The sequence below is a fragment of the Callorhinus ursinus genome, unplaced genomic scaffold (assembly GCF_003265705.2).
Source record: "Callorhinus ursinus isolate GAN/ISIS: 27379988/994484 unplaced genomic scaffold, GSC_fseal_2.0 scaffold1, whole genome shotgun sequence".
NCBI classification, from domain to species: Eukaryota; Metazoa; Chordata; class Mammalia; order Carnivora; family Otariidae; genus Callorhinus; species Callorhinus ursinus.
The window spans coordinates 75,006,085-75,145,573 of NW_027397063.1; the positions used below are offsets into that span (position 1 = coordinate 75,006,085).

The 139,489-nt window shown below is 40.6% G+C and overlaps 2 long non-coding RNA genes across 4 annotated transcripts; both read right to left on the reverse strand.

The window, feature by feature from the left end:
• Positions 1–49,038: 49,038 nt before the first annotated feature.
• LOC112828863 (uncharacterized) lies at positions 49,039–111,746 on the reverse strand. 3 transcript variants are annotated; one of them, XR_012379511.1, is made up of 6 exons: positions 111,665–111,746; positions 110,725–110,936; positions 109,932–110,118; positions 109,583–109,656; positions 92,541–92,681; positions 49,039–49,375 (listed from the first exon to the last, which is right to left on the reverse strand). It is a non-coding gene; the product is annotated as an uncharacterized lncRNA (long non-coding RNA). The 3 variants fall into 3 exon arrangements; XR_003209606.2 differs by lacking the exon at positions 109,932–110,118; XR_012379512.1 differs by lacking the exon at positions 109,932–110,118 and having other exon boundaries at positions 110,725–110,851; positions 111,665–111,740.
• LOC141373461 (uncharacterized) lies at positions 53,442–64,417 on the reverse strand. Its single transcript, XR_012379514.1, has 3 exons — positions 64,183–64,417; positions 62,580–62,777; positions 53,442–60,663 (listed from the first exon to the last, which is right to left on the reverse strand). It is a non-coding gene; the product is annotated as an uncharacterized lncRNA (long non-coding RNA).
• Positions 111,747–139,489: the final 27,743 nt, after the last annotated feature.

Sequence of the window (139,489 nt, forward strand, 5' to 3'; positions counted from 1 at the left end):
CCCGAAAAAAAAAAAAAAAAAAAAAGAGTACTTTGTTCTGACCTAAAGGACTTTATCTTCAGCTTCGGGTCACACTTATTTGTCCTCTCATCTCCTGAACCACCTTCTCGACTGCCGGATCCAGACTTCAGCTACGAAATTTCCATCTTGCAAATCTCAGCCCCCTGAGCTCACCCTCTCTCTGGTCTTTGAGGTTCTCCATGCATCCTTCAAAAGCCCTGTCTTTGAAATCTGACTCCTCTCCTAGAGAGAGAGGTTCTGTTCCTGCAGGGAGGTCTCTTCTGTCCCCTTTTCTCACAGAGACCCATTTCTTTGCTGGTCTCTAACCCATTATTTCTTCTCAGAGGACATTAGCTAGAATATTAGCACATCTGCATCTAATTAAAATTCCACTTTTCTCTGCCTCGAGTTTCCTGAACACACCCAGATACCACAGTGATTTTTAGAGTTTGTTCCTTAGTAAAATTACCCCAGTTTGCTCCCATATCCTGTCCACTAAGGCAGCCCTTCCGCTTGCTTGCTGTCAAGACTCTAAGACTGCCAAATCTTAAAATCGGGAAGGGTTGTGGTCTCCTCAGAAATTGTTCTAGTTTTGTCTCATGGACACATGAATTGTGCAATTGATGAGCTTTTCCTATTCATTTTAGTGGGAAGGAAACAGACCAAATTTTCTCCCAACCCCCACATTATAAACTGAATTGTGTTCCCCCCAAATTCATATGTTGAGGCCTAAACCCCAGTACTTCAGAATGTGACTATGTTTGGAGGTAGGGCTTCTAAAGAGATAATTAAATTAAAATAAGGCCAATAAGACTGGCCTTAATTCAATCTGACTGGGGCCCTTACAAGAAGAGGTGAGCAGGACGTATAGAGAGACACCAGGGACGCACGCGCCCAGAGAAAAGACCATGTGACGAGGCAGCAAGAAAGTGCCATCTGCAAACTACAGAGAGTGGCCTCAGAAGTGACCAACCTTGCTGGTGTGATATCTTGATCTTATACTTCCAGCCTCTAGAACTGTTAAGAGAATAAATTTCTGTTGTTGAAGCCACCCAGTGTAGGGCATTTTGTGATAGCAGTTCTAGCAAATTAATACAAATCTTGGTTCCAAGAAGTGGGGCACTGCTGGTAACAAACACCCAAAAATGTGGAAGTGGCTTTGGAACTGGATAACGTGCAGGAGTTGAAAGAATTTTGAGATGCATGTTAGAAAAAGCCAAGATGGTCTTGAAGAGATTATGACCGGATATATGGGCATTAAAGGTGATTGCAGTGAGGTCTCAGAGACAGAAATGAGGAACATGTCACTGGGCACCAGAGGAAAAGTGATCCATGTTATAAAGTGTCAAAGAACTTGGCTGAATTGTTCTCTCATGTGTCCTGAAAGGTAGGATTTGTGAGTGATGAACCTGAATATATAGCTGAGGAGATTTCTACGTGAGGGATTGAAGATATATCCTGGGTCCTCCTTACTACCTATAGTAAAGTGCAAAAGGAGAGAGACAGATTGAAGGAACTGTGAAGTAAAGAGGGACCAGAACTTGAAGATTTGGAAAACTCACCTTTCTATATTGAAAAAAGACAAGTGTGGGGGTGTTAGTAGACTCCATAAGGAGATAGGGGCATGACACATGGATACAATCAGCCACCAGCTGCCAGGAACAGGGACGGGATATGCCAGCAGAAACAGTCAGCTTGTACTCAAGGGTGTAGAGATGGGACCAAATGAAGGAAGGCTACTGGACTCGCCTTCCTTCAAAGTGAATTGCGTTCATTCTGGCTCACCTTGGGGTATGTAAATGCTCTCATACCCTCTTGAGTCAGTATGATCTTTATAATGTCTTTAGTGACTAGACCGAAAAAAACAGCAAAAATGCTTCGGCTTTCTGCTATTGGAACTGTACCTGATGCTGCAGGTTTTCCTGCTGGCCCGCCCTGAAAGCTTTGGACTTGCCGGCCTCCATAGTCATGTTAGCCACTTCCTTAAAATAAATACATAATAGATATGAGCACATCCTATTGGTTCTGTTTCTCTGCAGAACCTTGAGTAATACATCCCACTCTTAGCAAGTATAGAGATCTATATGGAGCATATTTTTAGGGGCTGTTACACAAATTCAATCCCAAGATATTTGCAGAATAACATAAAAGTACCCTTCTGAAAGGCCAGTGCTGTTTGTTCATAACAAACCAGCCACCAGTGTTCTGCAAAAACCATCATCAAGGCATATAGTGTGAAAAAGATACCCTTCTTTAAAAAAAAAAATATTGGCTCACAGAAATGTTCTGATAATTTACTCTTGGTAAAAAGGGGCAGGTTTGCTACTGCTATAAACTTCGAAATAATTTTGTCTGAAACCAAATGTGATTTTTAAATGGGGCAATGGGACAGGGTAGCCACACCCAACTAGGTTTCACGAAGGGGCTCTGCTTTCTTTTTCCAATATTTCTCTAGAATTTTCAACTCCATTGTATGTGATAATTCCTACCTGAATGTATTCTATTAAACCATGTTCTTTTCTTGCTTCCAGCTGCGGTAATGGGAAATAAACAAGACTGATATTTACAACTCCATTTTCTTACTTACTGAAATATTCTGTGATTTTGTTCCCTGATTGGATTCACGCAATTACTGGTTTGCTATTTTCCAAGCCATTGAGCTCAGGTTGCAACTAGATCAGAATTCAACAACCAGGGTTGCTCACTGGAACCATACCTTCCTGTGGTATAATTCCCACATTATCATCACTGATTTCCAATAGCAAAGGGCAACCTAATTTTTAGATTTCGGGGCTCACTTATGTATGTTTATTATACCAAATATGGAAGACTTATTTGAAAAATAACTACAAGAAAACAAGAGAATATTTGTTCATGCATGTACCACCCAAATTGCCCTTTAAGATATTTTTGCTTCTTCCAAAAATGGAAAACTATATGAATCTCCACGTATTTAATTCTGAGGCTTTGGCAGATAACTTTAGGCAAAGGAATGATGTGGTACTAATGTGGAGTTTTAATATACACCTACATCATCGTGTGATATGCAGAAAACTTTATTAAGTGCCAGAGATAAAAGCATGTTATAATATTTGCAAAGATGGTTTTCATCATATCTGTAGTATAAAGGTGTTATCCTTCAAACTTCATTTACTTTGGTGTTGAGATGTTTTGGGAGACTTACAGGTGGCAGGAATTGTGAGACGTGTGTGTGTGTTTGCGTGTGTGTGTGTGTGTGTGTGTGTGTGTGCATTCAGAAAAGTTTTGAGATCACTGAAAGAATTAATATTGCTGAGGAGCGCCTGGCTGGCTCAGTCAGTTGAGCGTCTGCCTTGGGCTCGGGTTGTGATCTCAGGGTCCTGGGATCATACCCCCCATCAGGCTCCCTTCATTGGGCTCCCTGCTGGGCGGTCTGCTTCCCGCTCTCTCTCACCCTCTTCCCAGCTTGTTCCCGTGCTGTCTCTCAAAAAAATTAAAAAAAAAAAAAGAGTTAACATTGCTGAAATATGTATTCATCTCTTGTCTGCCAACAGATTCACATTACAATCTTGAAAAAAATAAACTTAAAATTAAAGGTTAAGTTACAAATAGAAATGAAACTGAGTTGTGATCTCCACTACTCACACAGAATTGTCAAATCTTGTTGTTTGGTCTACTAGACACGGAAGAACATGGTGCACTTTTGTTGGTGTTACTGGGCTGGCTTTGTTCGAGAATTCTGAGAAACTGTCCAACATTCTTTGAAGTACTGAGTGGCATCAGTTCATCTCAAAGATCACTTGTGTCTAGTGGCAAAAGGTCTAGAAGTCAACGTCTGATATATGTAACTTTAAACTTGCAAAAGAAGTGAATTGTATTCATTCGGGGGCTCACCTTGGGGTCTATAAATGCTCTCAGACCCTCTTGAATCAGTATGATCTTTATTATGTCTTTAGTGACTAGACTGAGAAAAACAGCAAAAATGCTACAGAAAACATTTAATACCCACCTTTTCACTTTATTTAGTGTGCGATAGTATGTTCTTCAAAGTGCATTTAATATAATAGCAAAAGTTACCTGATACATTTAGAATCTTCAACCTCTTTTTAGAGCTTCCATGACAGGGGTTCTTCTCACCAGATTCTTCTGAGTCCCATCCTTTATTTCCACACATCCTACACTTAATATTTTAAGTCATTACTTTCCACGAAGTTCAAGATTTAAAATATCTATTTTGTGTTCTTTAGTAAAAACATCACCATTAACAATGGTTTGGTCATTTACACACATTAAAGTCTCCTAAAAATCTGTATTTCCCCAAATGCGAGAATTTGAAAACCATAATTTCTGAGTTGGTGGCATTCCCTTCAGCTCTCATAGTTTTAAATTTGTTGCTCACTCTGCATTTTCAAAGCTTTTGGTTTAGTTGCCCAAAAAATGCATTGAAAAAATAAATCCTTTTTATAAGTCCCCTTAGGCTCCATCATGAGTCACTTGAAACAGGATCAAATTGCCCTGAGTGTTTTTTTCTCCATTGTTATTGGGAGAAATGGGTAAAATAAGAAATTGGAGGGGGAAATCAAAATCACTGAAATTAGTTTTACGAAACCATAATTTTTTTAGACTGCATTTCCAAAAATATTGCGAACATCAGTGCTTTACTTTCCAACTGTATGAGAAATAGTAGAACTAGTATATCCTTCACATGCCTTCATAATTTGAAGGTGTTATTAACAATATTGTTTTCTATGTCAGACTTTCTTCCACCCAAATTCTTTATTTTGTGCTCATTGTGGAATAATGATGTATCAGGAATGCAGACAGAATCTGCAATTACCATGTATACTGAAAAATTAGGTCTACACCTGTGACATCTGATAAACAACTATACCAATAAACATCTCCTCAGGGCAGGAACTGTGAATTTGTATTCCTATCCCTAACTTTTAGCCCAGTACCAGGCAGGTAGCAAGCCCTCAAGAGATATTTGTTGAATGAATCAGTCTTGTTTTTTTTTTATAACTGTGTATTAGATGTCTTAACCTAATTCTTACAGCTAACCTCTTACTTGAGCTACATATATTTATGTTTTTCCTCCAAGATTTTACACAGATTTCACATTTTCTTGATTTGGGATTAAATTCAAAACTCTAAAAATCCTTGGAAAACATTATGATTTTAAAGGAAGACTTCTCCTCAGGCAATTTTCCCAAGTCTTTACAGTAAAAGTCCTCATCCACATCACCAGACCTTTTATAAACCCTGACATGGCACTCTTCGGTGTCAATTTTCATGCTTCGTCATGAGAACAAGATGGGTGACTTTGTATTAAAAGACTTTCTGTTAATTCATAACTTTTGAAAGCTACTGGGTCCCAAATATAATGATATTATCACTAAAATGTTACTTTTTGATCTACATTACATTTTATAATTCATCTGCACAGTTGAAAGATAAGCATTAAGATCAAGTCATGTTGCATTAAAAAAAAGAAAAACTCAGTAAAAAGTTAAGATGAGCTCATCCAAACATTTCCCCCGCAGATCAACTACAGCCAAATGCAAAGTGTGGCAGTCACAAGGGTCAAATTGTCAAAGGACAAAATATATTAACACTAAGAATCATGGGATAGAATTATGGAAATCTCAAATAATTGTTTCAATAAGGAAAGGCATTTTGATATTAACGAACAAATAAAAATCCTATTGGGTAACAAAGGCCTTAAGGTGATTATTGTTTTTGTTTTTTTTTTACTTTCATGTATTAGATTCCTTGAATAACAAAACTAATATCTTATTAATATGAAACCACTAATGCCATAATGAGTGTTATGAAGTATTAAAATCATTATCCGCTGCGATAATGCCAGATAATCACTAAGCTGAGTGAATGCTTCAGCCTGAATCAACAGTGTGCTCAGTATATCCATTTGGGAAGATTGGTCCCAAGTGGTCAGGGCCTATTTTTATAGCATGTTTCCATGACAAAACCCCAAATAAGCAGAAATAACCATCTTAATTTTATCTCTTAGGGAAATGATATGCAAAAAGCATGATCCATTCAACAGTGCTTCATAGTACTAGAAGAAAACGAAAATTCATCTTTAGGTTGTTTGGTTCAAGACAATTGACAGATTTTTTTTTTCCTTTTGTTTAGGCTTGCAGCTATGTAGACAATTTAAGGTGCACCACAACCTTCATTCAGAAATTAGGTAACACAAATGCAAGCCCACAGAAATTCTGAGTACTCCATCCATGTAAAGCATAATTAATGCCTTTTATTATTACTAATATCATTGGTATCTTTCAACAGACGTTGAAGTTCCCCTTCAAATCAGTAGAAGAGTCATGTGAGAGCCAGGTCAGCCCTGTCTTACTGGTACTCCCATTTCTCCAAGCTCCACTTAGCCCTGAAATCCCAAACCCAGGAAATCAACAAGTAAGGGACAGCTATGACATTTGAAGTCAATAAGTTTTGCCTATATAGAAATTTCAGAGGATATTAACTGCTCCCTGATACTGCCTTAAAAACAATATATATGTATATAGGTATATATATGTATGCATACACACACAATGTTAAATGTGGCTTCGTAAAAAGTGACTTAACATTCCTACTCTTCTTATACAGCAGAAGTAGTTAATATCGTATTTTATATTTAAATATTTTTAAATACCAATACATTTAAAAGAGTACCAATAAAAAATTAAAGATCAACTTCTATTTTGAGATCTCCTATGATGTGATGAAACTGTGCATGTTTCTCCCCATCCTTCATTCAAGAGCTCAAATTTAAAGCTGTGTGAGATCACAGCAAAAGAAGGACAGTTTGAGTCAGTTCTTTTGAGAAATTCAGGCCAGAATTGCTTCTCTCTTACTTCTCACAACTCTTCCCCTTATTTATTTCATCTAGAAAAACCTGTTTTCATTACTGTCATATATCACAGAGCCTCTCAAAAAGGTGTATATAGATAAATGTATAAATTCATTGGGTATTTCCTGAATTTCTATCAAAGAAACCTTAAGTCAGACACTGTATATTAACTGGAAATTGGTGCTTCATTCTCACAATGGATGAACCATGTAAAACATTGTTGGCCATAAAACGAATTCCGGAATTGTAAACATTTGAGAGTTTTTTTGCAGTGAAATGTGTTCTTTGCTCAGAAATCAGAACTGAGGAGAAGGCTAAGCTCCTTGTTGAATACTTCCAAGTACTGGATTAACAGGTAAAATGAGACTCACACTTTCAATAACTGTTGAGCGTGTGGGAACACGTGGATACATCCTCAAGGCTTTGAGTGATGTAGGTTTTACCACTTCCTTTTACAGTGTGATTTCTTATTTTTGACATGAGAAAAATAACCCCTAACAAAAACCATTTGCTTTTAAGCAAATCCAGTCTATTTTCAGAGATTTGTGCTGGTCTCTGACATCAAACTTATAAATAACAATAACAACTTTGGTTAATTTCCTTCTCCCCCCGCCCCAAGATTCTGCCATGAAGCTCACAAATTCTGAAGGCATTTGAGTGTATGGCCAATTCTACATCTTTAGCTGCCAACCTAGATTGAACGCAATGCATATTGTATACAAGCTTGCTGCAAGTACATGGTTCATGCAGCACCATGGCCTTTTCTTCCTCCCTTCCTCTGTCCCTCCCCACCCCTTCCTTTCTTCCTCCCTTCCTCTGTCCCTCCCCACCCCTTCCTTTCTTCCTCCCTTCCTCTGTCCCTCCCCACCCCTTCCTTTCTTCCTTCCTTCCTCTCCTTTCTCTCCTTCCTTCTCCTCTCTTTTTCATTTACTTTTTAATGACCCTTAGTAAAAGGTTATTATCACTGTCTAGACATTTGTCCTAATAGTCTGCACTTTTCCAAAAAATGTTCTGTTAAGATACTGGGCCCGATAGTATTCATTTTGGCCCCTGCTTTCTGTACCTTTTGCCACTGAGCCCTTAAGTGAAATATTTTAAATAAACATGTGCTTTTTATACTTTTGGGAAGGGGACAGGGAGAATTTAGGTTCATTGGAACCTGTTGGATTTAAAATATTGTTGCTAGGAATATATGAATTTATTTTTCAGACGGAGTCTAGCTAACTAAATGGCAGACGTTTCATTCAGAGAGGACAGGAAAGGAGGAAAACTAGACGGGGGGGGGTGCGGGGGAGGCCTCAGGTAATGATGTAGAGGGAGGGGTTAAACACAGGAGGCCGAGCACAGGTGCCTTCCAGTTGCTTCTGTGACTTTGTGGATTCTGCAGTTTCTCTGTTGGCATTTTCACATTGTCTGGTTTCACTCACACACTGTCATTAAAGTCAATCCCAGCACATATCAAGAAGCCAGGGGGACTTCTGACTCTGCCTAAAGGTCTTCCTGGGTAGATGGGCCTTCCTAAAGCTCAGGGTCACTTGTTCCCATCCTAGAATTTTGAGGGGCGCTTATCATATTAAAGAAAAGAGATTCATCTACTATTCAATGTGTCCTCAAACACCCATCCCACCCGGGCTGCTGTGGTCCCAGAACTGCAGCACCATGCACTGTGCCTTGTGTTCTATGTCTTAAAATTAGGGTGCCCAGGCGTTCAGTATTGTTGGCTCACTGCAATTCTGAGTCTCCATAAGCACATCTATGATTAACATTTCAAAACACACAAAAACTAGACACACTTCAGCTCTTTAAATTGAATAGTGCCATAACGTGAAGGAAATCCTCCCCCTTGAGAAACAACTGCTGGGGTCTTGCAGTTCACCATGGGGCACATAGGATCAGAAGGAATCGAGAGGATTACATCGTCATGAGGAGCATCATAAAAGCATCTTAGAACAGGAAGACCTGGGTTCAAATCTCTACTTTTCCACTTACTATTGTGTAAAATTGACCTTGTTACTTACTCTCTGAGACTGTATTGATCTATTAATTGGGAATACCTACTCCTGCCTTAATAAGGGGTTATTATGGGCGTTGAGTAAGAACATGGATAAAACAACAGTGTCTCTCACACAGTCAGTGCAAACCTATAGCTATAATTTATTTGCTGGAATGAAAGAATTTCAAATTTGTGAGGAACTTAAAAGGTCTATTCGCCAAAGAATATGGTAAGAGTTTTTCAGACAGCTTTCTGCAATTCCATTACAAAAATGGAGTCCCTTCCCAACTCGGTCTCCACCCACTATCACCTGCTTCAAGTGAAATACCACCTGATTCAGAGGAAATTAAATCTTTTAACCCCATTTAGTACTCTGCTCTTTCTATGTTAATGCTGACAAGCGTGTCCGCTTTTTAAAAACATTTTTTAAATTTACAGCAGTGGTTGGCAGTCTCCAATATAAGTAATATTCTGCTTCTCTAAGGGGTTAAATCCTCAATATCCTATAATTGCCCCAACCCCACCACATAAAATCTTGTAACTAATCCCAACCCCCGGTAGTTACAGACATATTCTATCTAAAACTCTTTATGAATTCAGACCTAGGCAGCTAGAAGCACCCACATTGAAATCTGGTCCACGGATGCCTTCCGTGCTGAAGCAAAGCCTTTACAGAGTGTTTCAATAGCCAAAGGGCTACTGTCATGCTTGTTAGCGTCTTGCTCCAGTACACAGAAAAATTGATTCTTTTAGCAGGTCAAATTATTTTTGTATTTTTCTTTTTTCATGCCCAGTAACTCCATTCTTTTACCTGGTCAGTTCCTTTAAGAAAGATTCAGTTAGGGGAGCCGCATCTTATTATCTTCTGCCACTAATGCATGGTGCCAAGACAGTTTAATTCTTAAGGAGAGAATCATTTAAGTGTGACCTATTGTATTAGTCTGGATGCTTTTCATATTAAGCACTGGGAAGTTAAAGAGGTCTTTAATTTGTCTAAACCACATTGCTAATTTACATTGAACTTGAAGTGCCCACTGCCTTTCCAATCAGCTCAACTATTCCCAGATATTCTAAGGTGAATTTTAAATAATACAAAACCTTTAGCTAATGTCTCTAAAAAGGATGCCTATTCTAATAAAATGGCTCATAGGAAGAGTGTCACATGGCTGAAATGACCCCCAAATTGTACACTAGCGGCCTGAAAAACATTCCACTTAAATGGCATTCTTAGCACTTAACTTCAGCACTGGTCTATGTTCATGCATTAACGGTTTTATTGAGGTTGTCCAAATACACAATAGAGGTATAATCCCAGCACTAGGATCTATAGACTATGGGTTTGAGACAATACTACCGTCTCCTGCTGGCTAGATTTCTTATTATCAACTCTAAAGAGAAAACAATGAAACCCACATGGAAAAGGAGTGTTAGAGATGCAAATGATAACAGATGTAGAATCCACCTGCCCAGAGGCCATAATTGGCCCCTTGAAATGTAGGATGGTGAACAGAAACACATAATAAATATGTGATATTAATGATAATACATGATAAATACTACATAATAAATAATAAAAATAATTAATATTAATTGAGCACTTACTATGAAAGATGTTTTATCGACATTATTATCTTACTGAATCTTCAACATGCTTGGGCAGTATATATTTGTTCCCCTTGGGAAGTGAGTCTCGGAGACATTTCAGTTGCCCAAAATTCCGAAGATAGGAAGCAGCAAAGCTGAGATTCAAGCCCATTTGACATCAATGTCCATGCCCAGAGCCACAACGCCAGGCCACCAGGCTTCTATGAGTGTGAGCTCTGGGATCTGTGTGGCAGTAACCCAGGCTTCTGTTTGCAAACAGTGACAGCAGTAGGCTAGACGAAAAGTGAAACATGGCCCTAAGTTGTATGTCTAATAACCACAACGAGGCTTCCTCCAGCATGATCCTGAAAGGATCTGTCCCGTAAGTTTCTTGGCCAAGCAGCACCTTGTCACATTGTGCTTCACGGCAATTTTCTATAGTGTGTTCCTTTGCTGTGGATCATCGTTCGTGACAGATTAATATGAAAAACATATTTAAAACAAAATTGTTCGGGGAAGTTTGTGAGCTTTTGGGTTTCTTCTTAAAGCCTCTGTGGGCCCAAAGCCTACCTTTTTACCTGCTACTCAGGTGTTGTATTATATTATCATTTAGATTGTTCTGATCCAGGTGGGGTGGATGGGATGGGACAAATACTCACAAGGGAGCCCAAAAGGTTTTCTGCTTTTAGTGATCCGCTTGTGAAATCTTCTTATGCAAAGGACACTTCTGTGAGATTTCTGTCAGAACAATGCAGAGCCAAAACTTGATAGAAATACTTCATTTTATCTTTTATTCTCCCCCCAAACTAACGGGGGCCTATTTCTCTCCTCTCAGGTCTGTGCTTACCTGGTGAGGTTGAGAATTAGAAGAATTACTTCTATTGCTCTGATCCAAAAATAACAAAACAATTAAAGCAAGAGCATGGTTTTTAAAAATTAGCTAGAAAGTAAGCCAGAAACCAACCTTATTGTGTTTTATTGTGTTGTGATCTATTTTCACAAACTCGAAGGCTGGCAACATTGCAGTGGGGCAGGGATGAGGTGACGGGTTGTGCATCCTGATGCTCAGATGTTTCTTAAGCCATGTGAATACCATCTCTTAGGCTGTTTCTTTTAGGTACTACCTCTCTAGTTGATAGGGCAATAGACAGGTTTCCCTGAATGGGAAGCACAATGAGCACATTTTATAATCCTAGCGTTTGAGGTAATGACTAACACCTGGCATTATGGGCAAGTCATGCTCCTTTGGACTTTTCCATAGTTTGGTGTTTTCTGAGATTCACCCTGGGAGCTCTACAAATCTGTTCAGCTAGCGAGTCCTATTCCAGGGACATCTGAGCTCTCACTGTTTGACTTTGTCCATCTTATCCCTCCAATCTCACCTGAAAAGTCAAATCCTAAGGGAGCATTCCATAGTCCCCCATTAGCTTTGGTGCCCAATTCTTCTCCATTGGAGAATGCTGTTTCCTCTTCCATAGAAACAACCCAATTTCATAATTGGCTGACTACCAGCAGCCCAGACCAACATGTAAGTGAATAATCTCAGATTCTCCAGCCCCAATCAAACTTTCAGATGACCCTAGTCCTGGCAAACATCTTGGTTACTGCCTTGTAAGAAAGCCACAACCACCCAGATAAGCTCCTGAATTCTTGACTTACAGACCCTGAGATAATACATGTTTATGGTTTTAGGCTGCTAAGTTTGGCAATTTGTTCTGCAATGATAGATAACTAACACTCCAAGACTCAGAAATGCCAATTCTTAATCTTCTTTCTCATCTTTCCCTTCTTTATCACCTCTCCTATCCCTCCTGCTTCTGCCAAAGAAACTTGGGGTATGTGTGTAGTAAATATAGATTGGAATACAATGTGTAATGTGTGCTCAATATTATCGCAATTTTCTCTCACTACAGCCTCTCCTGGGCAAATCGTTACCATTCACATCATCTTGAAGAGAAAAAAAACTAAAGGAAGCTACTTAAGAAATTAGGTAGCTTAATGTTGTCAAAGGTAGCTGTCTAAACTTTGTCAAGACAACAGCAGCCTCCTGGGCCAAGCCAAGATGTCCCTGGAATCCTCCAAAATGTTTCAAAATAAGATAGCTATAAACTTATTTCAAGCATTAATGGTAGGAAGGTGAGAGGTGTTGTGGTAGTTGGGGGTGTATAGTTTTAATTTGCTCTCTGGGCTTTTAAGGGCAACTCATAATCTCATTGAGCTGATTCAAATATCATTTAAATATTTACATAATGGAAGTCTGAACAAAGTCATATTTATTAGTTAACATGTTTTACAACATTGAATCTAAATTTGCCTTATAACAGACAAGATAATCTATCATTATGCATCTTTGAGTACATACTGCTGGTTAAATGACCCCACCACTTACTACCTCACCCTGTTCTCCAACACACAGAGAAGAGCTCACATAACAGTCCTTAAAAGTAAAGCCCCCTAACATCACTTGATCTTCCCCCATTTCCTTCTCTCCATGCCCCTCTCCCTGCATGAATTCCCTTATGACAGCCCCTCCCGTGGTTATCTGGATCCAGCTTGTACTTGCTCATCTGCCTGAAAGAGAAGGCAGCCAAATTGTGTGGGCTTATGAAGAATTGGTCCAGAGTGATTCCCCAGTGGTGATGGCTAAGAGGCATGGGATTTTTTCCACGGTCTCTCCCTATCACAGCCATACTTGCCACTGATGAGAGATGAATTGTATCAAAGACATGAATTTATTCTTTACAAAGTCATTCTCATTCTGTCGTAGGAGCAGGGATTCCCCCAGGTGAGTGTGTGTGTGTGTGTGTGTGTGTGTGTGTGTGTGTGTGTGTTGGTGTCTCTGTTGAGGGGCTGGCTGCCATGTCTAACTTCACTCACCCCCACTCCCATGAATTTCCAGATGCCTTTTGTCCACACTCCAGGGAGATACAGTGGCTAAGAGAAAAATCCCAACTCTACTCCTGATAGACCAGACACATTATTTAATTTCTCTGAACCTCAACTTCTCATCTATGGGCATTTTATCCTGCCTACTTCACAGGGTCTTGGGGAGATTAAATAAGATTATTTATACGAAAGAATTTTTTAAATGAGAAATAAATGTAAGAAATATTTTGTAGCCATTGAGCATCTCAAAGAAGTTCTTAGCAAGATGTATTAGTGAATAAATGGTCAACTCTATTGCAATAATCATTGTTGTCCTAACGTACACCAAGTACGACTCTTTAGAACTACCCATCCATCTTTGAAGGAGACTTCAGGATAGATGACAGATCGATAGATAGAGAGATTCAGTATCCAGTATCCTCAAGAGATGGCTCACTTTCATTTTAATAGGAGATATAGATAACAAACTAAATACATAACTATATGTTACATGGTGAGAAGTGCTACGAACTTGACACTAATCAAACAGTCACAAAAATGTTTCCCTGCACACTGTGGTAAGTGCCATGGAGGAAAAGTGAAGAGGCCCTGAGACAATGAAATGGTGGTAGGGAGACCGATGCCATCTGTTAGGAGGGGATAGCAACTCTGAGAAAGGCCGGTCTCCCCAAAGGGGTGTTGGAGCTTGAAGAAGGGAATGGAGAGCAGGGCAGAAAAGCACTCCATATAAAGGGAGCAACAGGTGCAAAGTTTCCTTACCCTGAGCTATATTTAATGTCTCCAGCTGGTCTCGATGTCCTCCTTCTATTCCAGGGGTGAGGATCAAAGGACTTTCATGTCTGACAGCCTGGAGTTCGAGTCTCAGTTCCAATAGCTACTAGGTGTACAGACTTGGGAGCAAGTCACTGAAACTGTTTGCTCTGGCTTTCTAATATGCAAAATGGGGATAATAACTCTGGTCTCACAGGCTGTTTCAAGAACTGAATGAGTAATGAACATAACAAGCACAGCACAGTATCTGGCTTTATATTTATAGTAAGTACTCAAAAAATGATAGCTATTCATTATTATAATACCATTATTATCATAAATAGAGTGAGGGGCTGGACAAAATTATGCCTAATTTTTCTTCCAGCTATAGGATTTGATGGACCACTAGCTATAGGTATTTGCATAGGTTCTGTTGGGAAGGTGTTACTTACAGTGAAGGCAAAATGAAGTATAGAGTCTATAAGGAATATAGGTGCAGGTATAGGCATCTTCTCTCTCAAATTCTAAATTTGATGCAGAGATAAAACCATTTGGAAAAAAAAGCATGAAAATACATTTGGGGGAAATTAAGAGTGCTAATATGATGTGAAAATCCAAAACACTTAGTAAAACAAATATAATCAGGTCACTTTCAAGGGAAGAAAGTAGGTGGAAGATTTTTTGATTGTATACAATTCAAACTAAACCAGGTGCTTTTAAAATTTTTCTCATTATTTAACAAAAATAAAGCAACCTCAATATATTATGGCTTTTCTGAATTCAGATGCTATAATTAATCAAGAACTTAGATGTGTTTCATGGATACAACTGGAAAGAACTGCTTCTTGATGCCACACTTATACAAAATAGAAAAATGGAGGATTAGAGCTAGAAGGGTCTTTGGGGACCCTATGATGTCATTCCAGGTCTAGGATGAGGAAACTAAGATCCAAGGTGTAAAGGGACTTGCCAGAGACCAGACCAGAATGCAATTTTTAACTAATTTTGCTTCCCCAACCACATCATCCTTAAACGCAAAGCCCCCAAGTGCTGTGAGCTCTTCAACTATGATGCATCATAAAATGAAGTCCTGTATATCCATAAAGCTAATTAGAGAAAGAGTAAGCTAAAGGCCACAGTTAAGAAATATCTTTGGCAGACTGTAGTAGGAATGGTTAAAAACAATTTCAATCACAATTCTTCTAGTTTAATCTAAGCCGGTTATTGTGCCACTTCCTCCAAGAGATTGTCTGGGGGAGCAGTGAAAGGGTTAAGTCTGGGAAGCACTTCACTTTTTCAGCCACTAGCTGTGGTGTCCTGGGTAATTACTGGGGCTTACCTGAGACCACACCTTAGATAAACCTGTAATGCTGGAGTTTTCAGCAAACATTTTCTTCCCTGCAAGCTGTGGCTTGTCTCTTTCATATATTTGTCCTATGTTTTCAACTTGATTTTTCAGTGGCTAGTTTATACTTGGTTGAGCCAACAAACCAGGGTCTGTTGATTTAGCTTCCTATCTTCTTGGTGCTTGCATGAGGCAACCACACCAGCCATGTTGGGACAAATACAGCCAGGCCGGATGAATTATTTTCCTACTAGAGAAATAAAGTTTAAAAAAAAGGAGGAGAAGGAACTGGTTCAGGTAAGGGTTATGGTTTCATTTCCCTCATTTTATTCATCACTTTTTAAAATAATACAGGCTTTGCTTGCAACTGAAATTTCATTCTTACTTCACTGCTTACACGAGCATTTAATTTTTCTCATCTTAAGAAATTCTCTTTTGTACACAGAGCCCAGTATAAGAACACAATCTAAGTGCAAGGCAGGTACTCAGTGTGGCAAAGGAAAGCATGTCCTTGAGGAGGCCGGTTCTCCACCATGGTACCCTATGGCAAGTGCAACGACAGTACGGGAACCATTTTTAGGTCATATCAGCCTATAAAGAGTACAAAGCAAAGTGGTTTGTGTTTTAAGTTTTAGTGGTTCCTAACTACAAGGTACTCCTCGAACCTGCATATGCCTTTGAGAAAAAAAGACTCATGACATCTAGGTCAATAGGGGCATACTTTTTTTCCTTTGTAAAGAAAAATGGTATTTCCTTCTCTCCATCTCCACCACCACCATTGCCACGGACCTAGGAGACAGTGCAGTGAAAAATCACAGACTAAGCACAAAATGTTATTGCAAATTTTCAGAGTACTGTGGGGTTAGCAAGAGTGATAGTATTACTTTTATCGTTTTGCATGTAAGGTAAAATATTAGGCCAAGGTTACAGGCATTTGAAATGATGTGCTCAAAGTCCTGAATGAAGCTAGTGGTGGTGGTGGGATTACTACCCAGGCTGACCACTCTTCAGATGCCCTCCACCCACTTGTTGGGTAATCGTCAACATCAATGTCACCCAACAGCACCTCTCACACACACATTAGTGGAATTACTTTAACCAAATAGTTTGATCACTATCTAACTGAAGACAGTATTAGGGATATAAGAATTTTTATTAAGCTGGAATGGAAGCAAGAATGACTTTTGAGCTAGAAGACTTGGGGGAGGGGAACAATAGAGGAAGGAAAATGTGCTTATCAACTTTTTTTTAATTTCAAAAATAATAAATGTTAAGGCAACAATTACTATAATCCAAAAGTATATAGTTTTTAAAGTGAATATCATCCCTCTCACCTCCAAGATTAGTTAGTATTAACAGGCTGATACATACCTTTTTAGTGTTTTTAAAAGGCCAGAAAAAATATATATAAAGAGAATGGTGGAAGTGAAGGAAGTCAGGGAGGAGGAAAAGGATTCAGTTTCAGGGAAAGGGGTGGGAGAGCTACCCCCTCTCAAATTGCCCTTGAGCTGGCCTCAGCCCTGACCAGCATGCTGAATTCCATGTTGGGAAGGCAACAATTTCAGTTCCTCTAGGTTAGCCTCATTGCCCCACCTGCCCTGGTATAGGCTCATGAAATCCATACTCTCCATTTAAGCCCATCTTCTCCCTAGCTAATCTCTGCTTTCCCCCACTCTCTATTCCCACCCCCTTCCACATATTCACCTACTACTGCCCTACACCACCCATGAAGACAGAAAACCAGAAGGCACAAGTGATTAGAGATAACTCTCTTGCTACTGTTCTCTGAAGAAAACAAAACAAAACAAAACAAAACTACTGGAAGCATCTGGCTTTCTAAGACCTTGGCACACAAGTCCTGGGATTTCAGGGTTTTCCGCTCCTGAAATCAAAATAGCTCCCAAAGTGGAATGGATGGCTGCTCACTAAGTTTGCAAGCCAAATGCCTCTGGAGATGTTTCAGGTCCTGGTGGGACCTAGGGCTTTGACATTGCTGTCATGTCCTAAATGTCAGTTTGAGGTTGTTGGTCATTGAATTGGAGTTCACTTTTGGAAAACTTAATGGCACTCTGGGTTATGGACTAGTTTCAGGCTGGGCAGCCCTAATTCATGCCTCCATTCCTCTACACACACATATACACACACATGTTTGAACAATTTGCCTCCCCAGTGAATCTTCTGCATACAAATCCAGCCAGCAAGAGCTGCCCTCTTGTAAAACACCATTTCCAGAGTTCAGCCCATCTGCCAAGTCTTGGGCAGCTACTGGAAGTCATAGTTCCTACATAGCAGGTTGGTCAAGGATAGGGTCAGGGCAACGAAGTTAAGTTGTGAACTGATGACAAAATCCTGGAAAACCCAGTGTGTCCTTAAGCTTGGAGGGAAGCTGCCAACTGAAACTGATGTTGACTTTTTAATGACCCAAATGATGACGTGTCCCCAGAACTTTACCCTTCTGTGAGTTAAACTTCCACTATTCTTACTGACAAATAGTTGGTGCCAGAACAGGGCAAGTCAATGCCATTTGAGAAGTGCTGTGCTGGAATAGTCTCTCCAGAGTAAATCTGAGTAGAAAGAAGGGAATCAACAGTCCTACACAATTCACAGCGCTCACCATAGCCCACACCCTCCCCAATGTCCATCACCCAGCCACCCCATCCCTCCTACACCCCCTACTACTCCAGCAACCCTCAGTTTGTTTCCTGAGATTAAGAATTCCTCATATCAGTGAGATCATATGATACATGTCTTTCTCTGATTGACTTATTTCGCTTAGCATAATATCCTCTAGTTCATCCATGTCGTTGCAAATGGCAAGATTTCAGTTTTTTTGATGGCTGCATAATACATTATATGTTAAAAAAAAAAAAAAAGAAGATAGTAGGAAGAGAAAAATGAAGGCGGGGGGGACTCGGAGGGGGAAACAAACCATGAGAGACTATGGACTCTGAGAAACAAACTGAGGGTTAGGGGAGAGGGTGGGGGGATGGGTTAGCCTGGTGATGGGTATTAAGGAGGGCACGTATTGCATGGAGCACTGGGTGTTATACACAAACAATGAATCATGGAACACTATATCAAAAACTAATGATGTAATGTATGGTGATTAAGATAACATAATAAAATTAAATTAAAAAAAAAAGAAAGAAGGGAAATCTTTTCCTAGTGACCCAAGAAGTTCCAGAGTGCATTATGTATCACACACACACACTGCAGCACAACAGAGAGCTATGTCAGCAATGGTTGACATGGTCTTCTACTTCTCTCTCTGATTTGAATGAAATCTGGAGGTTTTTCTTAACAGTATTATAACTGCTTTTATTTATTTACTGCTTCATATGTGCCAGACTCTGTGCCCAGCACTTTATTGACCTTATCTCATTTATATCTATCAACCTGGTTGAAAAATACTTCCCAATTTGTCCATGAAGTCAAGGAAAGGTTCATTAGACCCTAGCTTTGCAAATCTGGGTGAATACTTTGCAAGAATTAAACCACTCTTTTTTTTTTAATTTTTTATTTTTATTGAAGCATAATTAACACACAGTGTTATATTAGTTTCAGGTGTACAACCTACTGATTCAACAATTCCATGCATTACTCAGTGCTCATCACAATAAATGTAGTCATGTCTGTCACCAAACAATGTTGTTACAAGATTATTGACTATATTCCCTGTGCTGTACATTTCATCCCTGTGACTTATTTATTTTATAACTAGAATTCTGTACCTCTTAATGCCCTTTATCTATTTCATCCATCTCCCCAACTACCTCCCCTCTGGCAACCATCAGTTTTGTTTGCTGTACTGAAGAATCTTTTTTTTAAACTACTCTTCTTATTTTGAAGTCAGTTACTTATTCCAGCCTCTACTCTGAGTAATAAACTAGGTACTGGTGTGAACATCATATTCACTTTCTTGACAATCCTTTGACTATTGAAAAGTCAGGATGGAAGAACAAAGTATATGGCGAGTAAAGACATTCAGCTGAAGAAGGCAAGCAGATCAAAGTACTAATGATACACAATGACTTGCTACATCATTTTAAAATAGTAATCATAATAATTGGAATTATTAATCTCTAAAAATGAATGGCTGAGTTGAGCTAAGAACATATGACATAGCCATTTCATCATGGAATGACTTTCAAAAAGCAAACTATTTTCTGAAAACATTGCAAATACCTAAAAATACTTATAAGCAACAGATGGTTTTCATTTGGACAGTACTTTATTTCTGGCATTTTTATTTCAATAACATTTTTCAAACTAACTTTTGGACGTTTGTCACATCAGGTCATAGGACTGGGACCACTCAGGGTGGGCATCTCAATACTGTATGCCAAATAGAGTCCTCTACCCTCAGAAATAATCTCTTGAACCCACCTCCTTCTTAAACGCCAACTAATAAGGAGAATAACCTGGGCAGTGTCCACACTTGTTACTGTTAAGTTACCTCCGAAATGGCATTTGAACCTGCCCACTGCATTACGTAAACAAACAGAACTTGTCAAAGATCCTTACTTACCAGGTTGCTATGGCCTATGCTTCTTTCTAGTACAGTCTGCCATCCAAACTTTCAAAAATTTTAACTGCCTCTTGCCTTTCCTCTCAATCCAAATGTGTGGAGTTTTTACCATAAAACTGAAATGAGAGAAGCAGAACGAAACCTGGGATAGAAATACTGTCACTTCTACCTCTTGTGCGGAGAGTTCTGACTTCCAGGGATTGAAGTAGACCTAACTAAAATGGCATTCCTTAGAGAGGGATTCTAAACTGCTCGTGGAGTCGACGGCGGGATAAAGAAAGTTCCCGGGGCACCGGAGGGTTGGGCCAGGAGCAGTTCCTGGGAGTGCCTCGCAGGCCTGAGCCTGCAGCCTCAGGCCCTGGAGCAGGGGTGTGCGCATGCTCGGATGATGCCTGCGGGAAGGCGTCCGAAAGCCCAGTGATCCCGAGGTGATAAAGTCAACATGCCTGCCTGCCAAACTCTGCAGCCTGAAACGGACTGTTTTTCACCACACACATGAAGATACCATTCCTGTTCAAATATTTATTTGGGCTTGTATTCCGAAAAGGCTTCTTCCTCTGTTAGGTTTAAGCACTTCCCCATTCCCTTCTACTTCTGTTTAAGGTTATATGAGGATTTCCTTGTCATTTGTCCTAAGGGACTGAGGTTTTATTTATTGAAATATGAGCTGGAGCCTGAAAATGGTGAATTCAGGGACACATAAAGTTGTAAAAATTTAAATTGTTAGACAAATCCAAGTCGTGTAGTCAAATCTTCAACTGACCATTCTGAAAACAACTTTTTTCTTTTAATAATAACAAAATGCCCTATGAGATTTTACATCCTTGGTTTCTCCCTTGAAGAATCATTTGGGATACATCTGTTTTGTTTTTCCCTTAAGATTAAATTATTTAAAAGCAAATTAGCTTTTAATATGAATATTATGACTCAGCAAAAGAAAGCTCTAGCCACATTATAGTTGTGGAAATTTTTCAAGAATAAACTATTCTCAGAAACAGAAATGATGCAAACATGAGCTTTTAGATAAAAATCTATAATGGCTCTTTGACAGAGCTCTCTACTGAATTCTACTGGCGAAAAAGGATAAATAAAATGTTATAAAGTCCCTACCAGATACCAGATACTCTCTCATAAACGTTGGTCATTCCATCCATAGGGTAAATCTATGATGAAGGTACTATTATTTTCAGTTTATGGTTAGGAATACTGAGGGCAGATGATTTGTCAAAAGTTTGCAGTGTTCAGAAAGTGCTGGGGTGAAGATGTAAAATTCAGTTTTCTGACTCAAAATTTGGTGTTCTTTTCACTCCACTGTGACATCCCTTGGACATAAATATTAAGTATTCCAATGGTTACTTTTAAAATTAGAATAAATTTGAATTTGCACTTTCCCAGATCCTACTCCAGACATAACCTTTAAGGATTAAATGACAATATAGAAAATGTGTTTTCCCTAATAAAGCACACTTCTTAAAATCCCCTTTTCAAATAAAGTGGCATATGCATAAATAAGCAAAGAAATACATTTTCTAATCAATTAAAATTTATAAATTGTCTTAAAAGAAAATGGGATTACATATCATCTGTGAATCATTAGAATGCTAGAGGAGGTTCCCAAAATGATACCCTAAATGAAATATCATTTTAAAATATTACCAAGAATCTTAATCCAAAAAACTTTGGAGAGACGCTGTCTCTTTAGTTTTCTCCAATATATGCCTTTGAGATAAATATACCAAAGCAATAAACATTGACCGAAACATCCTGGCTTTGCATTTATGGATTGCCATGAAATCAAAGAAAAATTCTAATGAACTGTGCAAAGGTATGACCTCATAAATAGGTAGGTAATGATACGGTCAACGGCAAAATACACAGTCCTCAGTGAGACCTCAAGCTTAAAGTGACATTTTGTTCCTTTGTTCCATATGTTTATTTTTTAAATTTCTTAAAGACTATTAAAGGAAGTAAATTAATATCCTTAAATATTCATTGGCTCAAAGCAATGGCAGTTTATGTTCCACTAACGTGTTTGGTTTGGTTTGAATAATACAAATAAAAAGCAGAATGTTCTACCCTGTCAACCACAGAATTCACAGGTTGTCTGTGGGTGTAGGTGAGTGCAGAAGTGAAGAGTATTTGAAACAAATCGATACTTTTTAGAATATAAGTCAGGGTAGATTCAGTTGGGTTTGTGAAGAAAATATATCCAGGAAAGAAATGTCATTAACAGGCACTCAGAAAGCAAAATGTGGTGCCAGTGTTATGACATTTTAAACATATGTTTCAAAAGTGGGTTTAAACCGTTTAAACCAAGGCTCAAGTGTAACTAATATATTCCCTGATGAGGTTGGTTCCTCAGCTGTTTTGTTGCCCAGGGTCTTAACTCCTCCCACAGATTTCACAGCTTGTGTGTATCAGGTTTAGTCATTTATCTAGTGAAGCAGTTATCATATTCCACTATTCCATAGCTAATCATAGCATAAGCAGTTAGCACTTTTCATCTTCAGAGCTCTTAACAGCAGTTAATTAAATATAAACAACCCCCTTAGGAGATAAATTAATCACACTATAACAGTTCCCATTTTACCAACTGAGAAGCTGAGGTAAAGAGGCTAAGTAATTGGCCCAAAGCCATTAAGAAAACAGTGTCTGAAGACGGTGGTGGCTTGAGGAGCCCTGAGATCTCAAACTTTAATAAAGTGTTTGCTTTCTCATTAGTCTTCTTGTACCTCGTATAAAATGCCATTCAAGCTCTCTCCAGTGAAAAATGGGGTGTTTCACTACCTACTTTAAGAGCATCAGCTTGATTCTCCATGGTATCAACTAACTGGTCATAAAGAAGTTAAAAATATTATCATCACCAAATCCCAGTCTTCAGACTGAATTTTACCTTCTGTTTACCTGATCCTATCAAATCAGTCCCCAGATCTCTATGGTCAGATATATATGGTGATAAACACCTGGTCTCAGAAATCAAATGAAAATGAACAACATGAAACCAATGGCTTGATTTCCCATACCACCAAAGGGCTGACATTGAATAAAATTTAGACAGACTTAGCTAAACTCCCTAGATGTACTGACATTGTTTAAAGTTTAGATCAAATCACACTGGATAATTTCCAATTAACAATATATGCTTAATTGAGTATGTTCAATGTATAATTCACTGTATAATTTAATTTACTAGCGTTGGACTAGTAAATGGGACACCTAAGATGTACTTTTTTCTCAGTGTACACTCACAAAATGGATTTCTTTTTAATTTCCTCTTGTAATAAAAAAAAAAAATCTTGAAATATCCCAAGCTGTTCTCGAGCATATACATGAACCAGAATATATATGAAAATTTATTAACAAGGTAAAAAATAAATTTGGGGCATACCATGTTAAAATTACTAGAAGTCTCACCCGTATTTGACAATCATGACTCTTTCCAATTATTACTTCAACTGGAACTATGTGAACCCATGCTTGTATTTTTTTCTTAAGATTTATTTATTCATTTATTTGAGAAAGAGAGAGCATGAGGGGAGGGGCAGAGGGAGAGGAAGATAATCTTAAGCTGACCCCGTGCTGAGCATGGAGCCCAACACGGGATTCAGTCTCATGACCCTGAGATCATGACCTGAGCCAAAACCAAGAGTGGGATGCTCAACTGACCAAATCACCTGGGTGCCCCAACCCATGCTTGTATTAATCAGTTCATTTGTTAGCCAGAATCATGGTCTTCTTCTCCCTCCTTTGGAAAAGTAGGATATGGGTAATGGGGACCTCATTTTAAACAAGAAAAGTACCACATAGGCTTTATTCAACACATGTTATTCTAAAAACAAACACTATACCCAGTCTTATGAGCACCTAAAATGCAAAAAGCAAAATGTTTAAGAAAGAAAACATTCAAAAAACCATCCCAGGGAAGCTGGGGTAAAGATATATGGGGACATTCTCTACTATGTTTTCAACATTTCTCTAAATCTAAAATTATTCTAAAATTAAAAAAACTTATTTTAAAAAAAGACAATATAAAAATGAGTGTGGTAGACTGAAAAATATCCCCCTAAGGATATTCATGGCCTAATCTCTAGGGGGAAGTGGGAGGAGCTCTCAGAAAGTATGATTAAGTTAAGGATCTTGAAATAAGATTATTCTGGGTTATCTGTGTAGACCCTAAATTTGATCAAATGTATTCTTATAAGAAGGAGGCAGAGAAATTTTATAGACACAGAGGAGAATATTACGTGAAGACAGAGCAGAGAGAAATTTGAAGATGCTGACCCTGAAGACTGAAGTGATACAGCCACAAGCCAAGGAAGACTAGCAACCATCAGAAGCTGGAAGAGGTGAGGACCGCATTTGCCCTGAGAGTCTCCAGAGGAGTGCAGCCCCGCTGACACCTTGATTTCTGTCCGGTGATACTGATTTTAACTTCTGGCCTCCAGAACTGTGAGAAAATAAATTTCTGTTGTTTTAAGCCAACGGATTTGTGGTCATTTGTTAGAGCAGCCACAGGAAACTAACATGATTGGCAAAGAATATAAAAGGGCCAACTACAGAAGAAGTGACAAATAGCCAACAGGCATAAGAGAGATGTTCAATGTCACTAATAATTAAATGATTAAAACAATTAATTAACTTATCTGTTGCCTATGAGATCACCAAATTAAAGGGATTGAGAGTTTTTTAAGTACCTTGGTACAATTTTTGCCAAAGATATCAAAACATCCAATTAACTATCTTTATAGACTAGCCAAGATCTTACAAGCTAACACACTTTACTTTCTTCAGGAAAATATGGGTATCTTAAAAATAAAACTCAAGGAGTGAGTGAATAATGGACATTTGACTTTTGCAACCCTTTAGTGCTTTATAAAAAATGTTTGATTACCTAAAGTGTCAAATATATACAAACATGGAGAGTTCTCATAATCAATCTTATTTTGTCTATGCCTCTTCTGATCTCTCCCAACCTAGATTATTTTAAACAAAATACAGACATCATATCATATTTCAGTATGTATCTCTGCCTGTAGATACTCATGTTAATAGATGCATATTTTATGTATAATATAAATGTCTATGCAATTCACACATATATAATTTATATATATTACATATTCATATATAACTAATATAGGTTATATGTGCTTTTGGTGGAATTCTCTTTTCCATTACTTTCATTTTTCCAGAATTAGGAATTTTACACCAGGAAGTTTTGAGAAATAAAAGCAAGAGAAAAGACTTTCCTATGACAGTCAAAGGATTCCAAAGTCTGATGCTCTTACACTCTATGGGAAAGAGACTCATATTTTTTAAGGTGTGTGGAAAAGTGTGTGTGACCATGTCCTACGTTGTTCCTCCTAGATATGTCAGTATTCCCTCCTTATCTTCAGCCTCTCTTCTACTTCTTTGCTACTCTTACAAACATGTTTAGGATGCTTCCAAGCCCCCACACCACCAAAAAATACTTCATCTGATTCCACAGCTTCTCTAGCCACCATCTCATCCCTACTCAACCAAACTTCATGAAAGAATAGATCATGATCATCCTCATTTTCATTTCCCATTGACTTTGCAACACAAAGCAATGCAGCAAAAATGTTAACCTGAAACCACTCTCATTGGTAAATGTTCATCAAGTGAAAGGATGTGACAGTAAACAAAACAGACCTGGCCCCTACACTGGCAGCTCTGTGGCCTAGCTGCCCTTAAGTCTGGATCCCCTGGATAGATTTTTTGGGAAATAGAATGAATGTCTAAGCACTCCCTTCCCACTGTTCTTCACTGACTCCTTCCATCCCCTAAACTCTACTCCTGAAAGATTTCAGGTGAGCCAGGACTTGAATGAGATTGAAAAATGATGGCTCATGCTCACTCCCACCAGAAATCAAATCTCTGGGCGCCTGGGTGGCTCAGTGGGTTAAGCGACTGCCTTCGGCTCAGGTCATGGTCCTGGAGTCCTGGGATCGAGTCCCACATAGGGCTCCCTGCTCAACAGGGGATCTGCTTCTCCCTCTGACCCTCTTCCCTCTCGTGCTCTCTATCTCTCATTCTCTCTCTCGCAAATAAATAAATAAAATCTTTAAAAAAAAAGAAATCAAATCTCTGTGTGTCAGGTCGGTGAGACAATAACTGAAGAGGGCTATTTCTTTCTAGATATCTTTATGACTGATATGGAAGGATCTGTTAGGGCTCTGGTGGTTCCTAAGATAACTAGAACTGTTCATGTCATAGTCATTCATCTGCCAGACACAGACAGAGACAGGTTTCCTAAGAAGCCATTTATACCTTCAGAAAGGGCTAACTTCTTGGCATATCTGAATCTTCAAGCTCTAAAAAAAGTGAGCAAAAACATAAATGCAATAAAACAATAACAAAATATTGGGTCACTCTAAAGAAAATATTTGTATTTTGGACTTAAACTAACATAAACTCTAAATGTCTAGTCGTTGCCAATGAGAAAGTTTAAAATAACAAAAGGAATGGATTAGTTAACAGAAAAGGATTGCCGAGGAATTAGATGATAATGCAATGTATTAAAAATCTATGTTTTTCCCAGTCAGCAAGAGATTACCTATTCCAAGTGGGGGAAAGTGAATGGAAAGGTGAATCCCTCAATATTGATTTTTTTAAAAATACGCCCTTGAGTGTTTGAGAGTAGTTAATAACAGCAAAGTAAGAAAATGTCTTCATAGATAAATATCAACTAGAGAAATATCCCATGAAATATTACATGTAAAGTCTGACCATGAACACATGTGTGCACATACACACACACACACTCACCAATCTTGGAGGCCAAAGATACTGCTGGAGAATAGGACTTGTGTTTTGATACTTAACTAGGCTACTATTTTAGCTGTTATATTTCAGAAGTTAATAAATATAAAAGAATACAATTATTGACCTATGGTCTTTATAGTAAAATGAAATTTTCTTTTTGAGTGAGAGGATTATATGCACATACTTGAGGAAGAGAGACAGAGAAAATCAAAGGAAGTGAGAAGGAAATTTAATCACTCATCTCAGAGAGGACAGACCCAAGATAATTATAAGCTCAGTGAAGACATGAACCATGTTTGTCTTGCTAACTGTAATGGCCTCAGCAGTTGATGAAAGGGTGAATGAATAAACTCCCATTTCCTGTCTTACCCAATTCCCACTTGATCAGAAGAGAGATGATAAGAGCCAGAAACTGAGCAATTAAGATAGAAATGGAGAAGAAAGACTGGAATTAAGAAATATTGTCACCAACTAGCTCAATTGAGTAGTATGTGGTTGAGTGAGTGTGAGAACACGGAGTCAACGAGAGTAGCTGATCCTTTTAAAAAGTATAGATGTGGAGGAAAAGAAAGGAAAGGGAAGGAAAGAAAAGGGAAGGGCTGATGTGGTGGCTGGAGGAGGTGCTGGGTCAAGGAAGAGTTTCATTTGTTTGCGTAGAAAGAGTAGACATAAGGGCAAAGATAAAAGGGAATGATTTCTGGGGAGCCAGGGGTACATCCTACCCACACACTTTTATACTGGCTTAGAAACCACACAATTTGATTGAAAGACCAGTGGAAGGAGAATCTAAAGGCCCCTGGGCTGGCCCTGCCTTTGGTATTCATTCCCAAATGAGTGAGCTTGGCCAGGCCACTTGAGCTCTCAGAACCTCAATCTTGTATCTATGCAATAAGAAGATGAGAAAATATATAACTGGTTTCTCAAAAGTTGACCAAGAGGAAAGGGATTTAAGGAAACACAGCATAGGAAGACACACAAAGCACTGTTACAACACACTTGAGAGGAACTCCTTGTAAGCTCTCACCAATGACTATGTCCCTTGGGTAAGATAGTAATTTCCAACATCGGGACAGAACTGCAGACCCGAGCTGTCATAGTAGGCCCATTACCCACTGTGTCATTGGCCTTTTCGGCACTGACTTGGCTGAGCAGTCCTCTGTGGGAATTCTGTTGTCTAAGCAGGAAAGAACAAGCTGAATCCTGCTCTTGGTCCTTTTGTATCAAGATTTAGCAATCAGCAAGTTAATAAACTCTCAAAGATTAGTATCAGTTTGAAAGGCAAAATTCATACAAAACAATTAATTAAGAGCATTAAAACAAATGCATTTCTGAGGATGGAATTGGATCCAGGAGACAAAATGGGTTAAAAAAATTTTTTTAAAGGAATGCTCTAATTGAAAACTGGCAGCGGCAGAAGACACAGTATAGTTAAAACAGTATCTTATCAGAAAATTAGCAAAATGTAATTTTTATTGGGTTTTACAGATGTTATTTTTAACCACATCAAAAATCCCACCTCATGGCTATTGGCACAAATTGTCATAATTACTATAATTTGAAGTCTGAGCGATGGAATGGCTGTTGAGATAGTTATCTCATCCCCAGACTAAGTCTGCATTAGTTGAGCAGCCAGAAGAAGGAGCTCATGTTTTTGTACTTGGTCTGGACTTCATTTGTGTCCTTTATCCAATCTTATTCTTAGGAATATTGAAGAATAATTTTTTTTTCTACCTGAAACACTGGAGAAAATCAGGAGGTTAATATTAAGAGTGCTGAGGTCACCTTTAATTAACATACCAATCACCTCACCTCCAATCTGCAAGTAAAGTGTTGTATTTTATTCTATTTTTACATTTCCTGGTGAACTCTATCATATTTAATGCATATACTAAATTCTGGGCATAATTATTCAACTACCTACATAAGCATGGCTAATAATGCCAAACTAAGAAAAAAGAGCTTTTAATATCCTTAATACCAATTTAATATATTTCCTCACTACTTGGGGAGTAAAAATATGACTATGCATGTCCAAAATACATGTCACCTATAAAATTAGAAAACAAGATCAAGAAATGTGTTAGAGGGAATTCTGTGGGTAACCTATATCCACAGATTCACAGTAAGATCACATAATAAAAACAATTATGACTGTGCTATAATTTAGATTTGGAGCTAGATTGGCAGAAGGCCTAGCTAAGAGACTCAGCTAATGTAAAGACAGGAGTCTCAATAAGAGAACAAAGCTGATCAGACTTAAGGAAATACTTTCAAACAAGAAAGGAAAGGTTAACATGCTATTTTAAATGACTGTCCAAAGCTAAGTCATCTCATTGTCATTTTAGATCATGGAACGTTTACAAAATGGTTTCTTTCAAACTCTCAGCCTTAGTTTAACTAAAGTGCTGTATAAAGAAGGGACCTGGATTAAATTCATACATTCAACAGATATGGGCTTGTCCTTCTCTAGGCCCTGGACAGTAGTGAACAAGAAGTGGTGCTTCCAGTAGAGTAACACAGAAAGGAATAATACAGACAACAGACATATAAAAAAATAAGTCTGTACTATAATGACACTTAGTTTATATGTCTTAAAGAAAAGTCAAGCAAGGCAAGGAAATAAAGGGTGATGGAAGGATAGCACTTTAGATAGGAGTGCCCCCTCAAATAAGGTGATATGTGGGCAGAGACTTGAAAGAAGTGGTGGAGGAAGTCAGGTGCACATGTGGGCAAGGGCATTCCAGACAGAAGAAACAGTAAGTGCAACAACCCAGACATAGAAACGTGTTAAGATAGAGTAGCAGGAGATAAGGTGGAAGAGGTAGGCGGCGTGCATCACGTAGGCCTTGTGGGCCATGGTAGGGACTTTAGGTTTTGTTCTAAGTATGGCTGGAAGCCCATGGAGGGTTTTGAGCAGTGGAATAATGCAATTTAACTAAAGCTACAGAAAGGTGATTCTGCAACTGGGTAGAGAGTGAGAGTGGAAGCCAGGAGAACAGTGAGGAGGCTACTGTAGAACTTGCCAAGGGATAATGGCATCATAGACCAGCCTGTAGTAGCAAAGGGGGAGAGAAGTGGTCAGTTTCAGAATATATGTTGGATATTGTACCAACAGGGCTTTCTAAAACTAGATGTAAGGGATGAGATAAAGAGAATAATCTGTAAGGATTCCTAGGTTTCTGGCTGAGAAAATGAATGAATGCAATGCCATTCATTGGAATGGGGGAGACTTGAAAAAGTATGGGTTCTGGATATTGAGATGGGGATCAAAAATTAAACTTCAGTCATGTTAAAAGTGAGATGCCCATTAGGTGTCCAAATGGAGATGACAAAGAGATAATTGAATATGTGGTCCTGAATCCAGAGGAAAGGTTGGGCCAGAGTTATAAATTTGGAAGCCATCAGCTTATAGATATTATTAAAAGCCATGAGCCTGGATGCACCTAACCAGAGAGAGTATGGATAGAAAAGAGAATCAAAACTGAGATTAAAAAAGCAGGAGAATTCCTCAAAAGTAACTGACAAGGATTACTTGACCTCTATGGGATCTTTTCAACATAAGTCATAATGAAACAGGATGGCTTTGAACAGGTAAGGGGGAAAAAATCAGGGGTTCAGAGTAGACCACAATCTAAATGTAGGTACTAATAGAATACTCACCTTGCTGTTACTTTTACTTTTATACAAAGTGAGATACTGGGTAAATGGGTATGGGGAGAGCAATTTTGGGGTACTTTTCTTTTACAATGAATACTATTGAATAAGTCTGATTCTGATGCAAGTGGTCCAAGGGTCTTATTTGAAGAAATGCTACTCTAACATGCATCTTGGAAAGGAGGGACAAGAGGAAAAATTAGCAGGTTTGTATATAAGTCCTAAAAGTCCTGACAGTAAATGCGAAAAATCTACTGAGTTTTTTGGCTCAAACAATTATAGAGTAGAGGAGTCATTAAGTTTTTGAAGGGATGCACTAACTAGATTTGTAGTAAACGAAAAATCTGTGTTTTCACTGAGAATCATGCAGTAAAGAAAAGGCAAAATCACTTAAGAAATATTTGGGTTAACTATCCAAAACATGTTCTAGTGTAAAAGTTATGAGATACTAAAACAGAGACAATTGAGTCTTAAAAGAATTTAAAGGAAATGCACAAAGTTGTCATCCAAGCGAAAAGTTTATAGAATTACTTGAAATGAATATATGGTACCTTTACAATATTCTATTTTTCATTTGCCAAGTTGATTGCATTTATTTTTCTGTTCGATACTAAATTAAATTTTAAGGAATCATTTGAGATGGGAATCAATTATAGTCACACTCTCATCTAGAAAGCAGTTTTCTATAAACATTAAACATTTAGCTGAAGCATTCAGAATGAAATTGTGTCTGGAGTTTTTGGTTGTTTCTTTGGTTTTTTTATTTGTTTGCTTTTTAATTAGGGTTTTTCTGTCAGGAGAGAAGAAAAGGAAAGAAGTAATTGAAAATTTGAAATACAAATAGCAACGGAACTAGCTAAAAAGATGCCATAAGATGGAACCGGAGCCTTGGCTTACACATTGTGAGGAAAGGATAGTGATTGCTCTGAAAACCAGGACAGTTGGCTCAAGAGCCAACAACTGCTTAAACTAAAGAGAAGAGAGAGAGACAAAGGGACCATTAGAAGTGGCAGAATGTAGTGTAAGTACCAGACGTTAAGCTTTTGATTGGTGAGGCATCCAATTCAAATAACCTCCATGTTGAATAAACATATCGCTAGCTGTTTCACAAAGCTACTAGCAAAACAACCAGATAAGGAATGATCCTGCCCCCACCTGTGAAGTTCTCTCCTTCAGAAAGCCCTGGGTAACCTAGATAACTGACCACTTGTGTGACCCTGCTTCTCCCTTCCAGTGCCCTAGTTCCCACTCTTACACTTTGAACTAGCCAATAGTTTGTACCTGTGAGACCCTAGACCGCTACCCTGGGGCTCTGATAAAGGCAGAGCCCTGGGGCCAAGCTTCCTCTCTTTCTCTACCCCAGACTTTACTTGTGGCCTTTGGGTGTGCCTTAAACCTTCCAGGACCTGTGAATAATAAATCTTATTCCTCAAAGTTCCCTGTTGGTTTTTGCTGAAATGCATCCTGCAAACACAAGGACCTGTGAGAAACACGTCTGTGGGGGCTCACTGCCAGTAACACAGGCCTGGCAAGTGCCTCCGGCATTTCTAGCCATAGCATCACCATCAAAGGGCTGAGACCAACACAACACAGAGATGAAGGTCAATTAAAGCATTGAGGAGCAGATACCCTGCTGTTAGGAGTCGGCTCAGAGAAGACCCCAAAGGATTCTGCAATAATTCTAGAGATCTGGCACCGAGAGCCCACTTCATCCCAGGAGCTTGTAGAAGGCACACAAGCCCTAGGCAGCTTGGCCGTGTACAGACTGACAGACACATATTTAGAGGCTTTACAAATATTTTTGGCCTGTAGTGATAAGTCTAAGTAACCACAAATTTTATTTTATTTTTTTATAAATTTTATTTAAGAAGGTAGGGAAATGGCTCCCATTGCATGGTAAGAATCTGCCTGCTCCTACGTATGAGACATGGCATAAGGCATTGGAAGTACAAAGATGAGCAGGACTGAGTCCCAACTCACCGTGAATTTACAGTCAACGGAGGGGGAAGAGAAAGGAGGCTGATAAGGACAGATGAGTAAAACAGATGCTTACAATACCAAATGGAGTGTCTCCGATACAAAAAAAAAAAAAAAAAGGGGCAAAACACTGACTGTGGCTGGCAGAGAGATGAGGGAAAGCTTTCCGGAAAAGGCAATGTTGAGTTGAGCCTTGAATGATAAACAGGAGTGCTGAGGGTGAAAAACGATTTAAAGATTTGAACTTCAACTATTTGGAAACAATCCATTTTTTGAAACCTCATTCCCCCAATTGCACTAAATAACAGATTTTATTCTATATAAGTCAATTCAAGTGAACATCTGGCAGCTTTTATTATCATAGCAAAGTTCAGAATATTGAATCAACTTTGAAATTTAATCAGATATCTATACCAGGCAGGTAATCACATACTAGAAATTATGAGTTTTTATTCAACAGAAGGTAGGGTGAAGTGCTTTGGCTTAGGGAAAAGGTACTATCAAAACAAGTTATCCTCAGGTTCACTATGAGTCAGGATTCTAACTGGGTAATATTTAGGCAACAAAAGATGTGCTTCGTGTTTTCATATTTCAATTTCTGACAAAACTAAGAGCAAAACGCAGAGAAATGTAAACTTTCAAATCTCAGAGGTATTCTGTTTTTCACTCTGTATTCTAATCTCTTTGCCAGTTATCAGTTAAAGAAGATTGACTGGCTGTCCCGTTTTTCCTTTTTAATCTGGTTTACCTGAGCTCAGAAACAAATAAAATAACACAAAGGAATTTTCCAATAAAATATGACTAATGAATTAGAAAGTGCTATTTGGTGCCTTGTGAACATTTCAAAATATTGTAAGCCCTTTTCCTCATTAAGAGATTCCCAATACAAAACCAAAAAAAGAAAAAAGAAAAGAAGAATTTCACTGCAGAAGCATGAAATATGATAACTAATAAGAACAATAATAATCATTTTCCTTAGAATACAGCAACTACGAATGACACATGTAAATAGTTCCAATATATTCATTTAATATTACTGATAATTAACGTGAGCACTAAATTAGAATTGCCTTTATCAGCCCAAGTTGTAAAGCATTGCAACAGCCTAGAGATTACTAGAGGGGCTGATACGTCGGTGAGGAATATACCGGGCTGCTGATAATGAAGGAGTGTAGAGACTTTTAATTCCGTAAGTAAATAGAATGTTTTTAAGCATCGGACATCATCAAAATTTAGCTGAATTAATTAGTAAACACATCCTGCATGTTTGCCTAAATCCTTTTATTCCCTGCCCGAGCTAAATACCTTTCTTCATTTGCATCTGTTGAAATACAGAATTATCCTAATTTTGAAATTCGAGCAAGCCCCCAAAATGCATTGGGAGTGATTTCTGTAGTGATTTTTCTGTAGCGATTTGTTTTATAAAGTGGTTAAGTAATCTGTTCAATATACTTCTTTACCTTTTTCCCAGATACCATCAGAAAAATAAAGAAGATATGTTAGCTTAGGAAAAGGTGCTAAAAACCAGGTTATCCTACAGCTCTCTTTGAAAATCCTTTCTCTTACACTAAAAATATGAATTCAGAACAATCTGAAATGAAGTAAAGCAGGACAGAAACTAACTTTGTGATATATCTAAAAGATGCAAATGTACGTATTTTAAACAACTTAAACTGACGAAAATGCCAATATCTGGAAAGTTAGAATATCTGGCTTGTAGCAGGTGCTCAATAAATGCTTGCTGAATGAAGGAGGTCCCGTGGAATTTGTTTTAAGAGAAGCTTGAATGAAGAGATAAAATTAAAAGCTCTGATCTGACCATTTATTATTTCTTGAAGTAAAATAGTGTTTTGTAGGGGTGCCCAGGTGGCTCAGTCAGTGAAGCATCTGCCTTCGGCTCAGGTCATGATCTCAGGATCCTGGGATCGAGCCCAGCATCTGGCTCCCTGCTCAGTGGGGAGTCTGCTTCCCCTCTCCTTCTGCCCCTAACCGCCACCCCTGCTCATGTTCTCTCTCTCTAATAAATAAAATCTTTTTAAAAATAAAATAAAATAATGTTTTGTAAGTGTGCAATTTAATATCACACAAATCAAAATATTTACATTCCTTCCTCTGATACTGGCTTAATTCAAGCCATCATCACTTCACTCCTCAGGGACTAGAACAGCCATAATAGGCTCTCTCGCCCATTTCTTTCCCTGTTCCCTCCTGCTCCCATCCATTTTCCATTCTATAAGCTGAATGACCTTTCTAAAACCTTTCCATGTCCCCGTATTCCCTTGGATAAAGCTCAAAACATTCAGACACTTCATGGTGTGCCCACAGCCACTCTCTCCAGCCTCCTTCATCTCCACCACTGAACCTTCTGGTGCTCCAGCCATATTCAACTCTGTGCAGTTTTTCTATGTGCCATGCTCTCACCCTAGGACCTTTGTACATGCTGTTCCCTCTATTGGAAAGTTTTACTCTCTCTCTCCCAACTCTTGGCCTTCCATCCTTTCATCTGGCCTACCCCTGCTTGTCTTTAAGATTTCAGTTGAGATATTATCTACTCCCTGAGTCTTCTCTTGACAGCTCCTCTATCTCTTTCAAGACTAGATTACTGTTGTGCCACCCTGGGCTCTCATTTAGCTAATGAAATAGTGGCTTGTTTGTTATTACCTCTTAATACATTCTCTGAATGCTAACATCTAACGTGATGCCTGGCACATAGCAGGCATTCAATCAATATTCTGTGAACGAATTAGGAACACCTTCAAAATGAGTAATCTTCTTCGATGACGTTTGACGATGTAGTAATAACTTACGTTGTAAATGATAATACAGTAAAAAGAAAGTATGCCAAACGTTGAGACCTGAATCGGGTAAGTGAAAGCACTTTAAAAAATATAAAGCACCAATCACGCAAGATATTATCATTAGCATCAGAATTATTAAATGCCCAAATTGCCTTTTTGACTTAGTCACATTCCCGCTCCAAAGCCCCCAGTACCTTCACTCTCCCACCCTATTTCACCTTCAACAGTGTTTCTCAAACCCTGGCAATGTGACTTGATAATTAATCTCATGGACATTTGCTCCAGGGAACTTCTCTTCCACTCCCCACCCCTACCACCGCCGATCTTGGACCATGTGCTCTCCGTGATGCTGACTCTGCCCCAGGGCCCCAGACATAAAACCTGTGATTCTAACTAGGCCAATGAGCAGCCTGCATTCTCCTAGCCAATGGCCATGGTGCATGAGCCTCCCTAAGCCGTGACCAAGCCAGTCCAGTAAGAGCGACCTCAGAATCCCTGCTGGGAATACGGAAGCAAAAATGGCCATTCGTCTGCTGTTGTCAACCAGGAAGCAACAACCCGAGGAGTTGCCAGCAGTCATCTTGCAACTGTAAGTAAGGCCTCCTGGGATGAAGCCAACGTACCTACATCAAACAGAGACATGGAAATATCCGGTCCTTGGGGTATTTATGAGCTGCTGATTTGTGCCTCACCTGACACTGCAACCCCCCGGCATGACCAGCTATCAGGAAGATGCAGCTCTGCATCTTGACACTGAATGTGACATCTCTGAGTTTCTCCTCCTAGAAAATGGATCTTTAAAAACTTTTTTCTTTCTTATAATAATGCTTTGAAAAAGAATTAAAACTTAAATCCATATTCAACTACTGTTTACAAAGCAATGAGATCAAATTTATAAAAACAGTGTTGAGATGTTTATAAGTGAAGGGTTTTATTAACTCAAAGTATTCTTGTAAGTAGAATTACCACCATTGATTTATTGGTCACCTTACGTCTAGTTCAGCTGCAGGTCGCCGATGTTATTAAAATATTAAGTTAATGCAAAGGAAATGGTTTCTTTTCTACCAAATCAGTATCCAAGGAGAAAAAATTAAGTCAATGTGATCCAGAAAAAGCAAGATTAAGAAGGATGTTACTGTTAAAATTCCAGCCTGACTTTTCTATCTAAATCTTTCAAAAATGTTGTTGGCTCTACAGTTTTGGTCAGATCCAGGTTAACACAAACTTGTCAGAATTGCTGTCTTCAGAAGTAAGCAGTTAGATCAGGAAATAAACCACAAAAATTCCTTAATTGCTAGTCATCTAAGTAAGGTCTTATACTTTGGCTGAAACAGTAAACCGAAGGAAAGAAATAACCTAGCAATCTTTTAGGGGTTATTTTTTTTCCACACAAGCTAAGAAAAACACCCTAACTAGTAAAGAGGTCAAAAGAATAGAAAGGAGATAGCCCTTCAAACTTTCCTTTCTAGGTAGAATTAGCCATTTAAGCTTTGTCCACATTAGCGCTAAGCTAACAAGGCTGGAAAGTGACTTAACTCCGATCACTTTGCCAATGTGTTTATTTAATATTAATCCCATGTGTTTTAAGAATTGGTCTGAACCAAATGGTATTGGAATTGCCTCCAAAAAGACTTAACCATGCCTCAGGAGCATCTTAAACGATTTATTATAGTATTGCATTTAGTATTTGTTTAAAATTTATAATGAATTCATTATAGAATTTGAATTACAGAATGTTGATGTATCATTACAGATGGTTGACTGGGGGCCATCTCTCATGTGTGCTTTTGGTATGGACACAGCTATCTAATACCCAGTCCTAGACAAGATCAATCTTTTAGAGAATTTCAGATAAGTAGCTTGTATTTAATGAGTTCATGGTTCAGACACAATCGTCAACAGGATCAATCAATTAGCAAATAGAGACTAAAAATGACAATAATAAAATTACCATTTATCACTTCCTATGGGCCAGGCACTATGCTAGGAAGGTAAAAAATATATTTTCTTTTTCTCATAACCACTGTGCAAGGTAGGTTTTATTAAACTGATTTTACAGAAGAAGAAATTGAGGATTGGAGAGGTTAAGGGCCTTTCCAAAGTGGTAAGGCTTGAATTAGAATATCCTTACACAGCGGGACTAATATAGCTATACAGCTAGCCCTTCTGGTGTGGAGCCAACACACAGAATTAAGCTTGCTATTGCCTTTTCTCTTTGGTGGGGCTTGCTTCTTTGTTTTCCTTTTATAATGTGTGTGATCGTGTGCACTTAGATGCATGAAAAAATTAGCATAGTAATTCAATATTAGTATAGGATTTGAAATTAGCATAGAATTTCAAGCATACCTCTCAAGGAATTATTGATGAACCTGGAACTTTCTTAAGATAAAAGCTTCTAGGATAAAACCTACTCATTGACTACATGACGGAAATGAGGCACAGAGGGGAACGTGACACCCCTTTTCTAGCCACAGAAGCTCCCCAGCTGCAAAAGTGTTTAAGTGTCTCAGGAAGGTCATAGGAATCCTCTGGTCTATACAGGGGCTTCTCTGAGATGGAGCATGCCAACTGATCACGGGTATTCTATGATAGCAGTTGGTGACTGAGTTTCAGATGTGATTTCTCTCTATGATGCATTAATTCTCAGGTGTGTGCATAATCATCCTGCTTATGGTGCCGACCAAGTTTTTGTAGCATTAGAGACACTATCGATACACTCTACAACTTTCTTCTCTACTGAAGCTCTGCTGCTAGGGCATAATAGTGCTAGGAGGTACACAAAGCCCAGGGTTTAAGTCATCATTTTCTCCAGCTGAGTATTGACTGCTCTAACAGGGCCAGGACTGGACTGGGAAACTTTTGAAGGGTTAAGCTGTCAGCATCTTTCAGCCACTTGCCTTTTTGGCCAGGGCACAGAGCATTTGCCCTTCTGTATGACCATGCTACTCTTGCTTGGTGAGTAAACAGTAGGCAAGCATCAGCCAACTCCAGGGAAAGCCTCTTCTGCGGCTGAGAAAAATCTCTTCCTTTAAGTTTCCTCACCTCTATTTCAATGCCAGGTAAGATTTGCCCTACAAACACTTGGGTAGCCTTCCTAACAAAGACAAACTTCCCATCGGAATGAGAATATCTCTAGTTCGCAAGGAGACGTAATTCCTCAATGCCCTTCTTAGCAGGGCACTTGGCGTTGGGGATCTGGCATTCATTAATAAAACAAAATACGTCTTGTGAATGAAAACCATTGTACAGGTAAATACTATTCAATCTGCTAAAAGGGAGGCTTATTATGAGTTTATTTTCTACAACTTTTCAGTCAAGTTAGTGGAAAAGTTGAAAACTTCAAACCTTCCGCTGCCATGTTCAGCGGATGGGAGGTTGGTAACACACTGAAAGAATGAGTCTCAGTGATCCCACAGTCCATCAGCTTGTACACCATGCCCCACAGAGACCTAGGGGTCCTTCATCGCCCGACTCTGAGGGATAATACCCTAAGGGCCCTGCACCCACCAGCCAGAGCTGCTCTGCTTTTATAGCACTTACATATTGCTATTCTGCGTTGGATTTATTGGTTTAAAAGGGCTTTTGCTGCTACCTAAGAAAGATCTAGAATAAAAATTTTCTTTCCACTGATGATCAGTGTGACGCTCTAATTTTATGTGGGCAATGGAAGCCCTGAAAGATGAGTTGACTTGCCCCAGAGTCTCCCCATTAATAAGTGACAGAGATTTCCTGACTTCATCCATTACTTTCAGCCTGACACCGTGACCAATCATTCTGCTCACAAGTCACTTTCTGCATATCTCAGTCTTTATTTAAGAATTTCTTTTCTGGTTCTGTTGAGACATAATTAACATACAGCACTGTAGAAGTTTAATGTGGGTGTCACAATGACTTCACTTACGAATACTGTGAAATGATCACCACAATGAGTTGGGTTAACATCACCTCATAATGTGTATCTCAGTCTTAAGCTGCCTTTGGCTTCCTGGACCTCACGGGTTTATGGCCCTATATTTTTACTTGAAGCATAAATGCACTAAAGGATCCCAAGGGCAAACTCCACCTCCCCCCACCGTGTTCAGAATATTAAAATTATCAAAGGTAAATGCTTCCAGATGTAGCAGGTACTTCTTTTTCTTTTTTAATTTTATTATGTTATTTAGTCACCCATACATCATTGGTTTTTGATGTAGTGATCCACGATCCATTGTTTTCATATAACACCCAGTGCTCCATGCAGTACATGCCCTCCTTAATACCCATCACCGGGCTAACCCATCCCTCCACCCCCCTCCCCTCTAAAACCCTGTTTGTTTCTCAGAGTCCATAGTCTCTCATGGTTCATCTCTCCCTCCAATTTCCCTCCCTTCATTTTTCCCTTCCTTCTCCTAATGTCCTCCATGCTGTTCCTTATGTTCCACAAATAAGTGAAACCATAGGATAATTGACTTTCTCTGCTTGACTTATTTCACTTAGCATAATCTCCTCCAGTCCCATCCATGTCGATGTAAAAGTTGGGTATTCATCCTTTCTGATGGCTGAGTAATATTCCATTGTATATATGGACCACATCTTGTTTATACTTCTAATACATCCTTTGGCTGTGGAATGCACATGTAGTCAGAGTCACTGGCGAGAGGGTAAAACATGCCTCCTGTGAGTCCTGGCTCTCTGCACGACAGGTGGATCACAGTGACTGTATTTACAGCAAAACCTTTTGACAAATGGCTGCTGAAGGTCTCATATCTCAGAATTTGTTTTGAAAGGACAAACCCCTTAAGAGCCCAGTCCTTGACAACCTGGACCCTTTGGACTTTTATTTCTGTCACACTGATCCAAATGAACTTGGTGCTGGTCCCAGAACCCACACACCACCAGCCTTTGTTAATGCCGTTCCTTGTGATCTTCTGAATCTTCAAGGCTCAGGTTCCTCACATCCCACCCCTCCTGAAAGCTTCCTTGGCCTCCCAGACTGGGAGAGGTGTCTTCCTGTTCTCACTCCACATGTACCACTCAGGGGTTTTGTTTTGTTTTGTTTTTGTTTTTGTTTTTGCCACATTCTAATGATAATAGTAAAAGATACCAATAACAACAATTAGCATGCATTTGGCACCTACTATGTGCCAGAGACAACAACTCTTCCAAGTAGGTATTACCCCTATTTTGTACATGAGGAAATGAAGCTCAGTGAGAACAAGAAACTTACCCAAGGTCAAACAGACAATAAAGGACATAATGGGTATTTGAACCCAGAATTCTATAGCCTGAGCTCTTACTGTAAGGCTGTGTATCACTGTCTCTCTCCTGGGTTAGAAAAGACCCGAAGATATGATCCGTTTCTTGCCTCCTGTCACCATGATTTTTAATACAGCCATGAATGGAATTGGGGCCTCGGAAATGTCATTGCAGGAGTCAGAAAGACCACGTTCTGCAAACACAAAATCCCTCAACATTGGAAACCATTGGCTACACACACAGACACAGACAGTCACACTCAGCATTTGGCTCTTTCTGCAGTGTCTGCAGCAGCTCGGCGGTTCTAATATCTGAAGGATTAGTGCTGATCTACACTGATTGCTCACACCTGCAATTCAAACTAACCCCTGTTCCGCTTTGTGCAATCAGCCATGCCCAGGTAAGACCATCAGCTTCCCAAATGACAGGCAAACAGAGACCCACCTGACAGGTCTGACCAGACACCTGTGAGATCTGCAAAGTGGGAAGGAAGGGGGAAGGGGAAGGTGGAATTACAAAATTAAAGCACCAAATGTAAACGGTAGAGGAATGAGTGCTCCGTTTACTTCTCAGAAAGATTAGAAACTTTGGAGATTGAAAACATCAAAGGTCTCCAGCTAATGAATACAGAGCAGTAACTGGCAATGGAATTTTTACAGACACTAAGATCTGATATTTATGTTTTTATGTATAGGAAGCTTTAGTCAGAGAAGTTAGGTAGACCTTAGATTATCAAAAGTGCCAGACATAATGGTGCTTTGATTACCAGTGCTGCCTCCTACCAGTGAGCGCTATGTACATTTGCTAACATTGTCCTGCTAATCCTCATCAGGTCCCCTTCTGCAGGTCAGGGGTGTTGGTGGGAAAACGCAGTCTGTGCAGGGCTAGGACAACTTGCTCAGAGCCTTGTAGCAGGGCCAGAAAGATGCATTTGTTCTTCTTGATGAAAAGTGTCCAATTTTGTCAATTACATTCTCCATTCTGAATTTCCCCTCTTACTTTTCATTATATAATAACTATGATGTAGATATACAGAAGTGCACGTATGTATGAATGTGTGTATATTTATGTTTGTTTTCTTAATAGTCACGGTCACAGAAATAAAAGCCATGTCCCCATTCATCATGTTCTCGTCTTTGGTAATCCGTATTGCCTTCTCAAGGGAATAGGAGTTCAATCTTGAGTAACTGGAATAGTTCCAATTACAACCACAAATAGTTGGATTTGGGTTTATTTCCTTTTTTTTATATGTGTCAGATTTTTGCCATATAAGTTTCACTGAATTTGTTTGCACTGTATGAATAACCTTTTTTAGGAGGCAAATGAAGAAACATCAGAGAGGCAAAGTGTTAGGCCTTGTTTGAGTTTAAAGGCATTCTTTCCCAAATAGAGCCAAAGATAGCAGATATCCATCACTGTATCTCCCATAATGTCATCACTGTTCCTGCTACTGATGACACATATTAAAACATTGAATCAGGGGAATTTTTTTTTTTAATTCAAAGTTTAGTTTGGTGTTTGTTGAGGTCTACAAGCTTCTAAACATAAAGGTTCTGACTTCTTCAGAAAAGTTAGTGACAACTTGCAGCTGTCCTGGAAATGACTTCCACTCCCCCCAAAACCATTCCACTGACTTTAATTAAAGGTAAAATGATGCAACAAATAACCGGGATCTTCTCCCGCCCTTTGTCCGTTTTTCTCCTCAGAGCAGTTATATGCCCTATCTTGTGATATTTGTTAAGTGTTGTCATTACATTAGCCAGAAACTTGAGCGTTTCAAGTTGCAGTGAGAATGCTAAAGCTTGGCTCTAGATAACACACTCCCTTCTGGCCAAGCCCTGAGCCAAACCGGATGATGTGCAAAAACTGCTTTGGGGTTGTGGGTTTGTCTCAACCTGAGAGAATAAAATCTAGGGCTTTAGCCGTGGCAGATCACACCAGACAAAATGGTTGCATGAAACCTCTGAAAATGGAGTCTCCCGGGTCTCTCTCTGACATACCTGCTTCTATTAAAGCAAAGGAAGCAAAGAGGCTCAGAGAGCCAAACCACCACCCTGGCACCATGATAGAAGGAGCTGCTGAGAACACAGGCACTTCACCTTCCCGTACTCTGTTCCTTAATATTATTTTTTACCCCCCGGGGTTAGTTCAAGAAAGAACAACTCAAAATTACCACCAGTCGCTACATGTGTGAAGCAAGCCAGACACCGTAACAGATACTTTAAATATGATCTCATTTAATTTCAGAAATTGGCATGGAGGCATGGTTAAGAGCATAGGCTCTGGTCCCAATACTGCCTGGCTTCAAATCCTGCCTCAACAGTTTCTTAGGTGTTGGACGCTAAGCAAACTCTCCATGTCTCAGTTATGACCTCTGTGGTAGTAAACCAACTCTTGTGAGGTTTCTAGGAGAATGAAATGATAGAAACCTGTAACTTTCTTAGTATAGTATTTGGCTGGCATATGGTAAGTGCTCAAGTTAGATGTTATTTTAAACCTCAGCACCATTTTGTAAATGAAAAGATTGAGACGAAACTTGTGTTACTCTGATAGTTTTCAAAATCTGGTCCTTAGGAACTTGTTAAAAATGCAAATTCTTGAGCCCCACCCACCACTTACTAAATCAGAAACTTTGGGGCAGGGCCCTGTAATCCGTGTACATATAGCCCTCTCTAGGAGATTCTAATGCATGCTAAAGTTTGAGAACAGGTGGATAAATCAACTTGCCCAAAGCTATCCAGCTTTTATTTAAGTAATGAAACCAAGATTTAGTCTGATTTAAAAGCCTGTATGCTTTCCACTGGGCATGCTATCAATTCAGTCGCAGACAAGAACTGCGTGCCATGCCCCAGTGTTTGACATATTGGGTTCCTCTCCATACTTGCAAACATGGTTTCTGCTTTGTCAATGCAGCAACCCCTGCCTTAGCTCTGCTACAAGAATCTTCCATTTTCTTTTCCCAAATCCAGGGTTTTCATAGAGTAGTAAAATCCTGGGAGTGGTGAGAGCCAGGATAAAACATTAGACTGTGATGAGAAAAACTCATTTTGATAAGTGACATTTTCACAGAACTTTAAAATGTGATTTACATTAAAAACGAAGTGATTGCTATATAATTTGTCCTCCTTCCTCCCCACACTGAAAAGGACACAAGATTGCAAATTTATAAATTGGGCTAGGTCTCTCCCTCTCAACTTTGCTATGTCGAGGACAGGTGGTAGGTACGGAGGTAGAGACGAAGAATACCTCCAGGCACTGTGGACAGGTAGACTCAATCCACATCTGCCATCTCTATCCTGAAGTAAGAGAACTCAGATCAGACAGTGTGATTTCAAAAAGAAAGAGGAGTATTAGTAAATGACAGCATGGGATACAACTTTGTTCTCTTCCTTCTGAGAGGATAATAACATGGACAAAAGTCCTGTTCCTTGAATCATTTGGTCTCTTCTCTTTCATTGAAAATGATGCCTCCGCTAACACACACTTCATCTTCTGGACACCATTGCTCTTTGCTGGGTTGACATACAGTGGGAGCTGGCTTCTCTCTTCATGCATAACAGCTGCAGTGGCCTTCCCTTACTAGATCCTGATGCTAGTGTTTAGAAGACTCTGGAGAACAGCTTGGCAATTTAGCTTACAAAAGAAGAATATGCTTTGAACAGGAAGAACTAGAATTTTGTGTAAAGTTTCAGGGTGAAAAATAAAGAGTACCATAAGTCCACTTCACCTTTTGTTTCAAAATTTCCATCATCATCTCCATTTCCCCATGAGTCATTGTCTTTCCAATTGACCATTTTACCTTTCCCTAAACTCATAGATCTGATCTTCTTTGAAACCACCAAATGATGTCCCGAGTTCAAAGATAAAAATTCATAGTCCAGTTTGTGGTTATGATACCAAGGCCCATGACCAAGTCCCCTTCACACAGGGAAAGGCTAATTTCTTCACCTTTTTTATCCTGGCTGACTTCCTTCTGCTGCCTCAATAGAAAAATGCACCAATTCAGAAAAAGCAAATTCTGCTGGATCAGGTCATGATCTGGGGCTTAAGTTTAATCCTCTGCCAGGAGAATTGTAACTGACAAAAAGAACTATCTATAAGGTGGAAGACACTCATAAAGAAACCACCCCAATACACAGTGTGCTCTAGACCAGCTACCACCAGGTTAGACATTCCTTCTGGACTTGGGATTAACAGGAATGGATCTGACATGAAGGACAAATCCCACTGCAGGGCCCAGTGAGTGCCACCCTACTCCTCTCTGGATACAGCTGGTAGAGAGTGCTAGTGTCACTTTTAATTCAGCCATCAATGATGCTGAAATAGCTGCAGACAAATGTGTGTTTGACACCCAGTTGGAAATGTGCTTAGTTTTATATGGTGGGCAGAAGAAGCTGGGCAAGATGAATAGGAGAGTGATATACACACTGTGGAATGAAGTCCAGAGGAGCTAAGTACTTGCCTTCAGTGGAGGAGACATGCTCATCCTCCCAAAGCTTGATGTTGAAGCCCAAGTGGAATGGCTGTTGTGCTCTCCTAGGAACCAAGCAAACCACAGGCCCCTAGGCCTGTGATGCTACATACCCACATATCAAACCCAATAGGAAAATCTAGGTAAATCTTTCCTCTGGGGTGAGGAGAGGGAGGTGGGGATCTAAAGGTGTATGTGATTATCCAGCCAGAAACCAGAAGTTACCGAAAGTCTCTCCCCTGCTAACCCAGCTGAGCTGGAGCCAGAGAGTTTTTGTTTTAATAGTGAGTATGTTATCAGACAGTATCTAAAAAGTGAAATACCTGCAGTTGATTAAGGTCCCCGTTGTAACATTCCAGTAAAAGCTGAAGTTGCTTTGCATTTTAAAATAAGTACAGGGGCACCTGGGTCTGCCCTCAGCTCAGGTCATGATCCCAGGGTCCTGGGATCAAGCATCGGGCTCCCTGCTCAGCAGGAAGCCTGCTTCTCCCTCTCCCATTCCTCCTGCTTGTGTTCCTGCTCTTGCTGTCTCTCTCTCTGTCAAATAAAATCTTTTAAAAAATAAAATAAGTACAAATAATGTTCAGGCTTTAAAACAACTTTAGATGTAAGAAATGTCATAATTAACTGCCACTTGGTCACCATAACTTCCTACTGATTTCTTCCCAAAGCCATAACTTTAGAGAGGTAGCTATTCTCCTCAAAAAGCTACTGTAGACATACCTTAGTCCCAGAGTCCATATATCTTGCCAATTAATGTAGGCGAAGAGTCTTCTCCACTTTATCCTCCTCATCCACTGTCCATGCACAGCCTTCTTTTGTTACTAAAGGATTCCTGAATAGAAATGTCTATTCTGTGACCTTACAAAATTCAGATGTGCTGTTATGTTCTAGTCTCACAGTGACTGTCCCCAGATTTGGGGTGCCCTATTTCCCGTTTAGTTTTTTGACACTGTCTACCTTCCTTAGAGAGCTGATTAATCTCGGGTGCCTGGAATGAAGGCCATGAGGTCATGTAATATTAAGGCACCAAGAAAACTTCAATAAGTGGTTTAATGTATTTGCAGTGCCCAAAATTAGAACAGCTTCCTTTCCTTTGATTTGACAAGACTATTTTTGTGCTACAATTTACAGTTCTTCCCCCTCTAACAACTTGAGTTAATTTCTACTCTGAAAAAAAGTCAGAAGCAAAGAAGCTAAAGCAAAGCTCTGGATTGAGATAGACTGGGTAGGTAAAAGTGCAGTAGCAAAAAGACGCAGAGTCTCTTCCTGGCTGTGTCTAGTGACTGAGGCATCCCTGGATCATGAGCATCCCAGCAATGGCAACGGGAGAACTGAAGAGATGTAGAGACTTGTGGCCCACTGGTGAGAGTGAGGAGAAGCTCGGGAGTGGACGTCCAAGATAGAGGATAAAAGAGGAACTCGAGGCTGTGATGACCAATAAGCTTCCCCTCCCTGCCAGAGCTAGTTAATGTGCTATCACCTTTCTAGCAGCCTGGAAATAGGGCACGTTTTTGTGGAATGTGCATTCTACGTGCATGTCTTTCTTTATATACAACAAAATGTTTTTAGATTATACCATTCAAAATACAAGTATTTTGAAAAAATTTTTTATTAGACACAAGTTTTATTTCTATATATGTCTTATGTATAATTCACATGTAAATATATATAAGCCCTTTTACACTGTACTAGAACCATTCCATTTAAGCACTGACCGCACAATGAAATGGAAAGTGAAAACTCATTGTTAACCTTTTCATTGGGGAAGTGAGAGTCAAAGGCTCATGTATCAGGACGCTAATGAAGCTTAAGCTCCAGGACTCCTCACTTGCCCAGGCCCCTTCTCAGGCTCTGGGAGCAGCCCTGGCAATGTGTTCACAGGGTCATATGCTTTGGGCAATTTTGAAAAAGAAATTCCAACCTTGATCAGTTAACACTCTGGTCTCCTTCCACTCTGACCTCCTTTCTGTCATGCTTCTCCTTGTTTCAGTGAGCCTTAGAGATCCAGTTAAGAGGAAGTTAATCTGGGGAAATACTTAGTTTCATTTTAATGGGATATATTTATATGCTTTGCTAGCCATCATGGTATAAAGAGGGCCTTCCTGGTCGATGCCTACCATTACTGTGCCATTACTCGCCCAGTATCACGAACGAAAGTTGCAAGAGCAGATGTTGTGATATGAATGTGTCCTATGGAAGCAGGCACCAGAGGCATATGGGCAATGGAGAAGGAACAGAGTTGCAAATTTGTGAAGCTGGAAGGTGGTCTGTGGAAAATTTTCCAATCGTCAGATGTGTAGAATTGTGAACAGAGGATTTGCTTTCCTTTGATGTCTCATCGAAATGAACATTCCCTTCTGTCAGCAGTACACTTGATAGGGTATGGTGGAAAATTCGGGTTCTGAAGGCAGATGGGTTTGGGTTTGAATTTTCCTTTTTAATTTTTTTTTATTTATTGAGAGAGAGAGAGAATGATAGAGAGAGAGCATAAGAGGGAGGAGGGTCAGAGGGACAAGCAGACTCCCTGCTGAGCAGGGAGCCCGATGCTGGATTTGATCCTGGGACTCCAGGATCATGACCTGAGCTGAAGACAGTCGCCCAACCAACTGAGCCACCCAGGCGCCCTGAATTTTCCCTTGTTAATATTCACAAACCTCAGTTAACTCTTCTGTAAGAAAGGAATAAAAAATATCTTTCTGAATTATGACGGGAATAGCTAAAGTTGACCACTTTATTGTCTGCCAAGCATTGGGCTTTACAACAACCTGTGCAGTAGATACTATTATTCCCATTTTACAGATGAAGTTAAGGAACTTATTCAAGGTCATACAGTAAGTGGTGCCATTGGTATGAACCCCAGCAGTTTGTCTCTGGAGGCAGCCTCCATATAGACTCTACTGTAAGGATAAGAGAGAACATATAAAATGTTTCTAGCATAGACCAGGCAGAGTCATCATCTAATAAATGGTAGGGATTGTTATAAAACCCACCATAGGTCTCTCTCCCCTCTGACTGCCATTGTCAAGTGTAGTAACCAGTTCAATTTCAGAGCCTGCACCAGTCTCTGTTCCTTTCTCCTGTATGGTTCCTTTCTCCAAAAATAGCTGGCTTTAAATTTTTAGTTATCATTATGAATGGCCAATCTGTATTATTTTTGGAAGTAAGTAAATTATTTAAAAAATACAAAGACACTATTATACAAACTTAATAAAGCTATTATGATTATTGATATAATCATTACCATTCTCTAAATGTCCTAAAGTTTTATTTGTTATAAATCATTTGCTTGCATGTATCATTAACAATATTAGATTTTTTCTAGACCTGCAATGATATTTTATAACAATTAACATTTCCTGAGTCAATACATAACCTTTAGTCTTATTAAAAATCGTTCTTCTACCATAATATACTATTTAAATCTTGTAACTTGTGAAGATGACATTATATACCAGGCAGAATATTTCTCTATTTCTGTTCAGTCACCCATTCATTCAACCAATACTTACTGTGTGCCAGATATTGTTCTCAGTTTTTAAAACTTGTTTGTACATGCACTTGTTGCATAGTTGTATTCAAGGCTTAAATATAAGCACATTCCTTTTTTTTTCATTTTTTAAAACATTTTTCAGGTCTTCATAATTTTCACTTCTGGTGGCTGCATAATATAGTTCCATTAAAAATCTCTGTCTGGGATGCCTGGGTGGCACAGTAGGTTAAGCAGCAGACCCTTGATTTCAGCTCAGGTCATGATCTCAGGCTTCTGAGAGGTTCTGAGCTCAGCGGGGAGTCTGCTCGAGTTTCTCTCTCTCCTTTCCTTCTTCCCCTCCCCCCATTCTCTCTCTCTCCCTCTTGCTCTCTCTAAAATAAATAAATCTTTAAAAAATGTACTTGTCACACTATACCACTCATTAAATTATTCTTGGACGTTTAAATAATACATAAGCACTGGAAGTAATGCTGCAGTGACCATCTTCATACACAAAACTCTTTGTATCCTTTGGCTTATTTCTCTATATTAAATTCCTTTAACAAGTCAGGGGACTGAACTTTTTTTCCTTTTCGACAGCTATTGCATTCCAAAGGACTTTAAGAATTCACACTTCCATCAAATGTAAGGATATACCAACTTCAAACTTTACCAAAACTTTGCAAACACTTGAGTGTTTCTTTAGAAATGTTTATTAGCACATGTAAAACAGTGCCTCCTTCTTCTTTATCTTTGCATTTCTCTAACAGTTTGTGAGGTTAAACATTTTTCTTCTACTTTTTAAAACATGTTTATTACTTCTTAAATTATCTACCATAGGGGTATATAAAGAGCATCAATACCAACACTAAACATGGATCAGCACACAGTGTTAAGTACTCAGTTAGGTCCATGTGGCAAGTCTCCATGTGAAGATTACAAAGGGGACCATAATGAGCGTGAGTTGGAAAGGCTGTCCAAACTTGGGTTCACATCCTTCTTCTTCACTTACTTTTTGGGAAAACCCGGACTTCAAATTCATTCTGTAGAAGATGGTATGAACAATAAAAAGCATCCAAGGTTGTGGTGAGGATTAACTAACTCTGAGGTACAGATTGTATCCCAAGCGCACAGCACGGTTCCTAACGTGCAGTAGATGCCCAATACACATGTGACCTCTGTTAAGTCCTGCGAATACAGGAAGTCCCCAATAAATGCTAAATCTTAAGATATTTTCCCTGATCTCCTGGAACTAATAACCTGGATTTGACGAAAAGACAGAAGAATAAAATCATAAGTTCTTCATATAGATATTTGCACATGGAACGCTTTTGATGTAGAAATACAACATGCTAGGAGAGCGCAAAGGACCCTTGACAGAAGTGAGACATGAATAATCAACATGACTTAGTTTATCGGAAAAGGTAAGAATGTCCAGCATAGACAAATCCATAAAGACAGACTATAAATTAGTGGTTGCCAGGGACTGGGGTAGGGGTGGGGGGATGGGAAGTAACCGCTAACAGGTATGGGGTTTCTTTTGGGGCTGATGGAAATATTATAAAATTAGATAGTGGTTGTAAACTTTGTAAATATACTTGAAACCACTGAACTGTGCATTTTAAAAGGTTGAATTTTATATATGAATCACATCTAAATAAAAAAAATGAGAAGTGTGTTCTTTTCTGTGGCTTATTAATTTAGAATCCATTCCAATTAAGCAAGTTCTAAGGCAAGATTAAATAAGGAATTTATTCAAAAGCTCTAATATTTTCCTTCTGCATGTGACTGAGCCCCAAATTCAGAAATTAGGAGATTGAATAAACTTTGGTACCTGTTGTCCCTATCGTCAAGAAGAAAATGTAAACATGTCTTGTTATTCTTTCCTACCCCAAATTAGCTATTAATTAGTTTCCTTAATTTGAAGAGTATAAAGATCACTGTTTTCAATTAGCCTGGGTCTGTTTAAATGCTGAACAGTGTCTTAGGAGCTGTTGAGAACATATTATAGTAGAGGGCAACAGATCACAACACCTCGATATTACTCAAATGAAAACTGATAATTCCTTGAGTAAAGACAACAGAGATGCCTTTATAGGGTCCCTTAACCAATCTGAAGGTAAAAGAAGGCAATTGAAGGTTGGAACACCACCAATTTAACTGTCTCTTTCTACTTTATAGTTACTCTTGTTTGTTTTTTTCTGATGTGGCCCTTTAAAATATCTTAGGTTATCTTTCTCTTGTTCTTCAGAATGTCTGAACAAATAATTACTGCAGAATTTAGTTATTTCAGTATGAAATGGTCAGAGAGTGGACTTTTTAGTAAGACATACGTATTTGGTCTTTATTCTTATTTCTGGCACAGAGCTCCTAAAACCCGTGGAATTTCATAAGTGATGAGAGTGACAAAGGTGTCTTTTGTTACGTTAATGAGGTGACTTTTGGACTGCACTATGGATAGGGGCTGGCTGCCAGTGGAACCAACCATGTGATTAGAGGACTGGAACTTTCAGTCCCAACCCCCTAACCTCCAGGGAGGGGAGAGGGTCTGGAGATTGAGTTCAATCACCAATGGCCAATCACTGACTCATGCCAATGTAATGAGGCCTCCATAAAACCCCAAAATGACTGGGTTCAGAGAGCTTCTAGGCTGGTAAACGCATGGTAATTTGGGGTGAGTGACTTCCTCTGAAAGGGCATGGAAACTCTGAGCCCTTTTTTCCATACCTTGCCCTAAATGTCTTTCCCATCTGGCTATTCCTGAGTTATAGCTTTTCATGATAAAGTGGTAACCTAGTAAGTAAAATGTTTCTGAGGTCTGTGAGCCACTCTAGCAAGTTAATCAAAACCCAGGATGGGGGTCATGGGAGCCTCTGAGTTATAGCCAGTCAGTCAAAAGCAAAAGTAGCCACCTGGACTTGCCAACAGCTCTCCAAATGGAGGACAGTCTTGTGGGACTATCTCTGAATAGATAGCACTAGAAACCCATGAAGTTGAATTGTAGGACACCCAACCGGTATTGGAACATTGCTTGGCATGGGGGAAACCCACACACTGGAACTGGGTGCAGAACCCTTAGTATCATATACCCAAAAGGACTACACATTGTCTAATTTTATATTTAATTGGTATTAACCTGTGTTAAATATATTTTTTCTGCTAAAACTTCAAAAGAGATTCATTTTAATTATATCTATTCCAGATTTGTAATAGATTGTGTGAACAATCACATGCAGAATGCAATTGTGTGACTATACACACAGTAACATGTATTATACCCTGTGTCAAACATCGGATTGCAATGTGTTAAGACATCAATTTATCCTAAAATTCTTTGGTAATAAATGAAAAATGTGATTTGGCTCCTTGTTGTGTGGTTCCTTTTGCTGCACATTTTCCAGCTGTTACTTGCTTGATGGCACTCAGAATACCTGGCCAGAGACTCTCAAAGTTATCAGTCAAACACGGAGGAATCAAAGTCTGGCTTGGGTTTCCTGCTTGAGCCAATAGGAAATAAAAATTAGTCTTCTGCTCTTTTGTCCTACTTAAAGATTTTAAAAAAAATAATATATGTGGGAAGCAAACAAAAGCCTTCTGCTAAAACAATTGATAAAAACTACACAATAATTAATGACTTAAAATGTCAAAAAAGGCACCCTGGATTTTTCCCCCTTAATGAACTCAGAGTAGTTTAATTTTAAAGTGCATGTATCAGAGGGGAATAAATGCAACAAATATATCTGTACTCAATTGAATCTGAGAGTTAGTAGAGGGCCCAAACTGGTAGAGAAAAATACCCACATTGCCTTGTTTCCACTTTATTGTAGGCTATAGGAGATTATAGTGAGTGTTCCTTTTACAGGAAGTTTCTTTCAACTCTTGCTGCTTAACAAAAGGAAGCTTACCCTTAGGGAGCCAAGATTTGGGAAAGGTTTGTCTGCTCACATCAAGACCTCCTCCCCTTGTTTTATTCTCATTTTTGTGTCTTTGAACACTTGCAAGCTCTACTCCTTGTCCAAACATGGTGAGAATGAAATGGCTTTAAGAAGATCAGAATACTCTTGGGGCGCCTGGGTGGCTCTGTTGGTTAAGTGTCTGACTCTTGATTTCAGCTCAGGTCATGATCTCAGGGTCATGATCTCAGGATCGTGAGATAGAGCCCTGCATAGGGCTCTGCCCACACCCTCTCCCTCTGCCATCCCCCCTAAAAAAAAAAAAAAAAAAAAAAAAAGATCAGAATACTCTGGAAGCCAAGGGAGTGATACTAGGCATTGGTTCTAGGAATGCATGGATGAGGTACTTAGAGGGAAGTTACCCCAAGTTTTGAGCTATTCTAGAACCGTCATTTCTCCTAGGAAAGCCTAGTATTCCAATGGGTAGACATTGTCCGCATTTTCCCCCACCTGGTCTTTCTTTCTCTTCCATCTCCTCTGCCATATCTTGAAAGCCGTGACCGGGTTAGGGATAAAAAAAAAAAAAAAAAAAAAAACTCAGAAAAAGGAGAAGTCTTCAGAGTAGGCAAACCCTTCCAACTTTCCTTCTGATGTGGCTGAGCTGGTATAGGTATGAGAAAAAGAAAACAACAAAACTGTCCTATACAATTCAAGAGCCCAGGATTTAAAAACTGGCTTAGTTCATTCATCCCTGAATAAATCACTAAGCCCCTCTGGGCCTCAGCTTCCTGATCTATTAAATGGGCATAAAATATCTGCCTTTACAGGTTTACTGTGAAGAAAGTACCTGACACATAAATGCTTAATAAATGCTGTTGGCCTTCCTGTGTGTGGTGGGACGGGGTGGAGGTCATGGCTGGGGGCGAAGGGGAGGATTGCCTCTAGCCTCTCCACAATTAAAGCACCAAATGAATGTCCTGGGTGACCCCAAAGCAGTTACAGTTCACTAGGCACACGTTTTGAAAGGGGTTCACGAGAACTCAATTAAAAATATCAGATGATACCAGCTTGTTCAGGGTTCTCTCCATAATACTTTGAGGGGTTCCTTTCAATCAGGACATTATAAAAATACTAGAGGATTTTTTATAATGGACCAAATTCACACTGTAGAACAAACTGTACACAATTTTTACATAAACTTAGTTAGAACTGTGTATACAGTTATATATAATTCATATTTTTATTATAATTCAGCCTTTACTGATACAAAGATGGCAAAAATAAAACGAGATGAAAAACTGGTAGGTGAAAGTAGAACAAAATGTAAATCAAAGTGGAACATCATTCCCAGCCACATTTTAGCACCTTTGATTTAGAGAATTATAAAATTTCAAGTTTGAGGCCCCCTTAACGATCATGCAAGCCAGCCAAACACCTGAAGCATGCTATTCATTTTACATGCACATGAAGATTAGAGTCACTTGGTTTCTGATTACCCAGGCCACTTTTTCAAAGCATTTTACTCAATTTTTTGTATATATATCCACACATAAAGATAAATTGATATAAATATCACCATACACATGCCTTTACAGTCCCTTTTTTCTCTTACATTTTGTAACCCAGGTTAACAACTTCATATATTCTTCCATATATTCCCCCAGGCTTAAATCAGTTTTTACACACACACACACACACACACACACACACACACACACATTTTCTTTTTCTTTTCATCATTTGTTTTACAGAAATGGGATCACCTTACACAATATCCAAAGCCCTGGTCTACACAGCTTCAGCCCAATCTTTATCCAGCTTCTTCATCTAACACTAACAGTTTTGTGTTTGACATACTACCAGAAAGATAAACCAATACACTTTAGAATTATTTTCAAAAGCTAAGTTGAAACAAAGGGATTCATCAGTCTTTAGTTAAGCTTGGTGATTTGCACATAGCACTTTGTTGGTAAACCTTGATTCCAAAACTATTTCTAGTTTTTACTTTTTTTCTTTTCTTCTTGGTACCTGTTGTTCAAAGTACCGCTCTGTCTACAAGGGTGAGTTTTCAGAGGTTTCTGGGTAAAAATTGTAGCCAAGACATATGTATATTCTAGGGGAAATGGGCACATACACGCTGAAGGTCAAAGGAAAGAGTGGAGGCAGAGTGTCATCAGGCACCGTAAATGGATGATTGAGTTGCCAAGAGAAATGGGCCAGAGACTCCACCTTCCACTAGCACACCAATGACACTCATTCATGTCTCAGCTGCTCAGCCACCAAGGATCTTAGTGCCTTATTTGGCTTAGTAACACAGGAAAAGCCCTGACAAAGTAATGAGCCCTCAAGTCCCCCACTTCAAATCTTCAGGCTGCTGCTGCTTCTTTTTTTTTTTTTCTAAGATTTTATTTATTTATTTGACAGAGAGAGACACAGCAAGAAAGGGAACACAAGCAGGAGGAGTGGGAGAGGGAGAAAGAAGCAGGCTTCCCACTGAGCAGGGAGCCCGATGCGGGGCTCAATCCCAGGACCCTGGGATCATGACCCAAGCCAAAGGCAGACGCTTAATGACTGAGCCACCCAGGCGCCCCGTCAGGCTTCTACTTAGTGCCTTCTTCCCTCTCTCAGGTTCCCAGTGCCTGGAAGGTGTCATTATCATTCCCCATTAAAACTGCTTCAAAGAAAAAACTGGGTGGATGGAACTAAAGGGTATTATGCTAAGCAAAATAAGTCAACCAGAGAAAGACAGTTATCATATGATTTCACTCGTATGTGGAATTTAAGAAACAAAACAGAGGATCATAGAGGAAGGGAAGGAAAAATAAAATAAGACGAAATCAGAGAGGGAGACAAACCATAAGAGACTCTTAACCATAGGAAACAAATTGAGGGTTGCTGGAGGGAAGGGACTGGGGGGATGGGGGCAACTGGATGGTGGGCATTAAGGAGGACATGTGATATAATGAGCACTGGGTGTTATATGCAACTAATGAATCACTGAACTCTACCTCTGAAACTAATAAAACACTGTATGTTAATTGAATTTAAATAAATTTTTTTAAAAAAGGAAAAAACCAGAGGGACACATTCACACTAAGATCATATCATAAATGAATAATAAGAGAACTTCAACATACCTAGAGCGTTGTTTGCATTTTTATAAAAACAAAAGCATTATTTAAAAAAGAAAAATCCAATAGGGTAGTTGTCAAGGATAAAAAAACACATAGGAAAGAAGGCCTGCAGAGCCTTTCCAACACTCCTGAATGCACACATAAGCCTCCATAAGAGATGCCCCTAAGAGCCTCTTCTCTACAAAGAGTACAGCACTGGAGTTCAGAAAATCTGCAGGTGTGGTTCCAGCTCAGCTGTGCAGCAGACAGAAACTGAACAAGTCACTTCACTGTCTAGGTCCCAGTTTCTTCATTTGTAAAGTGAAGGTCTTGAATTAGATCACTTCGAGGTCACTTCCAGCTCCAACATGCCAGGGTTCTAGGATTACAGTGGCCTTTCTGAGTGGACCACATTATCATCAGGACTTAAAAGAGATCGCATGCTTGCCATGGTATCATAAAGGATTTCTTGGCAAATCCAGAATGGAAAGACTCTTCTCTGCACTAATCACCTCCCTATCCCTTAACCCCCTCCCACTCTTGAGGTAGAGAGCATGGCTTAAGGAAAACTGTAGCTTCAGTTCCATACCAATGTTTATCAATGACTTGATATCTCATAAGACTGTTCCATTTGTTCTCAGTTTTCTATCTCTGAAACTAAACTCTACACTAATGTCAGGGTGATCCTTTTAAATGTGAAAAGTTGACCATGCCAACTCCTGCTCAGTCATCTAAAACAGTCTCTCATCACCTACTGTAGCAAACACTGCTGGTTGCCAACTCAGCAACCATTTGTCCTGTTTCCTCTACTTTATATCAGAAGCCCAATTTTGTTCCAGTGTCCTCTATCTGGCCATGTACTTTAGAAGAAATGGGTCTGTCCCCTCCAGGGGGTGAGTCCAGATTCATCTGAGCCAGTCATGGTGGTTGCATTCCCCTTGCCAGTGAACGGTTTAGGGTTGGGCATGTGATGTGATTTTGGCCACTGAGGCATGAGGAATAAATCTGATGGGGTGGGGGAAGATGCTTCTAAAGAAAGGTTTTCCTTCCTGGTTAAAAAGACACACACCAAGTCAGACAACAAACAAACCTCTCTTCCTTTTTGGTCACCTTATGATCAGAAGAAGAGCCAGTCTGAGGATAAAACATCATACCAAGAATGGTAGAGCAGAAAAGTGGAAAGAGCCTAGGTCCTTAATGACAGAGTTGAGCCACTGAATTCAGCCATCTTGGAACCTCCCGCCTTTGAGCATATTATATATGCTAATAAATTTTCTTTAGTGCTTAAGCCAATAGGGTTGGAGGTTTCTGTTCTTGCAGATGAACACCTGCTAATACATCTACAGTGGAAAACTAGTATCTATTTTTTGGCATACAAGGCCCTTTATGTTCCAATCACCCCATTTCTGTAATTGTAGACAAGGCTTTAGCCACCCCATACATTGCCTAGAATACCCCCCTCCAAATTGTCCACCCCGCTAAACACCACTAACTTATCCTTCAAGTTCCAACAAAAGTATATCATCCTTTTTAAAACTTTCCCTAGCCTCCTCGGGCAGACTCTGCAGTCCTAATTTCCAGCAGCATTTCGTACATGCCTCCATTATGTTGCTACCATTTGCATGCCCATCAACCACACTAGACTGTGAACTTCTTGAGGGCAAGAGCCTCAAGGGCCTGTTTCTCTTGTACTACCAGCCCCTGTGCATATTTCCGATTCATGGGCCCATAGTCAATATCTGCTGAACGAATGTAACACCTGACTTTATCTATCATTTTAGGAAAACTGTTCGCTCTTAATTTGGAAGTTTAATTCCTTTTTATCTTAATGTGGGCCTTGTCCGATGGGCTAGGACTCAAATTCACAGTTCTGAGTAATTGAAATGTCTGAGACAACATAACCACCAGTTCCTGAGACCTTCACAAACTTTGAGAGGTGGCTTTGGAGTTCTTTACGTTTGACAGCCTGACTATCAATCATGTTCTCTTCATTAAAAGAAATGAACAGTGGAGGGAAATGTGCCCACTCCATTTGGAAAGTGTACAAATCCTATCCTATAGCTCAGCTCCAAGATGAAGAACTACTAACACATAATAGGGCCACCTCAGTGATCCATCCATCTTGAAAACATCAATGTAGGCTAATTTTTTAGAGTGACCAAAACTCTTATCAAAGGAAATGTGGAACAAGGAGATTTCAGACCACAAGTCCCGAATCTAAATCCATTCAGCTTAAGCTTTCCTATATGTTGGGAAACTGCTTTGCCAAGATCAGATACCATCTTTCACACCAGCCTGCACCCTGCCATTCTCTGTCCCCTCCACACACGCCACACACAGACAGACATCTGGAAATTCCATTCAACTTCTTTCTGTAAATAAATGCAACTTGTACTGGGAGCTCTGCTGAGTCCACATCTGCCCAGATGTGAAACAAAAGACACAACCTGCCATGCACAAGATAAACCACTGGGAACTGGAACCCACAATTTCAGCAATTCCCTATTCAGGCCCCAAGCACTCTCTTGGAAATGTACATCACGTTTAGTGTGACGGGGGTGAACAATTACACTAGGGGTGGGATGACTCATTTAAATAGCATAATTCAAATATCTTATTCATGTTGCAATATAATTGAACTCCTGAGGGGCTGCTACACTCATAGCAGGAAAGGGGGAAGAAGAAAAATGCAGAGAAATTACCTGGCCGGTAGGTAGGTCCCAGAGGCCAAAGGGGGTCAGGGTGAGCAGGACGCTGGCCTGCCTTAACAATGAGCAGCCCCCCACTTAACCTTCACAGGGCAAATAAGGAAATTTCCCTCTACTCTTCCTGGAGGTGGGGGGCCCCACTGACCACTTACACTGTCTACCTGAAAAATACAAATGCTAGTCCAGAGTCATTCCGTCATCAAAATGTGCCAAGTACCTACTCTGTGCTAGCATCAGGGATGCAAAGAGAAGACAAAATTCCTCCCCCCAAAGTAGCTCTCACAATAGTAGGGAAGACAGACAAAACAGCGTGACCAGTGCTAGAACAGAGAGGTAGAAAAGACACTTGCAAGAAGACAGTTGAATTCTGAGAGTGCCTGTCCAGGCCTCACAGGACACAAGTCTAAAATGCCTTGAAAGATGAGTAGAATTCCCTAGAGGAGTAGGAAGGGTCTCCTGGGCTTACACAAGACGCAGAAACAAGGTGACGTGTCAAATGATAGGGAGCTGAGAGTAGTCTGGGGGGGGGAGGTGTTGGATACATACAGGATGGGGGGAGGCGAGAAGGGCCACTTTTACATCCAGGCCCAGCCTCCAGCTGCCTCTCCAGCCTTATTTCCTCCCACTTGTTGATCTTGACTCACACTCTGGGCACATCCCTAAACACCACTCCCAGGCCTTCCTGTGCTTTCCTCCTTGAACACGCACCCTTTCTCTGCCTTGAGTTTCCCTCACCTGTTCTTTCTCATGTTCCCCTTCTCTGCCTGGACATTTCGTCTCTGTGTGAAGCCTCCCTACATCCCTGGGCAGATCAAGGTGCTTGCCCCTCTGCCTCCCCCATTTGGCCACTTGCTAGGACCGACTATACTCCTACTTCAAAAAGAGCACGGACACAGTCCCTGCCTTCAGAGGAGAGCTCGGGAACCTAAAGCCCTGAAACACAGAGCAAGACTCACAAGCCATGAATACAATCCCCAGTGCCCAGATGATCACTGCAGGCTGAGCTGCCTCGTTATAACAAAGGGTGCAGGGACCGAAGGCCACATCCCTAAGCCAGCTCCACTCTGTCCATGGCCCTCACTCAACCCTTCCAACTCCAGCATCTTTCACTGCATTGTCTCAATCCATAACCCCAATCTTGTTTCGTTCCTTTAATCCTCCATTTCGAAGATTGCTCTAGTCTCTTCTTGTCCCATAACCAGTTGTCAGGAGACAATATGACAGTAAGGGAGAACACAAGCTTTGACTTCAGGCAGAGCTAGACCTGTATCCCAGCCGCAACAACCTGATGACTTGCTGTGAATTTAAGGAGATGACAGCGTTTAACTGCTCCAAGACGCGGTAAGCCTTCAACAAGCTGCAACCCTTGTGGCCGTTGATTAGCCTTGGGGTCATCCATCATTGCAACCATCTCTAAGCTTCATATCTACTATCCTGAGTTCCACCAGTTTTCTCCCTTCCCTTCTCCACCCTGTCCCTTATTCTTCAGCAAGAGTGACCTATCCTATACTGCTGTAAGACCTCCCAGCTACATAGAGGCGATGGCATTTTGATGATCTAAAAGACAAGTAGTCTTTGCATCTATGGATCTGACAAGAAGAGGGTATACCAGCAAGTGAGAAATGGTGAATGAAGACAGAGACAGGGAACTATGTATCTAGAGTTCTTGTAGGGGACTGTAGCGTTTCTGTTTGGCTGGATGGTGCGGTCCATGCCAGAGATGTTTAGAGGTCAAGATAGACAGAGTCTGAGACCATCATCTGCAGTTTTGGGGAAACCACAGGCATAGATTTGTGGGGGTGGGGAAGGTGGGAGCAAGATGTAGGCTGACTGTGTACAGGATGCATTGGGAAGGGAAGGGACTCAAGACACAGGTCCCTCCACAAGGATGACCCTCTTGTCATAAAAAAGTCACAAATTCAGAAGCCCTGAATTCCAAGATCTGCAACCAATGAAGGAAATGACCTTGGGACTTCAGTTGGCTCATCTGCAAAATGAGAAGCTGGACTTTTGTGTGGGGTTACCCAAAGTTCAAATACCAGCCTGGTCACTTATCAGAACAAGACCTTAGGTAAGATACTGAATTTTTTGATGTTTTCATTTCCCTCATCTGTAAAATGATGGCAAAAGCAAAATACTTCCTTTACAGTGCTGCTGCAAAGACACAGCACAGACAACCAGGTTTGGCACACGATAGGAATTTAAAAAGGAAAAGAAAGAGGAAAATGGTAACTGTCAAAAGTCCTTCCAGCTTAAAAAAAAAAAGAAAAAGAAAAAAAAGATTCACAGTGCTTCCTATTACAGTCTTTTCTTATTCAGAAAAAGATCTGGAACCCAATCTGGGCTAGTTTGGGGTACAACATGAAAATTTCCTTCTTATCCATAAAAAAAATTATGATTTGAGTACATAATGATCCTTTCCAGATACACATTGTCTTCAGAATATGAAAATGTATCATTAGGAAGATAGAAAAGCAATTGTAAAAGTCCTGAAAACAATAAAATTCAGTTAAGCCTTTGATTTCTAACTCAGGCTTAGCCTGCACTTCGAAGAGGAAGGGCTATCAAACAGGTATGCAGGCACACCACTCGTGTCTTCGTGTGACTCATGGAGACTCTGGAAAGCAAACAGACCACAAAACTATGACCAAGTGCTTACCAAAGTCAACCAAACCTTAGATGTCCCCAAATTTGTCTGTGGCAGATCAGTTTCTACCCCTTCCAGAATCTGGTGACCAAAAACATATGACCTATTTCAAGACTCGGGCCAGCAAGGTCCTGTTTCAGTTCTTAAAAGAAGTCCCAGGAGTTTTCAGTCCTATTCCGCCCTTCTACACACCTTGCACTTACCCACCATTAGGAAAACATTTGTCACACTGCAGTTGGGTTTCTGGGTGTCTGTCTTCCCCAGAGACTGAACATACGGACATGTCTCCTTTGTGTTTCTCTCCCCAGTGCCTCTTGTACCACTCGCCACGCCTACTACATATTCAACCCCTGTGATCCAAGGCAGCCTGACACCAAAGTGTGTCCTAGTCTTGTAATTACACCCACTGCATCCCGAAGAACTGAAGACAAAAATACCTGGAATACATGGTCAAATGAGCATTCACATCCCATGCCATTCTCTCCACCCCAAATACCCTTTCCTTTCATTTTTGACACTTCTCAGGTCTCCTCCAGAAGACATTTCCTTATTGATTCCCACTCACTTCTGACTATGTCTTGCCACTGTGCCTCTCTTAGCAATTAGTACTCAAGGTGTGTTAGAGGAATTACCATCTCTTTCACTCTGCAGCAGTGTGCTGCCCTGAGGAGGCTCTCTCTGGGCTCTGCCCTTTGGCTCTCCTTCTCCTTCATCTACTCAGAAAACTCCCCACTTCCTGAGCCTCCCTCTTCCTGACCTCCTTTCCCACAGAGGAAGCATCTCTGAGGTGGACGGAGCAGGGCCCAGGTCAGAGATTCTCACCCGACTATTCATCACAATCATCTAGAGGTTGGAAAATAACAGATGGGGGCTCCCTGCTCCTCCCCATTCAACAGACAGCAGCATCGTCTTGTGCTGTGCCAGCTGCATCCCCAAGACATGATGGTGAAGGTCAGAGTAAATGGATTTGGCCATATTGGGCACCTGGTCACCAGGGCTGCTTTTAACTCTGGAAAAGTGGATATTGTCACCACCAATGACCCCTTCTCATTGACCTCAAATACATGGTCTACATGTTCCAAGTATGATTCCACCCATGACAAAGTCAATGCCACAGTCAAGGCTGAGAATAGGAAACTTGTCATCAAGAGAAAGCCCATCTCTGGGGCACCTGGGAGGTGCAGTCGGTTAAGCCCCTGCCTTCAGCTGAGGTCATGATCCCAGGGTCCAAGGATCGAGCCCCGCATTGGGCTCCCTGCTCAGCAAGGAGCCACTTCTCCCTCTCCCACTTACCCTGCTTGTGTTCTCTCTCTCTCTTTCTCTCAAATAAATAAAATCTTAAAAAAAAAAAAAAGAAAGAAAAGAAAAGAAAGCCCATCTCCATCTTCTAAGAGAAAGTTCCCGCCAACGTCATGGGGTGATGCTGGTGCTGAGTACCTTGTGGAGTCCACTGGGGTCTTCACCACCATGAAGAAGGCTGGGACTCATTTCAAGGGTAGACCTAAGAGGGTCATCAACTCTGCCCATCCTGCCCCCATATTTGTGATGGGTGTGAACCATGAGAAATATGACAACTTTCTCAAGATTGTCAGCAATGCCCCCTATACCACCAAATGCTTGGCCCCTCTGGCAGGGGACATCCATAACAACTTTGGCATAGTGGAGGGACTCATGACCACAGTCCATGCCATCACTGCCACCCTGAAGACTGTCGATGGCCCCTCTGGGAAGCTGTGGTGTGGTGGCCAAGGGACCACCCAGAACATCATCCCTGCTTCTACTGGTGCTGCCAGGGCTGTAGGCAAGGTCATCTTTGTACTGAACAGGAAGCTCACTGGCATGGCCTTTCACGTCCCCACCCCCAACATGTCAGTCGTGGATCTGACCTGCCACCTGGAGAAAGCTGCCAAATACGATGACATCAAGAAGGTGGTGAGGCAGGCATCGAAGTGTCCCCTCCAGGGCATCCCGGGCGACACTGAGGATCAGCTTGTCTCCTGTGACTTCAACGGTGACACCCTCTCTTCCACCTTCGATGCTGGGACTGCGTTGCCCTCAATGACCATTTTTGTCAAGCTCATTTCCTAGCACAACAATGAATTTGGTTACAGCGACTGAGTGGTAGATTGTGTGGTTGACGTGGCCTCCAAAGAGTAAGAGCCCCCTGGACCACCAGCCCCAGCAAGAGCAAGAGGAAGAGAGGGGCCTTCGGCTGCTAGCGAGTCCTTGCCCCAACTTCTCCCCCAACACACTGAGAATCTCCTGACCTCTACAGGGTTTCCATTCCAGACCCCCTGAAGAAGGGGAGGAGTTTGGGGAGACCTGCCTTGTCATGTACTATCGATAAAGGACACTATACCCAGCCCCCCCCCCAAAAAAGGAAAAATAACAGATGGGTATGTGTGATCATTGCTTTCTGGAAGAAAACAGATCACAAGTCACTGTTGGAAGTGTTCACCTTTGAAAGGAAGGACTGAGGGCTGGATAGAAGGGGTACAGACTTTCTTTCTGTACTGTGAATTTTTACTTTAGGCATGCATGTCATTTAATTTTCTAAAAACATGGAAAAAACAGATGCTCAAGGTCTGCTCCCAGATATGATTATTTAGAATATCCAGGAAGGGGCCTCAGCAGCCGTATTTTATTTAAAGCTTTGGGTGATTTTGATGCAAAGGCAGAGTTGGGGCCCATGGAGGAGAAAAAGGGTATATTCGAGTTGTGTAGGTATGAATGCACATACCTACATGTGATTGTGTGTGGGAGGGTGGGGGTTGGGAGCAGGATTCCACAACTTAAAAAAAAAAAAAAAAATTCCCCTCTCCAATATTCCTTGCATAGAAGTTCCTTAGCCTTCTCCCCAGAAGCCAGATCAGACAGTGGGCTCAGTCTCTGGCGCCTAGGGAAAGGTCAGAATGAAGCTTGTTCCCCATTGGAGGGTGAGTAGTGAAGGGTGACAAGTACGGACTCGGGAGCCAGGCAGCCCAGGTTCCGGTCCTGGCCCTAACTGTGCTTCCAGACACTTTTCTCTGCCTTCGTGTCCTCATTAGGGTGGTGTGAAGATGGTGTGTGCTGCTATGTCCAGAGTACTTAGAGTCAGGCCCGGTAGAGGAAAAGCACAGTGTAATCCCCGGCTATCAGCACGGGAAAGCAGGGGAGCCCCTCATTACCAGGAAAGCTGAAGCAGATCATCCCCCTCTTCCTCTGTGCCCCTGCAGAGCCACATTGCTGTCCCGGTACCATCACACCATGATGCCATGATCTGTGTGCATGCCTGTCTGCATGACTGGGGTGTTAGTGCCCTATGAGAGACACAATTTCCCGTGGGATTTGTGTCATCCCTTGCACAGATAGCAGTGGCCTCTGAGAAACTGTAAAGCGTGCCAAGGAAGGAGTCACTTAGTCACAAAGCTGGAGCATCTCTTTCTTCCAGGAAGCCATCCTTGACCTAGCCACATTTAACTATCTTCTCCTCTTCCTCTGTGGACTCACCTCCTGGTAGCTGGTCAACAGTCCACCACCTGAGGCTGAAATTCCATCTCTCCCAGCAGGCGAGGGCTCCTGGAGCATGAGCCTTTTCTTCTCCCGTGTTACATACACACGTCCAGATCTCCGTGCATTTCTTGGCACACAGCAGGAGAGCAATAAATGTCTGTTGAGTCAGATTGCTGTTCTCCTCTGACCCTGCTGACATTCTCCGCTACGCCTACCGGAGGCAAACAAGGTGTGAACCTGGTGTAGCGTCTCTATATCAATGCGGGTGCGGTGGGGTGGAGGCAGAAGTGGGTTTATCTCTAAGAGAAGCATTTTTTTTTTTTTTTTTTTTTTTTTTAGTAAACAGTCTGCACATACTTGAAAAAGAGGAACGGGGCGTGCCCTGGTTCTAAAATCCTAGATAATTTTACTTCATCGGCAGCACGGCCCTTTGTTCTTTATTAAAACTGCATAGGAATAACCTTGCCACGCTATTGCTACTATTAATAATGTGTAGACTTTATCACATTACAAATTGTATTATGAAAATTGAGTGCCAACACCAGGGAAAACTGATAGGACAGAGCTACCTCATTCTCTGATAAGGGAGCGGACTTCCTTCGGACCTGCGCTGGCTCCCTTCTGGGCCTGCGAACAAACGGCAGCCTCCTCAGCCCCCACCCCCTGGGCCTGCGCGCCCCAGTCAAAGGGATCCGTGAGGCCCTTCTGCAAGGTGCCACCAGGCCTCCTAAATAGAACTGGCGACGAGCTGCGGCTCCGTGGCCAGCAGTTTGCCTTCAAAACAACCAGCAGGCCTTTCAAAATGACAGGAACCCAGTCCAATCCACACAGTTCTCAGTTTTTATAAGGACAGCTTCCCATAGTTTCCACCTCAGGCTTCCAAACCACCCGTGTAAACAGGGCGTCGTCCTCACTTTGCGTCTTACCCTCCCTCCTGTGTGAACTAGGAATTCTTCTCATCTCACTAGCTCCGCCCCTCTCCCCCCCCCCGCCCCGGGGTGGGGTGGCTGCCCAGGGGCTCCCCAGGAGGATCTTAACTCCGTCTTCTGATGGTGGCGCTCTGTGAGGAGGCTACACGCAGCACTGCGTCGGTGGGAAGAAGGTTTCCATCCACAGTTCATTAAACCCAGTTCGGCAGGGCACGTCCTCCATTAGGAGCTAGAGCAGCATGTCAAGCATTCTGCAAGACGACCCTGAGGGGAATACCTGCGCAGGGCTTTCTTTTGCCTACGAAAACCAAATGAGGTCTGAACCCAATGAGGGTCTGGTTTAACTTCCTCAAATCACCCCCTTATTCTTCCTGGGAAAGACCCGCCCAGCGACCCAGACTGATTCTCCGGATTTCAAATGCAAATTGCACACACTCGCACGCACACACAGGCACACACACGCTGTGAGAGAGTTTTTATGGGGTAAATGGTGGCGTCGTGAACGTCCAAGTTCAGCACCACTTTTTAACTTTCCATCACCAGGCCTTATCTTTCCAGAAAAGAGATGAAAAGGTCTGAGGGAGGGAGGTGATCATAGAGATGGGAATGGCTTTTATTAAAAGAGTGTTTTCCCAGACCTTAACTAAACCTCATCCACTTTCGTCAGTCAGGGCCGACAGTTGAGAGCAATATTAGAGGAGGTAATTGCATGTATCAGTCAACAGCTTTTGTCCCATGGCCGCTGAGAATTACAGTAAAACGGGGCACAGGAAAACAGCATACTGGATTAAAGGCAAAAAAGATCTTTCTCCAGTTTCTCTCTACTCACCAGCTGTTATGTTCCACTGCAGAAACAGAAGCAGCAATAATATCTGGGGGAAATCTAGCCTACCACAGTCTGGAGCTTTTTTTTTTTTTCCTCCTTCTGTTTTTCCTCTGCCTTAAAAGTGATTAAGCTTCGACTTTAAAGAGAAACTTTTTCAAAAAGCATTCTATCTCACCATAGCAACTAAGCTATTGACCGTATATGAATTTTTCTCCCATTCAAGTATATGGACACATATAAACCGGAACCTTCTACCGTTGCTCAGACTGACTATAAAACAGTCACCTCAGAGCTGTTTGATATCACTTGGTAACACGTCCCCGCCCCCCCCCGTAGTTGTTGCTTAAATAAACAGTTGGCAAGACACAGATACATTTTACGTACATTTGATTGTAAATCACATCAAGTCAAATCACACCATGCTGAAGAGTTAGCAGAGGGGTCTGAAATTCACCCCCGCTAAGTGGGAGTTGGAAGAAGAGAGAGAGGAGAGAGAAATGCCTATCCTTGTGCACCAAGCACAAATCCGCACAAGAGAAGTGTGATCGTCACCAGGTCCCCAGTGCTCTGGACACCACACCCTGGCTCCCTTACCCCCATGCTAAAGGAACTCCCTTTCTCTCAGCCATGAGAAAATAACGAAGTCTGTCCAAAAGCTGCCAGAGACTTTGGACACAAAAGAGGAGCATTCTTAGGGTCAAGCCGAGGGTACCTGAAAGGGAGAACCAGCTGAGCTGGGAAGGACAGAGACCAACTCCAGCAGGATAGCAGAGACCAAAGAATCGTGGCTCCAGGTCATGTCTAAGTGCTTCAGGGAAACCAGGCGCCCAGCTGAGTTTGGCCAGCTCCACTGTGACTCTGACAGAGGCCTGTCGGGACATGGATGCAGTGGACCACAATAAAGCTGTTGTTATTAATGAATTTGATTCTTAAATACTTGAAATCCTATAGCCAAGATCAACTTCATGATGCAGTAGTTAACAGGTTTTGTTTTGTTTTGTTTTTTACAGATCAAAAGCTGAGGTTTAGAGAGGTAAGGCAACTCACCAAGACATAGCCAATGAGTAATACAGGCAGGATTCAAACTCAGCTCTGTCTTTCCTAAAGCCTTGCTCATGCCACTACAACTTCATCTTGGGGTGGTGCATGTCTAGCAGTACTTGAGTGTGGACTCCAGGGATGTAGGGAGCTATAAGATAAACCTGTAGCATCTTCCTGGGACATCAAATTTATTCAAATATCGGTGAGTATCAAATGGAACAGGACGAGTAGGGTGGTGTGGGATTAAGTAATTGCATTAATCAATATTTTATGACACAGTTTTTCAAATTAAATTCAATGGGTGTATTAGAGAGCAGGATGCAATATTCCTGTTTTTTAAAAAGATTGAATAGGTAATGAATTAATATGATTCAAATTCAAACACTATAAATAGTATGAAGTGGAAAGTTTCTCTCTCACTTATCCCTGAGCCCCAATTCCCAATTCCCTTCTCAATAGGCAAATTATTACCTATTTTATGCATATACACATATGACAGGGGAGGTACATATATAATCTTTGTTTTCTTCTTTAAGAGAATAGTAGCCCACTAGACATGCTCTTCTGCACATTACTCTTTTTCATTAAACAAGAAATCCTGAAGGTCGTATCTATAAACAAAGTACTCCCTCATTCTTGTCGACAGCTGTTAGTACTTCATTAAATTGATGCATCATTATTTATTTAACCAGTCCTATTAGTGGACTTTCAGAATGTCCTGAAAACTTTGCTACTACAAACAATGCCTCAATTAATAATCTTTTACATGGATCACTTCACACATTTGAGAATATGTATGTGGGATGCATTGCCACAAGTAGGACTGCTAGGTCAAAGGCATTTGCATTTACATTTTGACAGATATTAACAAATTTCTTTCTATGGAAGTTTTACCAGTTGGCAGAAAGCCATTTCTTAGAATTATCAAACTCTTTTACGTTTGCCAACCTGACAGATGAAAAATGAAATCTCACTGTCATCATAATTTACATTTTTCTTCTTCTGGGTTGGGCCGAGTAGCTTTTCAGGTCCTTAAGAGCCATTTCTCTTTCATTTTCTGAAAACTGTCCATATCCTTTGCCACTTTTTATGGGGTTTGGGACTTTTTTAATTGGCTTGCAGAGTTCTTTAGAAGGTGCAGAAGCTAGCCCTTTGTCTGCGACTTGGGTTGTACAGTTTCTCCGGGCCCACCAGTCTGCCTCCTCTTGTCAGTTTCCACTGAGAAACCCAGCCCCGCCATGGGCAGCATGGCGCCAGCAGCCTGACCGGTCCCATGTGGATCCATGTTGACTCATCAGCACCTGGACTCTTCCTGAAACCTACTCGCTGCCTGGCCAAGCTTCCTTCCACATCTTGGGTTCTTTCCCCAGGGCCTGCTCCTGTCCAACAGACATCCAAGTCACCCTGATCTAGCTATTCCATCTCCAGCCTCCCCTGAAGAGGTGAGGACGTAAGAGAGAGGCAAGAACTGGTGCATTTTCTCAACACCAAATCCCCACCCAGTATTTATACACACCACTGTTTCTCCTCCACTAAGCATGTTCAATATCACATAGAGCAGCTCGATGATAATAATCACTATCATGTATTGAACATTTACTGTGTGCCAAGCACCAATCAAAGCACTTTACATATAATAACTCATTTCATCTTCAGAATGTCTCAGGAAGGTATTATTATCATCAACCCATTCTAGAGATGACAACACAAGTGACAGAAACATTCAATAATTTGCTAAGGATCCTAATGCCAATATGAAGCCAGGACAGAGAGTCAGGCACTCTGGACTATATATCCATCCAACCTAACCCAGCAGGTATTCTGGCCACCACTCAGGTTACATGTATCACATGCATGTACATACACCTACACACACTGCAGTGCAAGAAAATTTCGCTAATATTTTATGAGATTAAGGAATACTTTATCCCAGTACCAACATGATATGAGGTCTTGTGGGGCTTATATAAGCCATGATATTGCAAGTTAAAGATGTCTGAGGCCTTAGCTTGCTTAGTTGTTTTTTTTTTTTTTAAGATTTTATTTATTTGACAGAGAGACAGCGAGAGAGGGAACACAAGCAGGGGGAGTGGGAGAGGGAGAAGCAGGCTTCCCGCTGGGCAGGGAGCCCGATGCGGGGCTCGATCCCAGGACCCCGGGACCATGACCCGAGCCGAAGGCAGCCGCTTAACGGCTAAACCACCCAGGTGCCCCATTAGCTTGCCTAGTTTTAACTGAAAGCTAAGTAAGTTGTACATAAGTCTGAGGAACTATCCATCAACTTTCAAATAATCAAGGAAATAATATCTAGGAAAACATGGCTTAAGAACTGTGACATGGGCTGATCCCATGGGCCTACTTGGAAGTGATGCTCTGTTATTGAAACTTACACAACTCTCACATCCAGAGCAGAAATGCATCCCAACCCTCAGCACATGCATATGGCAAATCTTACTACAATAAGTGACTTAGGGACTCCTATTTGTGCTTTGTATCTTCAAGGCCTAGGTCTACAAAAACAAACTCCCCCAATTCAAACCCACATTTCAAAGCCAAATATTCTGGGACGGACAGGATGGCCCCCAGAGTGACTCATTCAGCTATGTTTCTGTCATGCAATATGAGGCCAGCTCATGTCTGCCCTCTGTCTTTTCTCATTCCCTAGATGACCACAAAGGGGCAAAAAAATCAATCTGTGTCCCACTGAAGGTGGCCAAAGCCACACAAATGTATGAAGCCAGAGCGTGGGATCATCACAGCAAAACTGCTCACGGGACTAATAATTCATAATAGAGTTCAAATGACTGTTGAGGCTTAATTGGTTAGTGTTTTGATAAGAGACAAAATCTTTAGCAAACGAATGACTACAAATGTAGAATTTGGAAAAATCAAATGAAATCAGTAGGATAAGTGTCTGGGTGGGAGATACCCCCTTGGCATTTCCCAAATCACACTAAACAATATCTACCATTTCTTTCATTAACTCACAGTTTCACACACACACACACCGTACACACACCCGCAATATCATGTATACATCAGATTATTCATTACAGTGTTATTTATAATATCACAAGATTAAAAACCTAAATATCAATTTGGGACTGTTCAAATAAATTATGGCATATACATAAAATGGAATACCATGAAGCTATAAAAAAGACCAAGGAAATTCATTATATACTATGTAAAAAGAGCTTCAAGATACAGTATTGAGTGGAAAATGCAGAACAATGCATGTACTACACCACCATTTTTCCATAAAAGATACTGAGAGCCGCGGGAGGGAAAACACGTATGTGTTTGTTAGTGCATGCATAAAGCAATTCTGGAGGGAGACACAAGAAAACAATAGTATTTGGTTGCCAGTGGGAAGGGGAAGTGGGTGGCTGGGAAAAGCAGGCCTCACTATATTCTCTTTTGTTCCTTTTGAATAACGTAAATCTATTACCTATTCAAAACTGTCCCTGTCCTTGAATAGCTCACAGCGCAAACAGATAAACACATGGACAACGGGGAAGAGCTCGTTTAAAATATCTAATAGGCTATAACATGAAGGTAGGAAAGGAGTTAAACAAATACTTGGTCCTGAGCCAGAGAAAATACAGTTGGAAAAGATTGTATTCCTCCTATTTCAGCCACCGTTTCTATTGAACATTTCTGGACTATTCTCCAGGCCCACATCCTACAGGCATAGTTAGTTCATGACCGAACACCCAGGGGGCTCCGTCCTGGGTCCTCTCAACTTTGCAGATGTAGAAACTGAAGTACAGCAGGGTGAAAGGGGCTCACTTCAAGCCATGTGGGTGGTTGGCAGTCCTAAGGGAACCTGCCATGGCGTCCCTTCTGGCAGACGCTGACGCTACCGCAAAGCCAGTGGCTTTGGCAGCACTCAGGACCAGCCGAGACACAATTTGATCTGTGGAGATTCCACCCACCGGTCCTCTTTGGAGACACTGAATAACCTGTGTGCCCACCAGCCAGTTAGATGCTGCCTCCTCTCTCCTCAGCTGTGGCAAGTGAGCAAACTTGTCCAAGGAAGACAGAAGTCATCCTCTCCCAAGGAGTGCTCATCAGTCCCCGAGCTCACTTGGTCCCGGCCACCTCGTGAGACCGGCACCCAGATCTTGGAACTTGTAGTTTGGTTTTCATGAAGAAGAGAATGTGATCCTCTGTGCAGTTAACAAACTGAAATCTCAACATTAAGTTACTAATCTTGCCTTAAATGAGACAAAATAATGGTCCATCAGCCTGTCATCCCCCACACTTCAGCCTCTAATGTCTGGATAGCAATAGAGTGATCTGTTGTCATTTGCAAATCCGCACGCACCCTGGCATGCAGTGGTGAGCATGGTTCGGCACCTTGTGGCTTCAGGAATAGACTAGGGCTTAGCCTGAGGCAGCTGGAGTCCTTAGGGATTTCAGAGCCCCAACTTACTAACATGTCTTTCGTTTTTCCACAGTACTGCTCTTCCTGTCCAGGACCTTTCGTTGCTCCCCAAACTCCACACAGTTAACCGCTGATCTCCCCTCTGCCCTCCTCATCAGCCTCTTTATTCTTCCTGCTCCTTCTTCTGAGCTTCCCAGCAGCAGCCCCATCCTAAAAATAGCTCCCCCCACTCCGCCTTCATCCTGCCTGCTCTTTCATCTGGGGTGCTCTTCCTTTTTTCCTTTCATTTCTAGGTGTCTTTAGAATATGAAGGGGAAATCTCACTTCGGCAAATTTAATAATAAAACAGTCATAATGTATATCACAAAAGTGGTGAATATTTATTGAGCATTTACTTTTTACCAAGAATTGAGCTATACACACACACACACACACACACACACACCCAGCAAGCATGATCTCGGAATAAAAATATCTTCTGTTTGGCAAACTATTTTTGTCTCAAAACATGAATGGTCCCTGGAAACAGATTATGATTGGTTTCACCACTCTCTATGATGACAATAGTCGATTGTGTTACCATAGGACTGCTTTCAAGTAGCCCTGAATTGTGTGACAGCCACACTCTAGAACAAACCATCTGGCTGTATGATGTTTGCACTGCAGCCAGAAATGGGAGGATGGATGACCACCCCTCCCACCCCGGGGGAGCCATGAGACAGAGCTATCTCAGTCTTATTCTTGTGCTACCCAGACTCAGATTTCAACATCTTTCGCCAGAACCACATCACTCTTGCTTGAAATGCTACCTCAGTCTGCAGCGATACAACATGACAACCAATGGCCTCAGTCTTAAGAGTTTGGAAGAGAAATGATTGTGAAGATGAGCTTTGAAAATCTCTTGCTTCTACCTACAAAGTTCTTACCAAATATAACTGCCTGGGTTGGGGACTTTGATAATATCTTCTTCCTAAGGAAATTCCACCAGAACTAAAGATCTAAATAACTCATGGAGCTTGTGATACTATATGTTCTATGCACCTCATTGTCCACTTATTTAAATGACTCAGTTGCTATTTATCTTATTCATTCTATTAAGATAGTATCTGAACCTGTCCTCCCCTCCTCAATTCCTCCCCCCCCCCATTGGTCTGCCTTCCACATGCTGCCATAGTGGTATTTCCAATAAAAATACCCCAAGACCAATAGGTGTTCAAGAAATGTGTTTTTAACAAATAAAGGAATTAATTAGTGGTCAAGAAAAGCTAATTAAAACAGGAAGCTTATTGTTACCCATCAATCTACATTTTTTGGTTTTGTGTATTAATGATTCTTCCCAGGGCCGGCAGGAATGTGGTAAATTGAGCATCCTTATATTCTTGACAAGAGAACTTGACAACACAGTTTTTCAAAAAGTCTTCATACCCTTTCATTCCTAATAATTCATTCTTAATTTACCTTAAGAAAATAGCCTAAATATTGGACAGAGAAAACAGCTTTCTGTAGACAATGTCTCCCGAATTGGAAAATACATGGAGTCCAGCAATACTGAAATGTGCAGTCACGGTGGCACAGCCACTCAATGAAGTAGTATGTAGTTATCAAAAGTGATTATTTGGGCACCAGGGTGGCTCAGTCGTTGAGTGTCTGCCTTCGGCTCAGGTCGTGGTCCCAAGGGTCCTGGGATCGAGCCCCCCACGGGGCTCCCTGCTCTGCAGGGAGCCTGCTTCTCCCACTCCCACTCCCCCTGCTTGTGTTCCCTCTCTCGCTGTGTCTCTGTGTCAAATAAATAAAATCTTAGAAAAAAAAGTGATTATTAAGTTAACATAATAACAGGTGAAAAAAGGTAACAGCACAAGCACATTGTGATGACTACCTATGTCAAATATTCCGAGACACATGCAGAAAAGTGCTAACAAGGGGAGCTAGAGTTGAATTCTAGCTTCCCCATTTATAAATGGTGTAAGTTTAGGTGGGTTAATCTCTGTGGCCCAATTTCCTCACATTAATTATAATGCGATGATAAAGATAGTAATAACGAAGTAAGTGCTGTCTTCGGAGTGCTGTGGCTGACGGGATAAGCAGTGAACAGATACGCTTACTGTAATGATGACTATAAGGGTGATGGAACTGGGCTGCTCTGTCTTTGTTTCCTAAATCCTCAGGGACGTGCTGGTAGTATACACATCAGCCCGGTGATCTCTTTATCTTTCTCCTCTCTCCTCTGGGGGAAACGCCTGGGTGTGGGTGACTTCAGCCCTGGTGCTTTTGTCCTCTTCTCCCTAGAAATTCCTATGGTGCTTCCTGCTTGAGACTAGTGCTTAACAGTGCTCCTTTGTTGCCTGGAGTTCATCATTACGTTTCATTTGGACAGAATGATCCCCAACTCCCCCAGACATGGCTTTCAGGAACAGGGCATTTGGGGGCCCTCCTCATGGACTCCTTGGCACAGACCCAAATGTGCCACAACAAGTTAATTTGATTTTTAAAATATGTTGATTTGGCTATTGTACCGATAGAAGCATGCAGACTGTCCATAATTTCAACATCAGCTCTTTTTCCATTTCTTCCTTAATCGTATTTTATTTCTCCAGAGTGGCATAGGCGCTAAAGAAACAAATAAATCCTAGGACAGTTTTCCTTGATGTGTATTTCACATCCACCTGGTTTCACAACTCAGCAGAACCTGAAGTTCATCTTGTCTCTGAGATTAACTAATTTTGTACCTTTCCCACACAGAAATAAGTATAATAGTCGAGGCCATTGGTATTTAATTCCGAGAAAAAAAGGATGTACCTACCCATTGCAAAACCAGAGGGTAGGCCATCTATGACTTCCTGGGAAGAACCTTGTGGGAGGCAGGATTCCCCTCAACAATTTCAAGGATGCTCCCCATCCAAAGGTAAGTCTTTCTGCTTAGTTTTTGGGGCCTGTTATTTCACTAGGGCAGGAGCCCTGCAAGCAAATACCTTTAACTGTGCCAGCTCCTTTTTTGTTTTCCACAATTAGCTTATCTCCAATCATATAAACACACACACACACACACACACACACACACACACACACACACACACGATGACAGTCTTTGGTTATGGAGATGAAACAGGAAAACAAAGGTTCCTTCAACTTTGAGAGTTAGATCTGAGGACAAACCAGATTAAAGCTTCGATGGATATACAAAATAATAGATGAATACTGTTGTCTGCCTTCCTGAAATTATTTTATTAGAAAGAACATATTAATTATAATGGAAGCAAACTTGGACTCTGTGGGTTTCTAAAAAAAATTCCTTTGTAGCATCATGGCAGGATTTCCCACCATTTTTCTTTTTCTGATGAAATTAACTCCCTATGGTTGGTCAGCAGGATAATCTAATTTTAGCCAATCAGCTTGGGAGCTGCCGTTGACCTCACAAAGGGAGAGAAAAGTATCTGCAGTCATAGCAACCACCCGCTCAGCTCTGATCATCTCTGGACCCTTCCGCCTAATGACAGACACAGGCTTGCTTCTTAGATGATTAATCTTTTCCCCTGTGAACCTCCTTGAATACATTAGCCAAACCAGTCTGATAAATTTGTTTATCCCAAGACAATCATTAGAAAATTACCTGCAAAAGTAATTCTCACTAGAGCAGTTTGTGAATGGAAAGCCATATGGCACATGAGAAAAGAAATAAGCAATAAAATCTCTTGCTGTACGTCGCAACAGGTCAGGGAAGTTTTTCCCCCTTTAAACTTTATCATTTTACATCAAATCACAAAAGCACAGCAGCCTCGAGCCCATTTTACACAAGCAGAAGGACCTTCTACCCAGTCACTGGTCGTTCTTCCAACATTGTACCTACTATGTGTTAGGCTCTAGAGATGCGCCACAAAATAGATAGCAGAGCTATCTCTGCCGTCCTCAATCCCACAGCACAGTGAGAGGAGACACGTGTAAATAGATAATTCAGCACACCACAAGGGCCATAACAAAGACAAAACAGAGAGCTCTGAGAGCACTGAAAAGGGATAACTGTCTATTTTTCCAGAGTCAACAAGGAGTGTCATGGCTATGACATTCGAATTAGGCAAAAAGGATGAGCGGGACTTTTCCAAAATGGACGAGTATCCTAGGCAAAGAGAAGAGCTTTGGAAAGACATGACCTTTAGGGACAACTCTGGGCAGTGGTGCGTCTGGGGCAGCAGGATATTGGCCACATCTCCTTCCAGGAAGTGACACTGGAAGTGTGAATTGGGACAAGGTTGACAGCACTTGGTAAGATGGCAGGAACATAGTTTTAGGGCTTCAAGAAGGCTAGACAATGAGGATGGACAGGAAGGGCCGATCTGGAAGCTCTTTCCGAGATTGAATCAAGAATGTGATTGTTGGCGTATCCTTGGTGATGCTCCTCATTTGTGGAAAGAATGGGAAGATAGTGAGCATTTGTTGAAGCCACACAGCTAATATGGGCCATTTCCATATGCAGTCACTGGATCCACTACTAAAGGGTCAGTTTGATGAGTGGGAGGGAGGGCAGGGTCTCCATTTGGTTGAGAGGTTTCAAATGAGAGAATGTATTTAAAGCAGCTGATGAGACAACAGTGTGGTCACCAATGTGGGCATAGCCTAATTGACCCTAGCAGCTTTTATAAATCAACATTCGATGAACCTCACCCAAACCAGGGGTCAGGCAGCAGAAGGCTGGACAGCAGCCAAGGCAGTCTGAGTCCAGATGTGGACTCTAGCGGTGGCAGGACGATCAGGCAGGCCTGTGCCAGAGGTGCCAGAGCAACACTCTGGTTCCATGAAGACAACTTCAGAAACACAGACTGGAATGAAAGATAGCATGTAGCTGGACTCATCACTGATAATGTTCTCCAAAGCTACTCAGGAACCCCAGCACAAAATGTGCTCCAAGCCCAGACCAAGACCCTGGGCCGGAGGATTTCTACGTCTACAGGTCTGTCTAGGGATCCCAGTCCTGGTCTCTGAGTCTCTTGTGTCTTTTTTTGTTTTCTTAAAGATTTTATTTATTTATTTGACAGAGAGAGACACAGCGAGAGAGGGAACACAAGCAGGGGGGAGTGGGAGAGAGAGAGAGAGAGAAGCAGGCTTCCCGCTGAGCAGGGAAACCGACGCGGGGCTCGATCCCAGGACCCTGGGACCGTGACCTGAGCCGAAGGCAGACGTTTAACGACTGAGCCACCCAGGCACCCTCTCTCATGTCTTTTAAGAGAAGTGTCGCTCATCAAACTCCATCCACAAGAGCCTCAAAAAGCTAAGTCATTAAGGTAAGGAGTTGGTATTTTCTATAGAATTTTCCAAATAAACAGTAGTGAGCATGTAATTAAGTTTTTCAACATAAACATATCTTCAAAAAAACAAAAATTACACATCAAATGACCTCAAATGCTGTGTCTCTGTCATAGCAAATACATAGCAAGTTGGACATAAATCATCGCAAGGGCTGACTAAGCACCTCCTCAGGACGAGGCTTGTCCCAAGCCCTCTACACTCCCTGAGTCATTTACTCCTCACAGGAGACCCCATGAAAAAGGGGTTCTGTGGATGTCTCCTAGCTTTATGGGGAAATGAAGTTGGAAGTGTGTATCTTAAAAAAAAAAACTTATAAATGCAATTATAGTTTTAGACAGCCTCTTCTTAAAAGAAGGAACGAAACTTTGTTGATTTAAGATTTTAAAGAGAATATTATCTTGAAGCTATTATTTAAAAATATATATGTATCTACATCTATATCATCTATATCTATATCTATATCTATATCTATATCTATATCTATATCTATATTTATGTTCTGAGCACCTGTATGCCAGGTTGTGGAATATAAGGCGAAGCAAGTGATAGGATGGTGGAGACGCAGACAACTAAGCGTGCAATGGTGTGATATGTGCCTTGATGCTGTGATATGTGCCTCGAGAGTGGGCTGTGCAGAGTGGTACAGGAGCACAGAGGAGGCAGAAATCAGCCCATGAGTGCCTTGTTTGAGCAAGAACTGCCCTTCACTGAGCGCCAGGCTCCACACTTGAGACTTGACAAACAGTACTTCATTTACACCGCATGACTACCTGACGAGGCACTGTTTTCCCCCTGACATTTTGTCGCCGCAGAAGATAGAGCTCAGAGGTTAGGGAGCTTATCCAAAGTCCCATGATCGTTAAATCATAGCTTTAGGATTTGAACCTTAGTCTGTATGATTCCAAGGTCTGTAAATCACAAATATACACTGTATGCCCATCTCAGAAGCTCGAGTTCTTTATGCCTGGACGAGCGACTTGCATTCAGAAACAAAGGCCCACATTCACACTGGAAGGGCTCATCCCTAGATTTGCTTCACCGATTCCTCAGTTTCCTTGTCTTCTTGATTCTCTCCCACAGCAGACCAAGAGACGGTAGTGACCTTAATCCTAACTCTGTAAAGGTATGCAATGTGTTTAAAACCTGGAGACAAGACACCAGTTAGCTCCAAAAACAGTTTGTGCAACTGGAACACGTACCTTACTAAATGTGTAACTTACTGAAATGTTTAAGAACCATGGCTCGGCACCCTCAGGGCAGTAAATAGCTCTACTCGGTGTTGAAGGGAGACCAAGTTACAAAGGTGGATCCAATCTGATCCCTTAGATGGGTCACCCTCTACACAAAATGATCTGAAAGCGATGGAGCGTAAAAGAAGACGGTAGGGTGGGCAGAGGAGTGTGAAGCAGGTAAAAGATACAGTGAGTAATAGGAGGCAGTGGGGAGCTATAGTGAGGCCCTTCATGAGGGTAGAAAGCCTCATCATTTAACCCAGGATTGCTACAAACTCCGAGCATAGGCCAAAAACACTGGATCTTTCATACACACACTTTCCATTTACTTTCTTGCTTTAGTCCAGAGGGAAATGACCTTTAGGACAAATCTATCTAGGCAGAAAGCCTGAGTGTCTCATGGCAGACGTACCTCCCCACCTTCTTGTTCAGGCAGAAGTGTCTCCATGAGGACAATCACAGGGTCCTGCAGGGCAGGGGACAGCCCATGGGAATGTAGATGTTCTAGGGAACAAAGCCAGCAGAAGGAGGGTATTTGGGTTCTAAGGTAGAGTCCATCTGAATTAAACAAAGGGTCTAACCAGTGGTCAGGAGTACCTGACAGAGTTCTATCCTCAAGGACAAGAGGATTGGCTGATAACCTCTGGTAAGCATGCTGAGGTCCAGAAAGGAAGACCATTTCCAACATAGTGAACTAGAGAAAAAATGAGAAGCCAGGCAGAAAGCCCAGATGGATCACACACTGTAGCTCTGGAACAATCTACTGTCTGCTGTTTTCTCAGTTTCCAACGTTTCTTCTAAATCATGTTGCATACGAGTGACAGAAGAATTATTTCACACCCCTGCTCAAGAACCTACTATAGCTCCCCGTTGCCTCCTATTACTCTGGTGATCATACATCCTTGTTTGCTAGAGAGTCCTGGCTTACACTTGTTGTCCTCATGTAATTACTAATGGCATCTCCTACCACCCTCAGTAGTGTTCCAATTTGAATAATCAATGATATGGTCACTGTATCTTTTACTGTTTCATACTCCTCTGCCCACTTTACCATCTTCTTTTATGCTCTGTCGCTTTCAAATCATTTTGTGTTGAGAGTGACCCGTCTAAAGGATCAGATTGGATCCACCTTTGTAACTTGGTCTCCCTTCAACACCGAGTAGAGCTATTTACTGCCCTGAGGGTGCCGAGCCATGGTTCTTAAACATTTCAGTAAGTTATACATTTAGTAAGGTACATGTTCCAGTATGCACAAACTGTTTTTTTGTTTTTTTTTCTTTTGCAGCTAGCTGTGAAGTTAAACACAAGTGTGTTGGAATCCTGAGGGTGCAACTTACAAACTGTGTGACCACGAGCAGATAATGTATCCTCTCCGGACCCGAATTTCCTCATCTATGAATATAGGCATAATCACAGAACCTAACCTCGAGGGTGAGTCGTAAGCTTTGGGTGAGAAGATGCAGGTGAAGTGCCTCCCATCGACCTGGGGGCTGATGGTGAAGGTCATCACCAGCGCTCCCACGGCCGGCTCAGCTCCGTGCTGCCTAATAGTTCCACAACACAGTGTCTGCACTCGCAGCAGTGATACACTGCACACACTGAACACAGTTTTGAGGGATATCTGGTAGATAAATGTGTCTTGGTCAGATGTGATTTATCCAGGGAGAGCTGTCAGAGAAAGGAAGTAAAGGATGAAGGCTGGAGTGTATGCAGAGGAGGGAGGAGAAGCGAAGCAAGAATGGGATCTCAGCTTCAGATCCCATGGAGAAGCTCCGGAGCACAAAGCACATCCCAAAGTGGGTTCCAGCTTGAGCAAGGGGGCTGGCCTTTTGTACCCCACGCATAATGGTCGTTAGCCAAGGTCTGGAGGGGTGATCCTCCCGGGGAATGAATGCAGCTGAGGGATGCAGCTGGCTAAGTGGATGCTACTGTGGGCGCCAGAAGCATCCATGGATCTGTGATTCCCACGCGGACCCAGGCACGCTCCAGCACCCCTAGGCGACCTCAGGAAGACTTTGGAGGCTTGCGCATTTAATACGTGTGACTGAAGGCGAGTCACTTAATTTCTCTAAGACTCAGTTCCTTTATCTGCAAAATGAAGCTGGTAATGCTTAATATTATAGGTTATTCTCGGGATTTAGAAAGAACACATTCCTAATCCTGACAGTAAATGGGATGGAACTGCACATCTTTTTCTCACAGCCAGATTTTTCTTTGTTCGTTATGCACAGAATCTAGGTTCTTTCACTTACATACCTTTGCTCCGGCTCTCTCTCAACACTCCCCTGCCCGGGAAAGTGGTGCCTGATCACATATGCGCAACACACAAGCACACCCTTCCCCTCAAATTGCACCCATCCAAAATAACCTCCGCAGTATCCTCTACTTTAAATTTCCATATCTAAATCCTTCCTTCCTCCTCCCTCAGCCTCATTCACTTCCTCAAATTTACACTGTTCTTGCCCTTCTCTGAAATCTTTTTTCTCTTAATTCCATATAACTTAACATTTCACTGATTTCTAATTGTTTCGTGTCTGTTTGGTCTCTTCCGACCAGATTTTAAATATCTGCTCCTCCATCCCCACTCCAGAACTCAGGCATCCAGGGCTAGGCATCTAGTGGAGACTCAATATATCCTTTTGGTTCAGGTAAGAATATTTCTTGATCAGAAGAACAATGACATACCTCAGTTGACCATTTCCATTCTCAGGATTCTCAAAGCTAGGAAAATTCTTCCCTCGGATCCAGAGGAGCTCGTCTGACAACCCAGAACAATAGTGCATATAAAATGAATCATAATGGCTTCCCCTGTAATTTAGCTCACAGATGAATCTTAGGTGAGATTTTTCTATTGGGTTCTAACAGTCTCTGAAAATTGGTGCCCTAGGAGGTGCAAAGTGGAATGCCCAACACAGCTCTGATTATCAACTGCAGCCTATGCATGCATTACCATAACGGCAGGCCTAGGCTGCTCTCAGCATCCTGAAATTTTTGATTAAATCAAACCTTAAGTATTGAACAAGGGCGGGTGTGTCCTAATTTATGCAATAGGTATGTCTCTAAAGAGTTGATTTATGCAAATTGACATTTTTGGGGAGAGAGGTTCAAATTATAATTGAAATTCCATTGGAGCACTCTTTAATTGATGGCATAATGCTACTGGAAATTTTTTTTGTAAATAATTACCATTCAATTATTTAGTTAGTTTTAACATAGCATTTTCGGTCTTTTCAAGTCAGAATATATGTATATTTTCTCTCTCAGGCTTTTAGAGAAATAACATTTAAAAGCTACCATGATTCAAGACTTTTTTTCTTTGGCATCTTTTCCCCCAATATGAAATAATTTATTTTACTTGTTTATTTTAAAATACCACCTAAGGGGCATCTGGGTGGCTCAGTGGGTTAAGCATCCAACTCTTGTTTTCGGCTCAGGTCATGATCTCAGGGTCGTGGAATCGAGCCCTGCATCAGGCTCTGCACTCAGCGAGGAGTCTGCTTGAGATTCTCCCTCTCCCTCTGCCTCTCCCCTGTGGGCTCACACACATGCGTGTGCTCTCTCTCTCTCAAATTATAAATAAATAAATCCTCAAAAGAATAAAATACCACCTATTTTTATGTCATAATTTCTACTTTAAAGATAAGGAAATGATAATTCAAAGAGATTAAATATCCAGGGTTACACAGTATATTAGTTTGCTAGGGCTGCCATCAGAAAGCACCAAAGGCTGGGTGGTTTAAACAACAGAAATTTATTATTTCACAGTTCTGGAGGCTAGAAGTCTGAGATCAAGGTGTTTCAGGGTTGGTTTCTTCTGAGGCCTCTCTCCCTGGCTTCTAGATGGCCTTCCTCCCCTGTGTCTTCACGGGGTCTTCTCTCTGTGCCTATAGGTGTGCTAATCTCTTCTAGAGACATCTGTCATATTGGATCAGGGCCCACTCTAATGACCTAATTTAACCTTAAATACCTGTTTAAAGGCCCTATCTCCAAATTCAGTCACACTCGCAGGTACTCAGGATTAGCACTACAATTTTAGGCTATAGAGTTCAGCCTATGCCACACAGCCAATGAGTGAAGTGCTCAGATTAGAACCTAGCAACTCAAAGGTCTAAACCAAGGCTCTCTCTCAGTGTACTTTCTGTGCTTATTCCTAGCTATGTGTTGTTGTGGAATTATTTTAAGAGTAAGGTATCAAGTAAATATGAGGTTTCATTTACATTCCTATGTTCCATCTACAGCATTTCTGCTCTAATACACTATATGTGTACCTGAAAAAACAACAACAACAACAACAAAAAACCCTTGTCTTCTGCAAAAGTGCACATGAAAAATAACAGAATTTACAGGGAAAATAATGTTAGGCAGACTCTGAAGGAACTGCAGAGCTTTGTAACAGAGCACTAAAAAACATTAACAGTCCTTTAAAAAATCCTTAGCAGTTAAATCTCTATTAGCATTAGCACCTCACCTCATATCAGTCTCCAACATTTGCAACCTTAAACCCCAGAGCTTGGGGGTCCTCTTCCCTTAAGATGTATGTATCAAATAATATTTGCTTCCAATACAGACCACTTTCATCATAATTTAAAAATGTGATCCTGAGTGCAATCTTCATAAAGATGGTATGCTCATGGACCAGTGAGCCATGAAAGAATCCTAATCTGTGAAGTCCACATATGCTTCTATCTCCAAGACCTGGTAAAATGATAATTACTCTACTAATAAGTTAGCATTTACCAAGCACATAGAGGCAGACCCTGGGAGAGATCTCTTACTCATCTATAATCCTCATGGCAATTCTGCAAAGTAGGTATTTTTATCTTCACTTTTCAGCCAAGGAAACTCAGGCTAACAGAAGTTATGGGACCTCTCCAAAACCACACAGACTCCTAACAGTGTAGCCAGGATTTGCTCCTGAACGATACTTGTTCAAAAGCCTTTGAACAAGTAGCTGGCCTATTGAGTGTAGGTCCAACCATTTGACCAGCCACCAGTTTTAGTTAACTGCAACAATCGTCACCATCCTCACTACTTTCCTCCCAAAAGTGAAGAGGCTAATCAAAATGTGCCTGCTGACCATCATAAAGTGGAATGATCTTACTTCTTATGAGATAGGAAACAGCAGCTGAGATGGTCCATCAAACTTTCACACAAACTGTTGCCATGCCAGACTCCCAACCCCTCCCGTAGGCTTTGATTTTTTTTAACCTAAATCCAGAACTCTATAGTAATCTCTGTTAATTTTCATCATGTTAGTTTAAACCCATTATTCCAGGAATTGGTTATCTTTTTACACTTGTCATCTGTTCTATGAACTTTCCCTCACAATCTGGACTTCTCTGCAAATGTGATGAATATTATATATGCCCTCATTTAAGTCATTAATAGACACTGAACAGAACAAGATCAAGGTTAAGACCCTTTCCTCTTCTAAAGAATCTCTCTCCATGATCGCAGAGGCATGCTGTTAATCCAACCAACTCTTCCGCCATCCAGGTTTTTAATGAGAGACTGTATCATCTTGCTGAGAATAAGATAACAGCTTGTCAATGCATTTGGTTCTTCTGCATTTGGTTCTGACAATTAATAACTCTGCTTTTCTTTTAGGTACTTAGAAATCATTAGATTTGTAATTTGTTTTCAATTATTACCCAGGATCAGCATTATAATTTCGTAGTCCGACAGTTTCTCCTTTCGTTAACAGCAATAGAATGTGCTCATTTCCTGTCTCCTGGCCCCACTCATGTTGTTGGCAACATCTTCTTAAGTTTTGTCAGCAGTGGATTGGAAGTCACATCTACAGATTTAGTAATCGTCCTGTATATGTCACTCAAAAATTGAGGCACGAATCTATTTAAAGGCATGGACTTACTTAACTTTTTATTCTATCCTAGTCAAATGTGTCCTGTCTTGAATATTTACCCTGCCCATTTTAGAATCTGGACATTATGTTCTTCAATAAGGAAGAAAGGCATTGATTTTATCTGTCTTCTTTCCACCTTCTACTAATATTACAATTGAACTTTTAACGACACATGGGTTAAAGGTAACAACACCAACCCCAACCCCCACACAGCCAAAAGTCCACATATAACATTTTACTCCCTTAACTATTAATAGGCTACTATTGACCACAAACCTCACCAATAACATAAAAAGTCAATTAACAAATATTTTGTATGTTACATGTATTATATACCGTATTCTTACAATAATGTAAGCTAGAGAAAAAACTGTTACTAAGAAAACCATAAGGAAGATAAAAATATTCTTACAGTACTGTACTATAAAAAAAAAAATCTGTGTATAAGTGGACCTGCATAGTTCAAACCCATGTTCTTCAATGGTCAACCATATTCTGTCATTTCCAAGTTACACATCTTTTTCTTCTTGCTCTGAATGTCCTTTTTGTGGTCTTTGGTGTTTCATGAGGCTTACTACATTTTATTTTATTTTTAAGATTTATTTATTTTGACAGAGAAAGAGAGAGAGCATGAGCAGGTGGAGTGGCAGAGTGAGAGGAAGAAGCAGGCTTCCCACTGAGCAGGGAGCCCGTTGCAGGGCTGGATCCCAGGACCCTGGGATCACGACCTGAGCCGAAGGCAGACACTTAACCGACTGAGCCACCCAGGAGCCCCTATTTTATTTTACTTTATTTTATTTTATTTTATTTTATTTTCAGTGAGAGAGAGAGAAAGAATGAGTGGGTGGGGAGGAGCAGAGGGAGAGAGAAAGAGAGAATCCTAAGCAGGCTCCATGTCCAGTGCATAGCCCAACAGAGGGCTTGATCTCATGAGCTTAATAAGAGCATGATTTGAGCAGAAATCAAGAATCAGACACTTAACTGACTGAGCCACCCAGGTGCCCCAATGCATTTTAAAATCAACCCTTCCTACACCCTCTAAACAAGACTGTCATTTTTGCACTAATCCTCATTTATGTGGTCATTCTTCCATAGCTTCTTACAATCTGAGCTCATTGAAGAGCTCCCTGGGCAATCACACTTCTCTCTTTTGACACCTCCCCTAATATTCTGAATGACTTCTTTAAGATTTTTGAACAAGATTTTTTGTGGTTTTTGTCTTAGACCACTTTGAATATGAAAGATATATTTGCTTCACAGGTTTACGGATGTCTGGGAAATATTGTAACAGATATCTTGGAATTTACATGTTTTCTTAATTTATGCAATAATTTACATAACAGCTTAATATTTTGAACAGCTTACAAGGCCTCATCAATAACTAAGTTTGGATTTTAGTTTTAATGTTTTCATGTTACTAACTCATTGCTTTAATTATGAGACACTTAATAATTAATCTACGAAACATATAATTCTTTGTGGTTTTTTTTTTTAAAGGTTTATTTATTTATTTTTAGAGACAGAGAGTGTGAGAGAGCGAGCACGAGCAGGAGAAGGGGCAGAGAGAGAGGGAGAGAACCCTCAAGCAGACTCCCTGCAGAGCATGAAGCCCCATGTGGGGCTCCATCCTAGGACCCTGAGATCATGACCTGAGCTGAAACCAAGAGTTGGACGCTCAACCAAATGAGCCACCCAGGTGTCTCATGGTTACTTTTAAATTAGTAAACTAAGATACTAACTTGATCATATTTATATAAAGTTAATCAATTTAATTAAAACTCTTATATTGTTTTAACGGACACTGCACTAATTAAATAGTACACTGGTAGTTTCAGTCACATTTTCAGCTCAACAAAATGTTTCAAACTTCTTAAAAATTTTGGAAACTTGGCAAAAGCCAAAGCATATTTTGTCAATATATCTAGTTTAATTTTTAAACCCATGTGAGCTCTAGAATAACTTCATTCATCTGCTTTTTATTAATTTATCCTAAACTCATCAAAATGTAACATTGAAAGAACTACTTGATGTCTCCAGAATTTAAATTTTTAAGTAGACTTCTTGGAATTATAGTAAATAGGAGTCAACTCCCAAACATCTAACATTTATTTCAAAATGTATAATTCTATAGATGAAAACTTAATTAAAATTGCTTACTTGGAAACACTTGATGAGGTTATAAGAGCTATGGATAAACAATGGGTTCTATGCTCTTTACTCTGGAAGACTAAAACATTATTTGCTATGAGAAGTGCATTCTTTTTTTTTTTTTTTAAAGATTTTATTCATTTATTCGACAGATAGAGAGATAGCACAAGCAGGCAGAGTGGCAGGCAGAGGGAGAGGGAGAAGCAGGCTCTCCGCCGAGCAGGGAGCCGGACGCGGGGCTCGATCCCAGGACCCTGGGACCATGACCCGAGCCGAAGGCAGCCGCTTAACCGACTGAGCCACCCAGGCGCCCCGAGAAGTGCATTCTTATAAACAAAAGCAACCAACCTATGCCATGCCTCTGGCCACATCTTCTCTCCATTTAGTTGACATGGATGTCATAATGCAGAAAGATTAAGCTGAGGCACAGTGGGCCTCAGGAATACAGCCCAACAAATGATCATGCTAAGTGGTAGGGAGAAGGTACACTGGGGATTAAAACTGACCTTTGGTTTGGTAGATGTTCTGTTCTTGGTCATCTGTGTGTTTTCACTGCCCAACATGCTGCTTGGCCCATAATAGGCCTTCAAACATATTCATTAAATAAGTGTACTAATAGATGAAAGAATGAGTGACTCTATGGCCCACTACTTTGTAGACCTGAGACTGCGAACAGACTTCTTGCTAAAGTCAGGAGTGTTTTTGGATCTCGGCAAAGCTGAGTTTACAGAAGATGGGATCATAGCTGCTGGCAAAAGGTAACAAGTGTCTACTAGAAAGAAGATAACTAGTGGTGTGTTGGTGAATGTTTAAGAACCAATTTGCCGTCAGGGAAATACAAATCAAAACCACAATGAGATATCACCTCACACCAGTCAGAATGGTAAAATTAACTCAGGAAACAACAGATGTTGGCAAGGATGTGGAGAAAGGGGAACCCTCCTACACTGTTGGTGGGGATGCAAGCTGGTGCAGCCACTCTGGAAAACAGTATGGAGATTACTCAAAAAGTTGAAAATAGAACTACCCTATGACCCAGCAATTGCACTACTAGGTATTTACCGCAAAGATACAGATGTAGTGATCCGAAGGGACACCTGCACCCCAGTGTTTATAGCCGCAATGTCCACAATAGCCAAAATATGGAAAGAACCCAGGTGTCCATCGACAGATGAATGGATAAAGATGTGGTATATATATACAATGTAATATTACTCAGCCATCAAAAAACAAAACAAAACAAAACAAAATCTTGCCATTTACAACAACGTGGATGGGACTAGAGGGTATTATGTTAAGCAAAATAAGTCAATCAGAGAAAGACAATTATCATATGAGTTCATTCATATGTGGATTTTAAGAAACAAAACAAAGGAGCATAGAGGAAGGGAGGGAAAAATAAAACAAGACATAATCAGAAGGGAGACAAACGTAAGAGATTCCTAACATAGGAAACAAACTGACGGTCCCTGGCGTGGAGGGGGGGGGAGATGGGGTAACGGGTGCTAGACATTAAGGAGGGCATGTGACATAATGAACACTGGGTATTATATAAGACTGATGAATCACTGACCTCTACCTCAGAAACCAATAATACATTATATGTTAATTAATTAAATTTAAATTTAAAAAAAAGAACCAACTTGCCAGAAAAAAAAAAAATCCCTGCTTTACAGCATTAGTCGATTTTCATAATATAAATATTCCCATTATGACCAAAGTGACATCACTGAATGTAGAGTTGGGAAGAGATGCACGCAATCCACAATCCCTGACACGATGTGAGTGGCTTCAGTGCACTAGTAAGCTACTCAATACATCAGTGGTATCCCAGATTTTGACCCTTTTTTCTTGCATGTGTGTGTATATGATTTTGTTCAAATAAAAAATGAGATGAAATACTTTAATCTCCAACTATACAGAAATGCAAAAGTTTAAATTGACAAAGTAGATGAATATTAATGGACATGGGAAGATATTCTGTATCAATATTTGTTGATGTAGAGAGATGTCAAACCCATTAATATAGCATAGCATTTTACTGAAAATATAAATACATAATCAAATTCACACCCAGAACAGTTCAGAGTGAAACTGTAGAATATCAGAGAAAGAGATCAAATTATCAAAAGCAATCAGGAAAAATAGACATCTTAGCTACTAAGGACTATATGGACTTCTCATCAATATCAAGAGAGACCAGAAAAGCATTGAATAGTATCTTCAAAGTGTTGAAAGAAAATACTGTCGGGCGCCTGGGTGGCTCAGTTGGTTAAGCAACTGCCTTCGGCTCAGGTCATGATCCCGGAGTCCCGGGATCGAGCCCCACATCAGGCTCCCTGCTCAGCAAGGAGCCTGCTTCTCCCTCTGACCCTCCCCCCTCTCAAGTACTCTCTCTCTCTCATTCTCACTCTCTCAAATAAATAAATCTTTAAAAAAAAAAAGAAAATACTGTCAACCTAGAATCCTATAACCAACTAAACTGTCATTCAAAATGAAAGACAAGTAAGGATAAGAGAAATCATAATATGCAAAAATCATCACTGAAAAAAATGCTAAAGGAATCTGAAAGAACTGCTAAAATAAAAAAAAAATACAGATGAAAGAAGTAGAATGCCAAAAGTAAACTAAAAGTGTATAACTTGGTGTTAAAATTTTAAGAGTAACAACGAAAACTCTAGAAAGAGATTTTAAAACTTTTAACACTGTCAAGAAGAATTTTAAAAATGTAATTGACCCAAAAAAGGGCGAGAAATGAGAAAATAGAAAAAAGCATACAAAGCATAGTAAATAGGATATACAAGCAATAAAAATAAATCTAAATAAATGTAAACAATGTAATTAAATGAAATTCATCAATTAAAACGCAGAGGTTATTGAGTTGGGGAAAAAATACAGCTATATGCTACTTGCAAGAGACACATCTAAAACAAATTGATATTGGGAAGGATTTTTAATACATACTTGCTTAATACTGAGGCTGAATTTACTACAGTTTTGCCAAGTCAGACACTGACATTCTAAGTAACCATTTTTAAAAATTTGATTAGAGCTTCCTTTAATGCAATATATGTGCTACTTTTACATATATGTGTACATACATGTATACATATATGTGTGTATATAAATACCTATATGTGCTATGTATGATGGAACTGGGATTGCCAGCCAAGACTCCTTAGCATTAGAGCTTTTTGCCTTCTAAAAGGATTTCTAAGCCATGTTCTTAAGTATCCTGCTCAGAATCCTTCCTTCAAGTATGCTAAACACAGTTTTATGGTCTAGAAGGAAATGTGCATACACATAAAGACAGACAGCCAATGGCCATTGAATGTTACCACTGAGAAGGCTTGAGTGATCCTCTAGAAAATGTTCTTTTAAAGATTTCAGATCCTTTGGAGACTCTGAATAAAGTTATGGACCCAGGGGGAAAAAAAATAATGTCCTTAAAATTATTCATGCTATTTGTGGAGATTATGGGGGACTTACCCAGCCCCCAAAAATCAATCCTTGAAACAACTAACAGCCATAGATGGCCCCCAGGTTGAAAACCTACAGCGACAAGATAAACCAAAAGAGTTGTTAGAAAAAAAGGGCATTAAGTATACCCAAGGCTGCCTGACCAGGTTGTGGCCAAAGCAGGACAAGTCAGGGCCTGCCTCCCTCAACCCCTCATGCAGTGGTTCCATCCGCTAATGCTCATTTTACATTTCCCCACACTCCTGGTGCCATTCCTTGAAAAAAGCACTTCTAACTGAAATGGAGGAAATCTGACAAAAATGCCAGGTAACATCTCCTTCTATCTTCAGAACTATTTGAAATGAAATTCTTAAGCCAAAAGATTAGTTAACTATTAGTTCAATGAATACAGAAGGGTCATTTGTCCCAAATGATGATGAAAGAATAATCATAATGTACGTATGTTGTCTCTATGTTTAGAGAGGCCTTGAAAATATATCATGTCTTAAAAATCAGGCATGGACATAAAGAGAAAACATGGAGCAGCTAGGGTAAGGCAGGTTGGTCTCTTAAACTATAATCCTTTCTAATAAGGGGTTCCCCAGGTTTTAGAATGTTCTTTGTCTCCTAAAAGCACCTTGGGTACTACCAGAAAAATCTGCTTTAGAGTTATAAGTCATTATTAATAATTACATGTAGATTTTTAACTGGAGATGGAAATGGTCTTTCACTAATTCATACAAAACTGGTCATGTCTTCTTCTAAGATTTTTTAAAGTAAGAGCTTGGATTGAACACCATGGTCAAGAGACCTCCTTTGAAACAAGAAAATCTCCTTTGATTTCAAAAACTGCATTATATTTCTTTCTTATCCTGTCTCAAAACTAAATTTTCTATACTTCACCTTCATTATTGAGAAATGTAGTTGTTTGAGGGGCACCTGGGTGGCTCAGTCAGTTAAGCCTCCAACTCTTGAGTTGGGTTCATGTCACGATTTGGGTCCTGGGATCAAGGCCCATGTCAGTTGGGCTCTGTGCTGAGCAGGGAGCCTGCTTGAGGATTCTCTCCCTTTGCCTCTGCTCCTCTCTGCCCTGCTTGCACCCTCTCTTTCTCTCTCAAATAAATACATAAATCAAGAAAGAAAGAAAGAAAGAAAGAAAGAAAGAAAGAAAGAAAGAAAGAAAGAAAGAAAGAAAGAAAGAAAGAGAAAGAGAAAGAAAAAGAAAGAAAGAAAGAAAGAAAGAAAGAAAGAAAGAAAGAAAGAAAGAAAGAAAGAAAGAAAGAAAGAAAGAAAGAGAAAGAAAGAAATGTAGTTGTTTGATAAAAATGACCCAAACTTTTTATGAAAGTTGAGGTAAGTATGGAAATAATTTTATGTTTTAGTTATTAAAGTATCCCCTCATTCAGTGGAGTGTGTTAAAGATGGGGAAATAAAGTAACATTTATGTTCCCCATAAATATGAAGGACACTGTCTTGAGTCACTGTCTGTGGGCTAATCAACACTGACGTCTTGTCCTGAAAACGTATCCCATTGTCAAAAAGAGACACTACATTTGGGAATTCTATGATTGACTGGATCCAGAGACAAATTCACATTTTAATATTGCTACTCCCAAATGAATTTCTGAATTTTTCCTACTGGATGAGTGATTCAGAAACATGCAAGGTTGATTCAAATAGAGTACATGATGAACCAGTGAAAGAAGAGAAATAGAGAGTTAACCCTTCCCCACCAGACTGTAAACCTCAGGAGGATAGGCCCTTAACCTCTTCATAGCTATGTCCCTTGTGCTTAGCACAAAGTCTAAGAAAATATTTATTTAACCAGTGATTTAATGTATAAATTTTCCTGGTATACTTGTATTTTTTATTTGAAGCATCTAGGCTTTAACATCTGGAAGAATTTATTTATAGCTCTTTTGAAAAAAATACAATCCCTACCTCTGTGTAGTTTTGTGTAAGCACAAAGAGGAAAAGACGGAAAAGGGGATACACATCAAAATATGATCCAAATATCCAATTCAATGTATAATGAATGTCTACGTAATAAAGTTATCTGCCTCATAATGTTTGGTTTCAAAATCTGCACATGAGGGTTCTCAGGATCACCTAGTGGCCAGGATCTACCTAGTCAAGCCCTGACAGGACCAAGAATAGAATGAGGAAAGAGCCAGGAACACAAAGCAAATCTGATGCATGGGAAGGTTAGGCTGGTCAATCGCTTCTATTTCCCTCTTTGCCCACCGTTATTCTTCCACCTTTCAGACCTCTTGCTCACCCCTGCTACTCACTGCTGTCTTTCACTATTACACCTGAAATGTCACACCTTGCTTGGCTTTTGGTCTCTGCATTTCTCCTTCCACCCTACCTAGAACCTTTTGATCCCCACATGTAAGCTTGCCTCCTTCCTCCTGTTTTGGGTACCTTAGCCATGAGAAATTCCAGCTTTCTTATCAGCACTCTGTCTACAAGCCAACAGCAAGTTTTTGATTAATTTTTAAGTCCGTACAGCAATTGTCTCATCTTTATCTCTTGGGCAAAGTCATCAACTACATGTAAACATGTACACATGGGCATATGCACGAGTATACATGTTAACACATACACATACACATACATATACAGAGACACACACACATACACACACATCTTGGATAACCAATAAGGGAAGCTGAAAAACCATTTCCTAGTATCAATTGTGTAAAAAACTTAAATGACTATTTTCTATGGTACAACACCGTGATGATTATTATTCATATCGGCAACCCTTGACATTGCAAGACAATGTATTTTATGCTATAGCAAAGACCAATCACTTCTGAACAGTTTTAATGGCCAATGGATTTGAACCAGGTGAAATTTGGCAGTTCCTGCCTGAAGGATGCTTACTGTCTAACTCCATCTGGGTGCTGGCTTGGTGACCAAATGTCTACTAGTTCCTGAGAACTGAGGTTTCTGTTCTCAATGACATCTGGATGGAGTCTTTGATGCTAAAATGGACTTTATTGGAAAAAAAAGAAAAAAAAAACCCCTCAAGTTCTCTTGTCTATCTGTAGATCTATTTTTTTATGCATCCATCCATGACATATATAAAGTTTTAGAACTGCCTGGCACCTACTAAATGCCATATAAGAGTTCACTATTACAGACTATTATGGGCAAGACTTACCATTGGGTAATGTGGTTTTGGCCAAGGTTTGAGCTTTCTCTTCCTGTTGTCTGCTTCTGTATCTAGTGCTGTCTCTCTTTTTCTTTCCATGTTACTTGATCTGCACTGATTTTTCTTCTGTATTCACCACTGAAATGCTAACTGGGAAATCAAAAAGCACACAATACTCTAGGCAACTACTCTAAATTCAATCAACAGAACATTAAGATTTTTTTACCTTTAATTATAAGAATTTATTCACTGGTTTTCTTTTCACTGCTATTAATGTCATATAAATTTCTGCACCCAGAATGAACTCATTTGACACCTTGCAATAACACTCCTCAAACTTTTCATGAAGACTTTCTCAGGACACCCTTGCAAGCCTATAAATGAGTCTCCAACTGTCAGTAGAAGACTACAGACTTCAGGAGGCTAAAAGGAAAGAAAAACTTCCCACAAAGTGCTTATCTTATCTCTCTTACTCCCAAATAATGCAACTGAAAGATATAGTTTGCTATCAGCAAGAGCAAAGAGGAAAGAAAATACAATTTTAATTACCACATATGTGCTATAAATTGCACAACTATCAGCTATTTTGTTGATTTATCTTTTCACTTCAATATAATAGTAGGTTCTCAATAAATATTTATTTTATAAATGAAGTCAGTAAAGCAGATTTCATTCACCAGAACATCTAATCTTCTATCATTCTAATATAAATGGAAGTTTATTAATGCACCACAACTGCTTTATACTACTTCACAAGGATGAAGAGAGAAACAAATACTCTAAGGTATTCACCACCTGAAACAAATACAACTCTTGTTATGTCCTTGACAGGATCAGTTATAGAACTGAGTTGGTTCAGAGAGGACAGTCACCTTGGAGTCCATTCCAGCATGATTTGATCCTACTGTTAAAATCACTTTACTGAACACCTAAGTCAAAGAGCCTTTCCCTCCTTAATAAAGGAAGGATAAAGGAAGAGCCCACTTTGCAAAATTTCACTATTATTTAGTTAACTACTCCTTAGATAGCTACTACCTAAAATAAGTTATTTCCTTTCTTTTTAACGAAAACGACGGGCAAATTGGCAAATAAAAAATCACAGTATATGTTCATTGAAAAAAAATGCCATAGACTATGTAGTAAATGTTTTCTGACAGCATAATCTAACCATAAAAAAATGGAAATAAAACAGTGTAACTCATTGAATTTTAGTCATGCCTTTTTTTTTTAATCAAGTACAGATCTCCTCTTATTTCTTCAAAACTGAAAAAGAAGCCTGAGCAGATGAAATAATGAAAAGGAGCGTGTTCTACCTTGTGTGACACAAGCATTGACTGACCTCTAAGAAGAACGGTGAAATCTGGCTTTTTACCTCGAAAATTAGAGTTTGGAGACCATTTGGTCAGAGGTCACAGACCAATGCCTTCAGGCTGAACTGGGCCCAGTGCCACAGGCCAACATGTATGTATGAGACACCAATATTTAGAAATCACAGATTTCCTATAAAAGGTCTAGATTTCTAGTTTCTCAAAAAACAAGCAAACAAAAAACTGGGTTGTGGGATCTTCAGACCTGGAGGCTCCCCCCTCTGGGTGGGAGGCCAAAGCTGAGGGAGCCTAGGTGTCCCCAGGTATCCTCAGTTGCACACACTCCCTGTAGAAATAAGTAAGCCAGGCCCAACTTGTCATTCTTGACAATCCTGAGACCTGGACCAGGAAAAGAGTAGAATCCAGATGAAAAAGGATATAATTCTGCCATTTTGAGTTTATGCTTATTTATCCATTTTACAATTGGTAAGAGCACATGACAAATCTCTAATGCCAAAAGCTGTTCTCAGCATAGATGGCCCCATTTTAATCAGCACAACATTCAAACTGAAGCAGAATTATTGTTTGTTAGACTTTGGTCTGCTAGCAAACCTCAACAGGTCGCAAGTTCTTTGAGAGGAGGGAAATCTTCCACCAGGCCCTCTCTCACCAACCACCCACACCACTGCAGCCCTGTGGGGTGATGAATACCTGGGAGAAGGGGAGGTGGGCTGAGTAGCTCTGAAGGGAAGAATCAGAGTTGGAGTAACTACTTGTTACCTTGGCTTTCACGCATAAGTAAAAGACATGTCACTACATTGTTTAAGAACATACAAAGGGGGGCACCTGGGTGGCTCTGTCAGCTAAGCGTCTGACTTTGTCTCGGGTCATCATCTCAGGGTTCTGAGTTCGAGCCCAGCAACGGCCCCGAGTCCCACCCCCCCAGCTCAGTGGGGAGTCTGCTTGTCCCTCTCCCTCTGCCTCTCCTCCTGCTCCTGCTCACTCTCTCTCTCTCTCATATCAATAAATAAAATCTTTTAAAAAAAAGAACATACAAAGGAAACTCAAATATTGAGGTCAATTCCTAAAATATTCAAATTACATTGCTATTTCACAAAATGGGTCTCAGAGGCCAAGTTACCTTAGTAACTGGCTCCATGCATTTCATAGCCTGTGTTACATCAACCACCAATTTAGGAAAGAAATATTTAAAGAGTAATTGATTTTTCTTATCCTGTAAGAGGTTAAAATCCCTGATACTTTTCATTTAGTGAAAAAAAAGTCCAACTTTCAGTGAATATAAATATTTTTAAGAATAAAAACCACTTAAATGTAAAACTGAAATTGCTTTGAAGTGATTCATGAAGACAGAAATAAAAATCATAAATTAGCATTCAGAACCTGAAACAAATTTATTTTATGTAACAAAATGCATGGAATCAAATATTTTTCCATAGCAGTAAATATAATTTTCCTTAGGGAGTTTGGAAAATTCCCTCCAAAGTTCTGATTGATAAGCTTTGTAAGAGAAAGACTGCTTTTTGAGGTAGTAAATCGCCTACTGACATATTCTCCACAAAGCTTCAGTGTTTAATACCAAGCTGCCGGGATACAAGTACAAAGACATCAATTATCCCAAAATAGATTGGGGCAGAGTCCAGTTCACTTATTAGTCCTTTAGGCTATGTCCACAGGGGACAGAGAGAAATAGAGATTTGGCAATCAGCTGGTTAATTTGATCACTGCAGACAACTGCATTGTATAATTTAGGTCGGAAACATACCCTGACCTGGTATTCCTAATTTGGAACATTCATCAAATTAATCAAATAATCACCAATTCTCAGTTTCACTATACCCTGTAAACAGAGTCCTAGCATCAATGATTAAGTTTTCACTTATAATTATAAACAAAATGCGCCATTATCTGGGCAACTGCACCTTTTAGATGGTGTCCCCTTTTCTACAGAGCCCTTCCAAATCATCTTTATTCTCCCCAGCTAACAGCCTAATTCCCTTATCCTACTGCTTCTTGCACAGATGCTCTCGCTAGTTCCTAGCATACAAAGAAAATGGAGGCCATCAGCTAGAAACTCCCTCAGCTCCCCATTTCTCAACACGTATATGGACAGTCTCTGTAGCAGCACCCTCCTTAACTTGTGTCTCCACAGGAGAGTTTTCTTTTACAAAACTACCTCCTAGCACCTTCTCCAGATCTCATCAATACTACTTCTCAGGGAGCTTGGTCCATCTTCTTTATCTTCAACCTTTCCCTTTATATTGGTTGAGTCAACCTAACATATAAACAAATGAACCCTCTCTGAGGTGAAAAAGGTACCCTTGTCCACCACTGTTAAGAGTTTAAATTAGTAGAACCTCTTTGGAGAGCAATCTGACAATAGGTATCTGAGTGCCTTAAAAAATTTCAGATCTTTTGACCAGATAAATTCCTCTTCTAGAAATCAGTTCTAGAAAATATGGACCAAGCTTAATTTCAGAGATATTTCTGGCAGTGTCATTATGAAGAAAAGTATGAAAAGAGAAACTAAATACTTAACAGTAAGAGGAAGATTTCTGAAGAGTTTCTAATGATAGGGGAAATATCAAGGGGGAAAGTTATACAGATGAAATTGACGCTTTGTAAGGCCGAGCCAGGGAGTGCAATACACGTATACCATAGATGAAATAGAGATCATCCCTCTGCAAGTGACACTATTGGAGCATCATGAGATAAGTGTCTGTCTGCTTTACTGCCCCATCCCTCAGCAACTAACGCAGTGCACAAGGTGGACCGCTAACCAATATTTGTTGAATGAATGAGAGGTTTTATCTCTGTCTAATTAAATAACTCCATATGGAGAAATACTCAGGGAGCAGTGAGGGAGGAAAAGGGTCTAACCAATTAGATCTGTCAAATCCACCCCGGTCATTAATGCAGGGACAGATGCTAAAGCCAGTCTTCTGTTATGTGCAAAAGCAGAACGTGTAATCACTAACATGGTCTCTTCTCAGTTTGGTTAACAAGCATGGAAAAGACTGGAAGGGAATGGTTAAAAATAGCAGCAGTGTTGCGAGTGGTAAGATTATGGATGATCTTTCTGGCTTTTTAATACCCTTGTGTACTGTCCTAATATTCAGTAAAGAACATGGACTCCGCCTATAATTTGAAAGAAAGTTTCAAAATAAAACCCTGCATTGACTCTACCTTGCTCTGTAGCTATGGGCCTCTTCTCCTTACAAGCAGGCCTCTTAGAAACATCCTCCAAATCCCAGGCCTTCCTTTGCTCCCCCTGAGAGTCACCTCTTGACCTGCCACTGCACTAAAATTGGCATTGCTCTCATCATCAAAGAGCTCAGAGGTGTTCAATCCCATGGTTACTTTTCTGTCTTCATCTTGCTGAACAATTTTGGCCTCAATTAACACTGCCGGCCCCTGCCCCATTTGCTTGAAACCCTTTTCTCTTGGGAGTCCAGGACACCACTCCTCGATCTTTTATCCTTCACTTGCCACTTGCTCTTTTTCCCTCTCTCTCAAGCTCCGGGTGATGGTCATGTCATCCGAGATTCTCTCTTTACCCATCTTCTCACTATAGATTACCTTTAGGTCATGTCCTCACACCCTGACTTCAGCCACTCTGTGTGCTTATAACTCTCTGAACTTACTTCTCCACACTATTCTGAGCTTTAACTGATCTATATCTGAGTATATGGCCCACCAATGCATACATATAGCTGTTGAATATGTATCTCACAAATTGCCAGATCTAAAAAATGAAAACCTGCTCTTTTGCCTAGAACCTGGGTCTCTGTTCATTGCATCCAATCCAAAGATCCGGGATCCTTGAAGATGCATCAGTCTCCCTCAGTGCTGTAATATGTATAAACAGTCACTAAACTGTTCACCAAGTGAACTTTTTTCTGGGCATCTCCTGTTTTCTCATGTGTTCATTTAGCATCTGTTATGTTCCTATGGGTAAAGCTTGAATTAAATACATCTCTGCCCTCAAGGGCCCACCGTTTAGTGACAGTGGTGGTAGGAATGAAGAAAAGGAAATGATGAGCCTGTGGATATTTTGGATGATGTTGTGGGAGTGGTCAGTGCTGACTCTCAGGTTTCTGGCTTCAGTGACTAGATAAATGGCCATAACCCCTCCCTACTGCCACCACCACCAACTGGGTCAAAGAACGTACAAGGAGAAGCAAGTGTGGGAAGTAATGAGTAGTTGGAGCAAGGTAAGCATCAGATGCCCATAAGAAACCCAGCATCTATGCATGTGTATTTTTTTCACTTGGTAAATGAAAAAACACAGAACCAAACAGTATGCATTATATTCTACTGTTTATGTTAGGAAAGGGGAAAAAAAAGAACTTATATTCTTATTTGTCACTACATACAAATAAATTTGTATTTGCTAATATACGCATAAAGAAATGGAAGGATACGTAAAGAAACGAAGAGCAGTGGCTGCCTGTGGAGAGATGAAAGACAAGGATGGGAAAGACACTGCTCACTCATGCTTTCTGGGTTTGAAGCATAAATCAATTACCGATTCAAAAGATACCTCAAGGGGAAGACAGTGGTCAAGAAGTCCCACAAAACAGAGACTGAAGACTACAACTGGATGAGGAGGTCACTGGTGACTGTGAGGACAGCAGAGTCGGGGGGGGGTTGTGGGGAGAGAGGGGCCACAGGGCCTGGAATGGGAGGACAGGGAGCTCCCTGCAGCAGGTGAAGGAGCGAATGGGAGGAGAAAAGAGATTGTGGAGACAGCTGAGAAGCGCTGGTGAGAGGCAAGGAGGTGACAGGGAGAGCCTCAAAAGTTAGAAAGGGTGTCGGGTATGGCTCTGGTTTCCTAAGTAGTGTCCCTCTCGTCTCGCCCTCTCCTCGGGCTGACCTTCCTGCGGCCACTGTGTTCTCTGGGCTCCAACTCCACGCTCCTTGACACACAGGTCCCTTCACACCACAGCGTTGCTCACTGTGCCCACTGCCTCTCCCCGCTTACCACAGAGCTTCGCTCTTCCAGCCAGTGTCAAAGGAGCGGCAGACCTAATATTCCCATTCTTTTCTGTGGACGCTGGCACGCTCTTCCTCACCTCGCAAAGGTTCGGTCAGACACCACCCCTCTCAGAGCTTTTCCCTGCTTGCCTCCCGGACGGCCAGGGTCAGCGGCCTCTGTTCTGCACACCAGTAACAGCAGGGCCTCCTCTAATGAGCTGTTCCTCATTGGTTTAACCACTTTACCTCATCCGAGCTCTTTCATTCTGTCCTTTGGCAAATATTAAATGTCTGTTGTGAGTCAGAAATTGTGCAAGGTGCTAGAATTTTTTTTTTTAAATGAGCAAGGTCGATATGGTTCTGTCCTGAGGATGCTTATACTCTCAGTGAGGGAAACACAAATGAAACCAAAAATTAGCTACTCACAGATGCAGTAAGTGCCAGGAAGAGAAGGCACAGGGTAATCCTGTAAGCTACTTGAAGGCTGGAACATAGTGATTTTTTTTAATTGAATTGGAACTTTAAAATTTTAAACATTTAATTGAGAAATTAAAATGTAAGCAGGTTATTACTATATGTCGAAATAAATTTGTATTTCAGAAAATAATCCAGGGCAAACAATAATTAATAAAATATGTCACATAGAAAGATAAAAAACAAAATATTCACTAGAAGAAAATCATGACTGTCACTCACTTTTTGCCAATGGTGGCAATCCTTCTAATCAATCATTTTTCTACATTACTACATAAAATTAGCTAAAAGGTTTATTGAAGCTCAAAAGATTTTTTTGGTCACACCAAAATACCCAGGTGCTCTATTGCTTAGCAGTGACTTAAGCTCTCTTAGCTCTTTCACTGGCTGAGTTGGATATTGGACATATATTTTCCTCACTGACCTCTGACCCTTTAAGCTGATTCTGGACATGCACATTTGTCCACTTACCTGCCTGGGGCCCTCTGCACAGACAACTTATGCTTGGTCTTCAAGTGAGTGAGTCTCCCCTCTCCCTCCTGGCCTTTGGCTCTGCAGCAGGGAAGGACCACTCTGGGGAAGTCCGGATCACCGTCACAGCCTCCTCCCAACACTATACCCAGATTCAAATGTTGCTGAAACATTTTAAAACAGAGGGCAAGACCTCTGAGGTTTGGCTGGTTTGTGAACAATCGGGGGCTCCCATCCAGGCTAATAAGCTTGGTATGTTAGAACATAAAACTAATGAGACCAAGATCACAGATTTTTCCTAAACAAGTCAGTCAGCTCTGACTTTGCCTAAGGGACCAAAAATTTTTTTAAGTTTCCCTATATCTTCTCTTTGACTTCAATCTGAGGTAAATTTGCATTGAGAGATAAAATGTCCCTTTAAGAGCCAGGTGACTAGAGAAAAATGGGTGGATTTTTTTTTACTTTGAGATCTTCTAATCATCAAACCATGTGAATCTATTACTTATTCCTCAAAAAAATCCATTTAAAAAAATAAAAAATAAAAGTGAACATGCTCATCTCTTTGCCAGTGTTAGAACTTGGAACCTAGATGACCAGGAGTTCCAATATGATTCCTTGGTCACCATTGGCTCTGCCTCCCACCCTCTCTATTTCTTCCCTCCTTTCCTGCTCCCCTCCCCCCAGCCTCCCTGATTCCTTTCACCCATGTGTCTGCTGCTTTCCATAATATGATAAGTCCCTACTGCCTAGAAGAGTTGTTTTGCATTTGAATTGCACGTTTTTCTTCCTAAATGCTTATTAATCTTCTTAAATCATTTTACAGATCCAGACAATATATACCTTTAATCCTGGCCAGATGTCTTATAAATAGACCTCTTTGGCCACAAAGCTAGCAGTGTAAGAATATAGAAACAGGGCAGCACAAATCATGAGATACCAATTGTTCACTTAGTTAACAAACATATACCAGCCTCTCCCCTGGGCATGACCATGAAGTTGAGGGACCCTCTGTTTGATATCCATAGGTTATGTTTAAATCCTCCCCTTTAACATGCATTCATTAATTCCACAAAGATTGAAGGTCCACTTTTGTGGCAAGCACTGGGCTGACACTAGAGATACAAAGTCAAACAAGACATGGTCCATGTCAGAGTCAGGTTGTTTGGGGGAACTGGTAGACTGGTTACATCCCTGGGTACCCATTTGCCTGAGGAGATGTGCATACACAATGTGTTTTTCTCTGAAAGAGAGAGTAGTAGTAACTACCAAGGACTGGAGAGGAAAAATGGGGGAAGACTGGCAAGGACATGAAAAGTCAGCTTGATTACAGTCCATTACCCCACCCTACCCCATCCCCCCAACACACAGGCACTGGTTGAGATCCATCATGATGAGGTGAATTTTGGAGTGAGAATTTGAAGAACATTTCTCATGAGAGTCACTCATTGGAACACTCGAGGCACAAGCAGGGCACCTGTGGGGCCCAGGGAACAAAGTGCTCAGAGAGCTGGGGAGAGCATGGTTCCTCCCCGAAACACTGCCCCAGACCCTCTGCCTCTGTGGAACTCTAAAATCTCATTGGAGGAGCCCTTTGCCAATGAAGCCTGTTGTCACAGGGACCTGCAGCTGGGCCAAGGACAAGTGACATGACAGGTTGCCAGACTAGGAAAATATGCATGAACAGGTTCCCATTCTGCAAACTGGAAGATATTGAGGGGAGCTGGAGTCCTGCAGTCATCAAAGGGGTCATCACAATTTGGTCCATAATCTTAATAAGTCTTCATTTATACTCAAAGGTGGACCGAGTTTGGGCCCATTTGGCTGAGATATAAATTGTGCTCAAAGCTTCCTCCATGGAGTTTCACCCTTTGACCCTGTATCTGTCCCTAGCATTACTGGACTTTTTTTAAAATAGCCAAAATGTGATCTACTCAAATACAATCTCCTCGAGGACAAGCACTCTATCTCATTTCTCTCCAGATCCATAGTTCCCACTATAAAGCCTGTGTTCAAGTGCTGAACTGTCTTAAACAATATCCAGGAGCATCAACTCCATGGGAAAATACTACAGATTTACACCTAAAAGTTAACACCAGCCATTTTTCATATTCCAAAGGATAACCTGTTTCTTAGTTTGGTTACATGTCTATTAATTGACTTTTATTAGTAAAAATTATGAAAATAAGGCCAGATCACAGGATTTTTAAAGCTAATGGGAATATTGACACACACAAAGACCATACGGTAGTAAAGAACAGAGTGAGAAAAAGTCTGCTATAGGAATGAAAGCAACAAAGGGTCCTGTCCTAAATGTAAAGATTCCCCCATTAGTAAGTACTACACCCATCACCGCCATCCTGCCTTTACCACCAGCCTTTGCCTAGACCAGAGGGTCACAGACGGGTAATTTGCCATCATCTTAGCCAATTCTCTCATCTTACAGTGTCCAAATGTCTTCAGCTTTAAACTCTAGAGCTCTGAAACTTTATAAGTCTGTACGTTAAAAGACTGATTTCTATAAAGGTCTTGCAGCATCTGTGTGAAAGGAACTGTCTTAGTCATCTCAGGCTGCTGTTACAGAAATGGGGTGGCTTATAAACAAGTTGTTTTTTTTTTTTCTCATAGTTTAAGAGGCTGGAAGTCCAAGATCAAGGTGCCGACACGGTGAGTTCCAGGGTAGACCCTCTCCCGCGTTGCAGACAGCTGACTTCTCATTGTGTCCCCACACGGCAGAAGAGAGACACGGCTCTCTGGGGTGGCTTTGTAAAGGGCACTAATACCATTCATGGGTGTTTGACCCTCATGATCTAATCAGCTCCCAAAGGCCCCACCTTCCAATACCATCGCACTGGGTGTTAGGGTTTCAACATATGAACTTAGGGGGGACACAAACATTCACTCCATTGCAGGCACTATGTAAATAAAAAGATTCCTAAAAGCTTGTGAGAGTCATACCTGAACAAAATCTTTCAGGTCTCAAAATAACATGATTCCCATAGTACTATGTAGCAGCAGAACTGCAGAATCACAACGGTATGAACATTTTAAATGTTAGGCGATATTGTGGGGAGGTCTCCAAAAAGCTTGTAACGATTTACACAACTGAAAGCAAGCTCTTATTTTATCTGACCTGTCCTATATGGGGAAATAAGAGAACACAACATTAAGTTAGTAGCTAGCAGACAAAATCAAAAGTATCAAAGTTATAAACACAAACATCTCTCCTCTTTGTCCGTCCCCATCCTCACAGCAAGAGACACCCGTGTGTCCAGCAAGCATGACCAATGCCCCAGATGGCTTTCTACATAAACAGTAGAAGGACAGTGGAGAATGTGGACATTTAGACTTACTAAAAGCAATTGTTGGGAGTAAGACCTTAGAGATAAACCAAAAACCATGACAAGTTTGCTGTCTACTTTATAAAAATACCCATATGCCCCAAAATAAATGAATAAAGGAGGTCATTGAAGCCGAGTTTGTGATACCCCAAAATCACCTACAGGTTTTTCACTCAGGGACTGATTAAATACATTCTTAGCAATGTTCTGCAGCCATCAAAAGGATAGTAGTGTCCAAGAAAGATGTCTCTGATAGATTGTTAAGGAAAGCAAGTGACAGGACAATCTAAAGAGGGTGACCCATTTGGTTGTAAGTATGACTGTGTGTGTTTGTGTGTGCACATGCCTAGCATGACACACACAAAATTACTACCAGTGGTTTCACCCCTCCTCCTTGAGGAGAGTAGCAGGAATGGAGTGGAACATTGGCATGGAGGGGCTTTTCCTTTACCCTTTACCTCCATATATTTATGTAAGCTTTTGTATATTTGTATAAATCTTTCATGACAAGTAGGTACTGCTTCTATAATTATTCAATAAAGTGCCATTAGAGGAGTCTCTAAGACACCTCATATACATGGAAAGAAGTTGTGGGTACCAAGGATGCTCCCGTTTTCCCTAGGGACATAGGCCAGAGATTTCTACAAGTGCCGTCAGGTCAGCATCACAGTGCTTGGTGATTAAAACATGCTTCTGAGCCGCCATTGACCATATAATCTAGCTCTCAATGGGATTCAAATATATCACAGCTTGACTCAATTCCATTTTATAGGATATAATTTCACCCCAAGCCAGGAATCCAGGCCCCCTAGGTAACAGATCTCTATTGGGCATCTGCCTCTGAGAAGCTGTGCCATGAGGCAGATGGAATTAATGCACTGGAATTAGTGGGAGATGAGAAAGTATTTTTTCAAGCATATATTGATTTTGAATGACAAAATACCTCCCCCTCGAAAATCATCTAAACCATAGCATTGTACACAGTGGAAATTCTCTCTCTTTACAATGTTCATTCAGAAAACTCGAGCTGAAAGCCTGGCCAAGGCCTGCAGAAGTCTGTCCATGTCTCCAGAAATGTGCCACCTGCTTACCATGGCTCCAAATGCACAACCAGCAGTGGTCAACTACTAAGGAACCTGACACAGCACCATAAACCACTGGTGTAGTGTGTTCGCAGGCAATACAAATCCACTAGTCTTTACTCTCAATTTTGAAATCCAGAAAGGCTCTGAAATGGAAACTTTTTTTATAACTCATTTGCCCCCAAAATGAACCAGACCTGAATTCAAATGGTAGAAAGCCTGATCCCAACTGATAGAAGCTATTTATAGTCTTTATGTCACATATTGTAAATATTGAGTATGTTTAAAAATATTAGGGGGCGCCTGGGTGGCTCAGTTGGTTAAGCGAGTGCCTTCGGCTCAGGTCATGAACCTGGAGTCCTGGGATCGAGTCCCGCATCAGGTTCCTTGCTCAGCGGGGAGTCTGCTTCTCCCTCTGACCCTCCCCCCTCTCATGTGCTCTCTCTCTCAAATAAATAAATAAAATCTTAAAAAAAATAAAATAAATAAAAATAAAAATAAAAATAGTAGTATATCCATATAATGACGTAGTCATCATCCTGACTCCCAGGAGACATTTTATTCATTCAGAATATTCCATATACTATCTTTCTAAAAAAAATTTTTTTTAAAGAACATGCCTTTAAAAATATATCTGGCCCTGAGTTTCAAATAAGAAATGAGGACCTATATACGCTCTGATCAGTGAAACTTTGAAAGAAATGAGATTGAAGCTCTCTCCAATAATTAAGAGCAATATAGCTCTTGAAACACACACACACACACACACACACACACACACACACAGAAACTTGTTGAGACCTAATAGATCATAGCCTCATTATCCAGAGAAATAAAATGAGTTACTAGGAATAAAAAGAAACAAGTGGAAATATGCCATATCAAAACAGCTGGTAATAGGAAATAACTTTACTGCTTTGGTATTGGGAGATAGTGCCCTACATTTGCTAAATGATGTAACACAGAGAATATTCTATTTATGGTATAGGAAATCAATATGATTGCCTCAAAGGAAACCTTTTCTGATCCTTCTAAAACAATATGATCTTACATTTTATCTTTGGAAAAAATTTTAAGGAGTCAGTAACAAAGATCACTGTCGTGATTCTGTAGGTACACAATCAAGCCAAACTGTAAAAACTACTGTGAAAAAGTAGGAAAGACTTGTTCTGTAGATTTAACTCCATGGACCCATTGATTTCAGTCAAGGAAGGGAATGGAAAACCTATGGAAAACATTAGTTTCATCCAGACTTTGAAATAACTTATACAATCACCTTTTTTGTATAAAACTTCTAGAAGAAAATATAAGACAAAATCTTAGTGATCTTGAGGTAAGCAAAGATTTCTTAGGTACAACACCCAAAGCATCATCCATAATAGAAAAAATTAACAAATGTAGACTCATCCAAATTAAATATTTCTTCAAAAATCACCACTAAGGAAATGAAAAGACAAGGCATAGATTAAGAAAAAAAATTTATAAATCATGTATCTATATATAAATCATATGTATAAATATATATATATGGTTTGAATTCAGAATATATAAAGAACTCTTGCAATAATAAAAGGCAAACAGGCCAAAATGAACACAAGATTTGATGAAACACTTTGCCATAGAATATACATGAATGGCTAATAAACACATGAAAAGGTGCCCAAAATCATTATTAATAGGAAAATGCACATTCAAGTGACAATGAGATAGCACCACCAGACCAGTAGAACTACAATAAAAACGACTGGCAATACAAAGTGTTAGCGAGGATGTGAACAAACTGGAAACTTCACACATCGCTTGTAGGAATATAAAATGAAATGATCGCTTTAGAAAATAATTTGGCCTTTTTTTAAAAAAAGTTAAACATACACTTCATCATAAGACCCAAGAATTCCACTCCTACGTATTTACCCATGAGAAATAAAAATATATGTCCACGCAAAAACTTGTACCCAAATGTTCATAGTATCGTTCTGCGTCATAGGCAAAAACTGAAAATAGCCCCGAGCTGGAAACAATCCCAGTGAATAAATAAAATGTTGATCTCTGTATTAGAGTACTACTCAGCAATAATTGATGCACCCAACAACATGGCTGAACCTCAAGAAACATTCTGGTAAGGATAAGAAGACACCAAAGACTACATATTGTCGTTCCATTTATATGAAATTTCTAGATAAGGCGAAACTTGAGAGATAAAAATCATTATCAGTGGTTGCCTAGAGCTGGGGTAGGTGTGGTCATTAAAGTCAAAGAGGTACAAAGGGAACTTGGGAGGGTAATGGAAATGCCCTAGAACTTTACGAGTGGATCCATGTATTAGAAATTCCCGGACTGCTAACGTCACCTGCTTTGTTCCTATTTGATGCTCTGGCTTTCAGAAGGCAGATACGCCAAGAATGTATTTTAGGACCTACGGGTTGAGGTGCCCTGAAGTGGTAATAAATTACCGAGTGGCTGTGACTGAGTTGGTACATAAATATCATTCTGGGCTCACTGCAGCATTGTTTGCTATAGAAGAGCTAGAAATAACCTAATGTTTATCAACAGAGCAATGGTTAAACGAGATAAAACTCATCCATATTATGAAAGACCAGGCAGATGCTGCTGTAAAAAAAAGAATGAAAAGATCCCCAAGATATTCTATTAAGGGGGGAAAAAAAGCAAAGTCATAGGACAATAATAAACGGGGTAATGTATATCTGATACACACACACACACACGCACATAGACAGTAAACTACATAAAGCTTCCCTCTGGGGAAGACTGAGACCATGAGGGCAGAAGAGGACTTTATTTTTTTAATATGTTCTTCTGTAACATTCTAAATCTTTTCACAAAAACCGTACTCCACTTTTGCGGTTTAAAAACTGTTTAAATGCTTTTGCTGGCCGGCCCTTGACTAAATATCACTTCTCAGCAATACCTGCTGCTGGGGAAGCCATGTTTTCCTTAAAAGGAGAAAAGAGTGAATTACTTTGAATCGTGTTAGGAAAACAACATATAATAGAATTCTCTATCAGCCAGCAGTTTGGTATACTGTTAGCTTAATAGTATAATAATTACAATAGTCTTGATGCACATAGTTTTCTACAAGGACAGCCCTACGATGTAATGTCGCCACCCCTATTTTGGATGCTCACGAGGTCAAGACACTTGCCGAAGACCACCCAGGTAGGCAAAGTAGGAGTGAGGCCTATAACTTAAAATCGTGTTTTTATTCAGCGGCCTGCCTCATCAAGGATGATGATCTACATAATGGTGACCCTGAGGCACTACAGGATCCTAAAGGACTTATGAATCATCAAAGAAAGGTTTAATTATATTTAGTGTAGTTTGGGTTTTACCCATACTTTATTGTGTTATAATCCCTGGAAAAGTATTCAGCCACATAAAGCACACACCATCACCCTTGTTCAGAATAGTTGATTAACCCAAATGCCTCTGGCAAGGCTGAAACATGGAGAATGTATTCCAAGTTGATTCCCTTCATGATTTAAGCTTCAACTTTCCTCTGAAAGAGAAGATACCTCTCTGCCCTACCTCCCCTCCAACTTTACCTCAGAAAGCCTTCAGCCTAAACTTCCCACAGTGGGAGGGCAGAGGATCAGAAGGAGGCACTCTGAGCCACCACCAGCAGAGGCCTCAGGGTGCTACGGCCTAGAGGCTCCCCTCCCAGCTCCCCTCCTACAACTGGGCTCTGGTGACAATCTCCTGGCCACCACACCCTCACTCTAGCTGGGCATTCCCACAGCCTATAAATAGGAACACTCACAATGAAAAGGAAGTGGGTGAGTAAATGAAAGCATGTCTGAGGTCAGGCTGAAGCCCTGTAGCCATATTGCTTTGAGGAGCAAATGTGGGCCTTCGAACTTGGAAGCAGGCGTCTTCATGGCAAGGCCAGACTACCCCAACAAGAGACTGTAATTTGGGGGTTGATCCGCTCAGCTAACACAGGCTAAAACAGACCTGGGATTTAAATGTGGCAACAAGAGATAAAGCTCTAAGACTGGGGATCAGGTAGCCCATGCTGAAAATAAAGAGGCAGAAGTGTATATAATAAGAGCCCATTTTGCAACCAGACAAACAGGTAGCCCACCTTGGACTCCAGCTGGAGGATTTGAAAGAAGCTATTTTATAGGTGAAGAAGTAGAGGGGCAGAGAACCCTTAATCATTCAACTTCCTCTATAAAATCAAGATAGGGAGAATACATACCTATGTTTATGGTATGATTAAAGGTAACCTACATAAAGTCCCTAGTACCATTCCCAGCACATAGTGGCCCTTACTAAAAGGTAATATTACTATCAAAGTCTTATTCTGGTTGTGCCACAAAAATGAGGGGAAAAAAGTAGATGATTCTTCAGGATCCCTCTAGGTCTAACACTCTGTGATTCTGTGATTGCAATTAGCAAGCCGGCAGCATAACTTGATTATCATGACAAGCCCACAGGACTCCATAGGTAAAGAATTCATTTCGGCGACTTATCCTGGGACCATCTCCAGGTCTCCGAGACACCACTGTTCCTGAAGCCCACGGAGCGCTAGGGCAGACCCCGGATTGCCTCCTTACTGAATCACCATCCAGGTGTTAGGGCAGGTGGCCACTGCAGAAGTCATTAACGGCAACAATGAAATGAAAGAAGTACAGTTCCTACCCCCTACATTTTTCTTAAAGGTTTTTTTTTTTAACCCTCCATTGATAAAAATAACACATGTTCTTTGTGGGGTGGGAAGAGCAAAAAACCAAAGGAGGAAGCTATCCGTTATAATCTCACATGCAGCTGTAAATACCTCGGTTTACTTCAGATCTTTTATCTATACATATTCCTCTTTAGGTAAGTGAACTCATCATTGCATGTCAAACTGCCTATTTTACTTAACATTTTAACAACAACCGGCCCCCCCTGGCCAGTGGTCAAGCTTGAAGCTTGTGGCTCTAGGCTCCATGCACCAGCAGATACACATTTTGCTCAGCCAGTCTCCTAAAAGCTTTGAGGGAAAAGAATTCCAGAGAAATCAGTAGTCACCCCTCTTAAATTACTTGAACCCCATGATTTTTCAGAGTCCAAGGTTATTCCCAAGACACAGTTCTCCTTTAGCTCTTAATGACCTCCCTAGGGGAGGGAGGGAGGCATAAGAGGGGAAAAGTCCTTAATTCCTCTCAGACCCCTGGGATTCTGCATCAGAACTTCAGGCAATGGGCATAAAAGGCTCAATGGGTGTTAAGTGGGGATGGGAAGTTATGTCCATGGAGCAGCTGGAACAGAAAAGCAAAGATTCTCCTCCCAGTACCTTCTGTCCACTCCTTCTGAAATGAGTCAGGGCCCTATTTAACAACGCTCCCTGGTGGTCCAGGTGACAGGCCATACATACGTACCTCTGAAAGCCTTGACCTCATAAGGGCACACCCCTCAGGCTGGGTGATCACAGGAGAATGTAGTTGGGAGGTTTCTGTGGATTATAAAAAAAAAGAGAGAGAGAGATAAGGGAAAGAAGGAAGGGAGGGAGAGAGGGAGATGGGGAGGGAGGAAGGATTAAACTATCTTAAAGCAGAATATGAAATAAATTAATGTAATTTAAAGTTTAATATTGGCAGTATCTTTGATAAACCTGTGGGTGGAAACCCCAGAAACCTGTTTGGGACTAATCTTTAGTCAGGAATGATAGAGTTAGGATGGTGGTTGGGCTATTTTTATTTTAAAAAAATAATAATACCAAAGAATCACCTTTCCTTTCAAATATGACATCTTGGTCCAAACATGAAGTCAAAATTCAAAACTACCCATCTGCCAGCCTCTGATATTTGGTTGCTAAAACTCCAGATGGAGAAGCGTAGCCAAGAAGGGGGTGTTGTTGGAATTCAGAGGTTTGCAGTAGGAGGTAGGCTTTTATGCACCTGCCACTTCAAGGGAACTGAAGCGTTGGCAAAGAATCAGTGAGTTCAGGTTGCACTGAGAGACAACCTGGATAATTCAAGGAGAAACACTTCCAGGGCAGGACAGTGTGGCCACCTATGCAGGCTGCCTGGGAACAGACTGTCGAGCCATATACCCGACCCCTTAGATGTCACTCCTTCACTTAGTGCTTACTATATTTGCCCAAAGTGCAGTGATGGCATTAAGAGAAAATTATTTTTATTATTTCCCTTTTATTCTCTTTTCTCCAGGGTTGAGAAAAAATGAGAATCAGACTTCCTAGCATATTAATTCTCTAATGCATGTTGTATTGATCCTCATTTTCCAGTAGGGTCAGTGCAGGGATAAGCCCCTATTTGAAAAGTCTCTTAAACTTGTAATTATTTTTACATCTTCCATTTTATAGCAGTCTTGCATACTAAGATAGAGCCAAAAGTAAACTAAGGTAAATAAAGGTTTTCATCTCAGGTAGTAGACTGTGCACTCACATGAATTATTCAAATAGCCACATTGACAAAAACCCATTAACTAACCAGTGTCCTACTACCGCAGATATAGTTTATTCCCTTTAAGGATGTAACTTCATACTAGATACAACTCTTACTCCAAATCTTTAGATTTGCCTTTCAACTTCAATTTTCAATTTGTTGTTGATGGGCCTTTGGTTTCCTTTCTTCTCTGATAATCCTCCTCAGAGGTGACCATCTTGGAGGAACACGGTAATGAGGTAGCTGTGATGGGGACAGGGGTTTCTGTATGAGTCTCCTCAGTTAGTCGGGGCCCCTCATAGTGACTTCTAGAAAGCTGGGGAAGACACTAAAAAACCCAAAATAAGCACAATGGTTATAATAGGTGGGATATTGAAGGTGCCAAAAAGTGCTAACTGAATCAAGGTACATCTCAGCTTCCAATGTTTCTACCTCCAACTACCTAAATGCTGTCTCTGGTTTTCTATTAAGGTTTCTCTAATCCCCCTCTAATTATCTTCCCAGAAATCCCTTCTTCCTTTGGACCGTTAGTGCTCTTACTATCGGTACCATTTTAAAATGTCACTGCCCTGTAATGCTGGTCATTAATGTCCCATCATTTCACATAGGTCTTTCTCCCCCTTTAAAATTAAGAACTTTCTCTTAATTCCAAAAAATCCCCACAGGTCCTCAGAGTAGTGGCTGATAATGGGATGCTTGATACCTACTCAATGCCCCATGAGGGACTACTGACCCACTCCTCACTTCCAATGACCCTGCTTCTCTGTTCTCACCCCTGCCTGTATTTCCTCATCCCTGCCTCCTAATCTCAAGTCCCAACACCTCTCTCCATCCCACACGGAAACATCGTCCTTCCTAATGCCCAACTCTCTCAAGTGGCTGGAACCACAAATGATATTCATTTGTTTGGTTTTTCGGTTTTATTTCGTAATCTTCTCATTCACAAGGCTCGGGTATGGTGTCCGGGTGGGTTCAAATGCTTGTCCTTGGAAATACCGCATCTTTCCAGTGAAAAGCCCCACTGCTGAGTCTAGTCTATCATGTAATACACCTTACTTTGGATGATTTTTCTCTCAGGAATGTGAGTTTCATCAGCAGTGCCCAACCCAGTCTATCAGTTACAACCGTCAAGGTCTGGATCTCAACTGCCAAGAATGTTCAAATTTTTTCCCAGGGTGCTCCTGGGCACCAGGCCAATCAGATGGTGGGATGTCAGTTTTGTCACTTGAGCATTCTATGGCAGTTAGGAGGGTTTCCATCTAGAGCACAGGGAGGAACCTTGGGCAGGGAGGGGCGTACTCCTCAGGCCAAGGAGTTAGAATCTTGGTGCTGACATAGTCCAAACCTTCCAGCCAAGAAATGGAGAAATTCCTGGGAAATTAGGGTAAGGCTTTTCAGTGAGGACTCTGAAACTCATGTTGTCCAGAGCAGCACTTGGAAGAACACTTTTTTAATAAAAAGTTTTGCTTCTTTTAAAAATTCCAGTTTAGTACTAGAAAGCTTTGTTGAAAACATACCTTGGCCAACTCCCATTAGCATTTTAGCTGCTTTTTAATTTCTATCCTTGGGAGACAGTGTCAACTCTAACAACATATGTGCATGTGTGGTCACCCACCCCTCACAGGTTGTCTTGAACAGCCTGGTTTCTCTCCCTAAGACCCTGCCTCTCCCCATGGACTGTAACTTCTAACAATAACCAGTCTCCCATATATTATTGCTGAATAATTCCTTCTTGGTGGCTTTCTAATAACATTTTTAAAAGAATCTGTATTGTTCTGTTTGGCTCTTTTGCGATTCCTAGTATCTCATTACGTCAGGGTAGTCTTTGTTTCCTCAAGGTAAAAAGAAAACAACAACAACAAAAACCAGAAACCCACATATTACTGGCCTTTTTATTTAGCTGTCACAATACCAGCAGTGGGAGAGTCACTATGCGGAGGAAACAATAGTAACATGGATCACTTCACATTAAAAAGTGGTACCTAATTATTGTTTTTAGGGGCAGTTAATGAGTGGTACTTGTAGGTGATTAAACACATTTGGGTTTGGAAGACCAGTGGGCTGAGAAGCAAGCCTCTCTGCTTGGTAACAGTGTGGGGAGAGAGAGACTCTGAATATTGCATCTGCTTCAAGAGTCTCATCCCACCCCACCCACAGTGCCTTCTCATGCGGTTTAACAATGGGCTGGAGATGACTGGGAAGCCACCCAGCCAACATAACCCATTCACAAAGGACATCCTGAGTTTGCTGTGTATCATCACAGATTCCGCTCAGCAGCCACTGAGAACAAAAAAAGCGAGTGTATTTACAGCTGGTGATGCTGAATAGAAGGGCCCTGAAAATGTCAAAGTTCAGGAGTCCCTACTCTACATCAGGTATTGTACCAGATAGCAAGGACACTAAGATAAATAATAACCTTCCCAGCCCTCAGGGAATTCCACCTTGCAGCAAAGATAGACCCACATACACTGCTAGAGATTGAATGTTTGCGTCCTCCAAAATTCATATATTAAATCCCAACCTCTAGTGTGATGGTATTAAGAGGTAGAATATTTGGAAGCTGATGAGGTCGTAAGGGCAGAACCCTTATGAATGGGATTAGTGCCCTTATAAAAGAAGCCCCAGAATTAAGGAGTCCACTTGTTGTGATGAGCCCCTGGGTGATTGACGGAAGTGTTGAATCACTATATTGTACACCTGAAACTAATACAACACTGGATATTAACTAGCAGGAATCAAAATAAAAACTTAAAGAAAAAAAGAGGATGACTCAGAGAGCACCCTTCCACCTTATGAGGATACAATGAGAAGTCTGCAACCCTCCCTGGACCATGCTGGCAACCTGATCTTGAACTTCCAGCTCCCAAAACTGTGAGAAATAAATGTTTGCTGTTTATAGGCCACCCAGTCTGTGGTATTTTGTTATAGCAGCTTAAACAGACTAAAACATCCACCTAACCAAAAAAGCACTATGATGTGTTAAAACAGAAATACGAACAAAGCATTGTGGGAGCACAAAGACGAGAGTGACTAATTCTGGCCAGTTTGGAGACATGGAAGGGCAGGGAGGTAAAGGCTCCATGGAGGAAGGTTCATTTGAGCTGGACTTTCAAAGAGGAGGAAGTTTGGCAGGTAAAGGCTGGACCCTTTGACAGAAGAAACATAACCAAATAGCAACGAGATGTGAAAGTGTGTAAGCAACAGAGACCAACTTGGCAAAGCACTTTCAACCCAACGTGCCCAACAGCAATGCGTTCAGTGCTTTCTCGAAGATGTCCCTTTCTTTAATGGTTTCAGTTGTTATAAAATTAACACATGTTAAACATCTTTCCCTGATTCAGCCAGGGCTTAAAAATCAAGTTTGTACTGTATCAAAACTGCCTGTTCCCCAACTCTACTTCCTAAGTCTTTTGCTCAAACCATGAACACCAATTTAAAGAGCAATTTTGGCAAACGTGAATAAGGTGAAGAGAAAGCACTTCCCAAAACAGGTGATGTTTTCTCATTGGAATCCACTATTTAGCAGATCCCCTCAGCCACTGTTTCATTTATTCCATCTGCACGATCCTAAGCACTGAGGTGAAAAAGATGAATTCAATATGGTCTTTCCCTTCTAGGAGCCCATCAATCAGTGAACAAAAATAAAATGGCTGAAAAGTAAGACACGGGTTTACTTTGACGATACTGAGGGGCCAGCGCTGGTTAATGGCGATGTTTTTACTGGCCTGGGGCAAAATAAGCAAACCTCAACTTTATCCTTCATCCTCTCACCTCATCCTTTGCAATTGCTGCATGCCCTCTTACTGCATAAGCCTGAAATTCTAGGGTGACACTTATTAGAGAGTGTGTCTTAATTTTCATAAAAGTAAATGTATTTTTTTTTTTTTACATTGACATGTCACTCCCTTGGTGATACAGTAGTAGATAGTCGTTAGGTTATTTAAATGCCTTTTACTCATATGTCAATTCTATACTGGTCCCAAAAAGATATTTTACCAGTTCTTTAAGTACAAAAAATAGGAAAAGTATGAGAACTTTCAGTCTATACCGTGCCAAACAAAACGTTTTGCTGATTATTTTGGAATGTGTTTGCTAATTGTTTTTGGAAATATTTAAATTCAACCATGAAAGTAGATCCTTGTTGAATGCAGATATGATAGCCTAGGAATTAATTATTAACAGGTTAGAAAGAAAAAGTGCAAACCAAGATTTTAAACACTGAGTATAGTACCTGCAAAAAAGAAAAACAAAGCAAATTATAAAACACTATGTTTAGGGACACCTGGATGGCTCAGTCATTAAGCGTCTGCTTTCAGCTCAGGTCATGATCCCAGGGTCCTGGGATCGAGTCCCACAAAGGGCTCCTTGCTCAGAAGGGAGCCAGCTTCTCCCTCTGCCTGCTACTCCCCCTACTTGTGCGCTCTCTCTCTCTCTCTCTCTGACAAATAAATAAAAATAAAATCTTTAAAACACTATGTTTAGATATGTCTAATATGTATTTTTCATGTAATATTCTACACACATATATATGGAGGAAAAGAATTGGATGGAGAATATATATATCCCAAGAGGTAGAATTATGGAAAAGTTTTTTTTCTTTTTACTTATCTGCATTTTATAATTTTTCTATGGTGAAACTCTATTGCTCTTAAAATTATTTATTTTAAAAGAAAAAGAAGTATGTGTTGATTTTTTAAGAAGGCAGTATAAAATATCAAGATTTTTTTAAATTAAAATTTTAACTGACAAATTTCTCTTTCAAGTCTCTGTGCTAAGCAAATAGAACCAAGATTAAAACTTGTTGAAAGACATGGTCAAGGGATGCCTGGGTGGCTCAGTCGTTAAGCGTCTGCCTCCGGCTCAGGTCATGATCCCAGGGTCCTGGGATCAAGTCCCACATCAGATTCCTTGCTCCGCGGGGAGCCTGCTTCTCCCTCTGCCTGCCATTCCCTTGCTTGTGTTCTCTCTCTGACAGATAAATAAATAAAATCTTAGAAAGAAAGAAAGAAAGAAAAAAGAAAGAAACATGTGGTCAACATGGATTTAGTGAACACCAACTATGTGCCAGGTACTGCATGGGGCATGGGGATTCCAACAGTGCACAAGGCCAGTCTGTGGGAAGCTCAACATCAGTGATCCCTTAGCTCCAACAGGAGGACCTAGAGAGACCAGCCTTTTTTTTTAACCCCCTTAAAAGCCATCTCCCTCCCCGCAGGTAAGCCTACTGCTCAGGATCCCCAGGGTGGAAGGCAAAAACCTCCAGTTTAAAAAATACCCGGGTGACAAAACGGGAGCATTTAACTCTTGCTTAACTTGTACTGACTTTTTTTTTTTTTTTAAGTAAAAATATCCAGGGGTACCTGGGTGGCTCAGTCAGTTAAGTGGTGGGCTCTCAGTTTTAGCTCAGGTCATAATCCTAAGGTCCTGGGATCCAGCCCCACATGGGGCTCCATGCCCAGAGGGCAGTCTACTTCAGAATTCTTGCTCTTCCTCTGCCCCTCCCCCAAAAACAAGTCAATCTTCAAAAAAATAATTAAAAAAAAAACAGAAGTAAAAAAAATCATTAGGAAGTGCACACTGCCGACTAGACAGATGACATCACCTCTTTGTGTCTACCTTCTCCAGCTTAGCTTCACAGTGGGCAGCCATACATGCAAAACTTTCTCCCCATGCTTATCCTAAGGGGGCGTGTGAGCAGATCCAAATGTACTGGCTCCAAACAGATTTATTTTCCGTACTAAGGAGAATTTATAGAGAAGCAACCATGCTGTTGTAACGGACAAATATAATAAACATATTTTATGATTTCTATCCTAAAGCTTTATGAACAAACCGTAGTTAGAATGTATGCGTTTGGGTATATGTAGGGGTGTGTGTGTGTGTGTGTGTGTGTGTTTGATTTGCACACTAATGTAATAAAAGAAATACAGAGTTTAAGCTTTTCAGACAGGTTCAGTTGACTAGCTTGAAAAGTTTAAACTCTTCTTGCAAAACTTGTATCAAGAGGAATATCACTGAGTTAACTCCTACTCTTTAAAATCAACTAACTACTAAATGCAATGTGCTATCCTGGATTTGAACCTGAGACAGAAAAAGGATGTTAGTGGGAAAAACAGTCTGGAGCTGAGTTACCAGGAATATACCAACATTGATTTCTTCATTATGTCAAATGTACGTGGTGAGTTAAGATGTTAATATTAGAGGAAACTGGGTGAATAGTATATGAAAGCCCTCTGTTCTATCTTTGCAACTTCTGTGCAAATCTGACATGATTCCGAAATTAAAATTGTATTACAAACTAACCAAAAATAAATAAATAAAAGTTACCCAGGTGATTCTAAAGTTGTCAGCCTGGAACTAACCTCAGAGTACCACTAGTGAGGTGGTTTGTTGCCATTTCTTTACAATCCTGAAAAACTGTAAATTAAGTAATGGTTCAATAATAAGAAAAAGTTTTAATGATGTCAGGATAGTTCATAAAATAATATTTACACAGACATTCAAAGTCCTATTTTCAGTTACTCTTTAAAGTCTGGGGGAATTCTCATAATGAAATGATACTTGGAAAAAAAACAAGAAAGTTTTTTATTCATTATATTCCTTTATTCATTCATTTATATTACATAAAATATATACAGAGAGGGGAAAAAAATAAAAGATTGGAAGAAAATTGGCCAAAACAAGAACACCAATATCTATTATCTTATAGTGACATTTTTATTTTCTATCTTCTATTTTTAACTTCTCTGAGTTTTTCTGAGTTCTCTATAAAATGTGTATTGCTCTAATAATCACAAAAAAAAGAAAAAATCACCTCTTGAAATAACCACCAGCCAGGAATTATCATTCTTTCCGAATCACCAAACTCACAAAAAAGAGAAGACTGTGGTGGCAGAAATACAGGCCTCTGTCTCCATTGTGGGCCTAGAATATCCACAGTCCCTTGGCTTCTGGGAGGCAGGATGTCATGAAATAAGTTTGATGATCCTCATTTTACAGATGAAGAGATAAAGGCTCAGAAAGCTCCATTCGCTTGTTAATCAAAAAATTCTTACAAAGCCCATTAGCCAGGCATTCAAGTGTGACCAGGTCTCAGCCTCTCCCCACCGGAATCCCAAGGACCAGGGATTCGTCATTCAGGAATTCGCCACAGCTAGAAAGTGGCAGAGCCAGACTGTGAATCCAGGTCCTTCTGGCTTCAAATTCAGACTCGTTTTTGCGGGAGCACTGTTCTTCCCAGCTACGTGTGCAAGGTAGACTAGACGACCTCCGGTCTAGCACAGGGGGAGCCCCCTAGGCAGGCAGAGAAGGATGCAGCCACACTGTTGAGGTTCTCTCATCTTCAGCTTATCTTTGCAATCCCTCCATGCCATCACTGCACGTTTACAAATCAAGAGTGACAGTGGATCTCCACCTCTCATTAGAGAGTAGAGGAGAGCTTAGGAGCAAAAACAATAGGATTGCGTCATCACGTCACTCCAGTTTCAAAAACTTTTCAAGCGTTCCCCCACTGCCTACTGACATGGTCATTCAAGGCCCTGCATGACGGGTGCCAGGTTTCCTTCCTCTCCACCCTTCCCGCCATGCCCTTGCTCTCGCTGCGCGCCTTGCACTTCAACCCGTCCACTTACTGGGCTACACGTCTGTGTTGGCTCCATGGCTTTGGGCAGCCGACTTAATAGTAGGCTCCATTTCCACATGTATATAAGGAGAATAATATTATTTCATCAGAATCTATTAAGAGATAAATAAAATGCTTGCCAGTGAGCACTTAGTAAAGCCCCAAATTAAAGTGATCTGTAATGTTAAATCTATTGCTACTATTATGGTTGTTATTGTTGTGAATCCTTTGGTTTTTTTTATTTTCTCCTCCCATATCTTTAGTTGTACTTTGTTCCTTTCCGAATTGCCTTTTATCTTCTTCCTCTTCTTCCTCCTCATAACTTCAATCTAACCATTCAAATTCCAGATCCTTCCTGAAAGTCCTACGGCAGTCCTAGCCCACAGCAAACATTCCCTTCTCTGAACCTTTTTTGTACTGATAGCAATTCCATTTGGTACTGATAATTGCAGAATAAACTAGTAGTTAAATGTTCAGGCTCTGGTGCCAAAATACCTGAATTCAATTCTCTGCTCTACTATTTACTAGCTACAGGCAAACTACTTCGCCCAGAGTTGGTGTCCCACCTCATCAGGCTGTCCTGGAGAAACACCATCAGACTCATTCCTACTACCCCCACCTGCATCTGCTGGATATTGTGGCTGGGCTGTCCGAGTCTAGTCCCCGAGCCCTGCTGTAGGTCACAAGGTATTTTAGGGATTGCATTGCCCAGATATATTAGGGATAGTTAGATATTCAGAGCCTGGGAATCCCCAATCAAAAACAGCCACAAGGCCTTTGAAATCTTGTAGTCAAACGTCAATCACAAACTTGCAGTGCAAGGTCCTAAATCGAAAACTGTTATGTTATAATAAAACAGCCTCAGTCTGCAGTACAACAAAGGCCTACAGGCTTTAATTACATTAGAGGACAGTCTTGACCAAAGAAAGCAAAATTAACTTAAAAATGGTTTCTGTCTGAAAAAGCCTTGGTCTCATATGGGAGTCATTCGTATCCCCTGCTAAGACATATATGTTTATGTCTTGCCTAAAGGTCCATGCACATAGTAAATATACAATATATGCTAGTAATTGATTTATCAGTTAAAAGATGAGTTTTATTGGAAAAGGATAGCAAAATCGACATCTTTAATCCAATAATTGTATTTGTTTAGAAATTTCAGCTAAGAATACATTCACACTTATGGGGGAGGGAATTGAAAGTTTCACTATAATAGAAAAAAGACAGCCTCAACATGCATCAACAAAGGAATGAGTAAATGAGTTATGGTAACTCCACACCAAACAGCCACTTAAAAAATGCAGACACTCAAATACACACTGCCTTGGAAAACTCTCCAAGACATATTTTTTTTAATTTATTTATTTGACAGAGAGAGACACAGCGAGAGAGGGAACACAAGCAGGGGGAGTGGGAAAGGGAGAAGCAGGCTTCCCGCCAAGCAGGGCGCCCAAAACGGGGCTCGATCCCAGGACCCTGGGATCATGACCTGAGCCAAAGGCAGACGCGTAACGACTGAGCCACCCAGACGCCCCTTCCAAGACATAGTTTAAAGTTAAAAAAAAAGAGCAAATTTCAAAAAAAGTGGGCTTATTTCTTTTTATGTTTATTTTTTAAACCTCCAAATAAGTTACATTTGTATGTAAAAGTGGTGAAAGGAAATTCAAAAGATACAGAGCACACTTCTGACTGTAGTCACTTAACCTCTAAGAGGGGAAGGACAGTGCATGACTGTGCCTGGCAGGGGAGGGCTGGAAGGGGTCGGGGTAGAAGTATTCCTCGAATCTTTTACAGTAATACCGTATTTGTGTATTACCTATATCATAAAAAAGACAAAACCAGACTGTCAAAGGGGAGATAAAAAATTTAAATTTTGTTAGAAGTAATTGTTCTAGAAATGATGCAGTCAAAAAAATATTTGCCAAAGTCTGGCCACCAGATCAAAGAAACTGATTATTTCAAATCTCTTATTCGCCTCTCTCTTTCCTCCCCAGCAAACCCCCGCCCCGTGTGTGTGTGTGTGTGTGTGTGTGTGTGTGGTTTAAAGGTTGCTTTCCTTCAGGTCGTTATGTTTACACTGCCACTTCACTCTGCCTTATCTGAGAGTAAATTCCTTTGCTAATGTGTTTTTAAAAATTAGAAAGTTTCCTTACTTAAAAGGCACCAATCAACGGGACTGACTTTGTTAACAAATGTGCTGAGCAAAATCTGATTTGGGTGGGATGGCAGGCCCAGGAAGTGAAAAATTAGCATCACATGGCATTTCAGAACACGACAGTAGTCACTGAACAGATTTTCCTTCATCTTTCCAAAGGAGAGCCTTTCAGGACGGAAGTTGCCTAATTGTCTCAGGACACCCAGGTGAAGCCAGGCTACGTTCCCCTGTACTCCTTCTCCTTGTTCCCTTGAACACTCACCTGCCCACACCTCAGCAGTTTACCTGCAGCACCTTAGAGAGCGAGCCCCCCCGGGGCTGTTTCTCTGAGTCAGCATGCCACATCATGCTCTGAGACCCTAAAGAGGCTTTGCAGTATCATAACTTTCAGACAGACAAGCTGCTAAGGTAAACAGGAGGCGAGAGCCACACCGGGCCACACACCTAAAAGACACCTACATTTCAACCATGAACACACATCAGATGGTTGAAGATGGACAGAAATAAATAGTCCCGGGCCATCAGAAGTCCCACTCCCATTCCTAAACGGGTTTCTCTCCTTTTCTGCTTCCTCAAAAACACCAGTAATCAGACATCAACAGTCTCAGAGATCTCAAAAATTCAGGGGCCACAGCAAAATTCCCAGACTAGGAATAGTGCAGGACATCCAGGAGGAAATACGCCACCAACCAAAAAACATCCAGTTGGTTCACAGAATCGTGAATGATAAAGATCAGGAAATGTGTTCCAGATACCAAGAGACAGTAACACTTTCAGGAGGATGTTTGAGCCGTTTTTTGTAGAGGTTAGTTTTACAAAGCATTTTCATCTGTCAGATAAGTTCTAAACATTGAAATAGGAGTTTGAGTCCAAAATTCAGGAAGAGGTTAGTGATATACACAATGGAGATATGTGGCTATGTCTCTCCAGTGCAAGAGAAGATTGGCAATTATCTAGATAAATCAGGTTTGAAAATCTGAGTGAGGCAGCCTTACTGATTAACAGACTTCTAACTCTAGACCTGCTTTTAAATCTGTGTCTTGGATTAGATTGCTCAGTGAGAGATTATTTGCTCCATTGTGTACTGTCTGAAATAAACAGGAGCACAGAGGAGACAGAGTGTATTTTGCTTTTCCCCTCTTGGGAATTTTTTCAGAGCAAAGAGAAGTCAGATTTGGGGGACTGGTTGGCATCTGCTCTCCCCTCACTCCCAAATGGAAATCTCTATACGGTCCCTCTTGACAAAATTTGGGGCCAACTCTCTGAACATTCTTTCTGTGACAAATGCTAAGAGAACACGCTGGCCTTCTCCTGTGACAATTCCTACACTAAACCTCCCTTTTAAGTGTAAGATCTGGAATGAAACCGAGAATGTGAATCTGAGAACATTGGGCTATTAGATTTCCATTTCGGTCTGTTTCTGGCTTGATTTGATTAAAGTCCACTCAGCCTATACATGCAATGTCTTACTTTCTCGTTCTTCCACCACAGTTTAATCCTTAATTTCCTCTACTGCTGGAATGCTTCATGCTGAATGATTGGATTAAACTCTAGCACTTGGGGATGTACCTACGTCAGCGTGGTGGTCCCCGTCTCCTTTAACTGATGGTTGTATCGATATTAAATGTTGCCTCGTCCTTACTTTCTTTAGTTAATACAAGCTATTTTCAAAGGAGATAGAATTTTGCAGAGGAGGGGCTTATCCCTTTCTCAGGGAGGGGCATGTTGGCAGCACGGCACTTACACTCACCTTTTTTCCTCTTCGGTTCAAAACAAACATTGCATTTATTCTTTGTCTCCAGCTTTCATGGACTTTTTGTCTTTTCTCTCCTTTAGATCTGTGTATGTTCACAACACCTGTCTCTCTGGGAAGCACACATCCCGTTTCTTCAGCTCACCAGAAGTAGACATATATATTATTTCCCTGAGGGTTAGAGAAAGCTATCAGAACTTGGCAACATATAAAGTAAATACCCACTAATTGCAATACATTCATTTAAATCAGGTCTTTATCCTCCTTAGGCATTGTAGTAGGTGGCTTCCTTTGAAGTCTTGTTGAATTTGTCCAAAATTACCTTGCCTGAGGCAGACGGCTGTTTGGAACATTTGTTCTGAACCAATCCCCAAAGCAGTAAATCTTAGCGTTGGTAACGGCTCACATGCCACAAAGAGGAAATGTCCTGGGTAGGGCATGGATCCAGGCTTAGATCCCCCATTATACACAAAGAAAAGAAAGAGAAAGGGAGAGATAACTGCACAACTCTCAGGGATATAATGCTATTGTACAACTCTGATGATGTTATAAACCACAAACCCTGTACATTATTGAAACACATAACCAAAAGCCAACAGGTGAATGTTTTCTCTCTTTTTTCTGCTGCATCCATACATGCATGCATCTCTCATTTTAAAATAATTGTGTCAGTGTTATTCGTCTGTTTGTTTGCTTACTTGCTTGCTTTAGACACAAGTAGCTTAAACCCCTCATTATTTTTTAAACTGAACCTGGGAATTTTATTGTACTTGTAGGAGAGAATCATGCTCTATGGGCATGAAGATATCATACCTGTCATAGATTCTCATCATCCCCACAAATGCATCGATAATCTGATGCAAACAATCACACTCTGAGATCTTTGGACTTACTCAGCGCTTTGTTTAGGCTGTGTCACATACTTCGACCATGTACATAAAACAACTTTCAAGTCTTTTCAGTCTGTTACAAGGCTTGCGTCAATTATATCAGAAACTGCTCAGCAGTAGGCAAAGGAGCTATCTGACTTAGAGCAAATGACTCCCCGATTAATTGTCCTGGATACCGCCTTGAGTCATGGCCTTCTTGAGGAAGGGGAGAATTGGAATCAGTTTGTGAAACATTTACACGTTATATGATTTAAGGGCTGTATGAAAGTACATCATGGGACCCTTAGAGTAATGACAACTCACTGGGATAATGCTCCAGTGATATCCCGATTTTTGGGTGATGGGGGATGAAGGAGAGCGAACAGCAGTTACGAACCTCATCACAATATCAAGCCAAAGGCATTAACTATGTTTTATCAAAATGAGGGAGGAAAACAAGAAGGAATGTGAGAGGGGAACCCACAAGAAGGTGACTTCACACACGAAAAAGGAGGAAATCCCCAGGACTGTGGTGAAGGGAGGTGGTAAAGGGCGGGATGACAGCTGGGCCGGAGGCCAGGGGACTTACCTGTCCAGATGACAGCAGGCAGCAGACTCTGGAAGAAAGAGTCAGAGCTGGACTTGATGGAATACTGGATGTGCTTAAATACACTGAGAAAAGATTGAGATGGGGAGGGCGTGAATAACACTTGGTGTTAAATTACCTAGAAAAGGTAAGCAAATTAAAAAGAAAACAAAAGGAAAATGAAATAACGAGAACTAAAAGCTTCAAAGAAAACAAAAAGCTATGAAAGATGCTATAAAAAGAAATAAGGGATATCTTTACCTCCTAGGGTGGTGTGATCTCCATGTTATGTTGTTAAGTTAAATGCTTCTGTTTTCCTAAAATACTCATTTGATTATACTAGAAATAAAACAAGGGGAGGGGCAGGTGGGTGGTGGGCAGCAAAAATTTAAAAATCAAAAATGAAACAAGGGATAAACGAATCATAAAATTAAAAAATTTTTAAGGGTTACCTATAGAGCAGGGGACATAATAACTACATTTTTGAATATATATTGTTTTATAGGTTTGACTTTGGAACCCAGTTAATATTTTACATAATTACTAAATAAAATGAAATTTTAAAATGCAATCCCTGAAAAATCAAAAGTAAGGTGAAACAAATGAACCTCACTGTGTGGCCACCTGATGGCATAACCTGACAGAGAGGAACTGTTCCAAATGACTTTTACAACAGCCATTTGACCATATGTTCTTAGTAGGAAACACTCTAAAGATAACGGTGTTCTCTAATTATAACTGTTTTCAGTAATTATATTAGTAGTAATGGTATTGGTATTGGTATTCTGAGAATGTTATATAATTATGTTGGTCTATTTGAGAACTGGAATTTTCAGTGTGAATAAAAAGAGATAAATACATAAGCTCAATGAGGTTCAGAAAAACCTCTGAATATGAATTGAAAAGATTAGCGCTTTTTGGGGCGCCTGGGTGGCTCAGAGAGTTAAGGGGCTGACTCTTGGTTTTGGCTCAAGTCGTGACCTCAGGGACCTGGGATGGACCCCCACCTCAGGCTCCACATTCAGCGGGGAGTCTCCTGAAGATTCTCTCCTTCCCTCTCCCTCTGCCCCTCCCCTCCCCCACTCATGTGTGCTCGCACACACTCGCTCTCTCTCTCTCTCTAAAATAAATAAATATATCTAAAAAAAGAAAAAGAAAGAAAGAAGGAAAGAAAGAAGAAAGAAAGAAAGAAAGAAAGAAAGAAAGAAAGAAAGAAAGAAAGAAAGAAAGAAAGAAAAAGAAAGAAAGAAAAGAAAAGAAAAGAAAATATCAATGCATTTTTCCATTTGCATGGAATATCTTTTCCCTTTCATTCTGTCTGTGTCTTTCGGTCTGAAGTAAGTCCCTTGTGGGCAGCATATAAATGGGTCTTGTATTTTTATCCTTTCTGCTGCCCTATGTTTTTGGATTAGAGCATTTAGACCATTCATGTTTAAAGTAATTATTGGTAGAAAATATCAGTATGAACTCATGTGTATTTTACCATGTAAATAAATGTTTATACACATGCTCACACACACACACACACACATTTCCTGAATCTGTTTGTTGGAAAGGCCTAGAAAAAGCGACCAACCCTGTAGCAATAAGCACCACGAGTGTCCAGACATACTCGGTAAACACCATTTCCCAATAAAATGGACCAGTGCTCTTTGGAGAGACGTCCAATTCCAGGTGTGGGGTGGGAAACGTACAAGATGATCCCAGAACGTCTTGGATACCAGAAAACAAAGAAACTATCAAAGATTACTGAGGTTATATCGAAAGGACATGGGAGCCAACTCAACTTCACCAGCTGAAGAAGAGATCATTTGAGCATCAATAGAGATAATAACTGCAATGGATGGAAATATGTCAAATATGGTATTAGCACAGTTCCATAAATGGAGTAATTATTAGAGCAATTACTCAGAAGCTCATTTACTGATATCTCTCTCTCTTGAACTTCTGTAATGCCCATTGATTATAACACTCATTTGATAATGAATAACATGCCACCTTATTTTATTTTCAATATAGTCTGACTTTGCAAGCCTCTTAGAAATGACTTATATTTTAAAAATAGAATCAATATATACATATGGTAAAAAAAAAATCAAAACATGCCAAAAGGTATAAATAAAAATAATTCTTTCCTTATTCATACATTCCTAACCTCCCATAATTATCCCCAATTGCCCAAAAAGTAACTATCATCGTATTTCTTATAGAACATTAAGAAAAAGTATGCTTATCTAAGCATACACATTTATAGACATCTTTTTCTTTAAAAAAAAAAAGCACAAATAAGCTAATTCTAGATCTATTATTCTGCTTTTATTTAATCCCAAAAATATATCCTGAGGTTCTTTATATACCAATACATGCAGAGCTACCTAATTTTTTTTTAATGTGTCCACAGCATCCCAGTCATTATAGGGATGTCCCATAATTTATTTACCTATTTCCACATTGATGAATAGCTAGCCTTATTCCAGTTTTATTCTATCTACTTGGTATTACTATCTAACTCTATTTATAGTTGATTTGATTATGAACTCTTCATCCAGGCATGAAGCCTATGTCATGTCTCTCTGCATCACACACTATAAGCACTAGAAACTAATGTGTGCAAAGGCTCCTTGAGAAATGCCCATAACCAGTTGGGTACGACAAATTTCCACAGTTTTACTTTTGAGGTCAGTGAATAGATGCTAATAATTCACCATTGTTCCTAGGGTAAGCGAGGAGCTTTTTACAAGACTATAGACCATTTAACACTTCATAAATTGGAGCTAACACTTAAAATTACACTCAGAGGTGAAGAAACAGTCACCATAGTGAAGGAGGGCATAAGCTACTTTGTGCCCTGAAGATTTGGGTTGATTTTGTCCCTATGGATCTTGTTTCTCCTTAGGGCCATTAGACTGTGTTTGAAGGTGGAAGATAACATCGTGATTGAACAGCACACTGTGTACCAACAACAACAGGGTGACTGTAGTCTCCCATGCTTTCCTCTTATACATCATTGGAAAGCATCATTACAGTCAGCTTAAGGGCTTAGTCGAGCCTCAACAACGACCAAATTCAATGAAGCCCCGGATGTGGAGCCTATATCAGAGGTGGATACTCCCTGGCACATTAAAGGCTAATTCCCAGGACATCAGGGAAGTAAATAATGCAACAGACTAAATTTTAAGAATAAAACCAATCTATCAGATAAGACAGATTCTGCTTTTTTCCCCCTACTTTTGAAGTAAAGGGTAAAAGCATTAAAGGTCAATCCAGAGGTCTTTAAAATGATCTATTTAAATAATAGGAAATATTAGGATCCAATTCTGTGGTCATTTGTAAGGTTATTTCTTTGAAATTTAAGTGGAGCTCCCTTCACACTCACTCACGCTCACACACACACACAAACAAGCGCGCGCACACAGGTGTGAGAAGCCCAATCACTCCAGGATTAGCTGTTCCTCAGAAAGCTCAGTAATGATCTGAAATCCGAAGCCCTACTTGAACTTTTCTACTAATTCAGTAATTACTGCTGTGCCTGAAATTGGCCCCTTTCCTGCAATTACTCAACATGCACTTTCAGTCAAAGAGGTTAACACCTGAATTTAGATTCTAATTAGCACCTAAGGTAGAATTTTTTGTTTAAAGCTTATTAAAATGGGGACTTTTCCCAGCATAAGATTTCACTAGTGTATACAGGTAAACACATGTTTTATGGATCAATCTGTTTCTGGTTATCTTAAAAGCAGCAGAGGGTAGAGGTGAAACCAAGATCAACATATCACCATTTAAGATACTAACCTCAGAATAAATCAAATTCAACCAATATCTGGAGTTGTCCAGATGGACAGACTCTCAGTACAGCCAAAGACCACTGTTTCCAAGTCCCCATTTAAGTAAATGATTTATGTCAAAGGGAGATGTAAATAAATGGAGATAAAATATATTAACATTGGTATCATTGGCTTTCAGAGCTATTTCTATTTCCTTCCCCCCATTTCCCTAAGTACTAATATTTAAAAGATGGCAATAGCAAAAACTCCAAATTATGTGGGGGCAGGTGGTCTTGAATTCCTCAGGCAGCAATTAGTGTGAGTTTAACTTCAACCAGCAGTGTGTCTTCAGGTTAACTAGGTATCCTCTGCCATGTCCCTGTGGTTGCCCAGTTACTGCTTGGACACCTCCAGCCATGTGAAATTCATATTCCTACTTCCTAAGGCAGCTCATTTTCTTACCAGGCACCCCCGAAAACATGGAATCCATAAATGATAGCTTATAAGAACACCGGATATGAAGGCCTTCTCATGATTCAGTTGACTCATAATAAGCTTTCAATACACGCTTCTGTTTAACAATTTCTCTCCTACCTTGTACTTATGCAACCGACATTTTTAAATCCAAGTTCAAGAACTTATATGTATCTCTTTTGACTTTTCCTCTACTTCAGTTCGGCTCCTTGCTCAACCAATCAAGATGATTTGGGTTGTCTGTGCCCTCTGGTTTCTTGTCATCTACAAATATAAAAAGTATCCTTTCTTTGTTCCCATTCAAGGATAAACTTGAAGATATTTACAGGGTCTCTCAGCATCAAACTTGACTCAGCTAAACTGCAATACAGAAATGAAATTCTTGTGACTCGTCAGCTATTCTGAGAGCCACATCATATTCAGAGCCAAATCGAATAGAAGAAGTGAAACAATGCTTATGTCTTCAAAAACAAAGGCAAGAGGGTCAACGGGTGGGAAGTGATAAAACCACTTATATTAGTTTCCTTGGGCTGCCATAACGAAGTGCTACAGACTGGACAGCTTGAAAAACAAAACAAAACAAATTCTTAAAAAAAAACCCAGAAAATTATTTTCTCACTATTCTGGGAGGCTAGAAGCCTGAGATCAAAGTGTTGGCTGGACTGGTTTCCTTGGAAGCCTTTCTCCTTGACTTGTAAATGGAGATGGTCTTCTTTCTTTGTCTTCACATGGTCTTTCCTTTGTACATATCTGTACCATAATCTCCTATTTTTATAAGGACATCAGCCATATTGGATTAGCCCCCCCAATGACCTCATTTTAACTTAATTATCTTTTCAAATTTTACCTCTTCAAATACACTCACATTCTGGGGGTTAGGGCTACAACACATGAATTTGGGGGGAACACAGTTCAGCCCATCATACCACTGAAGAGACTTTCTCTCTCTATTCTCAGTGATAGATCGATCACCTCTTCTCCTTCAGTATCAGTTTCTGTAAATGCTTGTGTTAAATCTCACACTAAATCTGCGATCTTATTTATTTAGTGCACATGTCTTTTCAGATCTTTTTTTAGGGCCTTATATCAATACTTTAGAAGCTGCCTTCAAATGGATAGAAGCCTAAATATATTTAACCTCTTTAAATGCTGCAGCTATCTCATAAAAGGTACCCTTTGTTGATGGATCTATTTACTGAGTTAACTCAGATTTTACTCTGAACTTTAATGAACATAAATATGTCAACATACACAAATTTATGAAATTACAGCATATTTATTTTTATTCCTGCCACTATACCCAATCTTTCTTAGAAAGAATTCAATATGAATATGTAGGTAGATGGCTTTTGTTATCCTGAGCCAGATGTCACCAAGGAAATTTGGTAACTGAACTCCCAGTGAGATCAATTATATGCCATGGACTGGACTTTCAACCCAACTATTTATCTCCTTTAAATGTGCAGCATCACAATAAAACACTATATTATACCCCAAAAAAGGCTCAAAGCCCATAGAAGTAAGACTATAGGAATATCTTAGGGTAAAGGATGTTAGCCACATTCAGTCATTAATATACCTTCTGTGTCCTAAAATTCTTAGAATCTAGAAATCGTTAGCACATAGTAGATACTTGTAAGTTTGTGAATGAATAAAGTGGTTTAAAAAAAACACTAGTGGGGTGCCTGGGTGGCTCAGTCATTAAGCATCTGCCTTCAGCTCAGGCCATGATCTCAGGGTCCTGGGATGGAACCCTGTGTCGGGCTCCCTGCTCAGTGGAGAGTCTGCTTCATCCCTCTCCCTCTGCCTAGTGCTCCTCCTGCTTGTGTGCTTCCTCTTGCTCTCTCTCAAATAAATAAAATCTTTTAATAAATAAATAAATAAACAATAAATTTAAAAAACACTAGTCTAATTCCCCTTTTACCATATTGTAAACTATAATGTTGCTTTATAGTCACTATTTGCCTGCAAGCACTTAAACAAAAACTCTTATCATGATATAAAATTGCTTCAGTTATATCATGTAATCAAGATAATATATTAAATAAAGCAAAAATCTGGACTGAAGACAGCCACTAGACTCAAGAATTATCTCGATCGCTAAGCTGGCCAGCTCCTTTAATAAATAACTAAAAGATGTATGTTCTTCCCCTACTCCTTCCAGTATGCTGTTATCCATTCAACCTCCAAGGGGCTGAACATCTCTAAGACCAGGCCACATGTGATCTAACTACACCTAAGAGATAACATATCAGTAATACAGGAGGAAAATGCTAAGTAAAAAATAACATTTTTAATATTTTTAATAGCGCCCATTTATTCTGTAGAATAAGAAAACTTCACAGCACATTCTCTCTAGACCCTGGAAACAAAAGAATTCATGTAAAATGGAATAAATCTCTTTAGAAATGTTTTGCTAATTTTCCCCAATCCCAGAATAGAAGTTTTGTGGTTTTTTTAAGATTTTATTTATTTATTTGAGAGAGAGAAAATGAGTGGGTTGGGGGAGCAAAGGGAGAGGGAGAAGCAGGCTCCCCACGGAGCAGGGAGCCCAACGCACAGGGCTCCAACCCAGGACCCTGGGATCATGACCTGAGCGAAAGTTAGATGCTTAACAAATTGAACCACCCGGGCACCCCTAGAATAGAAATTTTATCCATATCTTCAATTAACCTTACGCCAAGGAAACAGCATAGTGATGGAGGACATGGACTCTGGTGCTAAGCTGCCTGGAAGAAATTCTAACCCTTCCGCTTGCTCACTATTAGCATGGGAAAGTTACTTAAGCCTCACCATCCTCACCTGTAACATGAATATTATATTGGTATCTACCGCTTAAGACTGTGGAAGATTAACTAAAGTAAGCCCTTAGGGCAATGCCCAGCATGTAATAAGCACTCTAGAAATCTTTGCCATTATTATTTTTGGTTAATAGCATTAAGAGCCACAAAACTCCATGAGTTGGCTATTACTATCTCTATTTATACATGGGAAAATCAAGACTTGCCCAAGGCCAACCAGCTACTAAAAGATGGAATTGAGATTTCTGCCTCACTCCTGCTTCTGCTGTCACTTCTGCTATAAAGGTAATCTTATATGGAAATCTCTTGTCTCCCAAAGGCCAAGGGCACATAGCAGTGAGGAGCTGGTGGGAACGTCCTCGAGAGAATTCAGTCATTACACAGTGCTTTTCCCATGGTAAAATGAATGGCAAATTCGGGCACAGTTTGGGCAGACACCTGAAGTGGGGGCAGGCAGGACCCCAAGTGGGGGATTAGAGGCATCAAGCAGTTCCTGAAGTCAGGGCATCGGTGGCATTGTGATTCTGAGCCATCTGTCCATAAACAGCGGGATGCCAGCAAGTGACAAGTCAGGTTAAGGCAGTAGTCTTTGAGGGCAGAGGCCTTGTCTTCTCCAACTTTGTGACATGCCCAATAGAGCATAATAAATACTCAATAATAACTGTTTGTTAAATTGAGTTGTCTTGAACTAAATTGAATTGGCCAGCCATCCTCACTTGTATTGCTTAAGAAGCATAAAAGGCCCCACCCCTGCCCTCACATCCACACATGCCAAAATAATTCATTTATTCATTTGTTCATCAGATATTAATTGACTGCTTACCATTGGAATATTCGATAATAAGCAAGACAGACAGGGTCCTGCTATCATGGAGCTTAGAGTCTGGTGATGGAGGAAATGGATAATTAAGCAAGCAATTACGTACAGTTCAATGAGTGTTGTGCGAGGGAAGCACAAGGGGCCACAGGAACACACGGCAGGGAGACCTAAATAAAGTGGGCGGTGGGCATGGCATCTTCTGGTGGCAGCGTGTCACAGGGTACGGGGCCCACAGAGATGAGGCTGGAGGGCCATCCAGGGCCTTCACGTCTTGATAAAGAGTTTGGACTCTTGTAAGTGACGATCGGTAGTGCTTTGTACGCTCTTAAAAGTTTTTAAGCTGGAGAGTGACATGTTCTAACTCACATTTTTAAAAGATCAATCGGGCTCCATTATGGAGAATAGAGAATGGATTGGACAAGAACAGTCCGGAAGGAGAAAATCGTGCTGCTGCAGTAGTTGGGGCAAGAGATAGTGGTGGCCTAGGTTAGGGGAAGGAGAAAAGTGGAAAGATTAGAGATATATTTTGAAAGTGGGAGAAGTGTATGGAAGTCGAGAGAGAGAGAGAGAGAGAGAGAGAGAGAGAGAACAAAGATGAGCCGAGAGTTTTGGCTGGGGACAATGCGATGATTGTGGCTCCATTCATCGAGATGTAAAAAGAAGATGAGGCCAGTTTGAATATGCTAAACTTGCAATGCCTGTGGGACATCCAAGTTAGCAGTTGTTCATAGGAGTATGAAGCCCAGGAGTAAAGATAAAGATGCTACATGCTGACGTGCCATAACCGATAAAGTAGTCAGTCGTTGATCAAGTGAGACCAAAGTAAAACTAGGAAGCCAACATAAGGAAGGATATTGACGTATACTATTATTTAATGTAGTAGACTCCAACTTCTAATGTGCATCTGAATCATGGGGCAAATTGTTAAAAATACAGGGCTCCATTCTATGAGTTTCTGCCCTGAGACCTGAGAGTTCGCCTTTTGCTTGATACTTCTGATGTGGACCACACCTTTAGAAACACTTATGTTGCAGATGGGCAGGGGAAAAGAAACACAATGTAATCTAAGAAAGAGCAGCTAGAGTAGAAAGAGTACAACTAGAGTATGGGGTGCTGGTGACAAAGAAGACAGCTTCCACAAGGGAAGAGCAGTCAGCCACATCATTCGCTCCACTAGCCTTCCCAAGGTGGTCACCCCTAAATGTTACAGCACCGAAGGCCCCCTGTCAAAATGGAAATGTATCGTTACCTAAAATGAGTCACCCATTTTTGGCCCTTACAGATCCAGTCTCTTATCTAAAACCCTCGGGGCCATATGTGTTTCAGAATTCATAATTTGGGGGATATTAGAAGGTTGCTTATACCATATATTGTTTAAGCCTCCAGCAGGGTTAGAGATGCCATCTAATTATCAAATGCAAAAGTATTTTCACAGCAAAGTGCATAAATATTCACACTATGTGAAATCAAGAGCCTCACGTCAGTCCAAACCAAGTGGTGACAAATGAACCTCAACTGGAGCAAGTTTTACCTAAGCTGAGTTACCAAAAAAAATTTCAGACAACCTTTCTTGCAGCACTTCAGAATAACTCACAAGAGCCAACCCTCCCAAGGCATACTTCTCCAAGTAAACGTCAGCTCTTTTCTCAGACACAACACCTTATGTATTGTAGTATTTGTATATTTCATAACCATTTGGCACGGGTACAACTGCGCTGCCACTCTACTAGGCTTCTGTCTATGTGTCGCCAACAAAGTTCTTGAGTGTTGTCCCGTCAATCTCATTTTCTCATAAGGACTATGGTTTCTATTGTGCAGTTTTGTGGAACATGTATTTTCTCAGAAGTGCAATATCACGTTACAACAGAACTGACTGTACCTCTAGCATTCGGCAGGATCTTAAAAGGAGTTAACAGAATATATGAATCTTGGTGGAAAGAAGGGTAAAAAATAATCTTAAGGGTCAACTGTGATACCCTCACTCCTACTGAAAATGTGTATGACGTATAATAGAATAATCAGAAAAGCTAATGTCAATTACCTCTGAGGAATGGGTGGAGAGTAATCATTGTCTTTATTCTTTACTGAATATTCCAGGTTTTCTGCAATTAGTATCTACACTCTTTGTAACCACAACTGCATACGTTGTTGGCTTTTGTTTTGGTTTTATTATTTTCTTGCTTCTTTTGCAATCTGGATCCCAACCAAACAATCTAGGCTTAGGTAGGAAATGACAGTTAGGGCCCCCGCTTTGGAATTTACCGGATGCCTGAGTTGGGAGTGGGAATGCATCTGCAAATCAAGCTTTCCCTTCTTCACAACTTTGCCCTGGGCTAGCCCTGCCCACCCCTTGCCCCTCCAGCCTATCCTGGCTCCCATGGCCCAAGTTTCTCCTCTCAAGTGGATGAGAGTTGGCTATACTTCCTTTCCAGACCTACTGCCAGCCATTGAACCAATCGCTAAAAGGGTATTGTGTACGTCAAAAGCAAATACCAGTCTCCAGGTCTGAGATCCTATCCTCTTTCTTAGAAAATCCGGCCTTAATCCAGTTGGCATTTTTCCGCAAAAGCAGCTTCTTCACTAATGGAACAGTCGGATTCCTCCACTTACTCATTTGTTCACACAGAGAAAGCTGTCTGGGAGACCACCTGTATGGGAAGGGCAGTTGAATGAGGGTTGTTTTTTCTGAAAAGAGATTTTCAGGATAATTCTCAGGGTTTCACAAATGTCAAAGTCTCACTTCTTCTCCCTGTGTCCGCAGAATGGTTCCCTTGTATTCTGTGGAAGTCCCACTGAATGGAAGACAGAAATAAAATGTGTATGAGTATCTGAAGCGAGGAGGTTTCACTTCTCCCACCCCAACCTGACACACAGACACCAACATTTCACACATTCTCTAGAATTTGCCCACCCAGGATCTGGGTCGGGCCCAGTTCCAAAGGAGTTATTTAGACATAACTCCCAGTGATGTTCAAGGGCGTTTGATCAAGAAAGGAACTAGTAAATCACACTGCAAAGACAAAATGTATTAAGGAGTTAATTTACAAATGAGAGTGGTTTCTGCAAAGTAGCTAAAAGACTCCCTCCTCAGAAAGATTAAACTTCCAAAATTCCTACACAGTATTTAAGAGTCACCGTGTGCTTTTATTTGATAATGTTTTACTTTGTCTCCTTTACTACCCTGTCAATGTCTAACAGTGAAGTTGTAAATAAGCGGTTTTATTACATAAATGACTTAGAATATGAAAGCTTTCCTATAGGAAAAAGATGTCTGTTTTAAACAGAAAAAAATTCTTTCACCAGCTTCTTTACCTAGGATGTCCCAAACTTAATTAAGTACTTGACCTATTACCCCAGGCCATGTCCACATTATGGCAAACCAAATTTTGGAGTTGAAATTAACTGTGGCACATGGAAATAAGTATTGCCTTCTTTATACGGGAAGTGTATGAAAATGTTTCTTTTTTTTTTTAAGATTTTATTTATTTGACAGAGAGAGACACAGCGAGAGAGGGGACACAAGCAGGGGGAGTGGGAGAGGGAGAAGCAGGCTTCCCGCGGAGCAGGGAGCCCCATGCGGGGATCACTACGGAGCCAAAGGCAGACGCTTAGCGACTGAGCCACCCAGCCACCCGGAAAATGTTTGTTTCATAACAGAGTTCTATGCCTCTAAGGAGGTTCAAGGAAAACCCTTGTATATGCAAATGTTTAAGAGCTCATAGTTAAGTAACACAGTCCAAATGGGGGATGGCGATGGAGGAAGAAGTCAAGAGAGATTCATGATGTTGTAGATACATGCACGGTGCACTCAGAAATTTATCCTCTGTCTTTCATATGCTCTTCTTTTTCGTGTTCTTATCAATTCAGCATGTGGCATGACACATTTAAGAATATCCAGTTAATTTTACTTGCTTTGGTCTGGTCTGTAGGGGTTATTGAGTTATTGTTTTGATTAAATTAGTCATTTGTTTCAAACAACTTGTGTGGCTAATCTGATTTTTCACTGAGTTAACCAATTCTGAGGGGTTTTATCCATTAGAACAGTAAGTCTAAGCACACTTAGCCTCTGAGTAGGTATCCTTGACTATGCCATTATGTTCCCAAGACTATCCAGGTCTCTTAGGAAAAAAAAAAAAAAAACAAGAAAATAATCAAACCAATCCAAAGAACTTCCAGACTTCTGAGGACTACTGGGGTCAGCCCTGATGAGCCCTTGCTCGTCTTTCTCCCAGTACTGGAGAGATGACTCAGTAGCAATAAGATGACTCACCATTGTCTCACAAGCAATTATAAAAAATACCGCTGTGTGGCTGATGAAGTAAATTTCAAGTAGACCTAACTCCATATTTTATTAATATAAGGTGCGGTCAGTCTTTAAGCCTCTTCTCATTGTCAAAAACCATTCTGAAGTCCACCCACTGTGGTCTCTTCTCTTGTGAAAAGCGGCAACAACATGGACACTCACAGGAACAGAGCCAGACAGGAGGAGACAATGAGAGCTGTGCTCTACTGAGTGCCCACTCTGTGCTTCCATGCCCACTTGCACACCTTGTTTTACAGACCACCAACTAGGGTCTGTGAATGTTCCATCTTGCCTGTGGTCTCATGGCCATAAGCTGCAGATGCAAGATTCAAGGTGAGGAAAGCCTAGTTCAAAAGTGTTTGCATTGCACTTTGGTGGATATCTTTATGGAAATGTGCCTTCATGACTCTACGTGAAGCGTGCCTCTCACCCGGGCTTCTTCACCCTTCAGGAGGCAATTGCAAGATAGCCCCGGACTTGGGACCTGGGATCCAGTTGCAGATAATCTGCCATTTATTGATGTGTGACCCGGGGCAAGTCATGTCACCTCTCTGAGCCTCCGGGCTTATATGTTGAAAATACAGACCTGGACACTACTTATGTCAAAGGGTGTTTGCGAAAGTTAAAAGTGATAATGTTCATAAGGTCCTACTACATATTAAGTATTTTGTAAGGGACCATGACTATTAACTGTTATTATTTTTCACTGACTTGACCAGTGGCTCCAGAGATGTGGTATTTTTTTTTAAAGATTTTATTTATTTATCAGAGAGAGAGAGACAGAGGCAGGCAGAGGGAGAAGCAGGCTCCTTGCTCAGCAAGGAGCCCGATGTGGGACTCGATCCCTGGACCCCGGGATCATGACCCGAGGCGAAGGCAGACGCTTAACCGACTGAGCCACCCAGTCGTCCCTATTTTTTTTATTTTTAAAAAAGATGTATTTATTTGAGAGAGAGAGAGAATGGGGGGGAAGGGCAGAGGAAGAGGGAGAGAGAAACTCTAAGCAGATTCCACGCTCAGTGTGGAGCCTGACGTAGGGCTCAGGGCTCGTTCTCATGACCCTGAGACCATGACCCAAGCAGAAACCAAGAGTCCAACACTCAACCGACTGTGCCACCCAGGCCCACCAAGATGTGGTATTTTAACCACATGACTGCAGAGGGTTCACTTGCCTCTTCTGCTCCTCCTCTTTCTCCTCTTCCTCCTCCTCGTCTCCCTCTCTCTCTTTCCCTTTTATATCTTTATCACTTCTTTCTTTGAAACTTTACATTTTTTTATTATAGAAAATTTCAAACATAAAAAAATAGAGAAAATAGAAACCCTCAAATACCCATCACCGAGCTCCAACAATTATTAATGTGGAGCTAATCTTCTAAAGGTTAGCACTAAATTAAAAAAAAATCCTCTTCAGTGTATTTGTTAAATAGAACCACTTTAGTTTCTCTTAATAAAATCTCAAATACCCCAGGAATTATTTTTGAATGTATAAATACAGCTCACAGTTTACTTTCCTTTAGCTTATTTAAAAAAGAGAGAGACAGAGAGAGCCCAGTCATTTTAGAAGCATGGTTTATAGTATTACGAGCTGCAAACATTTTACAAAAGATATATAATCCATCAAATTCTCAAACCCAGCATGGAATCGAGGCGAGCATATGAACTTGAGTAGCACCTGAGATTTGTAAAGTTTACAAATCCTCTAGGAAGTTTTTTCCCAAACCTGGTCCAAGGGTTGGAATCTAAACAAAATACAAAGAAAATGAGTTAAACCAAGCTTTATCCCCCAATTAGAAGAATTCCCCAGAGCTCTATCATTGAAAATTGGGCCTTTCTCTTCAAATGCAGGCCTCCAAAATCTACGTCGTTGGTGCAGAACCACTGAAGTTATTGCAAACCACATCTCCTGGACTCTGAAAATGATTTCTCAGTAATGGCAAACTAATTATGTGATTACTAAACTCCCTTCATGTGTCATTAGTCATAGGAAGCTGGAAAATATGCTTGTTTTTAAGGCAAATTGCTCATTTTGAATTGGGCCTCAATATGTAGATTCTCATCTGTAGGTCTAAACTGAAAAATCCAAGCCAAATTTTCAATTAAAACTTCTAAACAGCCATCCTTAGCCAGGCCAGCGAATGATCTGTGATGACTTGGGGAATCTTTTAAATGGAGACAGAAATGAAAAGACTGGTCTTCTGCATATTTTCTTCCTTCCCTGCAAACGCTTTAGGGGAATTAAAATCACAACCACTTTTCTTCCCATAGCTCAGAAGACACAGCATAACTATTTTTTCCCCTGACAAATCCGTGTTTCGCCAAGCTTTTGGTTCCACTTGTCTGATAATGACAACTGGCCTCATTTTCAAATCCAGATGCACAAACCCATCCTCCCAATGCTACTATTGTCCTAGAACTAGGAAGACTACAGTAGAGTTAGGAACAGGGCTGGGGAGAGTTTTATCCCCAGCAGAAGGGGAGAAAAACCACCCACATGCGGTGTAAAGAAAAGAAACAGCAACCCTCCCCCCCCACACACACACACCCAAAAACAGGGGGGAGGGGGCGGGGGCGGGGATAGAATTTGGCTGTGAGAGCCGCAAAAGAGAAAGACTCCAAAACTTGCCAGAGTAAGAACTCCTTCGGGCACAAACCGCATCCCATTCATTTTTGTAACTACAGTGCTTGGCACACAGTAGGAATGCAATGAATGTTTGGTAAATTCAATTTAACTGACATGAGAAGAAACAGATTGACCCAATGTGGCTTGCAGTGTCTCTAAACATAATTAATTCTGGAGGTTCTTGAAATCCTCTGAGAGTTGCTTGCAGGCTCAGTAACAATTTTCGTCTAATGACAGCTCCTAAGACCAGATATGAATTTCATTAAAAGAGTCAGCATGCCAGCAGCTAGAATATGAGCAAAATGTTAAAGATCTGTGTATTGCCAGGGTCAGGGGACAGAACAGGATATAGGTTAATTATGCTCTATCAAGCTTTTGCTATATGGAATTTGTTTCTGAGAACAGGAGCAGATCTGGTTTAGATCTGAATCAACGTGATAACAAGTAGTGTTCTACAAGAGTGGGTGCAGCTAGGGCCTGAGCGGCTAACTGCCGGGACACCCGGCCTGGCCAGTCTGGGATCTGCAGGCACACCCTGGGCGAAATTGAAATGAATTGCTCAAACTGGGCTTTGATTCCCTTTAAAACAACTCTACGAGGCTGTCTCAGTTCTACGGTGATGTTTGCTGTTTTAAGTCCCAAGGAACACTCAAGTTCGATCTTGTTTCTGCACCAAACTTTCCACATTCAGGTGTGGCCTCAGCAAGGCTGATCACAATTACGCACTTTCCCTGACCTTGTTCCAACTTTCCTGTAAACGGGTATGGTATGAAAAAAACTGCAGAATGGTAACCTAATACCAACTCCAACTCTGGGGTGGCTGCTAAGTTGCTCTATTGTGTCTCGAGGAATGCTTTCTGCTACCACTTTAATGTAGTCAAAGTAAAGGGTGTGACACTGGAGGTCTGCGAGAAAAGGCTGTGAATGGCATCGAAGATGAGTGCTATACCAATAAACAGCTGGGCTGCCCATTGTCCCGAGTCTACGTATCAGGAAGTTTGGGTAGTAGAGACAATGTGAAATGCTAGAGACAAAAATAATTACTTGAAGCAGTACGAGTTCCCCTGGCTGTGTTGATGTAAGATGCTCTATAAACCACTGTACCAAGTCAGAGC